This window comes from Mauremys reevesii, linkage group 1 (assembly GCF_016161935.1).
Source record: "Mauremys reevesii isolate NIE-2019 linkage group 1, ASM1616193v1, whole genome shotgun sequence".
NCBI lineage: Eukaryota > Metazoa > Chordata > Testudines > Geoemydidae > Mauremys > Mauremys reevesii.
The window spans coordinates 58,569,520-58,690,392 of NC_052623.1; the positions used below are offsets into that span (position 1 = coordinate 58,569,520).

At 44.0% G+C, this 120,873-nt stretch overlaps 2 protein-coding genes across 2 annotated transcripts; one reads left to right on the forward strand and one right to left on the reverse strand.

The window, feature by feature from the left end:
• Nucleotides 1-2,648: 2,648 nt before the first annotated feature.
• Nucleotides 2,649-96,549, forward strand: LOC120391193 (complement C4-like). Its single transcript, XM_039514656.1, has 41 exons — nucleotides 2,649-2,821; nucleotides 3,491-3,683; nucleotides 5,276-5,459; nucleotides 6,207-6,277; nucleotides 8,444-8,529; nucleotides 10,077-10,159; nucleotides 11,099-11,186; nucleotides 14,624-14,729; nucleotides 14,986-15,109; nucleotides 18,355-18,470; nucleotides 21,273-21,440; nucleotides 23,117-23,314; nucleotides 27,223-27,414; nucleotides 28,334-28,483; nucleotides 28,924-29,050; nucleotides 29,432-29,503; nucleotides 34,058-34,261; nucleotides 36,788-36,902; nucleotides 37,121-37,191; nucleotides 39,822-39,961; nucleotides 40,538-40,750; nucleotides 43,605-43,656; nucleotides 46,838-46,918; nucleotides 55,439-55,642; nucleotides 63,232-63,307; nucleotides 65,198-65,354; nucleotides 66,320-66,424; nucleotides 68,202-68,370; nucleotides 68,858-69,024; nucleotides 69,580-69,738; nucleotides 70,305-70,364; nucleotides 71,332-71,425; nucleotides 72,155-72,326; nucleotides 75,841-75,928; nucleotides 77,500-77,574; nucleotides 79,879-79,987; nucleotides 83,068-83,157; nucleotides 83,540-83,632; nucleotides 86,041-86,124; nucleotides 94,762-94,894; nucleotides 96,320-96,549. The coding sequence occupies exons 1-41, from the start codon at nucleotides 2,757-2,759 to the stop codon at nucleotides 96,459-96,461; spliced, it is 5,076 nt and encodes a 1,691-aa protein (XP_039370590.1). The 5' UTR covers nucleotides 2,649-2,756; the 3' UTR covers nucleotides 96,462-96,549.
• A 3,226-nt stretch (nucleotides 96,550-99,775) lies between these two features.
• Nucleotides 99,776-113,085, reverse strand: STOML3 (stomatin like 3). The gene is made up of 7 exons (XM_039496959.1): nucleotides 112,918-113,085; nucleotides 108,647-108,750; nucleotides 107,633-107,705; nucleotides 106,110-106,192; nucleotides 103,325-103,528; nucleotides 100,318-100,452; nucleotides 99,776-100,158 (listed from the first exon to the last, which is right to left on the reverse strand). The coding sequence occupies exons 1-7, from the start codon at nucleotides 112,967-112,969 to the stop codon at nucleotides 99,970-99,972; spliced, it is 840 nt and encodes a 279-aa protein (XP_039352893.1). The 5' UTR covers nucleotides 112,970-113,085; the 3' UTR covers nucleotides 99,776-99,969.
• Between the last annotated feature and the right edge of the window lie 7,788 nt (nucleotides 113,086-120,873).

Here is a 120,873-nt window from a genome sequence, read left to right on the forward strand (position 1 = left end):
GAAGAGGCAGAGTGAGGGCGGGGCCTTGGGGAGGGGGCAGAGTGGGCACAAGAAGAGGTGGGGAGAAAGGATGGAGTGGGCGTGGAGCACCCCTGGGGAAAACTAGAAGTTGGTGCCTGTGCTAAGTACTTTTGTGACTCTAGCTCTTAGTCCTTCAGCTCAAGTGGTAAATATCTGCTTTGTAACAAACTAGAGGGCACTGGTTCAATCCCTGCCAATGATCTGCACAGAAGAGGGTGGAGGCTGTTGCAGTAAATTTTATAGAAAACCTTTAGAAACTATTCTTGGACCATCTTAAAGATGGATCACTAACATGAGTGCCTCACTCTTGAATGAGGACTTTTGCGTCTAAATAGTTGAAACAAATAAATGAATCAAAGCTTTATTTTTATTGTTACTTAGTGGGAAGCAGGTGACCCAGGTTCTATGCTCGGCTCTACTGCTGACCTGTTGGGTGATCTTCAACAAGTCACTTCACCTGAGGGATAGCTCAGTGGCTTGAACATTGGCCTCCTAAACCCAGGGTTGTGAGTTCAATCCTTGAGGGGGCCATGTAATGATCTGGGGCAAAAATCTGTCTGCAGCTTGGTCCGGCTTTGAGCAGGGGGTTGGACTAGATGACCTGCTAAGGTCCCTTCCAACCCTGATATTCTATGACCTCTCTGCCTCAGTTTCCTCATCTGCAAAACAGGAACAATGGCCCAGGGACCTTGGTTTGTCAAGTGCTTTGAGATCTAAGATGAAAAGCCCTATATGAGAGCTCAGTATTATTACTATCACTCTCTCTTCTGTTCTAGAGGGCTAGCATTAGCATCGCTACACTCACCTAGAAGCCATGGTTCACATGTGCCTTAGACCAGACAATGAACATGGGCTTCTTGTCTGTTTTGGGATAGACACAACTGACCAAAGCTAGGACTACGTGGCTTGATTTGATTTTGCTTTAATTTTGAAATGTATTTGTTTTCATAAGAATGTGTAAGGAGCCAATTCTCTGAATGCATCTTTTCATGATGCTGTCTCTGAACACCCAGAATACATTAGCCCCTTGTAATAAAATCAAGACGCTGAGAAGGCCGTTGGTTACATACGCTGTGTTTCAGGTCTCCTACAGATACAAACGAGCAATAAAAACCTAACTCCCTGTAGATAAATCTTATCACTGAACATACATTGAGAAAGAGCTTGACATGAAAACGAAGAGAGAAAAGAAACAGGATGTTTTGGAATGTGTCACCTAATTAAAATCAGAGAAGTGACTGTTATCACATAAAGAAATTGTCCACTCCAACTCCGAACAACATGTAGAAAGTGAAGGGTGGGGGTGGCACTGGGATCAGAGAACTCTGCTTTTTGAGCTCTTTAGACACATTTTAATTTTGAACCATTCTTCAAGGTTGTTCACATAGCTTATTGCAGTTCAACCTTTCCAGACTACTGTACCCCTTTCAGAAGTCTAATTGTCTTGTGTACCCCAAGTTTTACCTCACTTAAAAACTTCTTGCTTACAAATCAGACATATATAAATACAAAAGTGCCACTGCAGACTATTACTGAAAAATTGTTTACTTTCTTCTTTTTACCTTATAATTATAAAATCAATTGGAATGTAAATATTGTACTTACATTTCAGTGTATAGTCTATAGAGTGGTATAAACAAGTCATTGTCTGTATGAAATTTTAGTTTGTACTGACTTGGCTAGTGCTTTTTAATGTAACCTATTGTAAAACTAGGCAAATATCTAGATGAGTTGATGTACCCCCTGGAAGACCTGGTTGATGTACCCCTGGTTGAAAACCACTGCCTTAGTGTCATGTCTGCTAATCTCACTAACGGTCATTGTCCTGTCAAGGAAATTCAACTGTGCCCTGATAACAATTGACCAGATTTTGGAGAAAAGAGACTAAAACAAGATGAGAGAAAATGGGCCTCCAGGACATCCGTAAAGTGTGACCAGATCCAACTGAATGGATGTCTTTAATTCGTGCCTGCAGTAAGCATTTGTCCACAACACAAACCCAGCACATAATCTGGTATGGTTCAATGCAACCCTCAGGCTTTGCTCAGGAAAAGTCCAGAGTGTAATAGTTTGAGTATTGCAGGCCAGGACGGAGTTGCGTTGGAGGAGTTCCATTGTGAACTTTGCTGAGTGCCTGCCCATGCTGTACTTGGCTGTAGTCAGTATTTCTCATGTTTTCATAATCACTAAATCCAATCAGTGTTTAAACACACAGGAAATAAACTTTCTTACTAGAACAAAGTTACACTCCAATAGAAAAAAGCACCGTTTGTTTTATTCCCCACTCAGAATGAAGAATTGGCTTATTGCAATTGTTTTTGTCATGCCATCTTTTTCATGAAACTGGTTTTAAGGATTGCATTTTCAGAACTTACACTATTAAAGTAGGCATCATACTATAAGAACTTCCCTCCACATGATTTTAAATGACTAACATTTGAAAATATTGCAGCTGCAAAGACTCTGGGCAACGGAGGCTGAATAACAACATGCAAAGTCTTGATTAGCTCTAGAATGCGCATCTCTGGGCTATGTTTTTACATCTCTGGAACCTTCAGTCTCTATTGATTGCATAATATTGAGGGTTATTAATGAGTAACCCAGGATAGAGACTGATAACTGATGTAATCTGTGGTCAGCCCCGTTCTAACCACCGCCATCTCAAAGGGAGGTTGTTAATGTTCTTCTGATAGATCTTTTTTGCAGCAAGAAAATTTATACTGCAGAGGTTCTTGATGGAAAGGCTGGTATTTGTGCTGAGCATTTGTGCATTCTTGCGCAATGCAGAACAAGCGCCATCGTAAGTATATTGCTTATTAGTTTTCTGCTTAATGACAAATGCCATGGGACAGAAAGCATAGCTGGCTGACACTCAACTCCCTATCTCCTTCTCATGAAACCCAGATTCTATATTCTTGTATTGCTAGTATTTTAGGGAGACAAGCATCCAGATGAAGATGAACTGTATATAACTCAACATATATAAGATGGAAGTGATTACATATGGAAGCATTTGGGGGAATGGATAGTATAGGGGAGGTATTGGTACCATCAGTTGAAGATACATGTTTTCAAGTATAAAATACACACATTTTTATAGTGTTATTAATGCACTGCCTAGTATTACCTCCAGATATGTAGGCGTGAGCCTGTCTAATCTTGCTCTCTATTAAACTGGGCATTGGTAGTCATTATTCGCTTACAAGGTCCACCCTTTCCCCCTTTGTATGTGAGATGAATTTGGGGTGGGACTGGTTATGGTGATTCAGGGTGGCTGAGAATTGTGGGGAAAGAGTTGATTGATTTCTATTGTATTTATGTTGTTGCTGGGTTGGTTTGATCTGGGGGAATTGAGAAGTCTGTTATTTAGTGTCTTTTGAAAAGTTTGCACTTGATGGATGCTTTTTTAGTGTCTGTTTAAAAAAAATCCACAGAAGTCAGTAAATAGTCTATTCTATCTGGTTTTTAGATTTCTTATTACTGCACCAAATGTGGTACATGTGGGAGAACATGAGACAATAACTGTTCAAGTACACGGAGCACAGAGCTCTGTCAAAGTTACAGTATATTTCAAGGATGAGATAAATAGTGAGCTACTATCAGACATGACTGTCTTTACCCTCAGCCAAGAGAACAACTATCAGGAAATGAAAAATATTATGGTGAGTCAACAATCATGCTAGTAACCAAAAGCTGTCATTTAAAAATCTGTCTGGAGTCATATCATCATGAGCTGGGACTTTGTGATATCACTGACTAGATGGGGTCAAAGCTTGAATAGGAAAACTCAAGCTCTGTGTGGAGTGGTATTGCTGGTTCAGATGGTGGCGCTCTGTTTTCTGAGTCTATACTACTAAAGAAGTGCCCCAGCATGGTTTCAGTGGGCTCTTTGTGATAGGGTGACCAGACAGCAAGTGTGAAAAATTGGGACAGGGAGTGGGGGGGAGCCTATATAAGAAAAAGACCCCAAAATCGGGACTGTCCATATAAAATCGGGACATCTGGTCACCCTACTTTGTGATGATAGGTGCTATCTTTTATGCAGTAGGTAGACCCAAGTTCCTGTCTACTTTTGATTAATAAAGATTCCGTGACTTTTCATAAGAATGGGGAATGGAATATTGGCCCTGGTGCCTTGGCAAAGTCACTTCACAGTTCCATTTAGAGAAAGTGGTCTTCTTCACTTTTATTATTGAGGGCTTGTCTAGACTTAAAACACTACGCATCACAGCTGCACCACTGCAGTTGCATTGCTGTAGTGCTTCAATGTAGACACTACCTATGCCAGAGGCAGAGATTCTTCCATCAGCATAGGTAATTCAACTCCCCATAGAGACGTTAGCTAAATTGACAGAAGAATTCTTCCATTGACCTAGCACTGTCTAATGGGGACTTAGGTTGTTTTAACTCCACCACTCAGGGGTGTGGATCTTGCATACCCCTGAGCAACATGGTTATACTGACCTAATTTTCTAGTGTAGACCAGGCCTAAGATTGTAGTAGCACCCAGAGTGTGATGGGCACTTTCCATACCTAGGGGTAGAATGTATGGTCTTCTAATCTAAAAATGTACGCTATTGCTGTGAGCTGTTAAGGACCTGCTGCATTGTGCCCCAAAGCCTGCTTACTGTTAGTGGCTGTTGAAATGAGTCCTTAAAGTTCAGGAGAGTTGAGATCTGGGGTTTTGTTTTGGTTTATTGTGGAGACAGGGACATCCTGCAAAATTCCAACTTGATCTGAATATCCCTAAAGTTCAGATCTGCAGCTTTGGTTTGATCTCCTTTCTAGACAGGACATTTGGTAGCCCTTATTAATATGCATGAGACAACACTCTAACCAAACTTTGAATAAATAAGGGAATATGGGGTAATATTACAGCCACCAAATGGCATGGTAGCAAGAAAGCAATATGTATTTAGAATAAAAAGTAATTACGTTTTAATTACATTTAATTTGAAAGGTGTTTTACTTTTCCATACTTCCATGGCAGCGAATTAGGAAGTGAATTGCATTTCTAATGCCAAAGAAATAATAGTCCAAAAATAGAAATAAACTTGAGTATCATCTGTATAAAAATGTTATGAGCCATACAAATGGTATGAAATCTTCAGCTATTTCATGGATACTTCAATCGGATAAACTTCTTAAGCCAGATTCCCAGCTGCTCTAAGTTTGTATAGCTCCTTGGAACGCCGTAGAGCTACGTTGAATAACGTCAGGGGAGGATCTAACGCTGTTCTTCCATTATATTCAGGTCAAGCCTGATTTGATGCCTGAAGATATGTTCAAGAAAAGACGAAAACCGTATGTTCTCCTAGTCGCTGAAAGCAAGGAGCTTTTTAAGGAACATGCTCAGCACACTCGCATCCTCCTGTCTTCCAAGAAGGGCTACATTTTTATTCAGACAGATAAACCTATATACACACCTAGTACAAAAGGTTAAAAGAAAAATAGTACCACTTTTCAGAAGTTAAAAATGCTGTATATCATGTGGTTGCTGTTAGGGAAAAAAATTAATGGCAAATTCTTCACTTTATGGCAAAAACCTCACTACTCCCCCAACCACTATGTGTGTCCAGCAGCTGCAGTAGACTCTAGGCACTTGTACTGCAGTAGACTTGGCCTGCTGCATTGTGACATAGCTCTGTGTAATGGCACAAAAGGGGAAATAATTTTTTTGTTCCTTCTCCTACCCCGTAGACATTCATCCAGGGCCAAGTAGAATCTGGAACTTCCTCCTCAAGCACACAGCAACAACTCTCATCCAAAAAATATTAAAATGCAGGGGAAACACCCTCACAGATCTTTGACGCACAATATGTCCCCTTTTAGTGATTGTGAAGTGACAAAAAATGAGATTGGATTAAATGATAACACAGGGAGCTCAACATTATACACATTTGAGTTGCAATTGTTAAGTGCCTGTAATGATATTATCGTGGAACCAAACTTGCTCTATCTTTATAAGAGATATTCTTAAAGCAGCAAACACATTTGTTCATATTTATCTTGCTTCATACAGTATAACCTGGAAAAGACAGTGGTCGGTTTTTTTATTACGTTTCTGATTATTTGATTTGCCTTCCTGAATTGATTGACTCAGTTAACAACATGAAACTAGAACTAGAATGTGTATTTTAGAAAGGTAAAATGAAACCCTCAGCTTTATCATTTTTATTATATAGTCAAGTACAGGATCTTCACCTTGGACAATGCAATGAAACCTGCAAATGAGAAGATTCAAGTCATTGTACTAGTGAGTATTTAAACTGTGGTAGGTCCTTCTCCAGGAAGTTCAAGAGTGAGACTGGTTACAGTGATGGCTTTTGAGGGTGCAGCTGCACTTCCATTCACAATTGTGAGAATCTGATTAAAAAAATTTCTAGTGCAGAGGTGGCTTCCGAGACCTCCATCAAGAGTTCCAGTTAACTGATGCATTTTTGTGGCATGGGCATTTGTTCATTAAGAACTGAATAGAGACCATCAATTTATTTCATATGGCCATTGGACAGTGGTGACAACTTTCAGTCATTATTAGGGCTGTTGATTAATTACAGTTAACTCACACGATTACCTCAAAAAAAATTAATCACAATTAAATTAATCATGATTAATTGCAGTTTTAATCACACTGTTAAACAATAGAATACCAATTGAAATGCATTAAATATTTTGGGTGTTTTTCTACATTTTCATGTATATTGTATTCTATGTTGTAATTGAAATCAAAGTGTATATTATTTTTTATTATAAATATTTACACTGTAAAAATGATAAACAAAAGAAATAGTACTTTTCAATTCACCTCCTAGAAGTACTGTAGTGCAATCTCGTTGTTGTGAAAGTGCAATTTACATATGTAGATTTTTTTGTTACATAACTGCACCCAAAAACAAAAGAATGTAAAACTTCAGAGCCTACAAGTCCACTCAGTCCTACTTCTTGTTCACCAATCGCTAAGACAAATAAGTTTGTTTACATTTACAGGAGATAATGCTGCCCTCTTCTTATTTACAATGTCACCAGAAAGTGAGAACAGGCATTTGCATGGCACTTTTGTAGCCGGCATTGCAAAGAATTTACATGATAGATATACTAAACAGTCATATGCCCCTTCGTGCTTTGGCCACCATTCCAGAGGACATGCTTCCATGCTGACAACGCTTGTTAAATAAATAATGTGTTAATTAAATGTGTGACTGAACTCCTTGGGGAGAATTGTATGTCCCCTGCTCTGTTTTACCCATATTCTGCCATATATTTCCTGTTATAGCAGTCTTGGATGATGATCCAGCACATGTTGTTCATTTTAAGAACACTTTCACTTCAGATTTGACAAAACGCAAAGAAGGTACCAATGTGAGATTTCTAAGGATAGTTACAGAACTCAACACAAGGTTTAAGAATCTGAAGTGCCTTCCAAGTTCTGAGAGGGATGAGACATGGAGCATGTTTTCAGAAGTCTTAAAAGAGCAACACTCCGATGTGGACACTACAGAACCCGAAGTACCAAAAAAGAAAATCAACCTTCTGCTAGTGGCATCTGACTCAGATAATGAAAATGAACATGCATCAGTCTGCACTGCTTTGGATTGTTATCGAGCAGAACCCATCATCAGAGTGGACGCATGTCCCCTGGAATGGTGGTTGAAGCATATGAATATTTAATGCATCTGGCATATAAATATCTTGCGACACCAGCTATAACAGTGCCATGAGAATGCCTGTTCTCACTTTCAAGTGACATTGTAAAAAAGAAGAGGGCAGCATTATCTCCTGCAAGTGTAAACTAACTTGTTTGCCTGAGTGATTGGCTGAACAAGAAGTAGGACTGAGTGGACTTGTAGGCTCTAAAATTTTACATTGTGAATAATTTTTTTAATCGCTTGACAGCCCTACTATTACCAAATTGTTTCAGACTTGAACCTGTAAGTAAATGAGAAAGGCTCTGTTAGTTTCCCATCCAGGTCTCATGAGGGGGACTGTTTAAAAGGATTTCCTTAAATATAAGGTAAAGAACAATAATTATATTAAGACATTCAGCATATGGCTGATTGAGTAGTGAAGGACTAGTTCTGTGCACCATCATGTTGGAACCTTGGGCCCAATTTCTTCCTTCCTTCCTAAGCCAGAAATGGCAGGGAGGACTGTCAGGGCAATTTACTGTATCATTTAGCAGTAATTCTTCCAGTCAGAGGAGGAGTGGTGTTTACGGGCTGTGAAGAGAATCTGAGATAGTCCTTCTCAGTCTAAAATGGAGTTTGGAGGTGGCGCAGAAAAGTGGAATCCTAAAGAAAGGAAAAATTAGAGCAATCTTGCTCTTTCCCTTCCCCAGGATCTAGATGCAAACTTCAGCTAATGACACAACTGTTTCATTCTGAGGGTATGAGCTGTATTTTTGTTTTTGTTTTTTCCTCAATAGAATTCAAAAGGAATGGTGGTTAAAAAAATAGCATTGCAGACAAAGCCAATGACCAGTGGACATTTTGTGATACCTGACATTGCAGAGTAAGTTACTGTGGTATAATCTTCAATGTGTCAACATATCAAAATTACTACTATTATTATTTGGGAGCATCAGAAATTTCTTCAGACTAAAAGTGACTAGAGAGATACGCAGTCTGTGTTTGGAAATGATTTTCCCTTCCTCACCAAGTGTTATTTAGTTTTGCCATCCTTTGTTAGAGCAGGGAGAGGAATATAGGACGGCGTGCCCTTTCCCCAGTGCAATTCAGACAAGTTTGGGAGAGATCAGGTGGATTTTAACCATTTTACTGAAAACTACAATAGGAGCTAAATATATGCTTCTAGGCTACAATTACAGCAAGTAAGGAAAATCTCATTCCCTGCTGGGTGGTCTGGCAGGGCGTACCTGCTACGGGCCAATGAACCTGTTTCTCTGTCTAGAGTCTGTCACGCCTCCATCACACAGTACATGGAGAAGCTCTGAACACACCCATGTATATCCTAGCCCACTCATGTGCCCTTGTCACATGCACATACACAGCATGTCTATACATGCCAAGCCATGGCTCCCCCTACTGCTGGAAAACATGAAACACATACTAAAAAGATAAACCTTAAAAACAAGAAGAGTAAAGGTTCCTCACCCTGGGGACAGAGAGTGGGGCGCTACAGTCCCGTAACAGAGGAAGGAGATGTTTCTGCTTTGATTACATTCAAGCACAGCTATGACATCCTTTTAGAAAATGACATTTGGCAGAAAATGATGGCCCAGTCATGTGCGGCCCTGAGATCCTTGTGGAAGACACTTTGATCCTTACAAGAGCCAGCTCAACCATTTAGTGCTTATATGGTGTGGCTATATGTATTCTAAATTAAGTCCCCAATTCAGCAAACTATTTAATTGTAATCATGTGCTTAAATCCATCCCTCTTCAGTATAGCACTTATGTTTAAGCATTTTAGTACAAGCTTGAATCCCATTGACGTCAATGAGACTTAAGCACGTGTTTAAAGTTAATACAAAGAATGGATTTGGGTCATTACAACACTACTGAATCTATTTCCCTATGTTAAGTTCTCCTCACCTTCTATGGCCATCTTAATTATATCACTTCAAAAGTTTTTTCCTCCTGCTGATAAATGCTCATCTCAATTATTTAGGTTAAACATGCTTAAATGCTATGCTGAATTATTTAGAGCTCATAGCATGAAGATTGCCTCTTGAGAATATTCTGTGACTGTCTTCTTCATATAAGTTTTTAGGGGGTAATCTATGTTCCATGTAGTTTGCCACATGGTAATTTACTGGCTTGTTCCTCATGCTCTCCAAAGTGTCTCTTTCAATCCAGACTGCAGTGCTTCAGGAAAACATTTATGGGCTTCCTAGCAGCAAAGGGAAAGTAAAATGAAGGAAATTCATTGTTAGAGGGTGAAAATAAAGGAAGGAAGCAGACATTGGTGTTTGGTTTCAACTGCTGGGGTTTGTTTTTTTCCTTATTCTATTTAGCAATACATTAAATATGTTTAAATTGCTTTGAAAATCTATTGAGTAAGAGAAACTTTCCCCTTTCTATTTAATCTGAACACTAGTCCTGGAAACTGGAAAATCCTGGCCTGGTTTGATGGGTATGAGATGTCCAATAGTTCAGCTGAATTTGAAGTTAAAAGCTATGGTAAGCTAATGTTTAATTGGGAGCATGAGTACATGAAGTTCTGACTATATCACAGTGAAGTATCTGGTTGTGCTTAGATATTAGATCTTCTAGATAACTGGCGGCCAAATGGGCTTGATAGGCAGTGATCCAAGTAGGATGTCATGTTAACCATTCTTCGAGCAGCGCTTTGTGGGATTATACCTCAAGGAGGTGTAATTCCTCGCTGTGTTCCCTGGTGCATATGATAGCGCACAGTCTCCACCATCCATTAAGATGATGATGGTTACTCGCCCCAGTGTGTCTGAATTGCTGTGTGGGCCAGTGCAGTGGGGCGGGGGGAAGAGGGAAGTGATGGGAGGTAGCAGGGCAATGGCTCTACCCCCTCTAGAGTGCCTTGGACTCAAAGAGATGCACGGAGGAACAGTCTCGACACTCGGCTGAGCCAATCCATATGCAAGGTGCTTGAATTGGGAAGAATTTGCACCCTCTCATCCCTATGCACCCATGTAGGGGCCAATCATGATCTGACCCTTAGTGAACTGAAGGATTTTATAATGAATGTACTTTGGTGAGGAACAGACGACTCTAAGAGTATCACTCAGCCAGTGGGCCTGATTCTGATCTCACATATATTTTACATATGTGAAATATCATTGACTTCAGTGGAGATAAATCAGTATTTGTGAGATCAGGCTCCTGTCCAGAGTCTATCTGTCTCTATGCCGTTGTAATATAGCTCCAACTACTGGTTAGCAAGAGGGCTATCAAAGACTGCTCTGCTTTTGCCTAAAGCTTAAATGGAGACTTCAACTTTCTCTGCACACCTTTCAGTGCAGGAACAAAGAGCTGCCAATTTTTCCGAAGCCTTGTGCATTATGAACTCTTGGGAGCTGAAGGCACATTTAAAATGTGAATTCTTTTAGACAGGATCTTTATTTTTTGTGTTCTTTTGTGCAGAACTTCCATCTTTTGAAGTCAAACTTATCCCATTTGAGCCATACTACCATATTTGGAACAAGACCTTTACATTTGATATTTATGCAACGTAAGTATATTTTAATGGCATCTTTTTTATGAGGCTTGGGGATAAGAAAAAGTGAGCTCTGTCACTTCCTCCACTCCTTGTAATTAATAATTAAATTAATCCATAAGACAGGAGAGGCAGTTCAATTGTTGGCAAATGCATCTTTTGGTGCCCCAAGTTTGAAGACTGAATGCTTTGAAGCTGTATGAGAATTCAAAATGCACTACTTGGAGTGTCTTGACAGAATTAATAATTGTATGTTGCTTAATTTGACTATTTAAATAACCAAATCTTTTTTTTAAATATTTGTTTTCTAGATTAGATGCTTAGATACTAGGTTGATGAGGGCCACATAGGTACCTAAATAGACAGATATTAGATTTTTTACGTTGTTATGGATCATATATCATATACTTCTCATAATTCTTGTTTCTGTGTACATGCTGCAGGTCATCTAACATCTGATCCTGTATAATAGAAATCAGTTGGAGAGTTTCCATTAACTTTAATGGGAACAGGCTCTGGTTTTTCTCAAGCTTTTCTCCTTCAGTCTCTCATATTCTGGTCCTTTCTCTCTGTCTCTTCTTTCTTAAAACATTGCTGTGAAATGCTGCTTCTGTGCTAATGAGATGCAGTGTGATAAAGAAAGAAACAGGGTTTGTGCCTTTCTTTATGAGCTATAAAAGAGATGAAGATAAGAGAGAATTTCTTTCTGGATTGCTAGATCAACAAGTCCCTAAGACAATAAAATTAATTATTTTTAATTAAACGGTAGATCAGCGAGTATAAGAGTTAGCAACATTCTAAAGCCCAGTAACTTATGATTTAGATAGAGGTGGACCTCAGCTGTTAGTTCAGACCCAGATCTGAACTTTTCCCAAAGCTCAGTGGTGTTTGGATCTGGTAGCTTGATGTGGGTCAACTTCTAATTTTAGAATAATGATATCAACCTTAAGTCCCTTCCACTAAGCAAACAGTGATCATGATGAAAACAGTTGAGCAATGTTTGTTATTTATTTAAAAATAAGTAGCATGAATACAGTTTCTTAGACATTATGTTCTCATGCACAGGTTTCACGCAGAGACTGGGAGAACCAAGAGCAGTTCAAATCTAGGTTCTATTTTACCCAAACCCTGAAAATTCAGTGATTTCAGATAAATGGTTCTGGTTTTAGGCTATCTGTAGTCTGAATTGGAAATGCTGGTCCTACATTAGCAGTTACTGTAGGGTTGATCCTTTATGCAGAGAGTCTCAGAAATGTGGTGTTTCTTTACTTGCTATATCAATCTTAGGCACTTATATGCCCCATCACTGTAGTATATGAGAACCTCATAATTTTAACACCCTTGTGAGGTAGGGCAGTGTAGCAGGGTTGACACCCGCCTCTCGCGAGTGCCCCTTCTGGTTGGGTGTGTCCATGGTCTTTAAGCCAGTCCAGCCCTGGTATAGGGCTGTATCCCCAGGGCTTCCTCCCTGGAGACACTATATTCCTGCGGCCCTCCACAGGCTCAGTCCCTACTCAGTGTCCACAGCTTGACAGGAGCTCCTTCATTGCTTCCCCGTTCCGTGTTAGCAAACTGTCTTTGGCTCAGACCTAGCAGCCAGCCAGCAGCCTCTCGCTCCCTCCAGTCCCTGCCATCCATTGTGCTGCAGTTCCCTCAGCAAGGCAGGCATGCAGTCGTTTCTTCTCCAGCTTCCAGCAGCAACTAACTGCTGCTCTGTTCTGCAGCTCCTTTTATATGGCCCTCCTGGGGCCTGATTGGATGCTTCTACCCTGCAGCCACTCTAGCCTGCTTGGAGGACCTCTCCATTGCTCCTTTCCTGGGATGGGTGTGGCAGAACCCTGAGGCCTCCAGCAGGGGGCCTTTGGGCCTAGTCCACCCCTTCACAGGCAGTGTCACAGTTCCAGGGTAACTGCATCTGTATTCCCTGTCAGTGATCCCTCAAGGGCACCCACTTAAGGTTTCTGGCTCCCACCGTCAGCTCTTTTGCATGGAGATCTGCATGTGTCTGCCTTCTGACCAGGGTTTTAAGGCTGCACTGTGATATCCCCAGCAAGCCAGTCTGCCTCAAGGCCAGCCCCTATGCTTTGCTTTCTCTCTGAGGGCTGTGACCAGTGTATTGCCAGCAGTTACAGGTTACCACACAGCTCCTTCTAGGCAAGCATATGTATTCTTAAGGTACAAGCATTAGAGAGAAAACATATTTAAATTATAAAAGCTCCAATGTGCATGCTCAAAACTTACCAGAAGTCACCCATCAGTCTTCTGGGGCCCAAGTAGGCCAAAGTCTTTCCAACCCTTTTGCAAGATGAGATTGTTGCACGGGTTCAGAAAGAAGGCCTTGTATGAGTTCATGCTAATCCTTTTGTACTAAAAGACCTTTCTTTGTTTCCTAGTCTCTGGAAAACCCAGTCTGAACTAGTATATACAAGACTCTCCAGGATAGTACATCTCTATGGTTGTTTAGTCTCAATGACTCACCTTAATCACTCCCCACTGTTTTTTGGTTCCTGTAAGATCTGTGGTAACCCTCTCCCATGGAGTAGAACACAATGATACAGAAACCATACAGAGAATGAATAGAAAGACCCCACAGATATTGCATGGGGTGGCAATATTGTTCACAGGCAGTGCTATGGCCCCCTTTTTGCAGATGAGGAACTGAGGTGCAGAGGCCAGATCTACACTACAAAGTTAAGCTGGCAGAGCTATGTTGGCCAGGACTGTGGAAAAAAAAGTGCACCTCTAACTGACATAGCTATGCTGACAACCTCCAATCCCCATGTAGATGTAGCTATACCAACAAAAGGAGTCCTTTTGCCAGTATACGTTATGTTCTTATATGCTGTGTCTCCACCAGGGGGCTCTGCTGGTATCTCTATACTGATGTAGCTGTATCGTTAAAGCCTTTGTAGTGTAGACTAGCTCAGGGACTAAGTGACACATCCAAGGCCTTCACTTTGTATATCTACAGCTTTGTATACGAAGCTGTCAGAGATTATCATATGTATAGCACTAGTTTCTGGAGCTGTATTTCAGTTCTAAATAATCAATTACAAAGGCACAATCAGGGCCGGCTCCAGGTTTTCTGCCACCACAAGTGGCAAAAAAAAAAAAAAAAAAAAGCCGCGGCAGTGTGATCGCGCTGCTCAACTCTTCGGCGACAATTCAGCAGCGGCTCCTTCACTCCAAGAGGGACTGAGAGACCCGCCACCGAATTGCTGCTGAAGACCCAGACGTGCTGCCCCAATAGCGGCCGGAGGGCCGCCCCTTGGTATTGGCTGCCCCAATCACCTGCTTCTTTAGCTGGTGCCTGGAGCCGGCCCTGGGCACAATACTAACTTATTGCTAGGTAAAGGGACTCTTTCATTTCATGTTCATTAGCAATTGCACATTAGACTGTCTACTGTGTGAATACTACTATAATTGTTGCTTCAATCTTTTTCCTGTTAAAGGCACTCTTATGGAAAAGGGATCGATGGTGTTGCATATGTGCGATTTGGCATAATAGAGGAAACTGATAAAAAAATCTTTCTCCCAGGCCTGGAACAACAGCCTTCAGTAAGTACAACATATTAGAAATGATTGTATTTGATTAAATATTGAATCATATTAAATATTAGTTCAGTGGAGCTATGCCATTTTATACCAGTTGAGTTCAATATTTGTTGAGATTCTTGGAAGTGAAATATCAAATGGCCTTAAAACACTGGCCCTTCTAATATTACAGTCAATTTACTAGAAGTGCAACATAACCTTTAAATCTAATACCATTCAAAGCACCAAAGGCAATAATATTTTTCCACCTTTATTTTAGATACAAAATGGAAAAGGAACAGTCACATTAAGTACCAAATCTTTAGAAGAAAAAATAACAAAGAACATTACTGCTTTGGAAGGGCATTTTTTATATGTCTCTGTTACAGTTATTGAAACTGCAAGTAAGTAAACTAAGCATTTGCTGATGTAATCTACAACATTTTCATTGATCTTTTCCCAGCACAGTTCTCATTGGGTGAAATCTTGGTCCATGGAACTTCTTTTCACTGCAAATTAACACAGGTCCTTATCTGACTGTTGTCCACACACATTATGTCTATGCCGCAGGCTTTATCATGTGTTCTTATCCTTGTTTTACGCTCACCCCTCACACCACTGTCCGCACACAGTATCCTAAAGCATGTGCTTATATGTGCCTTGAACCCATGTTTGATTGCACAGCTGGGGGATGGGTTAAAGCCCACATTTTGCTGTAAGGCATGCTTCAAACTGTCCACTTTGCAGTGAGCAGGGGCGGCTCCAGACCCCAGCACGCCAAGCGCGTGCTTGGGGCGGCATGCCGCGGGGGGCACTCTGCTGGTTGCCAGAAGGGTGGCAGGCGGCTCTGGTGGACCTCCCGCAGGCGTGCCTGCTGAGGGTTCGGTGGCGCCGCGGGACCAGCAGACCCTCCGCAGGCACACCTGCGGGAGCTCCACTGGAGCCACGGGACCGGCGACCGGCAGAGCGCCTCCCGCGGCATGCCACCCTGCTTGGGGCAGCAAAATGTTTAGAGCCGCCCCTGGCAGTGAGGATACAGCTGTAGCCAAGCTGGTGTTCAGATAATCCTCCAATGCCATACCACATTCCCGATATGTCCTGTATGTTCCAGCTCTTCTTCCTAGTGTGATGGTGCGAGACTCATCCCTGAAGCGCCTACTGCTGGTGTCTTGGGAATTAGCTCATTTCCAGCCTTGGAGCGCCCTCTGCAGGCCAGTGTCCCACTGCCGCTTGGCCCCCGTGTCCCTCCCTGGACTCCGGTGCCCCGTTATCTGGGGTGCTGCCCCCTGACCGTACACGCCTCAGTCTCAAGGTCTCGTCTCCCCAGGGAACCTCCCACTCCCTGTCCCCACCTTGCCTCAGTCATAGGCTACTGCCAGTCACCAACTAGCCCCCATTCCCTGGGGCAGACTGCAGTATAAGCCACTCAACACTGGCAAGGAGGGTTTGGACCTGCTGCCTTTCTCTGCAACCCAGTTGCCACCCTGGAGCTCCCCAGCCCCTCTGGCCTTTCCCCAGTCCTGCCTCACTCTAGGTACCCTGAGCTTCCCAGCAGCCAGGCCCCTCTCTCTGGAAGCAGAGAGAGACTGTGTGTCTGCTCCTGGCCTCCCTGTCTTTTATAGGGCGAGCTGAGGCCTGATTGGGGCATGGCCCAGCTGCAGCTGGCTCCCCAATCAGCCTATTAGCTGGTTTCCCTGCCACAGCCCTCTCCCAGGGCTGTTTTAAGCCCTTCAGAGTAAGAACGGGGTAACCACCCCGTTACACTAGTCACTTCCTACTTGCCTCCCATGCACCAGAAGCTACTTGTCCGTCAACATTTAACTCTTCATTCCACTCAGCCTGCTCCATTTCCTGCTCAGCCCAATTCTGCAAAACAGCTCTATGTTATGCTCAACACCAAGCATGCTGCTAGCTGGTCAAAGGAGCACACCACAGTTCTGGTTAGCCAGTGGTGTGAGCACAGCAGGGAGCATGATTTTGGGAGCAACACCAGAAATATCCACTTGTCTGAGAACATCTCAAAGAGGCTAGTGAAGATGGGACTGCTGTTCAATGCAGGTAGTGCATTAAACATCTAAAGACCTTCTACCGCAAGGCAAAGGTTAGCAAATCACCATTTACCTGCCCCTGTTAGTAAGGAGTTTGACTGGGGGCTCACCATAGTCCCAAGCACAGAGCCCATAGCCCTACATGACAAGCTTCTGAGCAGGGATTTTGAGACCAGCGGTAATGGCACCTGAGTAGACACGGCAGAACATGGGGCGGAGTCAGAGGAACAGACCATGGTGCTGGAACAAGCCTTAGATCAGGCCCCGCAGCTATATGGGCTAAGGGGTATCCCAAGGCCATATTCCAAGGATCTGAGCATACTGCAGCACTAAGGGCCATGGGATATGCCCCAGCAGTCTTACTGCCACACACAAGTGAGTACAGCATCAATGTGGATGCAACAATTGCGGTGTGGCTGCTCTCACTCATGCTAGGCTGACATGAGAGAATTAGCTGGAGTGTAGATCTCTTGAGTTAACTCTGTAGTGAAGACATACCCATGGAAGCCAATGGCAAAACTCCCATTGACTTCAATAGGGCCAGGATTTTATCCATCGTGTTTTATTGTCCACTTAGCACAATTGAAAGAGAGCTGGATAATATATATGCTCATACTTGCTATAATTTAGTCTGAGTCTTAACATTGTGGACACAGTTGTGCATACACAGCTGATGAACTTTACTCAGTGGGGGCTGATCCTGGTAGCACACAAGAGGCAAATAGGTCGCTATCTACATTGAATTTTTGCTAGGAATGTATTGGTTTTTTTGCAGCAAGAAGGAGACCTGTCCTAAACCAATGTATGATAATGCTGGATGGGCAGGAGCTGATTGCGAAGTTATCGAAAAAGTATGAACCTGCAAAATAAAATATCGAACAAGCATAAAAGCATTAGAAGTATTTGCCAGAAAAGAAAACTCTCCTCCCAGAATATGAGAGACCTACGGCCTGGTTCTTCCACCATTACTCACGCTGAGTAAGGCCTGCTTGAGTACTCCCAATAGAACTAATTGTAGAGAAAAGAACTTCTCAAAGGGAGTGAGAGTGGTGGAATCAAGCCCAAAGTAAAAATCGAAGCTCTCAAAGGGCCAAAGTCCACCCTCCCGACATTGAGTAATACCTTTAACAGTAAAGAAATATCACCTGCCTGCTATCAATTCACAGAAATGGTAAAAATGCCAAGTGTTTTCTTTCCCCCAAACCACTATCTGCACCATGTTCCCTCCGCAAGAACAGCAAGAGGGATGTGAGCAGGGGGTGTAGGATGTTCAGAAGGGAAGGGAAAACTGGGTTGTATAGGTGTGTGGGAGGGTGGACAGCAGGAAGGCTGAGGAGTACACACTGGCAATGCAACCCAGCTTCATTTACTATGTGGATTAGCTGCTTCGCACGACTGAAGAGCAGCCTGAGCATATTAGGGAATCCAAGGCCAAGAAAAGTGATATTCCATTATAAATTAAGCCGTGAGTCTTTGGAAACAAAGGCTTAGCTTCATTCACTTCTGTTGTACTTTAGTTTTCTTCATTTGTGGTTGCATTTTTAACATTTGTGTGGGAGTAAAAAATGTCTTGGACCATAAAAGGTGTTTGCTATTAATAGGTGGTGAAATCCAGGAGGAAGAACTCAGTAGTGTGAAGTTTGTCAAATCTCCTTATACTATCGACCTGTCCCACACCAAACAATATTTTGTGCCTGGGGCACCTTTCCCCATTGTGGTAAGTCATATTTAGTTTGCAGTATCTGCTTTCTTCCATTAAAAGGAACTCATCTAGCAGCTGTTCTGCCCATAGAATTCCCAGCTGCTTCCATGGGATTTCTTTGTGAGGAGTACCTGGCAGGTGTAGGCCCAAAATGTTGCTGGCTTTCTCTGTTAATTTTCTGGTTCTATCTTTTTGAGTTCGTAGAGCCATAGCAGGTGGTGAAGAGCAGAAAATATAGAACTTCTCTTTAAGAAAGGAACTAGGGATGCAATGGTGCACCTCAAGCCTTCAAAAGCTATGAGACAGTGCTCCCTCCTCCCAAAAAAAAAATCATGAAATTGCCTTACAAATCCAGAGATTTTTAAAATAAAAGTTGGTTTCTTTTCATTTGTCTTCTGGCTTTTGAGCTGTCAGGGCTAATGTTTTCAATTTTTTTGGCACAGCTATCATGGCTAGAAACTTAGTGTGTGTGTGTGTGTGTGTGTGTGTGTGTGTGTGTCTGTCTATTATGGAAGCTGAAATTCTCATATAATCACTTGTCTCCAAGGCCTAAGTGATTACATATGCTACTCCTGGGAGAATTCTGCACGAAAAAATTAAAATTCTGCAAAATTCTGCATATTTTATTTGTCAAAATAACACAATATAATCATGTCAGTTACAAATATTTTTATAATTTATTTTAAAATACCTGTCAACAAGTATGTCTGTAACAATACAGACAACGAAAAAGGTTCATGAAATGTTTTTCTGACAAACAGACTCCTTACTAGGCATATGAGTAATAATTTATTTAATCTACAATACAGAAATGTATTTCCCACACCCCTCAAAAGCAGTGCAAAGGCTTGAGGGGAGTCAGCAGTAATGGAGGAGCTGAGGGAGAGGGAAGTAATTGCTGGGAATGAGCCTGGGAGTGAACTTGAAGGGTTGCTGGGTGTGGGTTGGAGAAGTATGGAACAGGGTTTTTTGGGGGGGAAGGGATTGTTAGGAAGTTGAGGAGCCTCCCCCATGCAGACCGTGGCTGACCCCTAGCCTTTCCCAGTCAGTCAGACACATCTGCTCCTGTCCCTATGGGTCCTTGCCCCCATCTCCATGTAGGCCTGCACCCCCAATCAGCTGCCCCCCCATATGTCTCTGCATCCCCCTGTCCCCATGTGTCCCTGCACCCCCACTCCCATTCAACTACCACTCCAGGCTGTTCCCACCACCAGCCCTTCTGAACCCCAGTCTATGTGATCCCCCAGCAGCCCCATGTGAGACTCTCTGTCCATCCCTTGCCTCCTCACCTGGCCCCACTAGGCAGGGCGCTGTGAGGAACACACCCTCTGCTCTCTCCCCATCAGCTGTTGAGTGCTACAGTCAGTGAGCTGGCTGCCTCTGTTCTGGTGCCAGAGCAGCAGTGGTGAGCTGGAGCCGGTTCACACCGGTTCACGTGAACTGGTTGTTAAATTTAGAAGCCGGTTTAGAACCGGTTGTTAAAGGGGTGGGCAAACTCTGGCCCACGGGCCACATCCAGCCCGCGGGACCATCCTGTCCAGCCCGCCTGAGCTCCAGGATGAGGAGACTCCCTCGGCCCCTCCCCCACCTTCCCCCCTCTTGCAGAGTCTCCGTGTGCAGCGCAGCCAGCGCCAGTGCTCTGGACAGCTCCTGGGCAGCTCCTGTCACTCTAAGCGGCATGGTAAGGGGGTGGGGCTATGAACTCCAGTGGGCTACATGGCATCCATACACGCTGCACTGAGCAGCATAGTAAGGGGGCCAGTCCAGGGCTGGGAGTAGGGGTTGGATAAGGGGCAGGGAGCAGTTGGAGGGGGCAGAGTTTCTAGGGGGGGGGGCGGTCAGGGGATGGGGAACGGGGGTGTTGGGTAGGCATGACCGTTCTGGGGGTCTGTCGGGGTGGTGGTGGATGAGGGGTGAGGGCAGTCAGGGGACTGGGAGCAGGGAGAGTTGGGTGGGGGTGGGGTCCTGGGTGGCAGTTAGGGTGAGGGGTCTCAGGAGGGGGTGGTCAGGGGACAAGGAGTGGGGAGGTTGATGGATTGCGGGTTCTGAGGGGGGCAGTCGGACGCAGGACGTGGGTGGGTGTCGGATGGGAAAGGGACAGGCTGTTTTGGGAGGCACAGCCTTCCCTACCCAGCCCCCAATACAATTTTGCAACCCCAATATGTGGGGCTGGCTTTAGGAAGTGCGGAGCCCGATTCGAACAGTTTCAATGTGGCCCCGGCAGGGACGAGGTTTTATATGTTTTTTTTTAACCATGTGGGGCTTGTACTCACCGGGCGGTGCTCCGAGTCTTCGGTGGCACTTCGGCAGCGGGTCCTTCACTCGCTCTGGGTCTTCAGTGGCACTGAAGGACCTGCCGCTGAAGTGCTGCCGAAGATCCAGAGTGAGTGAAAGACCCCCCACTGAAGTGCCACCAAAGACCCAGTAGGGAACTGGTTGTTAAGATTTTGGCAGCTCATCACTGCAGAGCAGCCGCTGGTGTGTGAAAAGCATAACTGCAGTGCCTCTCCAGCAGAATATATTTTCTGTGGAGAAAAAAAATCTTCAGGGCACATGAATTCTGCACTTGTGCAGTGGCACATAATTCCCCCGGAGTAACATGTGCTTAGGAGAGCTCTGGCACAACAGGGGATCTGGGTGTAGTTGTATGATACTAGTTGGTAAAAAGACAAAGTCACCTCCTGCTTCTCCCTCCCAATGGTCAAATTTCCAAATAATTTTTAAAGGTTCATATTTCCTATTGGTTTAAAATATCTTTCCTTGTTTTAAGATTTTATTTTCACCCTGTCATTTGCCTGTGGAAATTTTCCCCAATAGGCATCTATAGCTTCTGCTGATGGTTCTCCTGCTGCTGACGTGTCTGTTACTGCAACTCTTACCCGAGATAGAAAAGACCCAAAGAAAAAGACTGCACTTTCTAGTAAAGAAGGTCTAGTATCTTTTGAATTCAACATTCCTCGTGCTGCAGAGAAGCTACAAATAATGGTAAAAAAAATTGTTAGACAAACTTTTACAATGTTTTTACAGAAAATGAATGTCCAAAATATTTTTTATGGAAGCTGCAAGGCAACTGCAGCATGATTCCTTACATAAAGTAGGAGCCTGATGCTGCAAATCGTTATGTACTTGAATAGTTTCACTGATATCATTGAAACTACTTCTGTGTTTTAGGATCGTTTGCATGGGCAAGAGTTGACTGACTCAGGCCCTAAAGTTGTATTGTAAAATAGTTTGTATGGTTGGCTAGACTGTAATCTTCTCAGGGCAGGGATCACTTCTTTATTTTCCCTGTACAGAATCTGTGGTGCTCTGTACAAATGTTAAATACTAATAATAATGTATTTGTGCTTGGTTTGTGATAGGCAAATTTTGTCAAAATATAGCTTCCACTTTCACACAATTGGCAGAAATGGTGGGCAAAATCCTGAGGTCACTATGCATTTTGTTCTTGGGCAAACTCCTGACCACAAAGGGTACATCTGTACTTGGGCTGGAGGTGTAATTTTTATCTTGGGTAAACGTATATGTGCTAGCTTTGATCAAGTTAATATGTCAAAAATTGCAGTTTAACTGCAGCAGCATGAGTGGCAGGTGAGCTTAGCCACTTGTGTAACTACCTAGGGCCTCAGATGGGATTGTACTCCAATGAATAGCCTATCCTGCTGTCTGTGCTATTGCAGCTACACTGTTTGTAGCATGCTAGGTCAATAAAAGCTAGTGTGTGCGCATCTGGAAATTGTACCTCTAGCTGCAGTGTAGATGGATCCAGAGTCAACCTCTGACATCAGTGGGGCTGCACGCAGGTGCAGGGGTCTTCCTGCAGAGTCATTTGTAGGATAGGCCCTAATAATAGACATGATTTGATGCATAGCAAACGGGGAAGAGGTGGGGTGAGAAAGGACAGATTAGTAAGATCACACAGCTACTTAGCATAGTCATCTGCGCATTTGAATGGTTAATTTTATTTTCAACATACTTATTATTAATCATTATTAAGCCACTTATTGTGAGTGTCACTGAGCAAGCTACTCTAGCAAAATATCAAAGACAAATATAGCAACAGCAAAATAAGCAAAGAGAGAGAATCGGATTATAGAATTGTTGTTCTTGTTTTGAAATCACCAAGCTCTGCAAAAAGAATGAGGAGTACTTGTGGCACCTTAGAGACTAACAAATTTATTTGGGCATAAGCTTTCGTGGGCTAAAACCCACTTCATCGGATGCGTGCAGTGGAAAATACAGTAGGAAGATATATATATACACACCGAGAACACGAAAAGATGGGGGTTGCCATACCAACTCTAGCGAGACTAATCAATTAAGGTGGGCTATTATCAGCAGGAGAAAAAAAAATTTGTAGTGATAATCAGAATGGCCCATTTCAAACAGTTGACAAGAAGGTGTGAGTAACAGTAGGGGGGAAATTAGCATGGGGAAATAGTTTTTACTTTGCGTAATGATCCATCCACGCTCAGTCTTTATTTAAGTCTAATTTAATGGTGTCCAGTTTGCAAACAAGCTCCTAGACTTAGTGCATTATGATGACTCAACTCACCCGCCAGTGTTTTCCAGGTGACACGGTGATACATGAATTAACAGTGGCACCTGATATTGTCTCTTAATTGGCATGCTGTTTGCTCTGTCCTTTTTTTTCTTTACAGGTGAGGGCTGAAGAGGGGAAGCCTGGCATGGAATCAGCCAGAATCAAAACCACTGCTGAGAGATACCTGTCTGCTACCCAGAACTACCTTAGTATCAGCGTTCCACATGCTGTCATAGCACCTGGAGATACTTTACTTATTACCTTGAAGGATGTCCACCAGTCCAGCAGCAGTAACATTGACTATTTCTATTACATGGTTAGAAATAGGACTGTGACAACAATACTTTGTGTTAGAACAGATCATTTTGCAGTTTATAAATCTACACAACTGACCTTTTTCAGGTTGGGAGAAAAGCATATTAATGTAAGATGCAGCTTCGGAGGAGATCTGGTGCAAAGAGATCCATACACATGGTATTTTTAGATCTTTTGTGACATCCATATACTTTAATTGAAGTGAAAGGCACCAGACTGAGAGCTTTGGAAACTGAAGTCCTAGGGAGAAAAATTCCATGATCTCCTGATTTTCCTAAGTTTGGGCCAAATTTATGCCCACTTCTACCAGATCTGAATTTGGTCCTTAAAACTGCAATAAGCCCAGATTTTTCTTTTTTAAAATTTAGTCTTTATAGTCCTGATTCTTATTTACACTCAGGCCCCTTTACATCACTCTCTCAGTGCAGAGGGGCCTTAAAGTCAGCAGAAAAGTGTATGTGCATAAATGAGAATCAGGCCCTATGAGTTTAAAGTGCAGTCATATTGCTGGCGTCCTTTAATGCCTTGCAGTGTCTCTTCCAGATAAATGGTTCTCATTTTACAAGTAAAACTATACTTCTTTTAAACTCACCTAGGATCCCAAAGTCCAGCTAGTCCTTTCTAGCTAGTGCATCATTACCTGCAACTAGAGCTGGCCAGGAATTTTTTGACAAAACATTTTCCAGTGGAAATGAGCTGTTGAAACTGATGATTTTCACAGGAAAGGGTCAGTTTTGATGATTTTCCTGTTTTGAAATATTTTTTGAAATGTGTTTTGAAATTGTCAAAATGTCCCATTTCAGCATTTTCAAAATGAAAAGTTCCAGTTTTTTGGTTCCAAATTATATTTTTTGTTGAGAAATGTAAGGGTTTTTTAAAAAATGAAATTATATAAATATTGAAATGATATGTTTCAAACTTATCTGAAGCAACCCAAACTGAAATTTTTTTTGGATTAACAGTTTGCTAAAAAATTTTAAGATTTTTGGCTTTTTGTGCTGATTCAGGATGGAAAATTTCAAAATCTCAAACGTTTCCTTAGGATAGGAAAATAGTTTCCTGTTCAGCTCTGACTGAATCTAAGAGCATGTCTACACTACAAAATTAAGTTGCTCTAACTTATGTTGGCATACAGCCGCCTCAGTAATTGCATAGCTTGTGCATGTCTGCACTTTGCTCCTTGTGTCGGTTGTGTGCATCCTCACTAGGAGCACTTGCACGATTGAACTGTCAGTTCGGTGGCACCCAGTTCTTCAGATACAGATGAAGAAGTGGGGTCTTTTACCGATGAAAGCTTATGCCCAAATAAATCTGTTAGTCTTTAAGGTGCCACTGAACTCCTCGTTGTTTTTGTGGATACAGACTAACATGGCTACCCCTCTGATACTTGAACTGTCAGTGTGGGGAATTGTGGGATGGCTTTGAAAAGCCAGCAACAGGTGATGTAAGCAACACAGGCCTGATTTACACTACAGCATAGGTGCCGACTTCCCCTTTGCCCAGTGGGTGCTCAACTCCCACCCCCACCCCCACCACAGGCCCTGCCCCGGCTCCAACGCTTCCCCACTCTTCCTTCCCTGCACCACCCTCACCCTGCCTCCATTCCACCCCCTTCCCCCAAGTCCCCACCCCTGCCCCGCCTCTTCTCTGCCTCATCCGCTCCTCCCTGCAAAGTGCTGCCAAACAGCTGTAAGGCAGCAGGGGAGTGGGAAGTGCTGGGAAGGATGGGGAGGACCGGGGACGCGGTGCGCTCCGGGGAGGGGAGGCGAGGAGGGGGTGGGGGGAGCTTGGCTGCCAGTGGGTGCTCCAGCCCCAGAGTACCCACGGAGTCTGCACCTGTTCAATACAGAGTTAGGTCAACGTAAGGCAGCTTATGTCAACCTAACTCTGTAAGCGTCTGCACTAAAATGTAGCTACCACCACTGTAACTTGCCCACTACACTGGCTTAATAACTCCATTCTGCAAGATGCATAGCGCTTAGGTCAATGTAGTTAGGTTGATGGAGTGTCAGTGTAGACACTGCATTGCTAACATCGGCTGTTGCTGCCTTTCAGAAACTGTCCCACAATGCCCCACCCTGGTAGTTAAATCAGTACAAATTCTCCTGGTGAGGACACACACTGTCAACACAAGGAGCATACATGTGGACATGTAAAACCAATTCAATTACTGCGCTGGCAGTAATCCACAGTGTCCACATCCACAGTGTCTACACTGACACTGCATCAACCTAACTACATTGACATTGACTCTATGTCTCTTGTGAAGGTAGAGTTATGAAGTTGGTGTAATGGGCAAATTACATTGGTAGAAGCAACATTTTAGTGTAGACACTTACATAGTTAGGTCAACATAAGCTGCCCTGTGTCGACCTAACTCTATAGTGTAGCTAAGACTGTAATTTAATGAACAATTCTCTTCATGATGCACAAGCCAGAAAACAATCTTGCTCAGTTTCTCACAACTTTTATTGACTCTGCAATGCTAACAAGTATAAACAATATTTCTTTCACTAAAGTAAGCAGATCTGACTATGAATCCACTCAGGGAACAAATCAGTTGAATGACAAATATGTTCATTTTTTTTAACCATAACTGCATTTTACAGCTGACATTTTCAAAGCTGTGCAAAGCATTTGGACACCCAGTTACCATTTAATTTCAATGGGAATCAGGTGTTCAAATCCTTAGACAGTTTTGAAGATCACAGTCCCAAGGTTTACAAGTAAGATGTAAAAAAGAGACAATTTTATGCCAGAAAAACAACGAGGACTCTGGTGGCACCTTAAAGACTAACAAATTTATTTGGGCATAAGTTTTCATGGGTAAAAAACCCACTTCTTCAGATGCAATTTTATATCGGGATTAGAATACCTGCTCCCCAGAACTACCTGGGCACCTTATTACCCTTGAAGTGCAATATCTGTAAGAAAGTTAAAACCCGTCTGAAAGGAGAAACTCCATTAGGTCATTTGTGACACTCTCTGTTCTACTTTGGCCATTTTAATGGCAAAAACCTGTAGTTTTTTTAAGACTTATGGCCAAATGACCCTATGTTTTTATTGTGTCCTGTCTTATGACATTTTACTGTTGTTTCTAAAAGTGTCTGGCTTCAGTTCAGGTAAAATCTTTATCAACTCTGCCATCTAAGGGTCTGATTCTGGCTTTCTTACAACTTTCTCTAGAAGTGGTTCAATTTAAATAAATAGGATTACTTGCAGGGAAAGGAATTAGCCAATGTAACAGTGACAGAATCAAGAATAAGAGCCAGATTCTGATACTCTTACTCATACTGAGTAATGCCATATCCTGTCAGTGAAAGACCTATCCCCCATTCAGCCCGATGTAGAAGAGCCAGTGTTCCTATAGCCTGCTGAAAGACAGCCACAAGACTGCCTTCTGAAGTCCCTTTTGCAAGGTCGGATGCAGGGGTGTGCTAGGGACAGAGTTGGGGGTGAAGGAGTGTGTCAGGGTGGACCCCCAGCACAAACATATGCAGAAATTCAGGACAGTGCTGCAGTTCTAAGGGCAGCCTTGGGATGCTACTGTAACTTAAACAGGCTACCAGGGCTAAGTTATACTGGGGGACCTCTCCAGCCCTAGGAGTTGCCCAGGATCAGGAGGGCATGACTCCATGAGGTCTCCCATGGAGCTTAGAGGTACTACCCATAGGCCATGAGTTGCGTGCTGTTCCTCTTTGAGGTGCAGCACACAACATCACCCTATGAGTAGTACCATTGACTTCAATGAGAGAACTTATGGAGTTAGGTGCTACTAAACCAGAATAAGTTATCAGAATCTGCCCCTAAGTGACATGATTATTTAGTTTCGTATAACCTTTATGTAATACAAATTCTGTCATGATTGCACAGCATTTGATTTGTTTTGCATTTGCTTTTGAATTGCAGGTGGTGACAAAGGGGAAAGTTGAGGTTATGGGAAGGGTCCCGTATGCAAATAAAATAATCACTCTGGATGTTACTGAGAAAATGGTGCCTGCATTTCGCTTTATTGCTTACTACTTCATTAAAAATCAAGGCCACAGTGAGATTGTGGCTGACTCTGTGTGGCTAGACATTGTGGATGCCTGTGAAGGAAAGGTAATGACAAATAAAGCGATATTTATAGAGAACAAAAATAGAAAAAGAGATGAATAAAGTGGGATATGCTAGAGGTTGAGCCAAAGATCTGATCCCGTATGTATAAAAGTGACAAAAAGCAGTTTCATATGGGTTGGCGTTTATTTATTAATAATCTTTTGGTAATTCCACCATTACCACCATCTAATTCTGAATATACAAAGGAGCTGCATTAGAATAGTCCCTTGTAGTAATCTTTTAAAAGCCTAGTATTTGAGGGATAAATTCTGTTCTCATATACTTGATTTAGACCTGTGTAACCAAGAGCAGAATTTGGTCCATTAAGTGAAAGTGAGAAGGCGGATGTGGGAGAAAAGAAAGTGAAGTAGCAAATTGTTTTAGTTTAATTAACTTTGTAACATAGATAAGCTGCACTTCACTAGTTTTATTTCACAGTATTTTTTATTTTTAGCTTGCTGTGGAAAGATATTAAATGCAGCTGGTACTGTTTAAGGCCCTGATTCAGCAAAGCATTTAAGTGTGTGCTTAAATCTAATTGAAGTTAAGCTCATCCTTTTCTGAATCCCTAAATATTTAAGGTAAAATTCTCTTCACAGACACACCAGCTTCCAAGGCTCTTAGTGGGTGTTGCCCACATGCATCTGAGGGCAGAGTCTCCATTCTTTAAGGTTCTGGTTTTCTAAGCTCTCATTGTAGCAATTGGAGTAAAGGACAATCAGCACGGTTTAGGATCAGCCCCTTTATCTTTGTCTGCCAACAAACATATACCACAATTGACACTAGATAAATGTTAGTGGTGTGAAATGCAGAAAGCTTAGATAGAAATTACCTATATTGCTAATACCCCACTAATATCAATGCTTGATATTAATGCTAATGAGAAATATAAAATTCTGTTATTTAAACATTTTGCATTTAGATTAAACTGAAAACCGACCGAGACACATATGAACCAACGGAACTGGTAAATTTATCCATTGACACAGATCATGCAGGAACTGTTGCCTTAGCTGTGGTTGATACTGCAATTTTCATTCTAAACAAAAGGAATAAGCTCACGGCCAAAAAAGTAAGTGTGTTAAAAAGAAAATAGCATGTGTCATTGAATCAAGTAGTATTTCATAGGAGAATAGAGAAATCTGAATATAATAAATGAGTAGTTATCAAAACATTATTCTAGACATTGCTTATTTGGGAAAATATTTTTCTTATATATTTATGATACATTTATAACCAATTTGCATAGGATTTGACAAAGCAGAATAGACTAGTAGCCTATCCACTCTCATATGGGCAAAATTGATGATGCCGAGGAAGGCCATAAATGAATTCAGTTATGCCCTTCTTAAAATGTCAGATTCCTTTTAACTCAGTGCTGGGGTGTAACCAATACTTCCATTTGCATCATTTCTGCATATGGCCCGATAACAGGATATGACATCGCTATTCAGAAAAGAATCACTAGTTTTGCAATAGTGCACCTTCCTTCAATGCTATTATATTTTGTAGGTCTTTGAAGCAATGAACTCATATGATCTTGGATGCTCAGTGGGCGGAGGTGCTAATAGTGCTCAAGTTTTCAATGATGTGGGTCTGGCCTTCATATCAGACACAATTAAATCACATTTTCGGCAAGGTAAACAAAGACCTTCTTCCTTTGCTATAGAAGTGTATTGTGGTAGAATAAATTTACACTGAATTTCTGGGGTTTGATTTTTAGACCTTGTATGGCACTGTATTGTCGCTCTATTCAGCGGCCTCCCTTCTGTGTGGTCTTATTATTTCCCAGTGTTCATTTTCCCATCTTATACTATGTGTTCATAGCTCATATGCAGGTGAAACAAATGCCTGGTCATTTGGCATCTATTATAGATTGGACTGTGTGCGGGGGGAAAGGCACTGGTAAACCAGCTTTGCAGATCATGCATCTTCTGGCTGCCAGGCCCCAGGCTGGTGCTGAGGAGCAACTTAGAGCAGCCTCAGGTATTAACCAAACTCTCTTGCTCTGTTTTCCTAGGCTATACGTGTTCCCCTGCTACCAGAAGACAGAAAAGATCACTGGATTTTCACAAGCAAATTTCAGGAATTGGTATGGCCATTAATCTTCAGGGGCAAGAGCCAGAGGCTGCTGGGGCAGGGCGGAGAGGACTGGAGAGCTAGGGACCAGAGCCTCAGGGGTGGATGGAGGGAAGGGGAAGGATGGCAGCGTGGGGGAGGGGAGGGGACAGGGAACGGGATGGCGTCGGGAGCTGGAGCTTACCTGAGGGAATGGGAGAGGTCTCAGTTATAGAGACAGGCGCTAAACTCTGCTACGTTACAGGGTGTAATCAGGCTAAATCTATTTATTCTCTTTTAGAGGACATGCCAATGCTAATTGTATGCCATTCCACTATATCATCCATTATGTTTATGTTCTGTGTGTGCCATAGATTTCAGAGGAAAGCCATTTTAGAAATGATTATATCGTTAGAAAATGTTTTATTAATACCGCTTTTCCTTCCCTTCTGCTTCAAAGCCAGGTTGCCTTCGGCACAATGTGTTCCAAATGACAGACGTGTTAGAGATCTAAATATATATGATCTGAAGAAAGCATTTTCAAAAATAATTTTCCTATAAGTCTGTCACATGAAGGTCTGATATCTTATGACCTGTCACTATAAGAAACAAATGCTTCATCCCAGGGTTTTCCTAACTTTCTGGAACTGGCTATCTATTCCAGGAATAAGAATAGGATCATGACTCACTCCCCACAAGACCTCTAACCCTCACCATGGGCAGGTGAAATTTTGAGCCATAACCATACTAGACAGAACAACTAACTATGTAGTTTTTAACAGTGATTTTAAGGATGTCTAAAGTTTTATAGATCAACATGCTGGAAGAATCAGTCTGACTGATTAATAATGGTTCACATAATGCTGAATTGGGGATTACAATCTTAATTCTTTTTTATCTCTATGCAAACATGATACTTCATTTATATCTTCACCATTAGAGAGAAACCTGATTTACAGAGACAAGAGAATGAAAATGAGATGGGAACTGTCAAAACTGATCCATCAAAAGCTGAATATTCCTCTTTCAGAGACACCCAAAATCTTCTGTGCTTCTGGCTAGAGCAAGCCAGTTCCAGAGTGCTGACACAAGGGATGTCTATCAGCTTGCCTTCCAACAACCCTGTCAGTCAACATCTTAGCTGAAAGGACTGGCGATCCACCTCTTTCCTGTTGGTGGGTCATCAGAAAAATAGTCCTGCTGCTGGATTTGAAGTTCTCTGAGATGCTGACTGTTGAATTCCTGATGGCTCCCAATTGGCATCTGTTCTCTTAAAGTTTGAAAGGAAAGAACGCTTTTCCAAATTTCCTCTTTGTGCTTGGGAAGACCAGTTTCTAAGTGTTCTTGTGAATAAGTTCTGCTCTGTTTTTCATGTACTGAGCAGTCATATTCTACTATGATAGAGAAAAGTTCAGCTCCTCTAGGTGCCCTCAAATGTCAGCAGCATAAGCTACGTATGACCCCTGCTGAATTACTGAAGCCGTCCGCCAAGAGAGCTTAATCTTCATTCAGGAAAACTTCTGCTCTCAGTAAAAACAGTTGAGTTAGCCTGAAACTGTGAAACCATGAGACATGAGATGCAACATGTTAGATCTGAGTGACCACACCACTGTTCTTACTTGTCTTTGTCCCGGTACCATATATGTAGGTTGAGATACACCAGTGAGATACACCACTCTCACTGAATGTGGGAGTCTTTGACTGCTTCTGAAATGTCTCAGATAAGCATTTTCATGGCACTGCTTTGTAGAGGAGCAAGCCTTCTTCAATAGCAACATCAGAAACATACCTCACGAGCACTAGAAGCCATCCAGTACCAGAGATACCAGTTGACTCATTACGTTGAATTGTTAAATAGTCTCTTTTCCGTCTTTTGAAAGCAGTTGTTCTCATACATTCTCAGCCACATCACTGATACAGTATCAAATAGTCTCATTTTACAAAGGGCCTCTTTTCAGTTTGGTGGCTGATTCATAGATTCCAAGGCCAGAGGGGACCATCTAGTCAGGCTTCCTGCATATTTTAGAAAACATCCAATCTCAATATAAAGATTGCCAGTGATGGAGAATCCATCACAACCCTTGGTAAATTGTTCCAATGGTTAATTACCCTTACTATCAAAACTATATGTTTTATTACCAGTCTGAATTTGTCTAGCTTCAACTTCCAGCCATTGGATCCTGTTATATCTTTCTCTGCTAGATTGAAGAGCTCATTGTTAAATATTTGTTCCCACTGTAGATGCTTCTAGATTGTAATCAAGTCACCCCTGAGGCTTCTCTTTTTGTTAAGCAAAATAGACTGAGCTCCTTGAGTCTATCACTATAAAGCATGTTTTCTAATCCCTTCATCATTTTTGTGGCTCTTCTCTGAACCCTCTCCAAGTTATCAACATCCCTCTTGAACTGTGGGCACCAGAACTGGGGACAGTATTCCAGCCGCAGTCACATCAGTGATCAATACAGAGGTAAAATAACCTCTCTCCTGCTTGAGATCCCCCCGTTTATTCATCCTAGGATTGCATTAGCCCTTTTGGCCACAGCATCATGCTGGGAACTCATGTTCAGCTTATTATCAACCACAACCCCCAAATCTTTTTCAGAGTCAGGCCATATAATTTTTGAACCCATATTCATTGGGCAGGGAAGTATAAGATTTTCTACAATAGTATAATCCTTATACTGTTGTGTGATCAAGATAAGATGCCTGAAGGGCATGAGTCTTGTCATAGCCAGTCTGAATAATCAAGTCTTGCTGATTGTTCAAGGCTTTGAGTTTTCTCAGGAAAAAACCCTCAGGTTCATCTTTCAGTGACAGTCATTTTGAAGGCTTCTTAGCCTCAGCTGCTAGCATTTCACATCGCACCACACACTGTGATATCAAATCAGTCAGTGTAAAACCAATTGTTTCATCCTCGTGTTTTCTTTTAACTTTATGAGCAGTCCTGGGAACACCTCACTTGCCATTGTCTCACTCACAAAACTTTTCAACAAGGCAGGGTCCTTTCCTGACTGACTAGAAGTCCTTTCCTTTGGCTAGAAGTGATCTCTAGTAAAAATGGAATGACAACATGATCATGTTAGGCTCATTGGGCCTTCATGTTACCAGCAGATGCACTGTTCCAGCTCAGTGGTATGTTTTATCATGGTCTGTGTGCATGGGCATCAGCACTTGCCCTTCCTATGGTACATCTTAAATAACAGTGCAGATACAGGTGTTTTATTTGCAGCAGCTCTAGTGGCATCCTGCACGCACATTCTGCCCAAGACTACACTGAGCATTAGTCTAGATTCAGGTTGCAGTAATATGATGGCATTAAAGGCAGCATGCCAATCATGACAAGACTTATTCCATGTATCTAATTACAAATGTATTACATTTCTTTTTTTTTCCCGTTGCAAAATGTTAGAGTCATGTTTCAATTACATTTTTGGTACAATTTTGCATGACATTGTTGGATCTTCTCTACCACCCTCTTTGGGACTGGATTCTATGCTTTGGGAAACAATACCCTATACTCTAAGGGCAGGTCTACACTAAGAGCGGGGGTCGAACTAGGGTACGCAAGTTCAGCTACGTGAATAGCGTAGCTGAATTTGAAGTACCCTAGTTCGAACTACTCACCCGTCCAGACGCCGCGGAATCGAAGTCCGCGGCTCCAAGGTCGACTCCGCCACCGCCTTTTGCAGTGGTGGAGTACCGAAGTCGACCCCGGCGCTTCCGGAGTTCGAACTATCGCGTCCAGATTAGACGCGATAGTTCGAACTCCGAGAAGTCGAACTCACCGCGTCGACCCGGCTGGTAAGTGTAGACTAGCCCTAAGAGACTGTGGCTTCTCAGCTCTCCAAAAGGGATGGAACATTGATTTCTAGCACTCCACAGTTATGAGATATTAGAACTTACCATTGTCACTGGATCAGGATTGAAGATGATGAGTGTAATTTTCACTCTTTACCTTTATCTGATCCTGGATGGGAGGGAAATGGGAAAAAATGGTTTTTGTGGCAGGTATTTATTTTTTTTATTGATGGTCATTGAAAAGCTATTCAAAGGCTAAGCATGTTGGAAACATTCTCAGTGGAAATGGGCTAGTATGCAGATTACAGGTGAGGATGTCAAAGTATATGTTTAGTTTATTAAACCATTCTGTTCTTTGTTCCGGCGAAAGCAGAAATAAAGGCACATAATCCACACAGAGGAGGATAAACCTGATAACTGAAACTCAGAATCTTAAATTTTTCTGTGTAAGAAAACAAGCATTTGAAAAATGTGTCCTAAATAAGAGTCCAATTCTGCTCTCATTCACTTCAATTTAAGTCCGCTGATCCTGCCCCCAGTGACTTCATGGTCTGAACCCGAAGGAAAGATAAGATTGTAAACCTTTTGGGGGAAAGCACCTTCTTCTCGTTCTGTTTTAGTACAGTGCCTAGCTGGGTGGGTCCCTGGTTCATGATAAGGGCTCCTATGGCTACTGTAATAATAGTGAAAAATAATAATAATGACATAGGTGAAGTACATAAGTATGATTGAATATCTCAAAATTTATCAAAGCCTCTGCAACACTGACGTCACTGTCATTTTGTTACAGCTAGCAAATACCAAGATCCTGCTCTACGAAAGTGCTGTCAGGATGGAATGAAATTAAATCCAATGAAGTTTTCTTGTGCCAAAAGGCTAACTAGAGTTACTGGCTCAATCAAATGCAAAGAAACTTTCAAGTACTGTTGTGAGAGGGCTCAGAGCCTCAGGAAGGAGCTGGAAAAGAAGAGACTAGCTTCTGCACTGGCAAGAAGTAAGGAATTTTGCCTTTTAGTAACACCGTTTTTAAACAGTGGATTGTATACAGTCATCTCTGAAAAACGAGTTGTTTTAGGGCTGCAAGGTAGAGAAGAATCACATAAGTAACTATTGTTCATGGGGACATTGCAATGCCTGTGGCTTTAGCCGTGCTAATCTCATAAAACCTGTAGCAGTTTGTGCAGCTGATTCCCCAAGCATGGGGTTCCAAAATGACACTGAACTTCAAATATAATTCAGTCCTGCAAGATACTGAGCACTGACTTTGACGGTCCTGTCTTGCAATATGCTGAGCACCTGATACTTCTGTTGATGTCAGCGCTCCAATACTGCAACATTCTGAGCACCTCTTGCCCTTGTAGTTTGTTACCAATGGTTTCCAGGCGGTACATATGTGTTCATGTCAGATTGTGAAAAGAACAGATTTAGCTCTGTCCAAAAGTCGAGCTCAGGTTTTTGGGCCATAAGACATTGGGTTACATTTATAAAGAGCTAATGCACTGCATGAAGGAGAACATTTGTCTGAATGTAAACTAGTGGCAATGCATCTGGTGTAATTCTCCATTATATGCACACACGTATACATATGTCATGGCTGAGTAGGGTGGGATTTTGGAAAGTGCATATTATTGGTTAAACTCTGCTCCCCTTGAAGTCAGTGGAGGGTTTCAGTGAGAGCAGAGTTAGGCCAATGATGGGAGCTTTTGAAACCCCCACCTGAAATGTTTAACCACCATTGTTTTTTGGTGATTTATGTGTAATTTACAAAGTTCCACACCCCTTTCCTCTCCTCCTCTCCCAGACCTCTCCATACCTTCCTGCATGCTCCCATTTACATTTTCAAGGTCCCTTCTCCAAACATATTCACCATACCACAAATACTGCCTCCCATGCCTTTGTGAGACATGCGAACAGTGAAAGCAAGGAAAGCAATCCAGGAATTCTCCGTATGTTTTTGGCCCTCATTTGTTGTGCCATGTTGAGTTTAGTTAGCAGGTGCATCTGGGCGGGTATTGTGAGCCTGAGTCCTCCGTGCCCTGCACCTTGTACAGTCACTTATACCTGTGCAAAGGAAGGGTTAAATGCTCCCAGTAACACTTTGCATGTATCCTCTCTACACGCCTGTCTATGGCTACAGGAGGTGCAAAGCAGTGGAGAATTAGAGCCTCTGAAGTCAAACAGGTTGTGTAAAAAATTTCCTTTTTTCTGTTTTGAATGGCCCACTTTAAAATGTCACCTTGTTTATGTGTTATGAGACAGGGAGACCAGAAGCTCCTGATCCACCTTCTCTGCACCGTTCATTTTTTATATACTTTTATCATGTCCCTTCTATTCATTTCCTTCTTAATCCCTGTCCCTACCATTTCAGTCTTTCTCCATATGAATTTTCCCATTTCCTAACCATTCACATTACCTTTCTCTGACCACCATCTAATTCTGTAATATACTTTTTGAGATCTGGTGACCTTGACACAGTATTCCAGATGAGGTTGCACCATGGATTTACACAAAGGGATTGTAATAGTCTCCCCGTTATTCACCATCCCATTCTTTAGGAAACCTAATATCTTGTTTGCTTTTTTGACTGCTGCTGTGTACTGAGCAGAGGTCTTCACTGAGCTGGCCACAATTTCAATTGAAAAGTTAATTTCTTTACATGAGTAGTATACCATGAGCCTGATCCAAAGCCCACTGACGTCAGTGGATGGATTCCCACTGTGGTCTACTGGGTACGGCCCTGGTTTCTGTTCCCAGCTCGAACACTAAGCAGCTGTGTGACCTTAAGTATTTCACTTCACCGCTCTGGGCCTCTCTTGCCCGTCCCACACAATATTTAAACTATTTTGATTACTAGCAGGGAGAGGAACTGCCTCTCACTGTGTATTTGTACAGTGCCTAGCACAATGGCAACCCAATCTCAGCTGGGGTCTCTAAGCACTCCTGCCATGCCAATAAATAATAACAATCATTATCATCATCATTTCTGAATTAATTTCTGTGCACTTTGGATCACACCCTATGTACCCAAGCACTCTGAAAGTCTTCCTGCCTGCTGACTGTATGAAATTCAAGCAGAGAAGTTTTTTGCATTTGTCTCCATTCTTCCCCTTAGGCAGCCAATTTCATTGTACAATTCTGTGTGTCATGACTGATCCCATTCAAAGCATGCTTTCTGTCACCGGTGTTCTCTCCTTCTCCTTTCATGCCTCATCTATCACAGTGGTAATGAAGAAATAATTTCTCCACTTATAACTAAAGGGGGGATTTTTTTGGTTGACAGCATATAATTCCCCAGTTTGGAAGGAAGAATTAACCTTTTGTTCAGTGTCAATCTTTAGTCGTTGTCTGTTGTCTTTCTGCATTTTTTTGCAGTTTACAAGATCAAAACCAGTCAGTCTTTTCATTCAGCTATTCAGCATATTACTCCTTTTGTCTTGTCTCTCTGACAACTGATTATCCAAATCAGTGTAAGGTTATTGTCCATAGGTTTCAGGGAAGACTCCCAATTTCTGTTTTCCAGTTGGTGACGTTCCAGAAGAAGATGTGTTTGATGAAACTTCAATCAACTTGCGCAGTGTCTTTCCTGAGAGCTGGTGGTGGGAGACAGTAGAAATTAAAAACCCTGGACAGCATAGGTATTGTATTATTTGACCAGATGAATACACCTACATGTATATAAATATACCCATAAATGTCAGTGTTCTGTTGAATCCATTATAGAGGAATTTGGATCTGCTTGCTGTGTCTCTCCTCCACAACTGATATTTTTTTCTTGTCAGTCTTCAAGATTTAAGGAATGAACTTGTTTTCATTTCATACATTCTTCTTAATACCTTATCTCTTGTCCCTTTAGGATAACAAATGCTATTCCTGACTCTATAACTACTTGGGAAATTCAAGCAATAAGTATATCACCTCAGAAAGGTAAAAAACCCTATTGGTAAACTATTGGTTCACTCTCTACTGATGCATGATACTGACTCAACCTCTACACCAGAGGTCGGCAACCTCTGGCACACGGCTCGCCAGGGTAAGCATCCTGGAGGGCCGGGCCAGTTTGTTTACTTGGCGTCTGCAGGTTCAGCCTATCGCAGCTCCCACTGGCCGCAGTTCGCCGCTCCAGGCCAATGGGGGCGACAGGAAGCAGTGCGGGCAAGGGATGTGCTGGCTGCGGCTTCCTGCCACCCCCATCGGCCTGGGATGGCAAACCACAGCCAGTGGGAGCTGCCATCAGCTGAACCTGCTGACACGGCAGGTAAACAAACTGGTCCAGCCCGCCAGGGTGCTTACCCTGGCGAGCCACATGCCAGAGGTTGCCAACCCCTGCTGTACACCATCTTAAAGATGTGCACTAGCTCATCTAGAAGTTATGGGCTCAATACAGAAAGTACAGAGTGGAATTTAATGGCCTGTGTTATGCAAGAGATCAGACTAAGCAATCATAATGGTTCCTTGTGGCTTTGAAAATCTAAGAACTTTTTCATGTTAGCTTCCACTTAGAGGGTTATGGCAAATGTGGTAAATAACAATGATAAATAAAATGCTTAGCACTTTGAACTATGAATCTTTCACTGTATTTAGTGATGCCTGTGTTCATATTAAGTAAGTCTGGGGAGCAGATGCAAAAAGAAAATTCCAAAGGAATCATATTCAGAAGATTTTAACTGAATATGTGGTACATTACCATTAATAGATTCATTGGTTTTGAATAATAATACCTTGCACTTTGCATCTGTAGATCTCAACATGCTTCACAAAAGAGATCAGTGTCATTGTATCCATTTTAAAGATGGGGAAACTGAGATACAGAAAGGTGAAGTGACTTCCATAAAATCACCCAGCAGGCCAGTGACAGATATGGGAATAGAATCCAGATCTTCTGAGTCCCAGTCCTGTGCTCCATCCACTAGGCAACATTGCCTCCTACATGCAGAAGAGATCATTCGTTTGATCATCTAGTGTGCTCTCCTGTATAACACAGACCATAGAATTTCACTCCATTAGAGTCGTAGTCATAGAGTTTAAGGCCAGAAGGAGCCACCAGATCATCTAGTCTGATCTGCTGTATAGCACAGGCCACCAGCACCCACACACTCAACTCAGCAACAGAAATTAGACCAAAGTATTACAGCCCAAAGGTCATTAGACTATTATGTGCCACAGGCAGAGAATAGGAAGGACTGTGGTGCATCAGTGCCCGAGGCCCCAGCAATGGCAGGGAAATTTGGGCTCAATACAGTTACTCCTGTATTGAGCCCACATTCTCCACGAAGCATTTTAAGAACATGGGATTTGCCATACCAGATGAAATTCAAGACCATTGATGTATCCGGTTTCCAAATTTGCTGAACCAACCACTGGCCCAAACTTCATGGCTTCAGAAAGAATAGAACAAATCCACAATATACCCAGGCAATTGTTCGGTGTTGGAGGCAGGAGTAAAAGTTTCCTCCTGATCTGGCAGGTGATCAGCATATGGTCTGAAGCATACAGTGTGATTACCATTATCAGTATTTTAGCTTGCACAATCACAGACATAAACTGCCATAAGATATAGCTACAGAGACTTTTGTTCCTAGTTTGTAAAAAAAACAAACTCAGTACCATTATTTTGCATTTATTGTAAAAGCTTAGCAAATTCAGGCCTTTTCATAAGTCTCCCATGGATGCCAGCACTGGGTTTAGGTAGCACTGCTGTTCCAGATTAACATACCTTTTAACTAACGCATTATTGTCGACCCCAGAAAGATTGCCTGCACGGACCGTTGAGCCCATGCAGAATCCCGTTGATTTCAGCAGGACTCTGCACATGAAATGTCCCTTTGCAGAATCAGTACCGTAGTCATTTAGGCCTTGATTCAGCAAGGGGTTTAACATGTGCCAAAGTGTAATGATTACAGCAGTGGAGCACGACTATGGAGTACTACCCAAGAAAAGTAATGGAAAAGGCATTTCCTAGGAACCTAATTCACGGTCTGTTAAATATTTTCAGAGAAAAGAGATTATTTGGAAAGAAGTTCAACAAACTTTGTGCTATTTGTTTTAGTACTGTGTGAGGTAAATTCTGTCATCCCTTTGTGCAGGTAGAGAGCCCCGCCCTCAGCAGAACCAGTGTAGTTGTCCACGGGGAGACTACACTTCTGTATGCTACACAGAACACACATTCACAGCTGCCTCCCTTTATGAAGCTCTGGATGGGGACTGGAGCCAGGCCAGGAGTGGGGAAGGGTCAGTTTGGTGTATCCATGTCTGTGCAATATCCATCTCATAGGTCATGTAGAGCAGGCATGCAGTCATGGTTGTCGCGCTGATCTGCACTACAGCCTTGGGGAAGGAATCTGTCTCCTAGACCTCCTCGGGACTTCCAAAACTAAGCTGGGCTTGATGCAGGATAGATTTGGACATAGGTTTGTTTCTGAACATCAAGAAAGGAGCACAGTTATTTGTTCTTTTTTAAATGTAACATCTTAATGAGTACCTAAACTAACAGCTCTCTGAAAAGCTAACATACTGTGATTTTGCTGGGTCTGAACTCCAGTTTTCTCCTCCACCAGGATTCTGCATAGCTGACCCCAAGACCTTTACGGTTTTCAAAGATTTTTTTGTATCAATAAGGTTACCATATTCAGTTAAACGGTACGAGCAGCTGGAAGTAAAAGCAGTTGTCTACAACTACCTCTCTGAAGATCTCAAGGTAATGTTACTGTAGTACACTGCTGAACTGGATGCTATATACATCACCCAACCACCAATCCTTACTTCCTTTATCAAGTTTCAGCTACATTGTCTGAGTTGGCCATACTTGGCTGAGGTCCTTTGGGCTTTGTAGAAAGGAGCAGAGCTAGGATACAGGGAAGACTGTGGTATTTCCCCTGCTCCCTCAAGCTTCAGGGACTAATGGAAAATAATATTAATGTTTATAGTGTATGTTTTCAAAACAATGAACAAATATTCACTAATTTATCCTTACATCCCTCCTATAGGCAGGCGAGTACAGTTAGCCCCATCTTGGAATAAGCTGCTCAGTCTAAGTGGTTTAGCTGGGAGGCAAGATGGGCTAATGGATTAGCTATCAGACTGGGAATTAATAGATTGCAGTTCTGTTCTTGGTTTTGATAATGATTCATTGTGTAGCCACAATGGGCACTTAGCTCCTCTGAACATCTGATCCATTTGAGGTTTGGTCTTCATTGTTTATATCTGTCGGATATCTATTTCCTTGAGCAGTGGTGTAATAAATATTATTACAAGCATTTCCTTGTTCCAACAGGTTACAGTGAAGATGATCACGGTGGAGGGGGTGTGCAGTGCAGGGACATCGACAAAGGAGGTGCAACAGAAACTAACTGTTAAGGGAAACTCAGCAGTGCCTGCCTATTTCTCAGTAGTTCCACTCATTGTAGGGGAAATTCCAATTACCATTACTGCTTTTGACTCAATTTCTGGACACAGCGATAGTGTTATGAAGAAACTCAAAGTTGTGGTAAGTATAACAGCATTTGATCAGCTCAGCTGTGGAGCAGGAATTTAATAGCTCTCTTTCTGTCTGTCTTTGTTTCATTAAATAAACACATAATTGTGTGCATGGAACTCTCAGGAAGAAAATAGCATTAGAAAGTAGTGACTAGAATGCATTTAGCACAGAGAAGACACTTCATTCTCGGATTGACCTATGACTACAATTCCCTATCATAAGGTGGGTGCACAACTGGTTGAAAAAGCATATTCAGAGTAGTTATCAATGGTTCACAATCAAGCTGGAAGGGGATATTGAGTTGAGTCCTGCAGGGATCTGTCCTTGGTCTGGTTCTATTCAATATCATAATAACATAAGAATGGCCATACTGGGTCAGACCAAATGTCCATCTAGCTCAGTATTCTGTCATCCGACAGTGGCCAATGCCAGGTGCCCCAAAGGGAATGACCAGAACAGGTAATCATCAAGTGATCCATCCCCTATTGCCCATTCACAGCTTCTGGCAAACAGAGGCTAAGGACACCATCCTTGCCCATCCTGGCTAATAGCCATTGATGGACCTATCCTCCATGAACTTATCTAGTTCTTTTTTGAGCCTTGTTATAGTCTTGGCCTTCACAACATCCTCTGGCAAGGAATTCCACAGGTTGACTGTGCATATGTGAAATGCATAGTCCTGCCTCAGTGTGGAGGAATGGACTAGATGACCTATCAAAGTTTCTTGTAGTTCTACATTTCTATGACTATTGTAGGTAAAAAGAGTTCACTACTGAATTATCCTGAAGGAGAGAGGAGTTCACTACCTCTGATGTAGCTTGAGCTACGCCAGTATGATTAGTTGTTTGCTCTTAAAGGAGGAGTCCAATTGCTCTGGCAACCATCAAAGGAGTGGCCTCATAGACCAGCCAATCACAATTGTTTGGAAAACAGGGTTGGCCTAACTAGTCCCAAACCTCCACCTAGGTTGCATATAGGCCATATATGCATATAGTGCTACATGTGAAGTTGGGAGGGTTTGTTTTTATTCTGTGAACCTGTGGCTGAAGATTTGCATGGTGTTCACCCACCTATATGCAACATTTGTGATGGTGGTAACTCCTAGTAGCCCTGGCATTTGTTCCTAGCCAACATTAATGGTTGTACAGCTAAGGAGCATACCTGAAAAGAAAGCTGCCTTGGATGAATCTTTAATCTCACTGCTTTCTTCTCTAAAGGTGGGAGGGGATGCCATTTTCAAAAGTCAGTCTAGCTCAGGGTTGCCCAACAGAGGGTCCCTTTGGCAACCTGCCAGGAGCCCAAGGCCACACCTAATTTACATATAATGGGACTGATTCTGGCTGCGCTCACCATTAATAAGCAGGTGTAGCCTCAGGGATCAAGATAAAGCACTGTGTGTTGGAAACCTGTAGTTTCTACTGGCCACATCCCCATTAAAATGGAGGCAGCCTTTATTATTTATTTATTTATATGTTCACTGCTAATAACATGCTTGTTGCTGTACAAGACACAAAGATAAAGTCAGTTCCTACCCCAAGTTCCTACCTCCCAACTAAAAGACATAGAGAAGATGGGAGACACTGGGAAGTCAGGAAGGAAAGCAGTCATTTGTGGTAACTTTCTGTCTCTTTGCTGGAAAAAACACTATTGGCCTTATATGGCCTTCATTGCTTTAGTATAAATGCAGGAAGTCTGTGGTAGAGCAGGGAACTGAAACTGTGTCCCCCAAATCCTAGGTTGGTACCCTTCTCAGTGGGCCATCCTTCATAGTGATAATGCCCAGCACAAGGTCTTCCATATTTAACAGACAATCTGGAATTTTGCAATGTCATGATAACAGGGACCACATTCCAGGTAGTGAGATCAAGAACACTGAGACATTAGAATCATAGACTCATAGGACTGGAAGGGACCTCTCGAGGTCATCTAGTCCAGTCCCCTGCACTCATGGCAGGGCTACGTATTATCTAGACCAGTGGTGTGCAACCTGCAGCCCACGGGCTGCAACTGGCCATTCAGGGTAATCTGCTGGCGGGCCGCAAGAGAGATTGTTTACAGTGACCGTCCACAGGCATGGCTGCCTGCAGTTCCCAGTGGCTGCGGTTCACTGTTTCCAGCCAATGGGAGCTGTGGGAAGCAGAGGCCAGCACGTCCCTGCAGCCCCTGCTGCTTCCTGCAGCTCCCATTGGCCAGAAATGGCAAACTGCAGCCACTGGGAGCTGCGGGCGGCCTTACCTGCGGATGGTCAGTGTAAACAAACTGTCTTGCGGCCCACTGGCAGATTACTCTGGAGGGCTGCTTGCAGCCTATAGGCTGCAGGTTGCCCACCACTGCTCTAGACCATCCCTGACAGGTGTTTGTATCATATCACTTGAATCAAGGCCATTAGTTGTCTCAGCTGTAACTTGTATGAGCTTTGCACAGTCAGCATCTTCTAATTATTTTTTTAAAAAAGAATTGATTAAAAGAAAATTAATACATAGCTCCTTTATTGACACTTTGCATAGTGTGTGTGTAAAACATCCCTCCTATGGAGTGTAAATGTAGGTTTCACGTGCTACAAATAAATGTCAAAGCTTCACATTTCTTGTTTATAAAATGTTTCATCTGAAAAAATGACTCTTTTTCTAACAAAAAGACAAGTAAAAATCAGTACTCAGTTCAGCTGGTATATTTATGGACTTGAAATACTGACTCTAAGTACCTTTTATTGTATTTGATCAGAAATCTCTATCCAAATGAAATTATTGCTGCCATCTACTGGTCCAATATTATGTTAGTGGTGATATGTTTTTAGCAGTTAAGTCCTCAGGATGCAATCATTTTCAATGGAGTTGACCTATTTTTTTTCTTTATTGTGCAGACTGAAGGCATTTTACGGACAGAAGAAGAGACCATTTGCATTAATAATAATTGTAAGTTACAAGAGGGGCTTTATTTTTTAAGACTTCCACCATTTTTAGTCTAATAATCTGATTTCAAAATACTTTACAACTATCTGGGCTAGTAGGGTCATAGGAACTGCTTATGGGAATCCTAGGCCCGTATACTTCTGGATTCCATCTCTGACAGTGGCAAACACCAGATGCTTCAGAGGTAAGTGTAAGAACCTTATTTAAAGTGACATTCCTATCCCCATGCTCTGTTACATGCCACCAGGAAATAAGCTGAAATATTTGATTGAAATATTTCTTGTATACTTTTAGTAAATTTTTATCCTGGGCAATTGATGTTTGTTGTCCCTTTTCTGTGGTTCCATGTTCAGAATAATTGTACTGCCAATCCTTATTTACCAAAATGACAGTGACTAGCATGCAACTACAGTTACCTCCATAAAATATTTTCTCTTTCCTCTTTCACATGTGAATGTGTCAAAGTACTAAAAATTAATATTGATAAAATTTGACTCCACATTGACAAACAAATCGTGTTCCCCTGGCTAAGTGAATAGTCTCATTAACATAAATGGGGCTGACTGTTTGCAGAGGAAAGCATGCACAAGTTGGCCTCTAGATAAGCTATGATAATGTTCTGCTCTCAGTTCAATTGGTTGACACTAGAGCTGGGCAAAACATTTTAGGACAAATAGTTTCTTCACCAAAAAAATGCAGTTTTGGGCCCGCTGGAACTATTTGAGAATTCAATATAAATTTGCTGAATAGTTTGAGCCAAAAACAATTTTTGAGCTTGCACGTGGGAGACCCAAATTCAAATCTCTGTTCCAATGACTACGTATGTTGTACAAAGTGGAATGGCTTCAACAGGAGAGACTGAGAAAGACCCATCCCAGTGTACCCTGTTGCCCAGTGGTTAGGGCACACACGTAGGAGGTCTGAGACCCAAGTTCAAGTCATTGCTCTCGATAAGGCAGAATGGGACTTGACCCTGGGTCTCACACATCCCAGTTGAGTGTACCACCTCCTCTTCTAATTTTATGACTGGTGTTTCCAAATTTCCTTGTTTTTAATTAAAAAAGAAATGGTTAAAAATGTTTAAAATCTAAATAAAACAGTTCATTTGACCTGAATCTATATATCTTTTGTTTTGCCAAGAAAACCAAAAAATTTCCATTTTGATCTTAAATGTATTATTTTAGGGTTTGGGGATTTTTTTGGTTTGGCTAATGAACCAAAATATTGATTATCCACACACACAGCTCCAGTTGTCAATGAAGTTGTTTCTTGTGAACAAAATGGAAATGTGGTAAAAACAAAAAATCTAAGTTGTCAGTAAAATCCTGTCTGACAGCCATCGAGAGACATGGGGAGTGTTAGTGAGTTATAGATTGGGATGGTCAAATGTACTGACCCTCTGTGCTGCATATGATAATCTTCAGAGGTTTGAGAGCTGGGCATGCTGGCAGGGGCTCCAGCTCCGAGCCCCGCACCCCTTTCCCTGCAGGGCAGAAACACCATGGCCCAGCAGGCATCTCCCACGGAGCTGAAGCCCCAAGGCCCACCACCCTGCTGCTGGGCAGAAGCCCTGAGCCTCTGTCCCAGTCTGGTAGGCAGAGAATGGGGGGGGGCACACCGCGAGCCACACTTTAACTGTAAAAGCGTCATATGTGACTCACAAGCCGCAAGTTTGGTCACCCCTGTTATAGATTATTGTAACAAGCTATAAATCCAGTGGTGCTATTCAGGCTATTCAGGCAAAATTATGAATTTAAGCTCTCAGGTTTGTCTTTTGAAGGTGTGTAGATTTCTTTTGAGGATGAGACGAGGTCTATGATAGAGTGATCGTTTTGTGAAAAATGTTCACCCATGGTTGATATGACGTTTTTGTCTTTTATCACGTTCTGTGTGAGTTAATTCAAGAGCATAGTGATTGTCTGGTTTCACCCACATGGTTGTTATTGGGGGCTGTTATTGGAGCATTTAGTGCATTGGATGAGGTACACCAAATGCCATGATAGGCATGTGTAGGACCCCTGCATCTTGAAAGGTGTGTTGCGGCGGGTATTGATTATCGTAGCAGTGAAGATATGTCTATAGGTTTTGTGTCTGGTGCTGCTTTGAGTTGGTGTGTCCCGGTCTGTGGGAAGCTTGCTTCAGATAATGAGCTTGGAGAGGTTGGGGGGTTGTTTGAAGGCCGGAAGAGGGGGTTCCAGAAAGATTTCTTTTAGGATGTGGTCCCCATGAAGGATCAGTTGTAATTTTTTTAATGAGATCCCATATGGTTTCCGGTGTGAGGTGGTAGGTGACAAGTAGGGGTATTCGGTTGGAGGGGGTTTTATTTCCATACTGAAGCAGCTTTCCTGCAGGGCATTCGGGTAACCAGTTCCATGACGCAATCTACTCTGGTGGAGAAAGACTTTCACTGGAAGAATTTCATAGCCAGGAAACTGTTAACCCTTTGCTGACACCATACTGTCTATCAAGAATAATTCATCCATATCTTTCTGTGTCCCTGATCCGTTTTTAAAATGATGTTCAAAATCATTTCTTCATAGCTTACAACATATTTCTCATGTTAGCACTTACTGGCCCTTGTTCAGACAGGGGCGGCTCTAGGAATTTGGCCGCCCCAAGCACGCCGGACCTGCGGCTCCGGGGGACCTCTTACAGACGTGCCTGCAGAGGGTCCGCTGGTCCCGCGGCTCCGGTGGAGCATCCGCAGCCATGCCTGCGGGAGGTCCACCGGAGCCACGGGACCAGCGGACCCTCCGCAGGCACGACTGCGGAAGGTCCGCCAGAGCCGCCTGCCACCCTGCCGGCAAAATGCCGCCCCAAGCGCGCGCTTGGCGCGCTGGGGTCTGGAGCCGGCCCTGTGTTCAGCAAGGTGCTTAAGTATGCATGTCACTTTAAGCAGCTAAGTAGTGACATTGAAATTCCATTGCAATTACTCAGGTGCTTAAAGTTAAGCACATGCTTAAATACCTTGCTGAATCAGGGCCACTATTATCAGCTCTTCATGCTGCTTCTTGTCTGCCATTGACCTTAACTCTCACAACTTCCTAATGTAACAGTTTTTTTGTGAACTGCTATCTATCCCAAACTGCTATGCATTGTGAGATATTGGTATGAAGGATATGTTTTTAAATTAAATTGTATTGGATAACACTTAAACAGTTCTCATGCACATCTTCTTTTCTAGTTAGAAGCCTTGTTCTTGATCTGGAGAAACCCTCTGATATGATACCAGAGTCTGAGAGCCATGTCTTTATGAGCTTGAAAGGTAAAAATAGCCTCCAGAGATTACAATGATGGCAAATGATATGCGAACTGGTGGGTCAGGTTCATAAACTGATCTCTGTAAATATGAGTCACAGTTCTTTCCTGGGGTTCCCCTGTCATTCAGCAGGAAATATTTTGCTATTGGTTTGGCCCAAATCACTGAGAGAGGCAGAGCCAAATCTAAGCCATGCCCTCTCCATCTACTCTCTCCATAGTGAATGTGTATACCGGTATATAATCTAATATTGTGTGTGTGTGTGTGTGTAAAACACATAAAAATTATGTTAAAAGAACATTAAGGTGCAAAGTCAAACATTCAGAAGTTAGGAAATGCCAGAATCATATGCATTATGAACAGTCTTTAACTACCTGATCACATACTGTTTTTTCCATGGAAGCCCTGCCTCATTCAGTGCATAGACTGTACAGTACTCAATTAAGGAGCAGCAATTCAGCATTTTTTTATCTTCATTGTTTGGTCACAGAATTTCCATTGCTGTTCAATCCGGGATGTTTGATAACTTGGTTGTCCCTTAGCAGGTAGACTTCTCTGCCACAAAATACTGTGCACCTGTCTGAACACACATGTTATTCATGAATGGGTATATTGATCATTGATTAATCTCTTAGACTGCATTGGTTAAAGATTCAGTCTCCTGAGCTCTAGAGTATCAGTAATATTAATATTATTAGGAGACCCTAGGAGCACACGAGAAACAATTCAAGTTTATTACAAGTTCTTTTAGTAACAAATTCTCTAAGCAGATAAACAGTCCCACAAATACTAAAATACAATAGCAGATATAGAGAGAGTGTAAAATGTTTAGCCCTATATGACCAATATCACTCACATCTCCTGCTGGGGGACTCTGGAGTGTCAGTCATTATTCTGCTCATCATTGTCATCATCACCACCCGTGGTTGACATCTTGGCATCTACTCGTGCATTTATTCTCCCGTCCCCCTACACAGACCAAGCAACACTTTTTATCCTGAGTTATGCTTATGCCTACTAAGGCTCATATATATGCATAAGGCTGGCGACTCCTTTTTTCTTATTTGCACTTCCACACCCCATAGACTTATGGGTGCTCCGCTTTTCATAGGTTATCTTGGTAGACCAGGTCTACATTACAAACTTACATCACTATAACTACGTCGCTCGGGGATTTGAAAAATCCACACCCCTGAGTGACACAGTTATAGCGACCTAACTCCCGGTATAGACAGCATTATGTCGATGGAAGGGCTTCTCTTGTCACCACAGCTACTGCCTCTCATGGAGGTGGATTAACTGCTGGTGGGAGAAGCTCTCCCATTAGTGTAGTAGCATTTTCACTGATGTGCTACAGAAGCACAGCTGCACTGGTGCAGTGTTTTAGTGTAGTCCTGCCCTTAGTTCCCCTTATTCTCATTAACATCTATGCAGACAAGTCTGGATGGTAACTTGCAGTTCCTGCAGAATTTCTCATGAGTTTACAATCGGATGTCTTGCTGTCTAGACCACTGTGCCCTTCTAAGGAGTCTGATTTGTTTTGTATACTCCAAGTAGGGTGACCAGATGAGAGGAAGAAAATATTGGGACACATGGGGTGGGGTGGGGGATCTGCCGGCAGAGCAACAAAAAAAAAAGCTGAGTGCTGCTGACAGAGCAAAATATCGGGACAAATTGCATCCCCACCAAGGATCGGTCGGTATGCAGGACAAACACGTAAATATCAGGATGGTCCCAATTTTATCGGGACGTCTGGTCACCCTAACTCCAAGTTTCACCTCACTTAAAAACTACTTGCTTACAAAATCAGACAAAAAATACAAAAGTGACACAGCCACGCTATTACTGAAAAATGGTTTACTTTCTCATTTTACCATATAATTATAAAATAGATCAACTGAAATATAAATATTGTACTTATATTTCAGTGTATATCATATAGAACAGTATAAACAAGTCATTCTGTATGAAATTTTAGTTTGTGCTGACTTGGCTAGTGCTTTTTATGTACCCTGTTTTAAAACTATACAAATATTTAGAAGAGTTGATGTACCCCCTAGAAGACCTCTATGTACCCCAAAGGGTACATGTACCCCTGGATGAGAACCATTGGTCTAGACAGATACATTGTGGCATATTTTCTTAAACATTTTTTTTACTTTTATCTTGTAACTTTACTGGTACAGGGTTATTCCTGGGTTACCTACTTATGTCAACCTCCTGAGGCCTAGTATGGCTAAGCTGAAATCATACAGGCCTCAGCCTGTAGACCTTGCATTACAACCTTACTTTGCTTATATACCTAATACATATTTTTCTCTCATAAATACTTGTCAGTCTTATACTCCTATGATCCTATCATGCTTAAACCTGTCCATTATGCATTAATTATATCTAACCACAACAATAAATACTCTATTAAATGATAGATTAAACTAATTGGCTACACATAGCTTCCACACATCATTTGTGGATTCTCAGCTTAACACATTCATGTGGATTACTACAGGCACAATAAAATCAATACCTCTTGTTGATCCTGGCTTCCTGAACTGGTGCATATCCACCTACCTCAAATTTGTCATGAAAATTGTTTGGGAGTTCCATCGTATTTAAGGGAACAAGGATCTTCCAATACATGAAGGCCTAAATAATATGTTGAGATTCTGTTTCAAATCCAGAAAACCTTTTCGGTTTGCAACACAAGGGTACGTCTACACAGTGACAAAAGACCCGCAGTGCAGCTGCAGCTTGCTCAGGCAGTGTGGCTATAAAGTTTCAGTGTAGACATTTGAGCTTAGGCTGGAGCCTGAGCTCAGGGACCCTCCCCACTCATGGGGTCTCAGATCCCAGGCTTCAGCCATGAAGCCTCACTTAGCTGACCCAGGCCAGCTGTGGGTCTTTTATTGTAGTGTAGAGATACTCCAAGAGCTTGAAAACTTGGGGTGGAAGGTGGACGGATGCCAACATCCCAAATACACACCGAATCGAGGATCATGTTGAAGAAATAAGTGGCTTTTCACTCCCATAGAAAATATGGTCCACTTTGAATTGCATGCACACGTGACATGGCAGATGTGCCTACTTTCTCCATAAATGGGGACTGAGAGATGGAGATACAATCCTACTTGTGACTGTGGAAACAGATTTCAAACTATGGAACACCTCATCAATCAATGTGTCAAATGATCATATCTCAATAATGTCTCTGCAATCCTCTCCACTTCACCTGAAACAATCAATTTGATCACCAACCTAGACTTAGATATCTTAAAATTGCTTCTTTTTAACCTAGATGAAAGGAGAAGAAAAATAGAAAGGAGGGCCGGAAGAGACCTCAAGAAGTCACCTAATCCATCCCCATTGCTGAGCCAGGATTAAGATAACTAGACCATCCCTACATGTTTGTCAATCATAGAATCAGAGAATCACAGAATATCAGGGTTGGAAGGGACCTCAGGAGGTCATCTAGTCCAACCCCTGCTCAAAGCAGGACCAACCCCAACTAAATCATCCCAGCCAGGGCTTTGTCAAGCCTCACCTTAAAAACCTCTAAAGAAGGAAATTCCATCACCTCCCTAGGTAACACATTCCAGTGCTTCACCACCCACCTAGTGAAAAAGTTTTTCCTAATATCCAACCTAGACTTCCCCCACTGCAACTTGAGACCATTACTCCTTGTTCTGTCATCTGGTACCACTGAGAACAGCCTAGCTCCATCCTCTTTGGAACCTCCTTTCAGGAAGTTGAAAGTAGCCATCAAATCCCCCCTCGTTCTTCTCTTCTGCAGACTAAACAATCCCAGTTCCCTCAGCCTTTCCTCATAAATCATGTGCTCCAGCCCCCTAATCATTTTTGTTGCCCTCGGCTGGACTCTTTCCAATTTTTCCACATCCTTCTTGTAGTGTGGGGCCCAAAACTGGACACAGTACTCCAGATGAAGCCTCACCAATGCCAAATAGAAGGGAATGATCACATCCCTCGATCTGCTAGCAATGTTCCTACTTATACAGCCCAAAATGCCGTTAGCCTTCTTGGCAACAAGGGCACACTGTTGACTCATATCCAGCTTCACATCCACTGTAACCCCTAGATCCTTTTCTGCTGAACTGTCACTCGTGCCCTAGTCTGTAGCAATGCATGGGATTCTTCTGTCCTAAGTGCAGGATTCTGCACTTGTCCTTGTTGAATCTCATCAGATTACTTTTGGCCCAATCCTCTACTTTGTCTAGGTCCCTCTGTATCCTATCCCTACCCTCCAGTGTATCTACCACTCCTCCCAGTTTAGTGTCATCTGCAAACTTGCTGAGGATGCAGTCCACGCCATCCTCCAGATCATTAATGAAGATATTGAACAAAACTGGCCCCAGGACCGAGGGGACTCTGCTTGATACCGGCTGCCAACTAGACATCGAGCCATTGATCACAACCCGTTGAGCCCGACGATCTAGCCAGCTTTCTATCCATCTTATAGTCCATTCATCCAGCCCATACTTCTTTAACTTGCTGGTAAGAATACTGTGGTCTTTAAAGCCTCCAATGACAAGGATTGTACCATCCCTAGATAACCTATTCCAGTGCTTAACTATCCTTATAGTTAGAAAGTTTTTCCTAATATCCAACCTAAATCTCTCTGCAGAAAACAGTTGCTTTCACTACAAAACCCTGATTCACCTCCAGAGTAAAATCCATCCTGTATACTGAATGAGGCAGGGGTTCTGTGGAAAAAATAATACGGGATCATATAATTAAAGACTGGATTATAATGCTTATTGAGAGAGGGACAAATTAAGGTTGCTCGAGTAGCCGATTTTTGTGTAATTTCCTAATTTTTTTTAAAAAAGCAAACAGAAAAAAAAACAAATTCCATCATGTGGCATCATATTGACACCAACATGGGTCATCAGCAGTGTTGAAACTTTTAGATCCACTGCACAGACCTCTGCCCAGGGCCGACTCTACTGTTTTTGCCACCCCAAGCAACGCGCCGAATTGCCGCCGCTGACGGCAGGGGCAGTCCATGTGCCGTTAGGGTGGCACGCACATTTCCACGGCAGCGGCAATTTGGCGACAGCTTCTGTCTTCAGAAGCCGGAAGACAGAAGCTGCGCCACCGCGGACAGCTGAACATAGAAGCTGCCGCTGAATTGCCACCGCCACAGAAATGTGCATGCCACCCTAACGGCACATGGACTGCCCCCGCCATCCATGGTGGCAATTCGGTGCGCTGCTTGGGGGCAAAAACACATGGACTGCTGCCCCTTGCAGATTGCCGCCTCAAGCACCTGCTTGGAATGCTAGTGCCTGGAGCCGGCCCTGCCTCTGCCATTTGAGCTACCAAAGTAACTGATAGCAGTAGAAGTTGTCATCCTCTATGTGGACCGGTGCGAGAGGGGAAAAGCAACACACTTTGCCAAAGGATTTCACTGATGTCCGCTGACAGCGGAGAAACGGTGAGACTTGGGAATCATGAGTTCCGTGACAGCAGGGGTCAGCAACCTTTCAGAAGTGGTGGGCTGAGTCTTCATTTATTTACTCTAATTTAAGGTTTCACGTGCCAGTAATACATATTAACGTTTTTAGAAGGTCTCTTTCTATAAGTCTATAATAAATAACTAAACTATTGTTGTATGTAAAGTAAATAAGGTTTTTAAAATGTTTAAGAAGCTTCATTTAAAATTAAATTAAAATGCAGAGCCCCCCCCCCTCCGGCCTGGTGGCCAGGACCCAGATAGTGTGAGTGACACTGAAAATCTGCTCACGTGTGCCATAGGTTGCCTACCCCTGCGTTACAGGCTCTGGAGGGGAGTTTTCCCTAGAGGGCACAGGCTCTTCTGCCCATTTGCTCCCAGCTTGCCCCTTCTTTCCAATCCCCTCCAACATGTTCCTGTCCTGCCCCTTTCCCACCCCTGGTTCCTTGTCCCAGTTGTGTTCTCCATGGCTAGCCAGTTCCAGTCTCCATCCCTCAGGCTTCTCATCCCAGCCCTAGTCTCCTTGCCCAGCCAGTCCCAGTTCCCATCTCCTGGCTTCTTTCTCAATCTGTGTCTTCACCCCTAGCATCTGGTCACCCCATCCCCTCATTCCCCATCCCCATAAGCTCCAGTCCCAATCTCCCTCCTTGGGATCCTTCTCCAATGTCCAGCGTTTCCACCCCATCCAGCTGCTTGTTTCACTCTCTTTGCACATCTAATCTTAGTTCTCCCGCTTCACCCTGGCTCTTCATCAGACCAGCCTCTCTCCTCTACACCTCTTCCCCTGGCCCCACTGGTTCCCAGTCCTCATCTCCTTGCTCAGCCAGTCTCATTCTTCTTCCCCAATCTCCTAGACCAACCACTGTCTCCTTCCTCATCCACTGGGTCCTAGTGCCCCCTTCTTTTCCCTTCCTGGCTCCCGATCTCCTTGTCCAGCTAGTCTCAGTCCCCCACAACTGTCTCCGAGTCTCAGTCTATTTGTCTTACCAGTCATAATCTCCTCTGCCCCTGTCTCCAAGTCCTAGTCACCTTGCCCATCCAGTCCCAGTCTCCTCTTTACCCCCAACTCCTGGTCCCAATTTTCCCTCTCCTGCCCCGTACCCTTCAGCCTCCAGTTCCATCCTTCCCTCCCAACGTCATTGTCCCAATGAACTCAGTCTGTCTCCCGCCCCCCCACACACACATCTCAGGCCCAGCTCTTTTCTCCTCTGCATTCAGTTATTCGGTTCAGGTGGCTCATGCCTCCTGGGCCCAGTAGGAGAGTCTTTGAAAGCACAGGAGAGACAGCCTCCCTGCTAACAGTTCTAGTGCTTGGACCTGGCACAGCTGGGAACTTGTGAGACTTTCTCAGGAGGCCCATGACTGTTACCCCACTGACCCCAGTGAGAGGAAGACTTGCTGGTGCTGGGTGTCATCTCCATGACACCACCCATCTGTTAGCTGCCGAAACAATCTCCTTGGGGCTCTGTCAGCCCTTACTTTGCCTTGCGGTTTAACAAGAAGTGTACCCCAATCCTCAATCACCTTTGAAATGTTCCATTGTAGTATCCAGCTCCTGTCACTGGACACTCTCAGAAATTGCCAGATTCACTATCCCCAGTGTACACTGAGAGTCAGTTCCTATATAACATCACAGCACTGAGATAGAGCTACAGTAAAAACAATCATAAGTTTATTATCAAAAGCTAAAATGTAGGGGACAGTGAGTAAGGACAATGGAAACAGGAATGGTTTCATGTAAAACAAAATCATAAAATGCCAAGCTGGGTCTACACTTATCAGTGGTTACCTTTCCTATATAATCAAATAGATTCCCCCTTTCTCCCCCCTTCTCCTCCACCTGAAAGGTTCAGTCTTATGCAGAGCTAGCTGGTTTCTGAAAAACCAGGATCCAAGCATTCATGAAGCATCTTCCCGCTGCCAGGGGTTTTCCTCAGTGAATGGATAACAAAATGTCTCCTTGCATTCATTTTGTATTCTTCAAAGTTCATTTTTTGCCCCCAGAGACAGCAGAAACCCCTTGTAGCTTAGTCTCCAGTGTCATCCCAACCTCTTGTTGACTTCATGTTAAATTGGTCTCCTACTGTGTTGGCTTATAATACTTAATGTACATGGGAACCAAGATGGACAGGTGAATATATATTCTAACTCCTGCCTGGAAGAAACCTGTGGTTTTTTTTGGTTAGTGACAGACTTTAAAACAGTTTCAATACATATACACAACATGTTTAAATACCATCTGTACATATATTTCATGATGATTATGAGGATCAGTATAAGATAAGCCTTTATTAGAAGCCTTACATGACATTCTTTATGGATAAATACTATAAAAATTGTCTGCTAGGTGCAATGAGTTTGTCAAGCCTGCTCAGAGTTGCTGTTACAGAACACTAAACCATTTTCCAGTTGGTGTGGAAGTGTGCATAGGGTCACAGAACTGCAATTGCAGGGAAAGTCCTGCTCAACCCTGGGCTGGCTTATGCCCAGTCCAGATGGAATTTTCAGGGAATAAACTGAAGATATAACAAATATGTACTGAGCATGTGCAAACTATGATTTTTCAAAGGCTTATAACTTGGCCAAATTTGGGCTGATTTTTCACTGGCATGGCAAAAGGCATATCACTGACACACAGTCTCCACCCCCTCCTCCGCACACATACCTCAAATTTCAAGTCACTGCTCCAAAGCCTGGGGAGTGCTAGAACTTCTGAAATAAAAGCTGGTCAGAAATTTTTAACATTATTCCCTAGCCTTGTTCTTGGAAATAGCTGAACTGTTGTGACTGAAATTAAAAATAAATAAATCAATCAGCCTGAGGCAGACACCCAGCATGGAAAAGTTCAACCAAGCAGTTAAAGTTGGGCGAAGTTATAAGCAACTGAAAACAGAATCTTATAATGGGAATTGTTGGGCAACCTTAATAATAGGCAGTGCTACTAGCCCCACCTATAATCAGTTATTTTAGGTTTATGTTTACTCTTATTTTTTACCCTTTCCAACCTTTTAATACAATAATTTTTGTCTGGTTTTTTTTTTTTTTTGCCAATATAGGGGATATAATGGGTGAGTCCATTCAAAACTGTCTCAGTCCAGCTGGAATTGATAAGCTTATCAAAGTGCCCACTGGTTGTGCTGAGCAAACTATGGTGACAATGGCTCCAGCAACGTATGCCATTGAATACCTGGATGCAAGTGAACAGTGGATCAACTTTAAAACTGAACGGAAAGAAGAAGCCCATAACATGATTGCACAAGGTATGCGAAGCCTCTTCCTCCCCCTGCCCACCCGCCCCCCAAAATAACAAAACTGTTTTTACTTGTTCTCTCTTTGCATTGTAGACATAGGGCTGAGCTTGATTCTAACTAACTTGCAGAACTATTATGGACATTTAGCAACCAGGCACAAAATCTACACATTCACCTGCCAGGATGATAATGAAAGAACTATTGAAATTCCATACACTTATAAAGTCAAAGGGGAAGGTGTAAGCAAATCCACAGCTGTCTGTGAACTGATGAAGATCCAAGTCAATAGAGTTGTGTCAATTTCCACCAGCTGAGGCTCTGACCCAAAGACTCTCTATGGTTAATTAGAATTCTGCAAACCTTTTCTAATATAATTAGAGGCTTCTTTTCCCCCCAACTCTTGTACGGGCATGGAACTCCCAGTGATATGAATGCTACTTAGGGCTTTTCTACATGAACACTTAGTTCACGGAAAGTTGGGGTGTAAATCTACTCTGCACTAACCTGCCATGCACTAAGTGTCCATGTGTATACTATGTGGTGTCTTTTAAATTAATTCAAATGTGGCTATAAAAATATCCCCAGCTCTTCAAATTCCTCCAGCTTGTTACTTGTTTTATTGATGATCCAAAGCTACTTTTCCCTGCTTTCATCTGGTAGCATCATTTGTCTCAAGCCCATGAAGAAAGCTACAGCTCTCCATCGCTAGATGCCAGTTCTTAGGTAGACTATAACCCCTGCACTCATAGCAGTTCCCTTTGAAGTTTTTACAGGCTGTCAAATAAGACTGGGCATGAAGTAAGACATTGCAAACCTTACTGCAGAGTTGTCATTGTGCAACATGCAGAATAGAACCACATCTACAGTTTATCCCCTTAAATAAATAGCTATTAACAAAATATTCCCATTACAAGAATTATATTGTGGTGAAACATATTCCTGTTGTGTCTTTATTACAGCAGAGCTATATATATGGTTACCATCTGTACTTACTTATAAGCCAGACACACTCTAATATGAATATTGAAATTGATCCATAGATCCAATTATCTTTGAGAGCTCCTGGAGGACAGATGAGGTCCCAGAAGACTTGAGAAGGGCAAACATGGTGCCTATTTTTAAAAAGGGGTGAAATGAGGACACAGGAAATTATAGCATAGCCAGCCTCACTTCGATACCTAGAAAGATACTGGAGCAAATTATTAAACAAGCAATTTGTAAACGTGTGGAGGGTTATAACAGGGTTATAAGGAATAGCCAGCATGGATTAGTCAGGAACAAATCATGCCAGATCAACCTAATTTCCTTCTTTGACAGGCTTACTGGCCTAGTGGATGGGGAGAAGCAGTAGATGTGATGTATCTTGATTTTAATAAGGCTTTTGACAGCGCCGCATGATAGTCTCATAAGCAAATTAGGGAAAGGTGGTCTAGATTTAATTACTATAAGGTGGGTGCTCAATTGGTTGAAAGGCCATACTCAAAGAGTAGTTATCGATGGTTTGCTGTCAAACTGGGAGGGCATATCTACTGGGGTCCTGCCAGGGTCAGCCTTGAGTCCGGTACAATTCAGTATTTTCATTAATGATTTGGGTAATGGAGTGGAGAGTATGCTTATAAAATTTGCAGATGATACCAAGCCGGGAAGAGTTGCAAGCACTTTGGAGGATAGGATTAGAATTCAGAGTGGAGAACTGGTCTGAATTCAACAAGATGAAATTCAATAAAAACTAGGACAAAGTACTTAATTTAGGAAGGAAAAATCAGAAAGCACAACTACAAAATGGGGAATAACTGGCTAGGCAGTAGTGCTGCTGAAAAGGATCTGGGTGTTATAGTGGATTACAAATTAAATATGAGTCAACAATATGATGCAGCTGCAAAAGATGCTAATATCATTCTGGGACGTATTAACAGGAGTGTTATGTGTAAGACAAAAAACGTAATTGTCCCACTGTTCTCAGCACTGGTGAGGCCTCAGCTGGAGTACTGTGTTCAGTTCTGGGTGTCACACTTTAGGAAAGATGTGGACAAATTAGAGAGTCTAGAGGAGAGCAACAAAAATGAGAAAAGGTTTAGAAAACTTTAGCTATGAAGAAAGGTTTTAAAAAAAACTGGTCCTGTTTAGTCTTGAGAAAAGTAGACTGAGGGGGGCATGATAACAGTCTTCCAATATGTTAAAGGCTGTTATAAAGAAGACAGTAACTAAAGAAGTAGTTAAGCTCTGGAACAGGCTTCCAAGGGAGGTTGTGGAATTCCAATCATTGGAGGTTTTTAAGAAGTGGTTGAACATACACCTGTCAGGGATCACCTAGGTTTACTTGGTTCTGTCACAGTGCAGGGGGCTGGACTTGATGACTTCTCGAGGTCCCTTCCAGCCCGACAATTCTGTGATTCTGTGTCAGCTGACCATAGACACAAGTATATATGAATCTAGTAACACTAGTATGGCTAGTTCTGCCTAGGGATCCAGCCCTTGTGCAGGACATGACACACCTCAGCCAGGTGAAGGTGAGCCACGGAGGCCATTAACAGCAGTTCCTGCCTGGGGATCCTGGGTGTGTTTGAAGGAGGAACTTTCATCCTAAGCCCCAGATTTTTTTTCAAGTGCTTCTAACTATCCACAGAACTTAGCCTAGTGTTGAAGTTCTTCATGTTTGTCTCAGCCCAGTTGTGACAATGAAATATGGGAAATACGGGAAGATTCTTCGCAGCAGTTTTTGGGTTACCCACAGGCAGAAAGAAAGCTGCTTTTTGCAGCTTACCCATAGGCAATTGGACAGTTGCCTGATGGCTGTCAGCTGGAGACTCGCTAATGTCCTGGGGTTTGTGGCAGCTTGAGGGCTCTATACCAGCTAGGAGGCAGAGGCTGGTAGGAAGCAAGGATATTTCAAGACTGCTGGCCAAAATTTTAAACACTATGTGATGATTTTAGGATGCCTCACATTTTGGGCATCCTGCCTGAGACACCTTAAAGAGCCTGGTTTTCAGAAAGTGCTGAGAGCCCAGCCCAGAGCACCTTCCTGCACCCCAAACCCCTCATCCCCAGTGTTAGAGGGCTTATTCCTTCATCCACTCACTTCCCTGGTCCTTCTCGCATGAACAGAGAGCAGCAGTACCCAAAGTCAGAAAGTGCAAACAATTCAATGTTTATTGGGGTGAACTTCCAGCAAGCATGATTTCAGTTTCCTTCCTCAGTGTCCCCCTTCCCATCTCTGACACCATGGAACCTTGCCTGTGTCCCTGTTCCCATACCCATTCCTCCCCCAGCCCCACCCCTTTAGCAAAACATGATTCCAATTCCCCCACCCCCATTCCCTCCCTTTACTTCCTGATTGACTGCAGACTATATAGTAAAACTGCTTAGCTATACCTCAACCAATCATTTTACTGAAATTTAATTAACCAATCCTAACATATTGTACATGATTATCTAACCAATTATATCCCACCACCTTAATTGGTTTACACCCAATAAAATTAATTATACAGCAGACAGAAACAATCACAGAACCAGACAGAGATTATACAGACAAAGAATAGGTAAGTGGATACTACAGTGATAGAACAATACAGAAATGAGGATTTTACACCTCAGCTATTGATAAGTGAGTCTTGACAGACAAGATACTACCAAACTAAGTTTTCTTTAAATCTTTTAGGCCCTTCCCTTTCTCTGGGGGTGATAGGCATTATCAGGACAGGATTGTATTCCTAACAGCCCAATAGCACCTTATTTCAATGTGACTAGTTTGGAATGTAAGGATGTGATCATACACTTCCCAGCTAATGGCTGCCTCTGCTGCTTAGCCGAAGGCCTTAGTCTAAGGCCTGGTCTACACTAAGTGTTTAAACTGGTTTTAGGAGCATAAAACCGATTTAACGCCACACCCGTCCACACTGAGAGGCCCTTTATATCGATATAAAGGGCTCTTTAAACCGGTTTCTGTACTCCTCCCTAATGAGAGGAGTAGCGCTAGTATCGGAATTACCATATCGGATTAGGGTTAGTGTGGCCGCAGATAGACAGTATTGGCCTCCGGGTGGTATCCCACAGTGCACCACTGACCGCTCTGGACAGCAATCTGATCTCAGATGCAGTGGCCAGGTAGACAGGAAAAGCCCCGCGAACTTTTGAATATTTCCAGTTTGCCCAGCGTGGAGCTCCGATCAGCACGTGTGGCGATACAGTTAAAAATCAAAATAAAGAAAGAGCTCCAGCATGGACCATGCGGATGTGATCGCTGTAAGGGCAGGCAAATCTGTTCTATCAGCGCTCCGTTACAGAAGACGAAATTCAAAATCATTTTTTAAAAATCTCCAGACAGACGCAATAGCAGGGACTCAGCGCACTGCTGCGTGACAAGCATAACGGAAAGCCAAAGAATCAAATGGACGCTCATGGACTGGAGGACTCAAGCTATCCCACAGTTCCTGCAGTCTCCGAAAAGCATTTGCATTCTTGGCTGAGCTCCAAATGCTTCTAGGGTCAAACACAGTGTCCGCGGTGGGTCAGGGCATAGCTCGGCAATTTACGCACCCCCCCACCCACCCTCAGAAGTGAAAGGGAAAACAATCCTCTCTTGACTCTTTTACATGTCACCCTATCTTTACTGAATGCTGCAGATAGACGCGATGCTGTAGCACTCAGCACCAACATCCTCACTCCCCCCCACCATGGGTGGCTGATGGTGCAATATGGCTGGTAACCGTCCTCATCATCAGCCTTATGGTGCAGTGCAAAAGGACTGGTAACCATGCCGACTAGCATCAGTGAGGTCAATCAAGGGCGCCTGCCCCTAATTTTTCCTGGTAGATGGTGCAGTATGGCTGGTAACCGTCTTCATCATAGCAACAGGGGGCTGAGCTCCATCAGCCCCCACCCTTCATGTGTAAAGAAAAGATTCAATTGCCCCTGGACTAGCAGCGGGATGCTGGGCTCCTCTCCTACACACTGCTTAATGTCCTGTCTGGACTATCATAGCAGCTGGAGGCTGCCTTCCACTCATTTCTCACTAACAAGTCACTGTGTCATCACACAAGTGGGGGGACAATGCTACGGTAGCCCAGGAAGGCTGGGGGGAGAACGGAATCAACAGGTGGGGTTGTTGCAGGAGCAACCCCCTGTGAATAGCATACAGCTCATAATTTCTGCAGGATCTGACACAGAGCAGCTGTGCTCTCTGGTTCTATGATACAGTGGTTCTCTAATACAGTTGCCCCATATTCTAGGCAGGACTGATTCTATTTTTAGATACCAAAAAGGAGGGATTGACTCTGGGAGTCATTCCCAATTTTGGCTTTTGCGCCCCTGGCTGATCTCAGCCAGGGGCACTTATGACAGCAGCAAATAGTGCAGTGCAAAAGGACTGGTAGCCACAATCATCTTATTACCAATTTATGGTATGGTAGATGGTACAATATGGCTGGTAACCATCTCTGCTGTCATGCAAAAGCAAAAGCATGCTGCTGTGTAGCGCTGCTGAATCGCCTCTGTCAGCGGCATCTAGTACACATATGGTGACAGTCACAAAAGGCAAAACAGACTCCATGATTGCCATGCTATGGCATCTGCCAGGGCAATCCAGGGAAAAAAGGCGCGAAATGCTTGTCTGCCGTTGCTTTCCCAGAGGAAGGAGTGACTGACGACATTTACCCAGAACCACCCGCGACAATGATTTTTGCCCCATCAGGCACTGGGATCTCAACCTGGAAATTCCAAGGGGCGGGGGAGGCTGCGGGAACTATGGGATAGCTACGGAATAGCTACCCACAGTGCAACGCTCCAGAAATTTACGCTAGCCTCGGACCGTGGATGCACACCACTGATGTAATGTGTTTTAGTGTGGCCGCGTGCACTCGATTTTATACAATCTGTTTTGCTAAATCGGTTTATGTAAATTCGGAATAATCCCGTAGTGTAGACGTACCCTAAGAAAAGGGCCTCAGACTGTCACAGTAAGAGAAGGCCCTTACACAGCAGACAGTGATTTTGATTCTTTCTTTTAAACCTCTATAACTAGCTACATGCTTACAAATACACCTACATTCTTAAAGTATAGGCCTTTGCAGACAGGCCTGAATATCTATATCCTAACACCCAGCCCAACCCCAGAGACTATACCCCCAGCTTGGACCCCTCACCCCCTCCTGCATTCCTACCCCAGGCCGGAGACCCCTCCCGTACCCTGAACTCCTCATTTCTGGCCCCGCCCCAGAGCCTGCACTCCCACACAGAGCCTGCACTCCAACCCCCAATTTCATGAGCATTCATGGCCCACCATACAATTTCCATATCCAGATATGGCCCTCAGGCCAAAAAGTTTGCCCACCCCTGGTGTAGACAAACCCTTCCCTTGCTCCAGTGCCTTTACACTGGGTCAAAGAGCCAGAATGACTCAAAATCCCTCAGATGCAGCAAAGGCTGGCCACATTTTGGGAGATGCTGGAGATGAGAGGGGTGCCGGGAGGCCTGGATTGTAGCATGTGGGGCTACGGCAATCCGGGCAGTGCTGTGACCCATAGGCAGTCAATGACATGCTGCCATAACTTACACTGGCCCCAAGGGCTGTTTGTGTTACGTCAGGGCCTGCTGAGCATCCCAGAATTGGGAGAGCATACAAATGACTTAAAGCCACCATATTCACCTTCCTCCATGGGCTCTGAGTGCTGTGTTGTGCTGCACAGAATCTCACCCATGAAGAGTAATGATGGAAAATAGACTTTTGTTTGGCAGTTAGCTGAATGGAGATCTTTGGCCTTGTTGTATATCTGTTACCAAGGGCCTCATCAGAATAATTTGTTCCCACCATCATTGGCTTCTGTGCATCTTAACAATGAATTAGAGTGCAACGATTAGAATGCAATGTTAGAATGTGTTGCACGCATCTGACTGGAAAACAGAAACACTTGGCCTGAGGTGTTTGGTCAGGCATCGTTTCATTTTCTTAGTAGTTGTATTTATCTAAAATCCCCCAAGGAAACATGATGCTATTTTATTACTGGTGATTAATTATTATTAATAAAACATAGTTCTACTGTGCCTTTTATCAATAGATCAGAAAGAACTTTACAGGGATGAGTATCATGCTCACATTAAAGGTGGGAAAATGAGGTGCAGAAAAATGAAGTGATCTGTTCAAGTCAGTGGCAGAGCTGGGAATGGAGCCTAGATCTCCTGACTTCCAGTTATATGTCCTATCTGCTGGACCTCACTGCTTCTTTTGTGTCTTATTTCAACTCCTTGTACAGCTGCTCAAGAAAGTGGCAGTACTTGGGGATGGATTTTCAGGTACCCACCAGGCAGAAATTCCTTGGTATCCACAAATGCTTGTAATATTGATGCCCTTATGCCAACCCAAGTAGACCCATCAATGCAGGACTTAAACAAAACTCATGCTCCCTTTCCTCTACTTTATTTCAAAGGGCCTGCTGTCGCAATCACACACACACACACAACCTTTATGAGGAGCAAACAAAAGCAGTGGAGGGTACTTCCATGTTAATCCAGGTGTAGCATGTAAAGGCCCAAAGTGCATAAATACAAGTCCATGCACAGTAATATTCTTACCCAATATATCTGGTTGCTTGTTTATGCAGGTTACACGAGACTTCTTGAATTTCAGAAGGAGGATGGCTCTTACGGAGCATTCAAAACAACTCCCAGCAGTACATGGTAGTGTATGAGTCATAATCCGCCTTAGTTGTTGTTTTATATTCTATAATGCCAGTGTTGTCACACATAGTGCATCAGAAATTTAGTTCTTGGCTTTTGGGGCCAAATTGTCAAATTGCGCCCATATACTTGAGTGCATCTAATATGTACACAGATAAATTAGCTACATAGACAGCATGTGGGCAGGCTTCACACATGCACAATGGGTATTTGTAAATATATGGATGCAAGTCTGTGTGCCTAAACTTTGATTCTTTGGCTTTTTATGGCCAAATAGTTTTTATTATTAATAAAGTGAGACTTTTTTTCTGAACAACTTTCAGTGAACAGCTAATGCTGATGTAATTACGTGGGCATGTGCAAGCATTGTTTAATAAGAAGTGCAAACACCTGGGCGGACACTTGTATATATGTTTAATACTGCTTATACTGGCAGGGGTGAAAGTAATATGAAATACTTACTGGTAAGGGGGCCCAGCTCTGGGCCTCAAGTGGAAAGGGCGAGGCCTCAAGCAGAAGGGGCAGGACTGGGGGATCAGCCTCCCCCAGCCAGCCCATCTGCACTGTCTGGCCCGCGCCACCCGGAGCTCCGGTGGCAATTTAAAAGGGCCCAGGGCTCCTGACCGAGGGGGCAAAAGGGGCAGCAATGTTAAAGTGCTTTAACATCAGCTGCGTATGGGCTAGTACCAGCTTCTTACGGGTACACCATACCAACCCGTACCGGCCCACTTTCACCCCTGTATATTGGTTTAATTTAAACTCATCAATGCAAGAAGAGTATAAACACAGGGGGTTGTCTGGTATAACTAAAGCAATAGAAATTCACACTGCTAGTTAAACCAATGCAACTTGGTGTGTAAAACAGGCTTCATTGTACATGAGGCTGTCTCTGTCTTTCTCTCTATCTTTTTGTGTATCTATCTCTATCTTTTACACTCATGAAAAACCAGTGTCAGAAGAGAACTGGGCCCAGTGTGGTAGTGAGTAGTGGTGTACCCTAAGGTATGAATTGCACTGAGATTCTTCAGTCTTTCTGGATGCCTTGTATACACCGCTACCTCTATATAACACGACCCGATATAACACGAATTCAGATATAACGCAATAAAGCAGTGCTCCGGGGAGGCGGGACTGCGCACTCCGGTGGATCAAAGCAAGTACAATATAACGTGGTTTCAACTATAACGCGGTAAGATTTTTTGGCTCATGAGGACAGCGTTATATCGAGGTAGAGGTGTATCTTTAGGCATTGCCCCATAACTACCATTGACTGGTCAACGTTATACATAGCAGTAGCTTGTGCAAAATTGTATCAGAATCTTCTGATGTACTAATTAGGGCTGTCGATTAATCGCAGTTAACTCACACAATAAACTCAAAAAAATTAATCACGATGAATCACAGTTTTAATCACAATAGAATCTCTACTGGAGCCCTGGCACATAAATACCTAGCAATGCCAGCTGCAACCGTGCCATGTGAACACCTCTTTTCATTTTCAGGTGACATTGTAAATAAGAAGAGGGCACATTATCTCCTGCAAATGTAAACAAACTTGTTTGTCTGAGCGATTGGCTGAACAAGGAGTAGGAGTGAGTGGACTTGCAGGCTCTAAAGTTTTACAGTTTTATTTTTGAGTGCACTGTAGACTTTGTATTCTGCATTGTAATTGAAATCAACATATTTGAAAATATAGAAAACATCCAAAAATATTTAAATAAATGGTGTTCTATTATTGTTTAACAGAGCAATTAATCATGATTAATTTTTTAATTGCGTGATTAATCGTGATTAACTTTCTTAATTGCTTGACAACCCTAGTACTAATTCGTGTTAGCAAACCACAAATATCAATGACTTTAGAAAATGAAACCAGTTTATTTTATACAGGCTAACTGCATTCATTGCTAAAGTGCTCACAAGGTGCAGAAAATACATCAGTGTCGAAGACCGTTACATACACAAAGCTGTTTCCTACTTGCTTGGACAACAGCAGGCGGATGGCTCATTCCGTGACCCTCACCCAGTGATGGACAGACTTATGCAGGTTGGTCACTGAAAATGATAAGAACCTGTTCCCATACGGGCCAGATTCTCAAATGCTGTAAATCGGTGTCACTCTATTGAAATCCTTGGGACTATACCAGCTGATGATGTGGCCATGTGTTTTATTTTGTTTTGTTTTGTTTCCCCCTGATTCTGGACTTTTATCTTTTGCTTCCCGTATAATTGTGTGTGGGGAGGGAAAAATCAACAGCTCTTGCAGCAAAATATTTTTAACTCTTTAAAAGGATGAGTATTTGAGGCAGACTGGGGAGGAATTAAGACTTTTTCTAAAGGCAGAGGGTGCAGAGAAAAACCGCAAAATGAGTCAAAACGCCTCACAGTGAGAGACTCAAGGAACTCAATCAGTTCAGTTTATTAAGAAGAGCAAGTAGTGATTCCATTACAGTGTATAAGTACCTTCATCGGGAGAAGATACCAGTTACTAAAGGGCTCTATAATCTAGCAGAAAAAGACATAAAAAAAACCAATGGCTGCAAGCTGAAGCCAGACAAATTCAAATTAGGGATACAGCACACATTTTTAAACCAGGACTGTGATAAACCATTGAGACAAACTACCAAGGGAAGTGGTGGATTCTCATCTTTTGATGTCCTCACATCAAGACAGGATGCCTTCCTGGAAGCTGTGCTTTAGACAAGTTTACTCAGTAAAGGAGTAAATGGGGAACATGTAAAGGCCTGTGTTATAGAAGGTTAGAGTAGAGGATCCAATTGTCTTTTTTTACTTTAAAAGCTATGAATCTATGAATGAAAAAAATACTTATACAATAGAAAAAAAAAGTGTGGCTGGGAGAATGGAGAAGGATGTTAGGTGGGTGTATTAGCAACAAATGTGTGACCGTGTGGTGTTGTTTATTTTTCATACAAAGAAATAAAATTAGATTTGCTCAATTGAATAATAAAACAAATGCATGCTTTAGAAGCTTTCCCATGATTAACCTTCTAGGGTGGAGTTGGGAAAGCTGAAGAACATTTGGCTTTGACAGCCTTTATAACCATCGCTATGCAGGAGGCCTTGAAGGCTTTCGATGACTCTAAGTCTTCTGAGGTGGTAAGAAGCCTGCTTTTCTTTTCTCCTTAAATCTTTCATTTTCTTTTTACGGGCATTTGTTTTGTGCTGGCATGTGTGCTGCGCTCGGTTTAGCGGCATAGAGATTCCTGAGCATGTCCTTGGCCTCATCTTCACTATTGAGGCTGCATTTCCATTGTGGCACCACCCTTACACTTATTGGGCCAGATTCAACTCAAATTTCTGTTGGGAGAAATACAGTCACAGCACCCCAGTGGCCACAAGTCTGCTGGGCTGGTGCAGTGCAAAACAACCACAACCTTTCCTCCACTGTGGGGAGACTGCAGTTCCCCAAAAGCACAAAGGGCAGGCTAATGTGACTAGAGGACACATTGATTCCATGCATCCCCTTGGCTGCCTCTACTAGCAAGTTTCTTTGAAGCCCCTAGCAGATTTTAAAGCTACCAGAGGGAAGGTAGGTGGCAGCATCAGTGCTTGCTCTCATTGGGGTGAATCCTTTCTATAGTGCAAGAGGAACAGTGGGCCCAGGGAAATGTGATTTTACACCAGTTAGGGGAACCAGGCCATTGTCAGTGGTGTGCTTATGATACTTTGCTTTTCTATAGCTCCTTTCATCTGAAGATCTCACATTTAAATGCATTAGTCCTCACAATGCCCCTGTGAGGATGGAAGTGCTGTTATCCATTAAACAGATGGGTAAACTTGGAAGCCCGCACTATAAATACTGTTACAAAATGAAGCCAGGACTAAAAGCCATGTCCTTTGAGCTTCAAACACAATAATTATTCTATAATCCATGGTCAGGTAATAAAATCATGGTTCTAGGTAGAAGCAGGAACAGAGAAATATAGTAATAGCCAGACTGAACAGTGGCCAGCACTAGATGCTTCAGTGGAAGGTGAAAGAAACCTCCTAACTCTAATAATTAGAGACTGGCTTAACCCTTGAATCATAAATTTTAATCTCTCTCCCAGAGCCTATGTTAGAATCAACTATTATACCTCTGTATAGTCTTGTTATCCATATTGATGCCCAATCCCTTTTTTAATCTTGCTATGTTTTTGGCTACCATGACATACTGTAGCAATGAATTCCACAGTTTAATTGGCATTATGTGAAAATGTATTTCTTTTCATTTGTCTTGAATTTGACCCTAGTGATACTAAATAATTAATAATGATTAATACCCCAGATCCTGAGGTCCACATTCAGGCAAACTCCCACTTTTGTCTGAGAAAGGACTAAGTAAAAATTGAATAATAAACTCAGGATTTGGCCAAACAATGCTGTTTAGCACTTATCCGGCACTTTAAAAATTCAGTGCATTGGACAAACATTCATCTTGAAGTATCTTGTTATTGCACACATTACTGCCTGCATCGTCTTCGAAGCCTTCCTCTCCCAGAAAATTAGGATCTGGTGCCACAACAATTGCAATCAGATGATAAAGGTGCCTCCTCTTCTCCCCCAGAAATCAGCTGTATGTGGCAGGGAGTCTCTGATGAGAATTTTGTACTCCTTGTAAATGGAGCAATTGCAACTCAAATAGCCCATCTCTTTTAGCATAGGCCAGCCAGTGCTCATATCAGAAATCATTTTATTCCCTGCCAAAATCTTCAACAAATATAATTGTTTTGCATTATTCTTAACCACAGTTATTAGGGACACCTCACTCCCATTCAATTTAATTTCGAAATAGCTGCATTGTGTTGTTATAATTCATTGGAACTCAAATCAGTGTTACCTTTTGCATTGGTTTTGTACCACCCTCCAAACTGATCCATATTTATTTCCACAGAAACGAGGCATTGAGAAAGCTGTCACTTATGTGCATCAAGAACTCTCACCTCAGCTGAACTTCTACTCAGTTGCAATCTCTGCCTATGCTCTGGCTCTTGTGAAACACAATAGCTCAGAAGCCAAACGAGCAGGACAGATTTTAAGAGAAATTTCTACACTTGATGCAGGTACTAATAATTATTCTTACAATGGTGATTCGATTTATAAAGCACTCTTCCCAGTCAAAGTCCTTGCGTGCTGTTGCAACATAATTAAAAACAAGATCAGGTGCAACAAGGCCAACGTGATTAAATGTAGGTAGTATGCAGATTATTAATTCTAGACCTATTGGAATAATAATTCTACCTTTAAGCTATCCCCAGAAACAATCTTAGCACTGCACTGAGTTGGCATTGCATACCTTGGGATCAGTACTCTATAACAACTGGGTCAGTACATTGTGATCAAGGCACTATAATGGCTGGGATAAGTCAAAACTCTGTTTGGAATCGGGCTTTTTAATAACCTTTGCTTCCTATATCGTCAGAGTGGTGGTGGCTGTCTTTCTTGGGTGCAATCATTACTATGAAATAAATTACCTATATTGAGCTAAATTGAAGCAATTTTTGGAAAATACCTTCCCCGGATTGATTCAAGACTGATTCATTGTTTCAGCAATGCAACATCGCTACTGGGGAAATGGTGAAGATGCAGTTTCTATAGAAGCTACCGCTTACGCATTACTTCAGACATTACGCCAGAAGGATATCGAGTATGCAGAACCTATTGCTACGTGGTTAACAGAAAAAAGGAAATATGGTGGCGGATACTGTTCTACACAGGTATCTGGCTTTCAGGCTCAATGGAGTGTGTGGGGGGAAAGTACTGTAAAATACCCTTATAAGCCCTTCCAATAAATATGGAAAGATAAATATTTCTATGGGTCCAACCAGGCAGCCTTTTACAGCAGGTCAGGATCATAATGTTATGGGGTGAAACTGGATTTTCCATTGGTAGAAAGTTGCTTATTTTGATTGAAGCCCACAGTGAGCCAAGTCCCGAGGTCCTTAAGTAAACCCCTGAGAATTTGGCCCTCAGGAAGGAACAATATGGATTAGTGAGGGTTCCATGACTTCAGTGGAGCTACGAAGATTTATACCCATGGGGATCTGGTCCAAAATGTTGATAGAAGAATATGGAAAATAAGGTGAATGGATTGAAGGGGGTGAGCGGACATGTGGAGACTTCAAAGAGAGAACCTCAAAGGAACAGAGATCTAAAAGGGAGACATCCGAATGAGGAGTTACTTACAAGGAGAGGCATGTGACTAGAGCACTTTGCTATTGCTGAAAGACTCCAGTGTGGCTGGTGTTCATTTGTATTTCAATCTCACACAGGATACAGTGGTGGCCCTGGAAGCTTTGTCACAGTATAGCATACAGACTATAGAAAGCGATCCCACCATTCTGAATCTTGCATTAAACCTACCTGGAAGGCACAAAAAGCACTATTTTAACCTGAATAGTAACAATGTCCAGATTCAGGAAGAACTACAGGTACTCAACCCTTTATTGTTCTAAGTTGTGATATTTCCTAGTTTGAGAACAGAAGGAATGTTTTCATTTCTCAGCAACCTTGATGTACTTTGGTTGCAGCCATTTTTCTGTGTAATAATAATATTTAGCACTTATAGGCACCTTTCTGCCTCTCCCAGATTTTCAGATTGCTGCTTTCCCTCCAATGGGAAGGACCACTGCAGTCCTCTGTCCATTCAGGGTCATCTTAGGGGAGGGAAGAGGCAAGATATGTCCTTTGCTCTGACCCACAATGCAATGGGGCCTGGAAAAATGATTCCTACTCCTGCTGCAGTGATCACTTTAGTGAGGTAGGAGAAGACATGCCCCATAGTTCCTTGAATGACAGTTAGGGAACTGTTACAACCCTGCACTAAGGTGGGGGAACCCCTATTGTCCCTCACTCATGGCAAACAGGGAAAACCTTCTAACATGGTGCAGGTTGCCCAGGTCCCAGACAACAAGCAAGACTCTCAGGAATCACAGGAAAAAGACAACGTGAATAGTGGCCAAAGTGTTAAATGTCTACTGTTTGGTTTGGTTTGCAGTTTGACCTCGGAAGCAAAGTTGAAGTGACGGTAAAGGGCCAAGGAAATGGGACGCTGAGTGTAAGATGGAGCTTGAAAACTTATAAGTTTCATTTTATTTTTCTCTTTCAAAAAGAAAACGGTACTAATTCACATCTGCAGGGGCCTGCCCCACCATCACTTCCAATTACACACAGTGCAGAAAGGAACCTCAGGCAGCCTCACCCCTTCTCAGATCCTGCCTAACAGTAACTAAGCAAAGCAATCAATACCCCATAATGCCTAAGACCCTGTCCTTATGCATCTCTGCTCTCCCCCAAATCCCTGGAAAATAGATGCAGAGAGCCCTGAAGGTCACAGATTTTGTCTGTTTTGGACCCAGCTACAGGGAAAAATTCCAAAGTCTATGGAGCCTCATGGAGAACTGCCTATTAGCTATTAATTACACTTAAATTACTTCAGTTTGCGCACCTCCACTGAGCGCTGCTGGTAGGGGACGGGGAGGGGGTGTTTGAAGTGGGTATAGGGTGACCAGATGTCCCGATTTTATAGGGACAGTTCCGATTTTTGGGTCTTTTTCTTATATAGGCTCCTATTACCCCCCACCCCCATCCTGATTTTTCACATTTGCTGTCTGGTCACCCTAAGTGGGTAGGTCCCAGGCCATTTAGGTCTTTGAATATTGTTCATCAGTCTGTCATTGTTGTATCCACTACAGTCATCAGGAGATAATCTGTAGCTATAACTACATTATGAGCTATGGGTGTGATTCCCCTGCTCATGCACACAGACTCATGATAGTTCTTATTGAGCTATCACAAGTATCACAAGCAGGGTAGCTGCTATAGCACTGGTAGCTGCATCGGAGGCATGGCTGAGTCATACCAAGTACAAACCTGCCTGAAACTAGTTTCTGTGGAATCTCTCTTACTCTCCCTGATCAGATGTAACTTCCAGTATGTGCAGAATCAGATGAATTGCTGCAGACCTGTTTGGTTAAATTCTTTGTTATTTAAAGGAGCTTTTAGAGTGTTCTCTTTTTTTTCAGATACAAAAAATATATTATTCTGTTGAGATGGAGAACACCACATGTAATGACTTGATTCTGGAAGTTGAAATGGAAGGCAACGTCAAATATTCAAGTAAGTGAAAAGAAAACAGAGTAACTGTTTTTAATGGTGGCAAATTTGGCTAAACCCTGATAGTATCCTATGACTTTTTAGCTGATTAGATTTGGGAAAGAAGAAAGATATATACTATAGTGCCTTCAGGACAAGTTGTATTTTTATTACATGTAGGGTATTTAATTGGTAATATTTTAAGAATTGTTTTATAAGACCCCAGTTGACTTTTTGGAGGGTGCTTAATAAATATACTTATGTTATTATTATTAGTTATTATTAGAGAGCAAGGGTGGCCTTCTTGGCCAAATGACTTAATATCTCTGTGTATCATGGTTCCTGCCCAAAAAGAGTTAATATTTCCTGTGTCTGTCTTTTAGCTATTTATTATACTGAAATCACTACAGCTGGAGCACCTCCACTGAGTGCTGTCTGTCTCTTCTCCTTAGATTGTTAGCTCTTTGGGGCAGGAATTGTCTTTGTGTATTTACAGATGGGGTCCCAAGCTCAGCCGGGACCTCTAGGTGCTACTCTCATATAAATTAAAAATAATGGTGATTATTGCAGGCATTTCTTTTAAGCTTTAATTTCAAAGATAGATGAGATAATGAGACTGAGGAAAATGAAGTTTAGAAAAGCAGTGGAGGTGGCAGGAGTCAGCACTGATCCCTCACAAAGTGCAAAGAGGAGAGCAATCAGCAAGCTTTTCATCCCAGTCTGACAGGGTCTGATTGCGTCTAACACCTCCAGGTGCTCTGGATGCTGAGGAAGAGGACTATGATTATGGGGAGGACCATGAGACGGAAACCAGAAGAGATGAGCCCATGAGCCAGATAGAATGGTTTGACATCCGCAGTAGAAGAAAGAGAGAGGTGCCTGTTCCCGGTAAAACAGAATCATTACGATACAAAGTCTGCGTCAGGTAGGTTCGGGACTAGGTTAACTCTATTAGTGAGATTACACTCTTTTGGTTAGGAAGTCTTGGTCTTATACATCTTTCTGCCATCTGTTGTCTTTCTGGAAGCACACGTTCAAATCCCAGCATGGTGGCTCAGCTCTTTGTCTTCCAAGACAGTAAAGCTGATTTCCATGCAGTGTATGGGGTATGAGCCATTCACACCAGATCTTAAGCACCAAGCTCCTGTCTGCTCTGCATAACATTAAAGAATAGTTTGTCTGTCTGTCTGTCTGTTTGTTTTAATGTAAGATTTTGCCCCACTGTTCTTGGTCAAAAATTAACTCCTCCCTTATATCCCCATAGTTGTATTGTATGCCAACTATTCACCTGGCTGCTGCCCTCCACCCCAGAGGTGGTTGCACTTAAGCATATGTAAACAACAGAAACTCTATAAACTACACCAAAGAGGAGGGGAACCTCAGTGGGATTAGTGTAGTTTGCAGATCACGGAGTGTTGGTGTGTGCCCTGTGTGAGTAACCTCCCTCTCCCTGTGGATGTCACACATTCTCCCCCACTCCCTCGCACTCATTAATGCCCTGGAAAAGAGCTAGTCCATTCACTATTGGCTGGTGGGGCTTCTCCAAAGATAGACCATGTTCTCATGCTGTTGTGTGGAGAGCAGAGGGGAAGGTCTGGCTCTCAGTGCCTCTGGCTCTTTTGGAACCATGGGAATGAAGAGAAACTGGTAGTTGTGTAGTAGAGGCACTGGAGCCCAGTGGGTGAGAAGGGCCTTTATTAAGGCTGCTGTTTCACTCCCCTCCTGTGCAATGGTGGCTTTTAAGCAATGGCAGGTCAGAGTTTTAGGCAGGACTTTGTAACTTGCTTTTGTTCTGTAGCCATAGTGAGTAAAGAAGATGGCTCCTACCATCCTAGTTTTCAGAGAGGGAATGTCTTGTTGTTTGCTAATCCAAACGCAGGAAAGGGCAGAGCTGGCAGAACACAGTGTCCTATACAGAATAGGGTTGCAGCAGCCATTTTGCTTGCTCCCACTGTGGATTAGCAAACAACAAGACATCCCCTCTTTGAAAACTAGCATGGTAGGAGCCATCTTCTTTACTCACTATGGCTACAGAGGAGGTGACAGCATCTCTCCAAAGAGCAGTGCAGCGTTATGAATGGGATAGCTGGGGTAGGTACCTTTATACCCATTGCTTGGGGCGGCACTTTCCAAGGGGCGGCACTCCGCCCCCCTCCCCCGCGTGCACACACACACACACTTTTTATTTTATTTTTTTTGCTTGGGTCGGCAAAAAGCCGGGAGCTGGCCCTGGCCAGAGCCCTGCCTCTGGAGAGCCTGAGCATCGTCCCCTGGAGCCACGCCCGGGCTGCAGTGGCGAGAGGGGTTCCCAGAGTGTGTGAGGAGCTGGGGAGGGAGGGAAGCGGGGCCCGAGATGCAGGGAGGGAGGAGGGGTCCTGCTGCTGGCACCGCTGCTGCTCTGAGTCTCCCCAGGGCAGCGCGGTGTTTCCCCGCCCGAGTGGGCTGTGCAGGGCGCCACCGGGCTGGGCAGGGGGCGGATCCCAGCTCATGCGCTGATGGGGTGAGTTTCTGGGCAGCCCAAGCTGCCAGGGAGCTGCCGCCGCCCCCTCCTACCCCCAGCCCCAGCCTGCCATTCACCTTCCCCGCCTCTGCCCCACGCTGCCTGCCCCGAGCCCCCACAGCGCCAGGGGCAGGGAGAGGCAGAGCTTGGCTCCGAGTGGGGCAGCGGGGAATACTGCCCTGCCGGGGGACCCCCACAGCTCGGGCACCTGGGGATCAGTGTCCGTCCTCTCAGCTTTGCCTGCACGAGGCTGGGAAAGCAGCTGTCAGCGCCTGCCCCTCTCAGCCCTTGCACCCCCCATCCCGCTCGCAGCCTCTTCACTTGTACCTGCCCCCATCGCTCCTTCGCCGCACCCCTTCCCCTTGTACTCTCCCTTCACCCACACCTCTCCCCTTGCACCGTCCCCCAGCCCTCTCCTCCCGCACCTCCCCTTCCCCTGCACCTCTTCCCTTGTACCCTCCCCCAGCCCTCTCCTCCCGCACCTCCCCCGTCCCCTGCACCCCTTCCCCTTGTACTCTCCCGTCACCAGCACCTCTCCTTGTACCCTCCCCAGCCCTCTCCTCCCGCACCTCCCCTTCCCCTGCACCCCTTCCCCTTGTACTCTCCCTTCACCTGCACCTCTCCCCTTGTACCCTCTCCTCCCGCACCTCCCCCTTCCCCTGCACCTCTTCTCCCGCAACCCTCCTGATACCCCCTCTCCTCCTCCACCCTCCTTCCCCACGAGCACAGCACACCCCGCTGCTCTGCCAGTGTAGAGCCCCCCAGCACCCCCACACCTGCTCCTCTGCCTGAACCCTCTGTACTAGATCCCCATCCCTTTCCAGGTACAAGGTTTGAGGGTTAGTCCCTATGCCTTCCATGGGCATTTGGTGTACTAAAGCTGGGCTTGCGGGGGATGGGGGGCGAGATTTATACTAAAGTGAAATAAAAATAAGAGAAACGGTTTGATCCGCACTGGTGGGGAGGGGAGAGCCCAGGGCTGGGATGGGGGGCAGCAAAAAACCTAGAGTTGGCCCTGCCCTTGCAATCCAGTGTGGATTTAAGGGGATTTAAGTATCAGAGGGGTAGCCGTGTTAGTCTGGATCTGTAAAAGCAACAAAGAATCCTGTGGCACCTTATAGACTAACAGACGTTCTGCAGCATGAGCTTTCGTGGGTGAATACATCTGCATCTGAAGAAGTGGGTATTCACCCACGAAAGCTCATGCTGCAGAACGTCTGTTAGTCTATAAGGTGCCACAGGATTCTTTGTTGCTTCTAAGGGGATTTAAGTGGATTTAAGTGTGGATTTAAGGGGTTGTGGTTTACCACAGCATGAATTATCAAAGAGCCACTGTCATTTGTAAAGCACATTGTAACAGCTTCTGATGAGAGGCACCATGTAAATGTAACATACCGTCATCATCTCCGGCTTCTTGGAGATGGCTCAACAAAAATAATCCAACTCTGAAGAATTTGGGAATGGAGAGGAATTAAAGTGCATTAGAAAAGCACAAAAGACAGTTGCATATTTAGGAATTTAGTCTCTAGACATAAATTTTAGCTATTTACTTGCCTAGGTAGATAAGTTTAAATCAACCGCTTCTAGGAAAGCTTTGGATTGTCCTCATTGGCAATAGGAATCAGAATCTGTTTCATCACCACCAGGCAGGAATGGCCAAGCTCTTCAGAAGACCCTCTTTGTAACAAAATGTAAATGTACAATGTAGAGAGACAAGGTGGGGGAGGTAATATCTTTTATTGGACCAACTTCCATTAGTGAGAGAGACAAGATTACACAGAAAGCTTGTCTCTCTCTCTCTCATCAATGGAATTTGGTCCAATAAAAGATATTACCTCACTCACCTAGTGTTTCTAATGTCCTGGGACTGACATAGCGACAGCAACACTGCATATGTTGTACAATATAAGCATTTACTGACAGCAATTTTCCCTAAAAGATCTGCAGGTCCCAATATACCAAAGATGTCTCTAGTTGATCTCTCACTTTTAAGTGGCTTGGAACCTGACACAGCTGAACTTGAGCAGGTGAGGAGCATTTCTTTCATTGACATCTGTAATTTAATTTATTATTTTTGCGCTGTTCTTTGGGAGTCTTTATTTATCGCAAGAGGAGGTATCTCAAAAGTTTGCAGAATAATTAACAGGAAACTGAGAATCGGGACAGACATTTTCATTATGGAAAAAGGGCTGTCGATCAATCACAGTTAATTCACGCGAATAACTAAAAAATTAATCATGATAAAAAAATTGTGTATTGTTAAACAATACAATTCAATTGACATTTATTAACTATTTTTGGATGTTTTTCTACATTTTCAAATATATTGATTTAAATTATAACACAGAATACAAAGTGTACACTGCTTACTTTAAATTATTATTTTTGATAAGAAGAAGCAGGCAGCAGTATCTCCTGTAAATGTAAACAAACTTGTTTGTCTTAGCGACTGGCTGAACAAGAAGTAGGACTGAGTGAACTTGTAGGCTCTAAAGTTTTACCTTGTTTTGTTTTTGAGTGCAGTTATGTAACAAAAAAAAATCTACATTTGTAAGTTATAAATTCATAAAGAGATTGCACTACGCTACTTGTATGAGGTGAATTGAAAAATACTATTTCTTTTGTTTATCATTTTTACAGTGCAAATGTTTGAAATAAAAAATAATAATATAAAGTGAGCACTGTACACTTTGTAGTCTGTTGTAATAGAAATCAATATATTTAGAAATGTAGAAAAACATCCAAAATATTTAATAAATATCAATTGATATTCTATTGTTTAACAGTGTGATTAATACGATTAATTTTTTTAATCACAATTAATATTTTTGAGTTATTGTGTGAGTTAGCTGCAATTAACTGACAGCCCTAGACACATGAGCTGCGAATTGCACCACTAGCTCACATAGTGGAGACGTACCCTTAGTTAGGGATTGATTGCTTTTGTTGATAGGTGGCTTGTCTGTATTTGTCCTACTAGACTTTTTTTTTTTTAAATAGTCCCTGGCTGGATATGATGTTTGGCTGCTTGAGTCAACTCGAATCTTAATATTTTGTACTCTTTTGTCCAGGGGCGGCTCTAGGAATTTGGCCGCCCCAAGCACGGCGGCATGCCGCAGGGGGCGCGCTGCCGGTCGCCGGTCCCGCAGCTCTGGGGGACCTCTTGCAGACGTGCCTGCGGAGGTTCCGCTGGTCCCGCAGCTCTGGTGGAGCATCCGCAGGCATGACTGCGGAAGGTCCGCCGGAGCCGCCTGCCGCCCTCCCGGCAAAATGCCGCCCCAAGCGCGCGCTTGGCGCGCTGGGGTCTGGAGCCGGCCCTGCTTTTGTCTTATGACCATTAGATGCTCACAATGTGCCCTTCATAAATGGATTAAATAAATAAAATACAATCAAAATGAGCAAACAGGCCCTCCATATACTCATCCAGAAAATAGCCTAGGTCCTCCACCACATAAAGGAACAGCAGACCAAGGAACTGTTCATTCTAAGGAAGAATCAACCAGTCCAGTACAATACACACCTAGGCAGTTTAAGACAGCCAGCAGAAGCCAAAAACAGATTTTAAACCAAGGTAAAAATGATGTTTCTGTTTTTGTAGTTGGTAAAGTCTGCAGACCAATACATCGACCACTTTGAGTACAAAGAAGGAAAGGTTTTGCTCTACTTTGGGGAGGTGAGTGAATCCGGTATGACTTTTCCAACTTCCGTCAGGTGATGCTATAAAGAAGAGAGTATGTTCAGAGGCATATCTTTTAAATCTGTATATTGTTGGTACTGCTGCTCAGATCAATGTAGTCCACCCAGACACTGGACAGCAGTGTACCAGCATGTATTAATTAGAGGACATACCCATTCTTTTCCAAAAGTACCTTTAGGCCTTTGTAATACCCAGAAAGATTAATACCATGTTCTAGACCAGGACTTTGGAACAAAGTCACAGAGCCCCTAATGAATCCATTCAAGCCAGAGCAATTGCTAACATTTGTGAGGCCCCAGGGCCCGAACCCTGCAAAGCAATTATGCATGTGCATAACTTCAGGCATGAGAGTAATCCCATTACAGACAGTGTGTTTTCATGTGTGTAAAGTTAAATATGTGCTTTGCTGGATCAGGGCCCATGACAAGACGTCCTCAAATTATCTGCCTTCTGGGTATCTACAATGCCCCTGACATCCCTGTGGCATCACTTCAAATGGTGACTGCTTCCTTCAGCCATTTGAGATGCTTCACATCCTTAAGTGACACACAAGCATAGATGCCACTCACAGGTGATTTACACAGAAGGCAGCAGCAAGAAAAGAAATAATTAAGGACAAGGGATGTGTTAGATATGTTAGTACTGCTATGGCTGACAAAGTGATTGTGTTTATGTGGGGATCATAAATAAATGTAACAGTATGTAAATAAACTGTAATGGGGTCAGCACCCACCGCTAGTGCATGCCCCCTTTTCTCTGGCTGATAGTGCCTGCAAACACGGTTCTTTTCACGATGGGGGAGCACCCACCTTTTGTGGATGGCCCCCTTTCTCTCGGTTAGGTGTGAGCCTGCTTTTGGTTTTTTGTTCTTTCAGCGGGGTGGCACCCACCTCTCGCAAGCACCACCTGTCCCCCAGCCGGTGGTTCTCTCGGCTGGTCCTCAGCAGCTTAGCCCTCTGGCTGAGCCGCACATGCTTATCCCACTTCCGGGATATACAGTCCTGAGTTCTTATCACAGCCCTGGTTTGGGACTGTAGCTCTTAGGCTTCTTCCCAAAGGCACTGCTTTCTTCAGACACCCAGCTGTGGCCTATCTCGGTACCCTCAGCTGGTGTCCATTTCAGCAGCCCTCCCTGGGCTCAGTCTGCTACCAGACCAGCAGGGCACATCTCAGTGCCCTTGTCTGGTCTGGCCAGGTCTTGTGCTCAGTCCTCCAGGCTCAGCCTGCCCACACTGACGTTTTGACAGCTCTACTGCTACTGTATTCAGCCAGCAAAGAATCCTGTTGCACCTTATAGACTAACAGACGTTTTGCAGCATGAGCTTTCGTGGGTGAATACCCACTTCTTCGGATCCAAGTGGGTATTCACCCACAAAAGCTCATGCTGCAAAACGTCTGTTAGTCTATAAGGTGCCACAGGATTCTTTGCTGCTTTTACAGATCCAGACTAACAAAGCTACCCCTCTGATACTTGTATCCAGCCAGGCAGTCTTTGGCAGCCTTCGCTGGGCTCAGTTCTGTCTGGTGAACTGTCCACAGTCCAGCCACGCACCTGGTCCTCCCTCCTCAAACGCCACACAGCCACTGAAGGCTCTGCTCTGCTGCTTGCCTTTTTTCTGGACCCTTATTTGGTGGCTCTCGGAGCCCTTCTGTTTGGTCGCTCTTCTGCAGCCACTCTAGGCTGCCTAGACTAGAGGACTTCTCGACGCTCTATTCTGGGAAAGGGAGATGCAGGACTGCAAGGCCTCCAGCAGGGGGCCGCGGGACCTAGTCTACCCTGCCACAGGCCTATGCAGTTACATATTTAACACCGGTCTAAAGCTGTCCCTTAGTTCTATAAAATAACCAGTGCATATTGGCACAGGACACTCGGATGTTAGGGCCTGATTCAGGAAAGCCTTTAAGCCTCCATTCCTGTTCAGGATGACTTCAGTGGGACTTAAGCACATGCTTAAAATAAAGCAAGTGCTCTGACGATTAGGGATACTTCCCTGAGTGAGGATCTCAGAAAGAGAAGACCATTGATGCTGTACACAGCCAATAAACCTGCTTATTCTTTAATAGCTAGTCTTTAGCATATTGATTCAAAGCTCCCAATAACCTGGGAAAGAACAACCTTATGCATTTGTGGCTGAAACAGCCAGTTAATTCATCCATGCTGTCAGAAAAAAAGTGTTCAGCAGAACCAACACTATAGGCACGAGTAAATCGGGGAGTGGTTGAGGAGCATGAATTCTCTTTTTGTAATAAATGTTGTTTGTGTTTGCTTTTTTTCTGCAGCTCAGTAATGGATCCGAACCAGACTGTGTGTCATTTGGGGCTAAGCAAATCAATCCCATGGGTCTAGTACAGCCAGCAAACGCCATCATTTATGATTTTTACAACCCTGGTAAGCTGACCCAGTAGTACAGAAAAAATAAACATGAAACTATTTAGAAAAGGCAAGATGCCAAGATTGAATTTTCCCCTTCTGTCCGTTGAGAGGAAACCCTAGTATATTGGAATGTGATGAGTGAATCAATATTTTTCTAACAGTGCTTAATGAAAAGACTCCCCTCTGAATAATGACTGGTATTGTCATAGCGAGAGCACACTTTAACAGACATCTTCTCAAGAAGTGATCTCCTGGTTTGCATTGATTGCAGGGGACTGAAAATACATAATTTTACTTGTATGAGGTTTTTAAATGAACTTTTCATGCTTGTGTAAAATTAATCTCCATAGATCACAGAGCCATAGACGCCAACTCCATGGGTGCTCCACGGGAAAAAATTAGTGGGTGCTCTGCACCCACTGGCAGCCAAACTCCCCTCACCCACCCACCCCCTCCTCCTCCGGGAGGGGGGAGGAGCGGGAACGTGGCGCACTCCGGGGAGGAGGCGGGGAAGAGGTGGGGCCAGGGCGGGGATTTGTGGAAGGAGTTGGAATAGGGGCAGGGAGGGGGCAGAGTTGGGGCGGGGACTTTGGGGAAGGGTTTTGAATGGAGGTGGGGAAGGGGCAGGAAGATGCAGAGCTGGGGTGGGGCCTCATGGAAGGGGTGGAGTGGGGTGGGTGCAGCGGGGGGGAGTCGAGCACCCATGGCAAAGAGGGGAAGTTGGCACCTATGCATAGAGCATGAGCAGCAGTAGACCAAGCTTCCCCAAATTTGTCCCTGGGATCAACTCTAAGGACAAAGGCCCTGGTTCTCAAAGGTATTTAGTTGCCTAACTCAATACATTAAATGGAAGTTAGACATCTAAATACCTTTGAGGATCTGGGCCAAAGAGACTAGTTCAGTCTCTATGTTGATTCAAACCTTGGCCTCTGATGGTACTGTTAGTACAGTGATCAAGTAGCGCTATACATGGTGGTGGTATTTGTAGTGTGGATCATTATCAACTAGAAAATGTTTAATTGATGAATTTGCATCAGAACTTTTTTTTTTCTTCAAGAAACAGTAGATGTTTTACATAATGTTTTCTCCTTTAAACTTTCCATTGTGGATCTGTCCACCACTGAGCTTTGTTTATTAGACCAGTGTTTCTCAAAGTGGTGCTGGTCTGCGAGCCATCGGCTACCAGTCCTTGGCGAGTTTCCTCATAGAAACGTCGAATACGATTATAATATGGCACCGGCCCCTGGCACATTGGAAAAAAAATTGCTGGTCCCGCACATCAGATAGCTTGAGAAGCACTGTATTAGACCATCTCTTTTCCTTTACAACATCCAACCCACAAACCAGCTAAGTACTCCAAAGCCTAGGCTTCTTAGAAGTCCTTTATAGAAAGGAGACACTTCAATTGCAAATTACCATGAGTTTTCCAGTAGAACCTAGAGTCCCCAATCAGGATCGGAGCCTTGTTATGCTAGGCATTCTACAGACATAGTAAAAGTATTTCATTTATACTTTTTGATTTCTAGAAATGGAACCAAGTTGCAAAATTAAGGTCTAGCTACAGATTTCAAAGTTTTAGGGGGAAATGGGGTGTTTCAGTTTTTGGTATGGTCTATTCTAAAGCTAGGTGCCAGTTGCAAAATCCAAATCCAGAAGAATTTAGAAACTTCAGCACTGTTTGAATCTTGGGCTTTGGTTGGGATCATATACAGCAGCTTTCTATACACTATAGAAAAATATGGTGCATTTCTTATTCCCATCTAAATATCAGAGATTTCATTTTAGCTGCTAAAATAAAGGACCCTGGGGGTGAGGAAGAAGAATATTGGGAATTGTAACAATACGCAGACAGAAACTAGATTAAATTACACTTGCTTGACTCTATGACTGAAGACTGAGCCATTGGTCTTTGGAGTGATCAGATTTATGAGCCAAAATACTACTGAAGTTCTGATTAAACCAGGATAAAGCTAAATAGTCAGAGTATGGTACTTGATGGGTGAGAAATAAAAGAGAGACTATTCAAAGAAAGTCAGAGGTGGCTGTGCTCTCTGTGTAAACTTCATCAAACCAGAGTGAAGATAATGCCTCTCAAGTTATGTCTACACTGCAAATGAAGTCGTGACTGGAGCCTGGTAGGCATACCAACACTAGCTTTAATCTAGCTAGCATGAGTAACAATAGTAGTGAAGACATAGTGGCATGGTTCTAGCAACCTCAATACATTCCCAGAGTCCCCAGTGGGCTTTTACTCAGGGGGCTAGCCTGTTTTACCACATCACTGGTATTGTAACCTGCGTTAGCTAGATTAAAGGTAGCATAGGTTTCCCTCCCCGTGCTACAGTCACACCTTCATTTGTGGTGTAGCCATGCTCTGAGAGGCAATGGCCTCCTCAGACCAATATAATATAGGGAGCAAAGTTGTTGCTATCTTCTCTGTAAATGCCATGGCAGTGAACTGTACTTACAAAAGAAAGATACCCTGATGTGAGGTTGCTCGAAGTCCCACTCCTTGTGGGACTTAAAAGCAGTAAGGTTATTAAGTTCTATTTCTCTTCTCTCTTCAGACTGCCCCTGCTAGCAGATGAGGATAGCAGAGAACAGGCAAACTTCAGAGCTCTAAAGTGCAAGCAATCACTTGGGGCCCAGTCTAAACCCCCATCCTGGGATGTTTAGATTCCGACCTTCCCCACTTGCCATAATTCTGAGCACAATGAAAACATTGGGCTAGACCAATTTACACTATCTGGCCCCGAGATAGAAAGATGGCTCATAGGACAAAGGTCCTTAATAGACATTATTTAAAACTTGTAAATTAGTGTTGACTGTGTCCCTTTTTAAACAGATGTTTTATGTGATGAAACAAACAAAAAAACTGGGTTTAAAATTAAACACATTGTTCAGTTGGAATCCAAACAATGAGTTTCCATCAGTATTATAGAGTTAAGGGACTGCAGTTGCTCATTCAGGTTGCACAGAAGAACCCTCAGTGCACTGGGGACATTCGGTTGCAAAGGTGAACTACAACTCTGCCCATTGCTACCTTTTCCAATTTAGGCTGCTTGAGAATTAAATTATTTTGTTCCTTTCTTTAGGGAGAAAATGCAGTGTATTTTACAGTGCACCCAAACAGAGTGCCATGTTATCAAAACTGTGCCATGCAGAGGTTTGCCAGTGTGCTGAAGGTAAGGTATTGATAAATGTGGTTGAATCAGTTCCAAATGAATTCATTCCTTCATAGCAGCCAGCTGTTCATTTTAAGGCCAGAAGGGACAATTATGATCATCTAGTCTGACCTGCAAAACACAGGCCATAGAACCTCACCCAGTAGTATCTGCACCAAGACCATAACTTCTGTTTGAAAGTTAGTCAGTCTTGATTTAAAGTTTCAGTATCATAAAAAAATTCATCACATCCCTAGGTACATTGTTCCAATGGTTAGTTACCTGCAGTGTTAAAAAATTGTGCCTTATTTCAAGTCTGAATTTGTCTAGTTTCAGCTTCCAATCATTTGCTTCTCTTAGGACAGAGTGGGACTGTTGAATATATTTAAATTGTTCAATCTAGGTCCCTGTCCACAAAGAAGAATGACTTTCAGTAAAGCGATTGCAGCGGATACACGGGAAAGCTTTGCATGCTACCACTCTGTTGTAGACTATGGTAAGGCATGAAAGATGTTTGTCAATGTCTTTTAAACTTGGTGTTTCTCTATGTGAACCTTTTGCCAGGTGAAGCCAGCAGCAGCCAGGAGTGGGTTTCAATATCTAGTGTTCCTTTCCATCAATACAACACAGAACTGGCTTGAGCCCCCACCCAGGAACCTGGGAAAATTACACACCACCCTTGGGTGCCTCTGAGAGGCAATACTTCCCCACTTGATAGCACAGAGGCTGAGTGTAGAAAAGAAATGTTTAATAAAAGGAGGGAAGTGACTCAGTGTTAATTTGAGAAAACATCTCAAACAGGGTTTATAAACCTAAACCCTGAGCAAAAGACCGACCCCCAAGTAAGTTGGGTAGTGTCCTTTTCCCCTCAGGTTCTTAAGTCCAGCAACCCAAAAGTCCCTTTCACTTGCCTAATCTGTCTTTGCACCCCACTCACTGTTGCTTTTCTTGGTCAGTGCAGACCCAGAGTTCAGAGGTGCATCTGCAGAGTTCACCTCCCACCCTGGGTGGAGGAGGGGGGTAAAGGCTCCTTACTCACTCCGCTGCTCAGGGACTCACACGCTACCCGTCTCTGCCAGACACCCTGCCGCCAGCTGCCCTTCTGGCCGCACCTTTCTGCCAGACACCCTGTGGGCCACTCGCCAGTTGCTCCCAACAACTGCTCCTGCTGGCTACCTGTTCACCGCACTTCTCCGCCACCCACCCTGCTGGCTGCGCCTCTCTAGCTCACCAGCCACTCATTTGCCAGCCAATTGTCAGTCATCTTCTTCTGCCATCTGCCTCTCTGCTGTGACCGCTGCACATCAGTCTCTTAGTAATTGTCAGCTCTTTGTAGGCTGTTCAGAAACACTGCCCCATCTCAAGTGATTTCAGCTCTGACTGAGCATTTAAAATAACAAAGAGTCTCTTAATGTAACCTATTTAGTTCTTTCTTTGAACAATTGGGGGAACAGGTTAGGAAGGACCCTTGGGGGAGGGGCCACATCTCCTGACTGGGAAACATGTCCCCACCCCTCTGCTTTTACAGGGCTCTGGCATTCGAGCCCCTGGCTTAACGAGGTGCTTTCAGCTGAGGGTGACCCCCTCATTTGGGACAGGTTAAGCAGAGCCCTGTTTCCCTGTATTCCTACAATAATTACAACTTTGGTAACAGCGTTTCACTACCCCTGCATTCAGTACTAAAGTGATTTGTAACCCAACACCAGCCAAAATTGATCATTTGAGCAATACAGCTCTATCTGCTGGGTATCTAAGCCAAGTAGGTGTATTCATGTAAAAACAGTTTGCTCCAGAAGTCTCTCCCCTTCCCAGCTAGCTGTCAGGGGAGAATTCATTCAGTTCATTTTGACCCTTATATCTATAGTGGTAAATTCTCCCTATAATGAACCTCCCCTAAACTGAGCAGCGTGTCTGGCTTGGAGTCTGTCTGGGATGGGGAGACGAGTGGGTATAAGGGCAGTCATTCTGGACAGGGTTGAGAAAAGGAGAGGTTTCCAAGGAATTCATCTGGGCTGGAGAGAAGGGCAGTGAGTGGGTGATGAGAAGTCTGGCTGGCTGGGGGTTGGGGGGTAAGAAAGAATGCATACCAGTATGTTACTCTGGTTCAGAGAAGACCAGTGGTATTGGAACCTCTGACCTTATAGTCCCTAGTGTTAGGTAATAATAATAAGGCCTATTTCTTATATAGCAGTTTCCATCAGTAGGTGTCAAATAGCTTCACACTCTATAATGCATTTTCCTCAAAACACCCCAGCAAGGTAGGGAAGTGCTGTGCAGATAGGGACAGAGAGGCTGCATGACTTGCCCAAGGCCACCCAAGACGTCCATGAGTAGGGAATTGAACCTTGATTTCCCATAGCCTAAGCTAATGCCTCAGCCACCAAACTACCCTTCTCTTCTGGTAGGAAAGGGGATTGCAAACAGTAGGTGACTCCTTCTAGTGTTTCCTTCCTTCCCAAACCTGCTGAGCCAGCTAAATACCTCTTCATATGTTAGTTTGTCTCTCTGGCTCCTCTCTAGGATATGCAGGTTGCAAGAGATACTGGAGGAAGAATCTGGTTCAGCAGCTTTAGTGGTGTGCACATGAATGCAGTGGTAGGACAAAGACAGGCCTTTCCCAGTGCAGCAGTCCAGGAAACCTACTGATATAGTCTGGTCTATCTCCCAGTGGGAGGTTAATGTCACATTTGGCAGAGGGGGTTCAACCCCACAAACTCCTAATTGGTGTCTGCCTTGCCAAGTACATACCTTACCAGTTGTCTTTCAGATTTCCAGCTGTCTCGTGTACCACTTGGTAGTACATCTGCCTCTGTGCTGGAAACCACTTAAAGTGTATTTGATTTTCCTTTCTGTACTCTATTTAATATTTGCATCCGTCCTCATACAAATACTATCCTGTTGCAGCATATCATGTAGAGATCCTGGGGATGACACAAAAGAATGCTTTTGATTACTATGAGACCAAAATCCTAAGAATCCTAAAAGTCGGTAAGTATAAACTTTGCATTAATTTATGGCAAAATCTGGCCTTCTGCTAGGAAAGTAATTTTTTCTACCAAACTGGTGGCATTCTGAGGACAATAATACTCATTCAATAGTTCCATTTTCTATGTTTTAACAGAAATGCCCAGGCCATTGTACTAGAGAGCCAATGAAAAATCTGTTTGTTTTAAAGGCAGGATTGAGATAGATATTTGCTAGTAATTAGGTACAACCATACTAACAATGGGTGAACATGAACAGGTTTCAAGTTGGAATTCAGTTTAGAATAATCACCCAAAATTGGAATAGTTATACAGGCCTTCCAAACCTCTCTGAGTCTGTAAAGTAAGGCTGGGAATCTTATGAAAGCAGGACTGGACTTCCACTCCTGTCCCAGCTAGGAATACCCAGAGACCTGCCTTTCTCATGCTGTTTCAGCACATTGTCAGTTCCAGTCCCAGTGGCAGACAAACATGGTAAAAATAGATCTAAACATTTTAGAGCCTCCAAAAGCTTTGGTTCAAATGAACCAGCGAATCTTTCCAGAAGACTGAAGGAATAAAATGCTGCCCCCTAGGAGCAGTACATATTCCCTTTCAGGGAGAGAAGTCCAGTGGAGAGTTTTATGATTAGATATTTTCACACACATGTCTTGCATACCAGTTTGTGTCTTTGAAGGGAAGACACTGGTCTTTTCTTTTCATGGTGGGCAGGATTTGTTACTTACTGGATTTTACCGGCCAAGAAGAAGATGGTTTTGTTTTACAGATAGCAGCTGAAATATTTCTCAAAGTTTCTAGACCCTCATTTAGTGTGATAGAGTTGAATTGTATTGGGTTAGCGAATTGTTAGACCTATCTGGCCCAGGTTAAGGTTTCCTGTCTTTTAAAAGCTTCTCTCAGATTCAGTTGATCATTCCCATGTGATAGTATGAGAACTCTCCACAGTATTTGCTGCTCAGAGCCAATGGCTGGATTATGAAGTCCAGTTAGCTGGTGAACTAGAGAGAGTAGCCCTTCAAGCCTGGATTTTGTACCTGTGATGACAGAAGGGAAGAAGATTGTCTTTGCTTCCATTGCTGCAGAGGCGCAGTCCTGCAGAAGACTTTGTGCTGATGGTGGGTGGGTTCAAAGCAGGTTTTGTGCCACCACCATTCTAGTCCCCTGCCTACACACTTCCATTTACCTAGTTCATCAGTAAACCAGGACAGTCTTCACAGTAGTTGTGGGGGGAGAGGGTGGATAATATCCCAGGGGAAGTTCAGCTGCTGTGGACATCAGTTGGTTGTAGTAGTTTGTCAACCTCTTGGTTTTGTAGCTGGGAGGTTTGCCATCCCAGAGCAAACTGAAAAACATAAAAGTTCCAAAAGCTTCCATGGTCACTCCTGCCTTGTTGGTTCATTCCCCTGATGGGATGGGATGAAGGCACTCATCTTTGCCTGGATGAGCAGTAGTCACACCTGGATGAGCAGAACTTTTGTTATGTGCCCAGTGATCGAGTTTTTGGCAGATGATCAGGTCCCGGGTGTGTGGGTCCAGAGAGAGCTTGTGTGAACCCAGTGGTTTCCATGTGCAGCAGGTAGGATAATGCAGTCCTCGGCATTGTCTGTATGAAGGGTGAGGATGCTAGAAACAGTGTTAATTCTAGGAAATCTGCAGGGTCTTAGCCAAGAAATCCATAGACTGCGAGGTTCTCTTTGCTCTTATTCTCCCAGCCTATTATGGTGATTTCTCAGATTGTTACAATCCCCCCATGGATTTGAACACTTATCAGACTACAGCATGAGTCGTACAGTTACCTACAAGCCATAAGAATTTTAAAAACTGAGGGCAATTTAACTACAATGGGCCTGAGGCAAAATGACATAATTGCTCAAGTAAGCAAGCCCAATCCATCTTTGTTTTCCTTTGCATTCCTAGCTGTAAGGGAAATTGAGTCCACTATGTGACATACATGCCCTACAAGTCTTGTACTACACAACAAATCTGCAGCACTTGCTGTATTACTCATGGGAGTAAGGCACATGTAGGACAGCATATATTACTGAATGGCTTTTTTCTTTGGATTTGAAATAGTGTATGTAAAATTGATGTAAGTTTAAACTAATGAATAAATAAAATTTTCTTAGAGTTGGGCTTCAAGGGTTAATATTGTTTTCCGACACACTGAAATCCTATTAGCTTTGAAATATTCAACTTTAGGATTAGGTTTTGTATAGGATAGTTCAGTGGTTAGAGCATTGACCTGCTAAACCCAGGGTTGGGAGCGCAATCCTTGAGGGGGCCATTTAGGGATCTGGGGCAAAAATCTGTCTGGGGATTGGTCCTGCTTTGAGCAGGGGGTTGGACTAGATGACCTCCCAAGGTCCCTTTCAACCCTGATATTCTATATCCAGAACTTTTCACACTCCAGATATCCCATAATACTTTATAGTGCAGAGACTGTGTAAGAAGCCAGGAGTCACTATAAGCACAGCAATATCTTGTAAACAGTTTGGGATGCCTTTTAATTGTTGGTAATATTTGTATATGTGCCATAGTTATACCTGCTATTTTGCATTGTATTCAGAAGGAGAATTTGGCCAGCACAGTGGCGCTATCTGCTCTTTTCAAAACATGTCATGAGATCTTAAAAATTCCATCTGGAATGTTGCTAGAAGCAGGTAGAAGTGACCTTACTTTTATGTCCTACCCAAGTAGTAATACAGTGCAGCACCACTACCAGTACTGCACTGCTGTGTTAGTATTTTTGTGTTCCGTCATTCTAGTCACTGTTGTATCTGGGCATCTTCTCTCTCCCCCTAGAAGTAGGTTCTTAACCCCAGCAATGAACTCAAGCCCAAGTCCTGAAGTAATATTGAAATCCATGACTTTCTGGCCCAGAACTAGAATAAGATCATCTGACCCATTTTCACACAGAGATTAGTCTGTTTGCCAGAAGTTGGTAATGAGCGACAGGGGATGGATCACTTGATGATAACCTGTTCTGTTCATTCCCTCTGGGAGCACCTGGCATTGGCCACTGTCGGAAGACAGGATACTGGGCTAGATGGACCTTTGGTCTGACCCAGTATGGCCGTTCTTATGTTCTTATTATGATCCCTCTTATGGCTGGGAAATGAAAGTCCTATGCAGTAGTTTCTGAGGGAATAGCATATCATAGTGGTTTTCAACCTTTTTTCATTTACGGACCCCTACAAAATTTTGAATGGAGGTGCGGACCCCTTTGGAAATCTTAGACACAATCTGCAGGTCCCCATGGGTCCACAAACCACAGGTTGAAAACCACGAGCATATTTAGGATGCATCATTGTAGGGCAGGTCAGCAGCACTGGGGATGTAGATTTTCTGATTCTGCCTGCTACACTAAGCACTGAAACACCAATGCCAGCATTCTCTCTGAACATCACCAATGTTGAGGTGAAGATTATGAAACATCAACTTTGCTGGGCTGGTCATTGTGTATGGATGGCTGATACTAGTATTCCGAAGCAAGTCCTCTTTTCTCAACTTAATCATGGTATGAGGACTTGCAGGGCACTGAGGAAATGTTACAAAGACACCTTGAAAGTATCTTAGGAAGAGAGGCATTGACCCCATGAATTGGGTTGAGCTGGCTAGCAATAGACTGGGTTGGTGCCACATCATACATCAATCCTCAGCCTGTTTTGAAGAGAATCACCTTGCTCAAAAGGCTGAGAAGGAAGGAGCATGTACAGCATCCTGGCCAGCAGCTGTGCTCTCTCCAGGCAGATACCAGTCACATATGTGGGAGAACCTGTAGAGCATGGATTGGACTCCTCAACCATCTTAAGTCTCATCAATGACTTTTCCCCCAAGCAGATGACATCCTCATATTGAGGGATAGCTGATGACAACCATTAGGTTTGCGTGCTTTGAAGGACGAATGTGAGCGTAAACCATTTTAAATAAATGACTGCTTTGGTTTTTCAAAGAGACAAGGTGGATGAGAGAATATATTTTATTGGACCAATTCCTGTTGGCGAAAGAGACAAACATTTGAGCTTCACAGAGCTCTTCTTCAGATCTGGGAAAGGTACTCAGGCTTGGTCTATACTAGAAAATTTGGTTGTTTTAACTATGTCAGTCAGGGGTGTGGAGAAGCCACGCCACTGAGTGAGGTAGTTAAGCTGACCTCAGTCCCTGTATAGATGGCACTAGGTAGACATACGATTTCTTCCGTCGACCTAGCTACCGCATCTTAGGGATCTAGATTACCTATGCCAACAAGAATCCCTCCCGTTGGCATAGGTAGGGTTTACACTGAAGTCACAGCTAAATACAAGGTGAAACAGATTGTTAAGCACAGAGAGTTAACACATGTTGCAAGAAACCCTTCAAAATGAAGTGGCCAGTGAACACCTCTGCAGTCATAGGACAAAGGTGAGTTAGTGGATTGTAATGAGCCATAAAACCAGTGTCTTTGTCTTTTAAAGGCTTTTCTTCCTAAATCTCTTCATCTTTATACAATTTAAATAAAGCTTCAGATAGGTTTTAAAAGCTACATATCAAAGCAACAATACACTATTAGTATCCTTATTAATGTTTGTTATTGACCTAGGTCTGAGTAGTGGCTCTCTGTGCTCTAAATTGTGGCCCTTAAAGGTGACTGTGTTAAGAAGAAAATTTGTGGTTGTTTATTAATGGAAAATGGGTCCCTGACCCAGACCCTGGGAGTTTTAAACGGGAGTGTTTGAACCAGGCCCGCCAATTTCTTCCCCGCAGCTGCTTCCCGCTGCTTTCCTCACAGACGCAGGCACAGCTTGGATGTAAGCCGGCTGTGCTCTGTGAAGCTGCCATCCTTTCTCCCATTCACCAGCAGCAGAGGGCTGGGAGGAGAGAGTAGCTCTGGGTTTTCCATTGCCTGCTTCCCGTCTGGGCTGTAGGACCCCCAGTAAGAGCAGTGCCAGAGCCTAGGGGAGCACCCAACAAAGGAGGACACCCTTCCCCCAGAAACCTGGCCAGGAGAGGGAGAATAAAAGAGAAGAAACTGAGACCCAGCACCCAGTTCCAGAGTTCTCAGGCCCAGCCCTTGTGCAGGTTACAGGGGACTGTTCTAACTTGTGTCAGGTAACACCTCTCCTCTAGGGACCACACATCACCTGAGGATAGTAGAGCACAGCGCACTGCAGCCACTCGCCATCCCCGCTGCTCTCCGGTTGTGGTGAGGGAGGCATGGGAACTATCCCTGCCTGATCTGTGCCTGCTGGGGAGTTCCTTATTCCAGAGGATTCCACAGCAATGTCCAAAAGGAGCAGAATTTTGGAATAATATTTCAGCTGTAAGGATGACCTGAGGGTATGTCTACACAGCAAAGAAAAACCTGTGACTGGCCCATGCCAGCTGACTCAAGTTACAGGACTCAGGCTGCGGTAGGGTTGCCAATATTGTAATATTTAAAAAACAGGCACTCCAGCACCAGTGCTGGAAATTCCCCTGCCCTGCCTCTTCTCCCGAGGCCCCACTCCTGCCCTGCCTCTTTCCCTATCCCCTCATCACTCACTGCTTTTCCCCTCTTGCTCCCCATTCCCCTCTGCCTGGGTCAGGAGGGACTCACCTGCAGAACTGGGCCTGGAAGCTGCAGCCACCCAACGGAGGTAGCAGGTGGCCCCACCTGAGTAGGGGTTGTTGTTGGTGATGACCTGACATCTCCCCGTCTCCCTCACCCACAGTAACTGGACTTTGGGTGTCCGGTCAGTAGATCTGACTGGACACTGTCAGGTCCCCTTTTTGACTGGACTTTCCAGTTGAAAACCGGGCATCTAGCCACCCTAAGCTGTGAGGCTGTTTCATTGCTGTGTAGGCTTCAACCTGGGGCTGAAGTCCAAGCTCTAGGACCCTTCCATCCCACAGAGCCCTAGAGTCCTGGGTCCAGCCTGAGCCTGGAAGTCCACACAGCAATGAAATAGCCCTGCAGCTCAAGTCGCCTGGCACGGGCCAGCTGTGGGTTTTTCTTTGCTGTGTAGACATTCCCTGAGTGGCCTCACAGATCTAGGTATTTGTAGGCGACTGGACTAGATGACCTGTTGAGGTCCCTTCCAGTCCTACATTTCTATGATTCTGTGGCCCCCATCAGCATAATATCTGAGCACCTAAAAGGAAGCATAGTCCCTGCCCAAAGAACTTAGTCTAGATATTGACATGTTCCCATGGTTTATTTGCTCCCAGTAATGTATGGAACTATTTGCTTTGTCCTTATTATGAAGAAGATGGTTGCTTCTTTTATTTGGAAAGGAAAGATTTACAGTCTAGTACAGTTCTTCTGTCTGTGAGAAGCTCCTGCATGGCAGGAAGCATTGTCTAGTAGTTAGAACAAAGGTCTGGGATCCTGGACTCCATTCCCAGCATTTGTCTTTGACTTTCCATGTGTTGTTGAGTAAATTATTCACCTTCTATGGACCTCAGTTTGCCCATCTGTAAAATAGGCATAGCAGTCATGAACTACCTCTCTGGGGTGTGTGCGAATGAATTGATGCTTAGAAATCACTTTGTGGTACTTCAGGAAGCAAGATGTTCCCCGTCAAGGTGTGATTATAGCCTTTGCTTTGCCTGGTAGTGAATGCAGTAGTTAGTAAAGCAAAACCATTTCCGAGTGGCCCATGATGCCAGCCTCCATCAGCCACTGGTTACACTTTCAAACAAGCACCTTTGCACTTTTCGCCAGTGTTGCCCCTCATTCTTGAGAGGAGCTTCCAGTGAACATCTGCAAAGCTATCTCATTCTCCTTAAAATTTCTCTTTGCTGTGATGCCTGCAATAAACTTGACAATGACAATAACTGTGCAAAGACCACTGCCTATCACGCTGACCAATATTGTCTCATTTCCTTTGACTTCTTTGTCCAGCTGTGTGCATCTATCTTGTCATATACTAAGGGTATGTCTACACTAGAGCTGGAAGTTGTAATTCCAGCTTCAGCAGACATACCTGCACTAGCAATAAGTGAGGTAATGTGCTAAATAGTGACAGGTAGCTGTGGCAGCATGAGTGGTGAGAAGGGCTCGCTGCCCTGAGCACATATGTATGGTCTCAGATGGGGTTGTACTTGGGGTGTTCACACCACTGCAGCTACACTTTGCATTTTTATTGCACTAGCTTGGTTAGAGCTAGCATGTGTCTGTGAGCTGGAGTTCACACCTATCAGCTCTAGGGTGACCAGACATCCCGATAAAATCGGGACTGTCCCGATTTTCAGGAGTTTGTCCCATGTCCCGACCAGAGTATAGTCGGGACACCATTTGTCTCAATATTTTGTTTCCTGGTCTTCGGCAGCAATTCAGCAGAGAGTCCTTCAGTCGCGGATGGTCTTCGGCAGTATTTCGGTGGCGGGTGCTTCTGTCTTTGGCGGCAAGGTTTATTACCCCGCACCGAAATACCGCTGAAGACCGTCCACGACTGAAGGGCTCTCCGCCGAATTGCTGCCGAACTCCCGGACCAGTTCGTGTAACCCCCGCATGGCTGTCCCGATATTTTCCCCTTAACATCTGGTCACCCTAATCAGCTCCAGTGTAAACACACCTTAAGAGAAATTCCAGCTGAAATTTTTCAGCTAGCTCCATTGGGAAACTAGGTTTTGGAACAAAGCACTGCGTCTGTTGATCTATGGGATTCTAGATTTCCTGATTTGCCAGCAGAACAGAGATCTGTAGAAATTGATAGGTTTAAGTATTCTAATGGAGTCTAATGCAATTGAGACTAAGTAATTTAGCAAACGCTAGGCAGACTAAGCCTATATTACTGTTGGAAACTTAAGCTTTATTTCTTAATTGTTTTGGGAGGTGCGAGTGGATAAGTGCTCAGGGTTGAGGAGCCAATAACACAGCTTATTGCATTTCATTATTAGATTTCCACATAAAATCCCTCACCGTGTATGTGCAGTGGTGACAAATGGAATGCAATGGTGACAGATATCCTATGTGCCTGAGGATAAAGTGAGCACTGTCAAATATTTATTAGTAGCAATCAACCCCGATAGTGTTCAGTGCTTTAAAAGTTGGTTAATAAAATGCTAGGACAAAAAAATCTGTTTCAGATTTGAAGAGTATGTGATAAGGGCTAGACCTGGGGTTCCCAAACTTTTTGCTGGCATAACCTCATTTTAACGAAGTCTTTCTGTCCAGAACACTAGACTGCCTAGAGGACACCATTTCAAAGAGCAAATGGCATCCTCCACACAGAGTGACTTCACACGTACCTTATGTGTGAGATCATGCCGCATAGAGGATGCTGTATGTGGGAGGTCACACTGTGTGGCACAAAATGGTGGCCTACGCCCAATAGGGATAGCAGCACCCCCAGCTGCTGATGGTGTGACCGCAGTTGGGGTCCTGACCCACAATTTGGGAACTGCTGGGCTAGACCCTCCAGTGCCCTGCAGCCTGTGTGTCATTTACAGCAGTGTCGAGTGGCTTTAAAAAGCTACTAAAAGTGAATGGAAATGATGTACACCTGCTTGGCAATGGTGTACATGACTCCATGGGGTGCAAGATACTGGACAATCTGTCCCTAAATGTTTATTTTACTGTCGAAAAAAACGTAGTTCTTACTGTGAACACTACAGACTTTTTCTCTTTACTAGTATCAGACAGAAGCAGTTTATGGCGCTTGCTTTGTTTCCACAATAGCTGGTGATGAAACCATCCAGATAGGTGATCTCCGACAGTTCTTAAAGCGTTCATCTTGCGAATTAAAGGTGGAGGCTGGCAAACAATACCTTCTGATGGGGAGAGATGGGCAAACCATTGACTGCAACAACAAGTAAGTAAAGTGCCTCCTTTATAAGCAATAGTGATGGATGTTGCAAGATCTATCAACAGATACTGAACTGTGAGGCGACCTGTGAGTCAGGTGTGCCAAGATCTATTATCTTCCAGGGAAGTTTGCAACTGAGTACTTTTTTTATTAGAATGCTCTTTTTATAAAGGATTGAGCCAAATTTTGAGGCTCTTATTCAGGCACTGATTCTGCTGCCCTCGTCCATCTGCAAAATATGCAATGGCACAGGTAAAATGGTCATTGCACTGTAACATGCAGCTGCTTGACCCAAGCAGGTAACTGCCCAGTTACCTATTCTGCATGCACAGCTGCATGTTTACATGCATAATTACCTGCCTAGAGCCAGGCACGCATACGCTGGAGGCTCAAGGTACGCTGCTATTTTTGAAAATCTGGCCCTGAGGCTACGCTATCATAACTGTAGGAAATGGGGAATGGGAAACTTTATGGAGTTCAGTATCTTGAGAACCCCTTGAACTATGTTTGTGTTTGGAGAACAAATTTGAATACGTTGTTCTTTTGGCAAAGTGGGGTTAAAAAAAGAAACAAAAATGCCCATTCTAATGGGCAGCCTGTGCTGCGTATATGGGGACAGAATAACTCTCAAAATCAAGGCTGCTTCCACTGCATGAAGTAGGGTTTTGCCTCAGGAAGGACTGAGTAAAATCTGTGGGCCCAGTTCTGGGACAACTTGTAGCCTGATCCAAAGCCAACTGAAGTCAATGGACAGGCTTCCATTGTCTTCAGTAGGCCTCGGATAGGGCCCCAAAGCAATTCTCATCATGTTAGAGGCTATTCCCTATGGTGCTTTCTCCAGTCCAGTTTTAAATGGCTGAAGGCAAAGCACTATGGCTTTCACCATCTTTCCGGTCATCTACCACCTAATAGCTCTCACTGTATGTCTCTTGAGATTCTGCCTATATTTCTTTACTCCAATTTTATCCTGTTACTCCTCTGTGTACCCCCTTGCATCACCTTAGCAAGTCCTCTTGCTGAACTGGAGAGTTTCAGCAATTCTGGTTTGTATGATTTTTTTTTCATTTCCCTTCACAAAATTTAGAACTCCCTAAACTCAAGGTGAAATTTAGCCCAGTCCACCACACTTACCTTGGTTTAAACCCCAAACCATAAATCATCCCGGGACTGCCCTAATCCAAAGCTTGTTCAAACTTGAGCTAACCTGTTGGTGAGCCCAGATCAGGTTTCATGTTTGCCTGGTTTCAGGTTTTGCAGCAAAGTTCATCTGGCCTAGGGCCAGATTCACGGCTGGTGCAACACCACTAACCTTACAGTTGTTAGCCCAAGGATGAATCAGACCCCACAGGGTTTATACTCTTCACATATTTTAGGCAAAGCTGTCTTTCAGCATTAACTAACAACTCCTTTGTTATTGTAATTGTTACATAGGATGCAGTATTTCCTCGATTCACAAACTTGGATAGAGGAGATTCCAGATGGTAACATATGCAAAGCCACCACTCGCCGAAAAGCTTGTGCTGACCTCCGTGATTTTATGAATGAGTATGAGATAAACAAATGCAACATTTGAATCTTGGTGTCACACAACATACCCGATACCTGTTAGTGCTACTCTTTCCCTGGGCTGGGTATGGCCCATAAAGCATTAAAGGTCTAGGAACATGTAACAGAGCTTGTTTTGTTATTGTGTGTGTGTATTTCTATGAATAACTGCCTGCTCCCTGGATGGGATTTATTACTGTGTGGGGATAGGGTGGCAAAAATGTCAGCTAAATTATAATTTCAAATGCACAAATCTTTCCTTGAAACAAAGACTATGGCCTGGTCAACACTAGAAGATTAGGTCAGCATAACTACATTGCTCAGGGCCTAAGTTGCTTTGGAGACATACCCTAAAAAATGGCCAAGAAGATACCTTTCTTAAAGGATATGTCCCCCAGTCAGAGACAGAGAAAATTGTTCCCAGACAATAGTTGCAGTTGCCATTAATTGCTGTATTTGTTGTCTGACTCTAGCTTGTATGGCAATAATTAGATGTGCTACAGCTGCACCGTTGTAGTGTAGACACGACCTACATGGGAAGGAGGGTGAATAGGCCAGAACAGCTACATCTCTCAGGGATGTGGGTTTTTCACACTCTTGAGAGATGTAGCTATACTAATGTAGCTATACCAATGTAAATTCCTAGTGTAAACCAGGCCTTAGACACTGAGGAAATAGGGCCCTTAGAAATAAATAAAATGGATGATTGCACCAGAATGCCCAGAGAGGCAGATATCTGTGACAGCCAGTTAGGGGAGTAGATGTTTGACCCATACATAGAAAAGAAACACATCTTGGTCAATTAGAAACTTGGTTACTGAAGTCTGTACAGCAAGCTGTATAGCTCAGTCAATCAGAGCATTTTAAGCACATCATAGGGCTGTTCTCTGTCTCAGCCTCAGCCCATCACAAAAAGGTTACTGCAGAATTAGAGGTGGTGGAGGCGTTCAGAGGAGGGTGATGAAAATGATATTGGGCATGGAAAATCACTCAGGAAGCAAGAATGGAAAGGAGGGGAAAGGATGAAAACAAAAAATAATGACTGGGTTAGAGAAGGTAAATTGGGAGCTTCTGTTCTCCTGGTCTCATAACACAACAAGGGGACATTAAGTTAAAAAGGCAGGCAATTCAAAATTGATAAAAAGAAATACTTTTTCACATAATATGTAATTAGACCGTAAAACCTATTGCTGCGGGATATCATTGAGGCCAAAAGCCCAGCAAGATTAAAAAAAAAATTGGCCATTTACATTGTTAACAAGAATATCCAGAGTTTTAACTGTTAATGCTAACACAACGTTTTGGAAGCAATGCTAAATCTCCTGCTGCAGGGTCCTTATACCTCCCTCTGAAGCATCTGGTGTTCGCTACTATCAGTAACAGGATCCTAGACTAGATGAACCTCAGGTCTGCTCCAGTCTGGCAATTCCCACATTCCTTTCACGTACACTAGCAGCAGTAGCCCACTGGTGGCAGGCAGAGAAACCTCTCAGTTGTTCTCCCCTCTCTCTCTCTTTTTTTTTTTTAAGTCAGCTGCTGTGGCTGCGAAGAGACACTTCAAAATGTGATCAAGTGGCAGAGTTCACAGAGACCTGATACAATAGCTCTTTGGTGTGATCTGCCCTATCAATGTCAAAGGATGCTAACTCATATGACAGTGATGATACTTTACAATATTGACTATTTTGCTGCCCATCACACCATGTGTGAAAGGACAGAAAGTCTCCTATTACAAATATCTACATCAATGTATCCCAAATATGGGGGGCATGGGGAAAACAAAGGACTGGCTGGGTGCAGAGGCGGGGAGAAGATGCATACATTAAAATGTGTAGGTATTTAATCCCACATGGCTGGGTTCATTTTCCTGAAAATAGGCTCAGCTTTTGAAATTTCTGCTGTAACCACTGGAAAATACGCCTTCCTCCTTTTATTGTACAAGCTGATTATTTTGGATGATGCCAACCACATGCCTGGTTCTCTGATCACAGTACACTTGAGAAAAAACCATTAAAGTCAATGGAGTTACTGCTAATTTACATCTGCGCAAGAGCAGAAGGAGGTGCTAGATCCACCAAGGGACTTGCGCTCAGCTTTGCAATGCCTGCATTTTGGGTACTGTGTCACCCAGTAGCACTGAATTAGGGGCTCGGGCTCCCTATGCACAGCAGCGGGGAGGGTTCGTTAGGATGGGGCCCAGCATGCTGAGCAAGGAGTCACCTCTGCCAGGCATTAGCATGTCCCAAGGAGAGGGGGGTGGTCTAAACCCCTGAGCCACTCAGAAAGCCCCTCTGCTTGGGATTCTCAGACATTAACCCTTTCCTGGAATTAGGGGCCTAAATTGATTTTTGCAAGAGGGAACCCCCAGTGGTCAGAGCACTTCTTCAGGATGTGGGAGACCCAGGTTCAATTCCCCCATCTGCTAGCTGTAGAGCAGTGATGCAAAATTGAGTCACCTACCTCTCAGGAGAGTTCCTTAACCACTGGGCTATGGGATATTGTGGTGCTGGTGTCTCTCAGTCTGACCTGCTAAAGCTGTTCTGCTGTGTAGAAATAATTAAATCTGAATTGTGACAGACACAGAGTGAAAATAACTCTCTAGGGCCAATGGTTGGGCATTCCCTTCAGGAATGGGAGACCCAAGTTCAAACACATACTCCCCATTAGTCAGGAGGGAGAACAGAACCCAGGTCTCCCACGTCCTGCCTGAGTGCCCTACCACCTGGCTAAAGGTTATGAGAAAGCCATGCTATTCTCTGTGGTCATTGTTATTTTGTGTGGATTTAAATATGCTCAGTGCATGCCAACTGGATTGGCCCCCGGTAGGTGAAATAGATGGGGGCCCACCGAATTTGAGGAGCCTGCTGGGGCTTAGGTGAGAGAGAGAGGTTTAAGGCCTGTGGCATCTAAATGTTGGATATAGGCACCTAAGTCCTTTTGTAGATGTAGCCCCCAGTCTATAGGAGCTACATAGACTTACAAATTACTTGGTGGTTCCAGTAATGATCCAGGAATACCTCTGGGTGACATTCTTCTCGCCACTACACTGGTATTTTCAGCTGAGTTGCTACAAATTTACCCCAGTGTAACAGAGCAGGAGCTGGCCTATTTACTGCATGCAGTGGTTGTATTAGCTTTTAGAGGCAGGCTCCTGATGAGCAGACAAACCACCACATACCTGCTAACTGAGTGACTCTGTAAAATCAAGTAACATCAAAAGCAAGCATCTCAGTTTAAGTTTAATCTGCATTTTAACAAAGTCTCTTCTATTTCTTACCTAGAGATGAGTTTGAACCACAACATTTGGATGTCTGAATTTTGAATCCCTCAGAAATTTGGGGGCATTCAGATTCAGTGTTCTCACTTGTGATTGTCTCTGTGTAGTTAACCCTATTCCTGAGGCAGGGTATCAAAGTGTACTTTCAACATTAATTGTGATCAGCTGCAGAGGTTTGCCTTTCCTGAATCCCTGTAAAACTCTGCAAACTAAAGAATTCAGTGTAAAAAAGCCTTGGTCACCATTTGGTTTGGTCCTATTATTGTTTATAATAACCTTGCAGCATATTCATGGGCAGAGGAAAGACAATGGTGGAATTCTTCTCAGTAGCCAGCGTGGTCAAGGTCTGCAAGTAGCGCAGCTGCAGGGCTGATGGAGACTCGACCAGCACCATGGAGGCCTGCTTCAGTGCTTCGGAAGCATTCCTTTCTCCTTCTGCTGCTATGATCTAAAAACGTGATAGAAATAGGCACGTTGGTGGCAATGAGGAAAAGCCACCCTCCAACTGAAGCAAAAACAACAATGTGGAGGTTTGTCCTTCAAAAGATGTAGAGGTTATAGATGTACCACATTATACGAATGACAGAAATATTACTGTGGCTCTCACCTGAGCTCTAGCGTCTCGTGTTGCTTCAGCTTCAGCAGCCATAGCTCTTTGCATCTCCATAGGGATCCTGACGTCTTTGATTTCCACACGTGCTACTTGGATTCCCCATTTACCAGTGGCATTATCGAGGATAGACTTTTTTTTTTAAAAAAAAGGACAATTAATATCAAAACCTATCCTATGTGACTTAAATGACAAATCACACTAACCAAAATGGCTCAGATATCGACTACACTCAGAATTCCAAAACAATTGCAAAAGAATAATTGAAATAAAAGAATAAATGGGAGGAAATTATGATCTGCATGGGGATATTTCAGGGGTAGGTCAAGTGGCCAAAAAAGGTCAGATCAATTATTAGTTGTGAAATATTCTCTCGGATCTGTGACGTGTTGGAGGGGAGATGATGCACTTGGGCAAGTCATTGTGCTATTTTTCTAGCATCAGTTCTGCCTGATGGGAACAGCTTTGAAAGAAGCCATTTACCTTTATCGTGGTCAGAATTAAAGACCTACAGGCCCAAACCTACAGACATTGCCTTGAGTTAAATTCCTCATGTGAGGAATGTGCTTGCAGAAACAGGTTCAATAATGGGAGCTGTTAATAAAGGACCAAGAGAATCTGGGAACATAGAAAAGTAAGTACCCCCATGTAAAAGAATAGCACTCAACCCTTCATCACAGATAAGCCACTCTGTCGTCTGCTGGAGCCAGAGACCCTCAGAAGAGTGCAAGTCACATCCTGAAATTGCACTGTACTATTTGCCATCAATACATAGAATCAGTATGATGCATCACAATGCCTAGCACAATAGGATCCTGGTCCATGACTAGGGCTCCTAAGCGCTACCACAATCAGGACCATTGACTGTTCCTCATTACACATTGACACAACATCACGTCATATCACCTTTCTCACACACACATTTTTTCCTGGCTGTTGGTGGAAGGGGTGTGGAGGTGAGCTGTCTTTTTTTGGTCTGTCTCTCTTCCTGGTATCTAAGAGGAAACAAGATCTTTTTTCTCTCCTCTACTCTCTCTTGGCTGCCAGAGTGACACTCCCTGGATTGGCAGGGGCGGGGGGGAGAGTATGTAAAGAGAGAGGGATTTAAACATTGGAACAGTTCAATCCAGTTCAGGTCAATTCAATACATTTTATTGACATGACATGAGAGATGTGTGGTGCCAAAGTTTAATCAAGCATCTGGTTAAGATAATACAAAATGGTTTACAAAAGGCAGATTGTGCCAGACCAACCTGATCTCCTTCTTTCAGAAGGTAACAGGTTTTTTTAGACAAAGGAAATTCAGGAAATTCTACTCTACCTGGATTTCAGTAAGGTATTTGATACAGTTCCAATGGGAAATTATTAGTTAAATTACAGAAGATGGGGATTAATATGAGAATTGAAAGGTGGATAAGGAACTGGTTAAAGGGGAGACTACAACAGGTCATACTGAAAGGTAGACTCTCAGGCTGGAGGGAGGTTACTAGTGGAGTTCATCAGGGATCAGTCTTGGGCCCAATCTTATTTAACATTTTTATTACTGACCTTGGCACAAAAAGTAGGAGTGAGCTAATAAAATTTTCAGATGACACAAAGTTGGGAGGTATTACCAATAGAGAGGAGGACCACATTTTAAAACAATATGGTCTGGATAACCTTGCAAACTGGAGTAATAGAAATGGGACCAAACTGGAGCCCTCACCCCCTCACACACCCCAATCCTCTGTCCTAGCCCATAGCCCTCTTCCACACTCAAACCCCTTGGTGCCATCCCCCAGCCCAGAGCTCGCACTCCATCCCACACCCCAACCCCCTACCCTAGCCCGAAGCCCCCTCTCAACCCTGAGCCCCTCATTTCTGGCCCCACCCCAGAGCCCACACCCAGCTGGAGCTCTCACTTTCTCCTGCACCCCAAGCCCCTGCCTCATCCCAGTGAAAGTGAGTGAGGGTGGGGGAAGAGCGAGCGACAGAGGAAGGGTGATGGCATGAGTGGGGGTGGGACCTCAGAGAAGGGGCGGGGAAGGGGTGTGGCCTTGGGGTAGGGGGGCAAAGGTGTTCACATCTGTGCAATTAGAAAGTTGGTAGCCCTAGTCCCCTCCTCCGTGGCCCCCCACTCCTCTCCATCTCCTTCCCTGAGTCTTCCCCCACCCTCTCTTCTCCACCCCCTCTTCCGAGACCCCCATATCTGCCTCTCACTCCTCTCCACCCCCTCTCTGCTCACTTCTTTCTGTCCCTTCCTGCCTCAAGGGTAAGTGATGGGGGGAAAGGGGGCAGAGCGGAGCAACTGATGGGCAGACAAGGGGAAGCCTTGGGGAAGAGGAAGAGTGGGGGCAGGAAGAGTTGGAATGAGGGTAGGGTCTCAAGGGGAAGAGGCCAAGCAAGAGTGGGGCCTCAGGGTGGAGCACAAATGGGGCCACAGTTTGGGCGCTGGTGGCCCCGCTGCTTCTTGGGAGCTTCCAGGGGTGGCAGTGGTCCTCCAAAGAGAGGTGCACCGCAAGCGCATCTGGCATTTCTTGCCTGGTTTGGGGAGGCTTAGTCTCCCCAAGCCTCTTATACCCACGACCCATGTTCTGTGGCCTGCAATGTGCAGGGGGTCATTTTAGCTGGCCATGATGGTCTCTTCTGACATTAAAGTCATGCGTTTAAGATAAAGCATCCCAGTAACTATGGATTTCTCCACCATCGCACATTATTGCTCATTTCTAAAGAAGTGGCAGGGAGCCCCATCTCAAGACTCTTTACTGTCTCATTCACTTCTCAAAAAGTTAAGTTCCAAGAGCCTTGTTTGCTTTTTAACAAGAGATTACTAGTTTTATCAGATGAGCTGAGGAAATATCTTTACAATATTTCTTCCATATTTTGCAGTAGGTGGGGTATGAAACTGAAAGGAGATAATGAAAGATTTTACAATCACTTTTTTTTAAAGGCCACTCATTTCTAAGATGATATTCCATAAAATGAAATGCTGTGCCCATCAATAGAACATTAGATGCGGATTTACCTGGATATTGTGGGCAATCTCTTCTCGGCCAGACAGGATCTGGGACAAGCTTTGGGTGCCTAGAACATTTCTCAAAGTGGTCTGTGCCAGCAGGCTGGTGGCTAAATGGACATCTGTGACATTAGCCACTGAACAGATAGCACTGTGGATTTTATAGTAGACCACTCCATCAACTTGGGTAGTTACAGAATCTTTTGTAAGAATCTACAAAAAACAAACATACAGAGATTAGATAATCATCCAGGACACACAAATCCCAATGTTATGGAGATGTTTGTTTCCTATAGTGAGACAAGAAGCCACTATAATTCGAAGAAATCAAAGTAAATTGATTTCAGTGGCATCACCCTGGATTTGCAACCATCTAAACCAAAGCAACATTTGTGAAAAGTATTTAAATGACTCGCCCAGTAATATGTTAACCAGTTGTGATGATTCTGAGTGCATTTGCCTTGGAATAATCATAGGCAGGTTCATGGAATTTAAAAATCATAGGCACAAGGACAGGAAGCAAATGCAACAACTAGATAACATGTTCTTAAATGGTCTGAGGAGTCCCTTTATGTAGGCATGCCAGGCCACATTCACCAACGCTGGTGAAAGGAACTGTAAATCCCCTGTGCCCCAGTGAACAATTCATCTTGATGGAGCACAGGTGATGTTTCCACCACTGCCTTACCACCAGAATAGCTGGGAGGCATCTTTAGTTTGCACCAAGGGCTCCATAGAAGCCCTGCCAGAAGAGATTGCAGTGAGGATGTATTGAGTAAGTATGTTCCCAGGGTATTATGGCTACCTTCCTTCCTGTACAGACCTACCCTTGTTCAGAGCTGGCTCTCTTCATCCCTCCTGCATGTCATCTCCCCTCTCCCCTTTTCACTACATCAGCTTCCCCTCCACCCCAGCTGACTTTCCATCTATGGAGTCTTTCTAACAGGGTGTTATGCTGGGGGTTGGGAAACCTCACTGAAGTTGGTGGGCAGAACAGTCACTCTTCATACAGGATAAAAGTAAGAAGCAGTTACGCTCCTTTATGGAATCCAGAGCTGAAACAATAGGGAGTCACCACCCAAAAATATAGGCCACATGCAAGGCTGGAATAGGAGTTGAGCCATGCACTCTGAGAGGTTTGCCTTGGGGTCTGCATCATGAAATGCAGTTTGTGTATGAGAGAGAGAGGAGGATCAGTACCATAGAAACACACAAAGAAGGCAGCAAGGAAGCCCCAGATGCAGTGGTGTCCCTAGCTTCTGTTTGCAAGAAGTTGGGAATGGGCAACAGGGAATGGTTCACTTGATGATTACCTGCTCTGTTCATTCCCTCTGAAGCACCTGGCATTGGCCACTGTCAGAAGACAGGATACTGGGCTAGCTGGAGTTTTGGTCTGACCCAGTATGGCCGTTCTTATGTTCAGTCAGAGGAGCATTTGTAGTATGACACTGAGAAATGACTAAGAGATGGAGCTTTTGCATAGAGTGCTGATGGAAATAGGTGGGAAACTATGAGCAAAGAAACGGTTTCCTGCAGTTTGATTCCTACTGTATTTAGGGAAACAGGACTTTGTACATTTTTGTAAATAAACAGGATTGCATCAAAGAAATACCTGCCTCGATCATCATTTTTTCCTCCTAATGGAAACAACCCACAAGCCCATGAATACTGATCACTTGGGTTAAAAAGGGGTAACAGGGTTTAGACTCAGTGAATCTGACACTACATAAAATAAGACCCTTGAGTTCTTAAAACCTAGGAGGTTCCTTAAGCATATTTACTCCAGGCCACAGGCATTTAAATTGTGGATGGAATATTTACGAACAATCTCTAGCAGCACACTATATCATAAATAAACTTTTCTCACATCTGTAGCACGGCACCGTTGTGGCTCTATCACTACTGATTCTTGTTTCTCCTTTCTTCAGAAAAGCACAATAAAATAGCAGCTCTTCAAGTAGAAGCACAGTACTGTAGCTACATGTAAATAAACCTTTTTCTGGGGAGGGGGAGATTTCCCATTGACGATTTTTAAAAATGAACTTCTTTGGCTAACATTTTCAACCCTGGGTGCCTAAAGAGTAGGCCCTACATCCCTATTAAGGCCTGATTTTCAGAGATGATGAGCGCCTGCAGCTTCCTTTGACTTCAAGGTGATTTGTTAAGGTATCTAAGTATGTATTAAATTACCTATCCATAGGCACCAAATGTGACCAATTTGGTCTTTGTTCATTGTTTTGTCTGGAACAACCTTAACTTTCTAAGTGACTTTCAGTGAAGGCTTTTGTAATGATGATAAGTTTTGAATCTAATCAGTTAGTTACCAGATCTACTTCTGACTAGGGAAAATAATTACTGGGGATCCCACTCTAGTTTATTGCTTGATTGCCATGGATGGTAGAGAGAGGACTAATTATGAAGGCTTGGTAAATTTCAGCTCTCTTGACTTCCCTCTCTCTCATCCTCTCATCTTTGGACCTCCCCAGGGCTCCAGCTCTAATCTCACTTTCCTCTTTTTCTCACCCAGAATGCTGAAAGTCAATAAGAAAAGCCTGCTTGAGTTGCCAGGAGTGACAAGACTGTAACCTGAGCTGGTAGGGTTGTAGGCTCAATTAGGTTCCAGTGTTATTCTGGCGCTAGCATTTGGAAGTAAACAAGTACAGCAAATGAAGTTAAGTCTGTACCGCTGCCAAAGGCTGTGAGACAATAAAACTGCTTTTTTAGTTTGACATGTTAAAAACTAAAACTGCTTTAGGTTTGATTTCTAGTTCAAATGACTATTGGTGGTTGTTACCTCTTGTAGAGGAATGTTACTGGTGACAGTTCTAAGATCAACCCTGGTAAAAACATCCGTACATGGAAGGACCAAGATCAAACCTGCAAAAAAGAAGAAGAAAAAGCCAAAGCTGAAACACCTTTATCCCAGTTCCACCCCTCCCCAATCTGAAGGTACTGATATTTCATTACCACAGCATTTCTTTTTCCGAATGAGGAGAAAGGAGTGAGGTTTCATATTTTTATATATATAAAATGGAAGGAAATGCTGATGTCAGAGTTCCAATACTACTGTGAATTCAGTATGGTTGAGTAGATAGTGCACTAGACTGGGAGTCAGAAGAACACCGTTCTGTTCTCAGCTCTGCCATGTGACCTTGGGCAAGTTACTTCCTTTTTCTGTGCCTCTGTTTCCCCTCTCAAAGTTTTGTCTGTTTAGATTATTAGCTCTTCAGGAGGGTGGGTCAGGGGAAACTAGCCGCATAGTGTGGCTCCTCCTTCAACCCCTGACCCTGCCCACTTTTTGGGCCACATGGTTGTTTTGCAGAGGAAGAGAGATAAGGGGGTTCGTCCTCCATTCCTACTCCACGTTTGCACCGTCTCACTGTACCTTTTCCAATTGATATTTTTCATCTGCATGGTGCAAAGGTACTTGTTATAATAATGTAGAGAGCATTCTTCTTATTAGTGATCATTTCCTATGACAATAGCACCTGAAGGCCCCAACTATGATGCCAAGTGTTGTGCTAGGCATTGTACACACACTTAGTAAGAGACTGTCCCTGCCTCAAAGAGCTTACAACTTTAAATAGACAAGACTGATAAAGGGTGAGAGAAAGGAATATTATTATCCCCATTTTACAGATGGCAAACTGAAGTCCAGGGTGATTGAGTGACTTGCCAAAGGTCACACAGGAAGTCTGTGGCACAATGGGGAATGGAATTCAGATCTCCTAAGTCTCTGTCCAGTGTGTTAAGCACAAGATCATCCTTCCCCTTCATGTGATCTTTATTCTATTATAAAGCCAGGTTTAAATCTCAGGGCTGGTCTACACTGGGGTGGGGGGGCAGTATCGATCTAAGATACGCAACTTCAGCTACGTGAATAGCGTAGCTGAAGTCGAAGTATCTTAGATCAATTTACCTCGGGTCCTCATGGCGCGGGATCGACGTCCGCGGCTCCCCGTGTCGACTCCACTACCGCCGCTCAAGTTCTGGAGTCGACGGGAGTGTGTTCGGGGATCGATATATCGTGTCTAGATGAGATGCGATATATTGATCCCCAAAAAATCAATCGCTACCCGCCGATACGGCAGGTAGTCTGGACATACCCTAAGGATCTGCTGACTTCCTCTCTAAACAGCAATATAGAGAAAACAAGCAGCAGATGCACAGGCTTATGGACAAAGAATTACTTTGGCCTTTTTACTGTGGCCTGGACAGATTCCTTGCATCACCCATTCTCTGAACAAGGACTTGAGAGAACCTCAGATGCAGAACAACTGGTTACAGTGAAAACATAATAAAACCTCATTTACTCACCTGGGCCCTTTGCTCTTTTAGACACTATACGTCCCAGCCGAAATACAACAGCACGCTCGTATTCTTTGACAATCTAGGACAATATTTTTAAAATAGAGTTTAACACTAACACCACCCTTCCCTCTTGCCTGACCTTCTATCCTTCAGACCACATGGAAATGACAAAATAATTATAGCAAAAGATGTGTCGATAATTACACATTTTTTATCTTGGTCTCACCCTTGCTGTGGAACATCAGGCCCCGATCCTGCAAATACTTATGCATGTGATCACAGGCGCCGGCTTCTTCCTTTCCCTGGGAGTGCTCAACCCCCACTCAGCACAAGGGGGCCACTCCCACTCCACACCTTCCTCCCCCACCCCACCCCTGCTCTGCCCTGCCCCGCTTCTTCCTGGCCCCCCCCCCGCCTCTTTCCACCCAGTTCCACCCCTCCCCCAAGTGCGCCTCATCCCCGCTCCTCCTCCGCCTCCCTCCCAGCACCTCCTGCACACCACGGGACAGCTGATCATGGTGGGCAGGAGGCACTGGGAGGGAAGGGGAGAAGCCGATTAGTGGGGCCGTTGGTGGGCGGGAGGTGCGGGAGGGGTGAGGGAGGGAGCTTCGCTGCCAGTGGGTGCTAAGCACCTACTATTTTTTTCCAGGGGTGGCCCAGGATGTGGACCTGCATTTGTATTTGTTAGTTCAAATATTGATCAGTTTTTCTAGGTCTCTCATCCCCAGCACCTCAGAAACATTCATTAATTTATTCTCACAATATCCCTGTGAAGTAGGGAAGTAGTATCCCTGTGTGAGAGCTGAAGGCACAGACAGTTTAAATGACTTGTCTGAGGTTATTCAGGAAGCCTGGGGATGAACATGGACCAGAACACAGAACTCTTGCATCCCAGTCTTGAACCTTAGCTACAAAAACTATCCTTTGTCCCATAACATGGGGTACAAATGGCTTTTGTCCTGGAGAAATACATAGTAGTAATAGACCATTCTCTCAGTGCTCCAGTTCCCGTCAGCTTACCTTCAAGCACAGCCAGATGGAGAAAGGAAAGGTAATAAGCACGAACAGGAATGAAAGGGAAACCAGGATCCAGCCACAGGCCCCAATCCCTTCCTTCTTATCTGCTACAGAATGAAAAGACAGGAACCGTTGTGAGTTGCCTGGTCAATCTGCTGAGTTCATAGTAAAACATCTGGCACAACAAAGAAGCTCTACATGAGGAAAATGACAGGGCCTCCCAGGACAGTTTAGGTTTGAAACTTCTGCTGTAGAGAGCTGGCCCGTTCACCTAATGCCAGAAAAGCTTTAAACCAGTGACTGTCAAAATGTGCAGATTTGTGACTATCCCTCTGGGCAGTTCTTTTCACTCTCCGGTCCTGCTGCCTTTCCTCAGCGCTCTATTATTATTAATTAATTGTGTCGGGATAGAACCTGGAGACCCCAATTGCCAGGTGCCAGGGTTTTTTTAGCAGGGGAGGGGGTACTTAGGAGCAGAGCTGCAACGAGGCAAGGAAAAGCCAGAGATTTTTTCACAGGAAGGGTGTGAGGAATCCAGCCCAGCCAAGCCCCACACAAGAGGAGCAGCTGGGGCATAAGCAATAGGAACCAGGACAGGAGAAGTGGAGGGGAGCCATCCCAGGGGAAGACCAGCAGCAGGAATCAATTTTTCAATGGAAAGCGTGGCCGTAATTGATTTTTGTGGGCATGCTACCGAGAAGCTGAATGTTGCTGCCTCCTCTGCCTCTTCGCTCCATGCCTCTCCACTACTTGGAGAGGAAGACAGCTAGGGGCTCAGCACCCCAGAGCAGGATACAAGGGAGGCATGTTCACAGGCTCTGAGTGTAGATGCTGTTCCAGACAACCTGCTCCCGCACTGGGCTGAACACAACCTGTGGTGGGGGCCTGCTCTTCCCCGTATGAGGACTCCTATACTAGAACTAAGGTCTTTTCCCTGCTCACTTGATCTGCTTCGGATTCAAACTTCGTCCTGTGTAAAAACCTTCTCCTTGTATAACTTCTAAAATCTTTTTTTCCCCACCACTTGAGGAGAGAATGCTGTGCTCTGCAGTCCTCTGCTCCACTGTCCTGAGGTCCTTGCTACAGATTTAATCATTCAGAGGTTGAGAGATTTGGGCCCAAGAGGACCAAGTTTTAGGCCTTATTTGTGTAAGAAATGATCAGTGGGTCAGGGAGATGCCCAGAGCAGAGAAAGTACCCTGGAGTGGGACACCCTAGCCCCTGTCCTAGGTGACCACAGTAGGGTTGGGGGTTGAGCCCCCCAGGAATCCTGGGCCCAGCCTTGTTGGGGTTCTGAGGACCCTGCCAGACAGGAGAGTGGAAGGGGAGTCCTCGAGGGCGGGGAGGCCTCTGGGTAAAGGAAGTGGGAGCGAGGACTCAGATCCTTTCACTAGCCCACTTCACCGGGGTAGTGCAGAAGCCAGGAAAGTTCCCCACAATAGCGGGACCATTCCCCCGCTTACATTTGGAACATCCTGCCTTTTCTGTTCAAGCTTTTTGCATGAGAACTGTGTGTGCATCTTACACTAATACTCTACATTTGGGAGCGTTTGAATCCAGGCTTTTGTTCTGACCCATTGTAACAGACAAGACACAAATCTAGGGTTTAGGTTCAGGCCGGTTGCTAGAAAAATATCATTTGGTCTTGCCACTGCTGGAACCAATGATTTGAGCAGTTCTCTTGAGTAAATTACCATGAAAAGATCAGGTATATATGGCTGAGGCCAGACTAGGACCCTCAGGGATTAGTGTTAAAAACTTAAAAACACTGTCTATGCTGCTTCTCCACCATACGTACTGCCCTATTCAGATTCACTTGCCATCACTGGAGTGTCAGGCTATAGCTGGTAGATTAAGTAACAGGCAAGAGGCTAAATGTTTCTTCCGTCCGCTGAATGTCCTACTCACTTTTATGATCAAATGCAATGTGAACAAATAATGGGAGATGTTAGTATCAACATTGGCTCACTGTCAGCTCCAAGGGTGAAAGATTGCTCAAGAAGCAGAGCCATGTTTTAATCACAGAAGAATTTTACAGATGCTGAAAACAGGCATATTGTACCTCTTGGCCTTCATCATCCTCCCCACCTCCAACAATGCCATCATCCCCTCTCCTCCTGCCCCTTTTATACCCATCTAGGCTGTAGGTTTCAACAGAGTTTTTCTCTCTAGCTCAAAAGTTACTCTGATTTAAAATATCATACTTGTATCCCTGTTCACCATGCTGCCACTGTCGTCATTCACATCCTTCCTAAAGACTCTGGGCTAGGGACTTACTTAGGTGCCTATGGGCAACATTTACATGTCACCGAGGTCCACAAAGCTCTCACTCAACTGAGCCCTAAATTCCCAAGTTCCCACTGGTAACATCTCCTAGGTGGCTAAGTTTCTGCTGATGGGCGCGTGCAAAGCCTTCTCTGTCCTGACACCCGCAAGGTGCTCAGTGCCCTAGTACGATTCATAAACTAGATGTTCCCTCACCCTATCTTGCCAGGGCCTGATCTGGTAGGAGTTCTTGGAGCAGGCCTGACTCACACAAAAGTCAGGTGTGGTGATGGCTGTTAGACCGCTCACCTGGGCTGATTACTGCTGAGGCAGGATTTGAATACAGTGCTCCCACCTCTCACATGGGTGCCCTAACCACTAGGGTATTAGGTACTCTGATGTGGGTTTCCCTCAGTCTCGCCTGTTGAAGCTGTTTCACTTTGGGTAAATAGCTAAATCTTCATTAGGCTAGAAAAAAAATCACTTGACAGCCCAGTAGTTAGGACAATCACCTAGGACATGGGAGACCCAGATTCCTCTCCCTGCAGCCGAGCAGGAATCTGAAAGCAGGTCTCCCACATCCCAGGAGACAGTCCTAACCCCAGAGCTACTTGCTATCATGGGGGATGGAAAGAAGGTGCTCTCACTGTGTGTCTTTCTTGCTACAAAGGATTGACCTGAGCCTAACTCCGGGACTGTCCCTTTGAGGCCCAGGGCTTAGGCCACACCCCTCTCCTGAGCATTTCCTACTGGCTCGCTTCGGGCGCTCCCCAGTCAGCGTGTACGAATTCCATTCTTAGGTGTCAGACTCTTCCCATGCATTGAATAGGGAGCCTAACTTAGGGCTGAGGATTCCATTGGATAGCAGGGTGCCTAAATGTTAGGCATTGCATGTCAGTGTGGCCATGCATATGTCCCTTTGTGGATCTAGCTTTCCTCACCCGATGCCCTCCCAAAGTGAGTTAATAGTAACAAATAAAATAAAAAATCTTCCACGTTATTTCCTCCTCTGAGTTTCCCAGTGCCTGAAGTCTCTTCTGTGTCTGTCTTTTGAAGGGCCAGGCCTCTGGCACCAGGACTGTTTTTGTTTTGGGATCTTGTACAGAGCTGAGCACTATTGGTGCTTTGACCATCACTTTGTGAGAGACAGAACTAAGTGAATATAAGGCCACAAGTTTTGGAGAGAAAGAAAGATGTTCCCTTATGGAAAAGTCCTGTAGGATTTAGTAGAAAATACTACCATTTATATAGGTTTATGGATCTCTATAGACTAGCATAGAGAATTATATCCCTATCCTAGAATTCTATAAGATGGTCTAAAACCCTATAGAACATTTATAATTCTTTATTAAAATCTTTAGGACTTTTTCATAAGGATTATGTTGCTCTTGATTGCTAAAACCAAAATGCTAGCAGCATCGCTTGTCTGTCCAACCTATAATCATCACACAAAATTAGTATCCATTTAAAAAAAAACAGGGGGCTGTTGGATGGCTCCAGGGATATGTAATGGAATATGAAGTCTTTTACCTATAAGAGCTCAGACACCCTGGCAATGGGTGCAGTGAAAAACCTAGAAAGAATGGAACTGGTAAATAGTTCCAGTCCATATTGAACCACTGACCGAAAGCTGTTACCTGTTCAGTTGCTTGATGGCCTAGGCGAAATGAGTTGGTTGTCTCAGTCCAATTCTCAGGAGCCTTCATTACAAAACCACCTGCATAACTGGCATCATTTGGTACCATCACGGTAGCGGAGAGAGGCTAAGGATTTTATGGATATGGACTCTGAATTAGCCTATCCCCTATATGGGTCAGTCCCCAGATAAGCATTGAGGCATACTGGCAGGACAGTGGGGAAGCTAGCAGAAGTGCTGTCCATGAAGATGGAGGAATCCAGGGCCAGCAATCTGAGGCCTTTGACCCACACTTAACTTCTCTCTCTCTCTCTCTCTCACACACACATGTTTGTTGGGGTTATTTTGCAGTAAGAATGGAAGGAATACTTACCAACTAGAGTCTCCTTACTTTCTTTCCCAAGGGAGCCTCTCCCGGAATCCATCTCATTATAGAGAAATCCTGATCACCTCACAAGCCGTAATGAAGACACCCCCCTCAAATGGCACACAGCTTGTTAAAGTGGCTGAGAAGAAAAGCAGAGTGGCAGAAGAACAAGCTTTCACCTGCGAGAGAGTCCTCAAGGGATTAGTTACCCAGGTGAGGGAAGAATGTTTACAAAAAACAAAGTCTGATGGGTCATGTTCCTCTCTGGAGTAACTCCACTGGTTTCAATGACTTTACCCCAGGGCTGAATTTGGCCCAGCACTTCTATTTCCTGCAGAATCGTCTCTGGACATGATTTCTACACACATCAGCAATGAATGGCACCGTTTTCAAAGCCATGGCAAAAAAGGAAAAGAAGTCAAAGCTGGATTGTAAACTCTCCAGGGCAGGGATTGTTTCCTGAGCTGCCTTTACTGTATTCAGTGTAATGAGGCCACAATTTTGTTTAGGGTCCCTAGGTACTAGTGCAATATATATAATAATGTAAGGACGCCAGTGAACTGTCAAGGAGCATAGTGAATCTTCCTTCTCCTCTTGTTAGCTTATGAGAGACACCTTAAAAATATTAATTATTATTAAACATTTATACTGCAGTAGGACCTAGAGGCCAACCAAGTTGAAGCCCTATTGTGCGAGAGACTGTAAAATCATATGGAAACTTTTTCAGCCTTTAACTCCTTACATTCCAAGGAATTATATGGGTCAGTGTATATTTGCTACATGTCCTGAAACTCGTTGCTTCAGTACTGCATCAAATTGGCTGTAATTAGAGTATGAAAATAAAGACAAAACCATTTACAAAGTGTGTGGGCGAGGGGAGGACATAGGACAAAATGTCATAGTATGTTAATTCAATGAGCCATTTTCTATCTTTCTCTCACTTAGTTGCATTAATTATATTTTTATGACTTATCTTCTCCATCACACTTTACTTCTCCCTCTATATTCATTGCTTCCTTATTGCTGCCAATACATTTAATTACATTTTGCCTAATACCTGTTACATGTACTCCCTGTGGATGGGCACCAGGCTGCTATATTGGACCCAACCTTTGGATCTCAAGGGCTTCCACACCCACTGGATTTGAGCGGCATCCACGCACCATCTCTGGATCTGGGCTCTCAGGCACACTTCAGAGGTGCCCCTTCCTTTGGAGATGGAATCCCACAGGCCAGTTGCCCTAGCCCCCCACCAATACCAACCCTCCAAGTCTCCCCAGCAGTTTATACATGCATCCCTCAGAACTCCATCTCATGGGCACTCTACGGTTTAGTTTAACTCTTCGGGGACATGTGAGCAAAGAATACACAGACTTTGCAAAAGAACTTCTTACACACACCCCTTTACCTAGATCATGAGCCCCATGGGGCAGGGCCTGTCTTGTGCTTCTGTGCTTGTACAGTGCCTAGCACAATAGGGCCCTGGGACTCCTTTGCGATTTGATTCAGGGCTTGGCTACACTGGAGAGTTCAAAACAACAAACACTGGTGGCGGGTTCCTCTGCAACTAAGTAACTGTCCACACCCTTCTGTGCAAGGCACATCCAGCACTGTGAGGCAGGTAGGTCCCTCTTCCTCCAGTAGTCCTTCTGCTTGCTGGCAATTGCTCAGCTGGTGTATGTGGTTGTGAGGGAAAGAGAGTGTCTGGGGCAGAGCCTGCCCTTAAATAAAGTTTCATCCTCCTTCTGTCAGATGAGTCACTCACCATCTTCAAAGCCCTAGTGAGGGGTGTGTCACAGCTCTGGCAAAATGCCCCCTGCTGGATGCTTACCAGGCTATGGGTTTGGACCCATAATTGGGGCCCCATGTGCAGTTAAGCTCCCTTTGATTCCCCAAGTAGGCCCCAGTCACAGTAGTTGGCTCCAGCCTTTCTGGCACACTTCCTGGGCACAGATTCTCTAGTGCCCCTTCTGAAAGGACTAACAGTGTGCCCCCCAGTCTCCCCAGTAGCCTAAGCACACCCTTTCCATAGGAGCACACGGTTTGTAGTTCATCTCTTCAGGGACAAATGACAAATGAAACAAACAGAGACAGATTTTTGCAGAAAGGTTTATAAACCCAGTCATTCTACATAGCAAGAGATGTATGCAAAACACCTACATGCTGTTCCCTGCATGAGTCCTCAGTGCTTGAACAGTCTTTGGGATTTGCTTCAGTGTCATTTTAGGGCTCTAGGTCCCCTTTGTTGGACTGCACTCCTCCAGCACACGGCTTCTCCTCCAAAGCAGGGAATCTGACACTGTAACTCCTGCAGTCCGTGTTCTTCAGCTACAGCTGGTCAGGCAATCAGAAAGGTTCCCTCTGCCCCTCTGAGTTCCTGTAAAAGTGACTTCTCAGCCTTTACTAAAGCATTAAGCTGACCTAATTTAGGTTGGCATACTTAGCCACCACAGTAATTACTGCAGTGGTTTATGTCCACACTACGCGCCCTGTTGGTGGTGCATGTCCTCATCAGGAGTGCTTCCACCAACTTAGCAGTGTGGGACACTGACAACTGGAGCACCCCTCCTCCACAGCTGGAGCCCCCCCCCATGCAACGCTCATAGCTGGAGCCCACCCGCCCTGGGGCTGACAGTGTGAATCTCACTGTGAGCACCACCACCCCCCGCCCCAGGGCAGTGGGAGCTCCAGCTGTGAGCCTGGTGCGGGGCTGACAGCCAATGGGCAATGTAAGTAATGCAGTGTCTACACAGACGTGTCACCAGGGCTGTCTGTACACATACGCAAAGCACGCAGCTGCGTAGGGTACCAGGAAATTTGGGGCACCAAATTTCCTGGTGCGATATGCAGCTGTATACTGCTCCAGCCCCTGCTCTGCCTCTTCCCCATGGCCCCTGCCCTGCTCCGCCCCATCCCTCCTCTGCTCCACCCCAGCCCCACTCCCGCTCCCACTCCCCTGAGGACTGCAGCAGGGGTCGGGCCTGCACACACTGGCGGCAGTAAGTGGAGGGACCCGGCCCCAGCCCGCTCTGCTCCCCTGCCCCAGCTGCACTGCCAGTGAGTTCTGGGGGGGGGTGTAGTTCCCCCCTGCCCCCCAAGCCTCAAGGCTGGGAGCCAGGGCCCGAGGGAGCAGAGCAGAGCAGGCTGGAGCTGGGTCACTCCACTTCCCTCCACCCCGTGAGTGCGGAGTCGGGCCTGCCCTGCAATCACCAGGCGGCAGGAAGTGGAGTGACCCGGCCCCAACCTGCGCCGCGCTGCCAGCATGTGCTGGGAGGAGGTTTCCCCCCTGCCCCCAAGCCTGCTCCTGCCCCACTGTGGAGGCCTGGAGCCAGCCCCTCCCCATCCAACAGAAGCCTCCCCCCCGCCATGGGAGGGGGGGCTGTGGCTAGGGGTGGCCCTGTGCATCACCATAACTACATTGATCTAAGCACTACGCCTCTTGCGGAGATGGAGTTATTAGGTTGGTGTAGTGTCGACTTACATTGGCGAGCGCAACGTTGTAGTGTAGACATTTACAGAGTTAGGTCGACGTAAGCTGCCTTACGTCAACTTAGTGTAGACCAAGCCTTAGTGTTTTTAAACCCCTGCTCTGGCTTTGCTGTCTCTAGTCTCTTCTCAGGATTTTCCACTCCTTAAAACCCTAGCTCGCTGCAGACAAGATGGAGAAAACTGCTTTCACCTAGGCAGTGGTGCAAGTAGAAATCATTTCTTGCCGGTATTGCACTCATGGGAGGGACACGAAGGAGGGCATGTGACCTCCCCATGTGGCCCTCCATGTGACTCCTCCCTGCCCTGCCCCCAGCCCGGTATCTCCTCCAACACCCCCCTTACCGGTCTAAAATTTTACAACTGCATCTGTTAAGCAGATGCAGCTGTAAAATTATGCTTTGGGCCCCTGGTGCCACCTGTACTTCTAGGTGTCATTGAGGATCCAGCAGCACCCCACACTGAAAACTTCTTAAATGAAAGAAGGATAGGAAGGACAATCACCCCACTTTCCCTTAACACACTATCAGTGCCTCCCTTATGTCCACACTAAGCGTCTGCCAGGTTGCCTTTATCTAAGTATTGCTCTCCTCCAGGCACTAGGAAAGCAAAGATGCTGAGCCATCAGGATTTGATGGAAGAGGCATAGAACTGTGTGTGCCATGTACATCTTGATAGAACTACAGCCCAAATTATTTTATTATTTTCCTCAGCGTGACATACAGGAGGGGCAATCAAAACCAGCCTGGCAGAACAGGCAGGAGAACTCTCTCTGGACAGATAAGCAATTGATCAAAATCACATTTTCTGATCTCTTGGGGCCAAAGCCTGTTCCCGTTGAGATCAAAAGGAATTTTGCTGTTGAGTTCAATGGGAACAGGCTTTGATATTTGGAGAGGAAAGAACAAAACCTCTCAAGCAAGGGTGATGTTGCTTATACCACAGGTAGCAAAGGCTGCTGACTCGTGTGAGAAAGTCAGCAGAGATCTGCTCTTTGTCCATTGCAAGGGAGAACTCAGCAATCAATGAGGCTAGAACAGTCTCTGTACCATATCCAACTCATAAGACCATCTGCAAAGGCTCAAGAAAATATGAAGGGTGAAGGCTCCAGATTACCGTAAAGTCCTCAGTTCTTTGGTTAGATTGCCCCAATTAGTATATATGTTCATAGTCCAGAGGCCAGAGCAGGAAATTGGCCAGAGCTTCTGCCAAGTGCCAAGTAAAGGGAAATCTGTTCTTACTGTGGAAGATGTTGTTTGGCGTTGCATGGGCAAGTTACATGTCCATCACCCCCACCTATATTTTAGTTAGAACATTCACAAAAAGTCTATTAAGTGTAGACAGGCATTTTCCAGGGGACATTGTGAGTTAAGTGTTCCTTAATGGGCCATTCAATTTGACTTGTCCCTTCATGTGCTGGTTAAATACCTTTAGGCATTACCACCGGAGCAAACATGTAGTAAACATAGCTAATATGCATAACTTCAGATACCAAGATGAATATACATGCATAAAAATAGCATAATCATAAGTACCAGCTATTTCACCTACATGACTATTCCCAAAAGAGATTCTGAAAAAGCACACCACGTACCTGAGACCCTATGTGCCAGCACCATCCCTCACTGGAGTTTTTTTATCTGTTATGTAACAACAGAGATGAAGCCAGTGACATGACTCAGTTTAGCTTAAGAGGAAAGTTAATTTTTAGCTCTTCGGGTGTGACTGCACCTTTTGTCAGTGAGGGCACACTGCCTGGCACACATTCCGGTTAATGGGCTTCAGTGTTCTTTTGCAGTTAAATTTGTAATATTCATAAACCTGGTATGTGCTGAGGTGGTTTAAAGCATAACACAGGTTTTTAGGTTGGCAAATCTGTGAACCTCTCCCTATTTGAGATTTTAGTGTTATTGTTTTTGCTGGCCATAATGTGGGAGGGTATCTTCTCTGCCCTCGGCTCATGAGGTTATGTATGTCTTGTAGCACCCTTCTGAACACCGGTTGGATGGAATTTTTTTTCAGTATGTGTGGACTGATTCTTTTCTCTTAGAAGGCGTGTAATTTTTTCAGATTCACACTGACTAACACAGAAAACAATTGGGGCTGTTAAACTTTCTTCAGATTCCAAGAAGATTAAGTTCAGCTATATTTTCCAGTACAGTGATGAAATGGGTGTTTGTATATATAAACATCAACATGCTTAACTACTCACTTTCCCCAAAAATATGTAGTATTTCAGTCTGTTTATGTGGTATATGGGAGTTGGGTGAGGAGTCATTTCAGCATATGTATAACTTAGTAAAAGACAAATTTTAAATAGAACTGTATTCTAAAGTGCATGATGGTACTGTACCCAAATAGGGATAGCTCAGTGGTTTGAGCATTGGCCTGCTAAACTCAGGGTTGTGAGTTCAATCCTTGAGGGGACTATTTCAGGATCTGGGGCAAAAATCTGTCTGGGAATTAGTCCCCCTTTGAGCAGGGGGTTGGACTAGATGACCTCCTGCGGTCCCTTCCAAGCCTGATATTCTATGATTGCATTTCAGTGGGTAGTCAACATCTTTTATCAGAACAGGCTCCTGAAACTCTTACCATAGAAAGGGTCACATTGTCATCAATTAGGGTGACCAGATCGCAAGTGTAAAAAATCGGGATAGGGGAGGGTAATAGGTGCTTATATAAGAAAAAGCCCTCAAAATGGGAAGTGTCCCTATAAAATCGGGACATCTGGTCACCCTATCTTCAATGGGATTGATCAAATGATTAAGAGTTTACAGAATTAGTTTTCAAGTTTGTAAATTGTTCTAGATGAAACTGAGAATGCCTGAGCTGTCAGATCAGAAGGAGGGTCGTTCGAATAAAGGTGGGCAGATGCGTGATAAGTCTTAGCTCCGTTGCTAAGATGAAAAACATATTTTCAGCAAAGTTCTTGACAGATTCCTGAGGCAGCTGGTTTAAGGTTATCAGGGTCCCAGACTACCTCACTGGACAGCACAGCCTGGGGAGGAGGTGACCAGCCCTCTGTGGAGAAAGAAGTGGTTCAGGACTATTTAGAAAAGCTGGATGAACACAAGTCCAGGGGTGCCCATCTTTAAAAAAGGGAAGAAGGAGGATCCAGGGAACTACAAGCCAGTCAGCCTCACCTCAGTCCCTGGAAAAATCATGGAGCAAGTCCTCAAGGAATCAATTCTGAAGCACTTAGAGGAGAGGAAAGTGATCAGAAACAGTCAGCATGGATTCACCAAGGGCAAGTCATGCCTGACTAACCCAATTTACTTCTAAGAGAGAACTGGGTCTGTGGATGAGGGGAAAGCAGTGGATGTGTTATTCCTTGACTTTAGCAAAGCTTTTGATACGGTCTCCCACAGTACTCTTGCTGGCAAGTTAAAGAAGTATGGGCTGGATGAATGGATTATAAGGTGGATAGAAAGCTGGCTAGATCATCAGGCACAACGGGTAGTGATCAATGGCTCCATGTCTAGTTGGCAGCCGGTTTCAAGTGGAGTGCCACAAGAGTTGGTCCTGGGGCCGGTTTTGTTCAATACCTTCATTAATGATCTGGAGGATGGCATGTACTGTATCCTCAGCAAGTTTGCAGATGACACTAAACTGGGAGGACTGGTAGATATGCTAGAGGGTAGGGATAGGATACAGAGGGATCTAGACAAATTAGAGGATTGGGCCAAAAGAAATCTGATGAGGTTCAACAAGGACAAGTGCAGAGTCCTGCACTTAGGATGGAAGAATCCCATTCACTGTTACAGACTGGAGACCGAATGGCTAGGAAGCAGTTCTGCAGAAAAGGACCTAGGGGTTACAGTGGACGTGAAGCTGGATATGAGTCAACAGTGTGCCCTTGTTGCCAAGAAGGCTAACGGCATTTTGGGCTGTATAAGGAGGGGCATTGCCAGCAGATTGAGGGATGTGATCATTCCCCTTTATTCAACATTGGTGAGGCCTCATCTGGAGTACTGTGTCCAGTTTTGGGCCCCACACTACAAGAAGGACGTGGAAAAATTGGAAAGAGTCCAGTGGAGGGCAATAAAAATGATTAGGGGGCTGGAGCACATGACTTCTGAGGAGAGTCTGAGGGAACTGGGATAATTTAGTCTGCAGAAGAGAAGAATGAGGTGGGATTTGATAGCTGCTTTCAACTACCTGAAAGGGGGTTCCAAAGAGGATGGATCTTGACTGTTCTCAGTGGTACCAGATGACAGAACAAGAAGTAATGGTCTCAAGTTGCAGTGGGGGAGGTTTAGGTTGGCTATTAGGAAAAACTTTTTCACTAGGAGGGTTGTGAAGCACTGGAATGGGTTACCTAGGGAGGTAGTGGAATCTCCTTCCTTAGAGGTTTTTATGGTCAGGCTTGACAAAGCCCTGGCTGGGATGAGTTAGTTGGGGATTGGTCCAACTTTGAGCAGGGGGTTCGACTAGATGACCTCCTGAGGTCCTTGCCAACCCTGAGATTCTTTGATT

What these genes read in the sequence shown, in the direction of transcription:
- LOC120391193 (XM_039514656.1), top strand. Translation starts at nt 2,757, where the DNA reads ATGGAAAGGCTGGTATTTGTGCTGAGCATTTGTGCATTCTTGCGCAAT. An exon ending in TTGACTATTTCTATTACATG is followed by an intron (nt 23,315 to 27,222) that starts GTTAGAAATAGG and finishes TTTGAATTGCAG; the next exon opens with GTGGTGACAAAGGGGAAAGT. An exon ending in TTTTGCTCTACTTTGGGGAG is followed by an intron (nt 77,575 to 79,878) that starts GTGAGTGAATCC and finishes TTTTTTCTGCAG; the next exon opens with CTCAGTAATGGATCCGAACC.
- STOML3 (XM_039496959.1), bottom strand. Translation starts at nt 112,969, where the DNA reads ATGGATTCCGGGAGAGGCTCCCTTGGGAAAGAAAGTAAGGAGACTCTA. An exon ending in CCATCTGGCTGTGCTTGAAG is followed by an intron (nt 107,706 to 108,646) that starts GTAAGCTGACGG and finishes ATATTGTCCTAG; the next exon opens with ATTGTCAAAGAATACGAGCG. An exon ending in AGATTGCCCACAATATCCAG is followed by an intron (nt 100,453 to 103,324) that starts GTAAATCCGCAT and finishes TAAAAAAAAAAG; the next exon opens with TCTATCCTCGATAATGCCAC.